At 40.6% G+C, this 144179-nt stretch overlaps 2 protein-coding genes across 2 annotated transcripts; both read left to right on the forward strand.

Moving 5' to 3' along the window:
• The first annotated feature begins 9856 nt into the window (after window positions 1-9856).
• Window positions 9857-43296, forward strand: MTMR12 (myotubularin related protein 12). Its single transcript, XM_062600186.1, has 16 exons — window positions 9857-9995; window positions 17766-17820; window positions 19108-19247; window positions 21045-21117; window positions 22336-22466; window positions 23635-23728; window positions 26146-26269; window positions 27433-27508; window positions 29497-29603; window positions 31786-31910; window positions 34612-34690; window positions 36324-36394; window positions 37491-37663; window positions 38381-38548; window positions 39467-39628; window positions 40518-43296. The coding sequence occupies exons 1-16, from the start codon at window positions 9936-9938 to the stop codon at window positions 41091-41093; spliced, it is 2214 nt and encodes a 737-aa protein (XP_062456170.1). The 5' UTR covers window positions 9857-9935; the 3' UTR covers window positions 41094-43296.
• Window positions 43297-57542: 14246 nt separating this feature from the next.
• On the forward strand, window positions 57543-94675 carry GOLPH3 (golgi phosphoprotein 3). Its single transcript, XM_062600057.1, has 4 exons — window positions 57543-58014; window positions 80812-80943; window positions 87149-87263; window positions 90654-94675. Exons 1-4 carry the CDS (start codon window positions 57802-57804, stop codon window positions 91076-91078), a joined length of 885 nt encoding a protein of 294 aa, XP_062456041.1. The 5' UTR covers window positions 57543-57801; the 3' UTR covers window positions 91079-94675.
• The last annotated feature ends 49504 nt before the right edge of the window (window positions 94676-144179 follow it).

The raw sequence follows: 144179 nt of genomic DNA on the forward strand, positions 1-144179 counted from the left end.
TACTGCAGTATGTATGTATGCGTATTTAACGTCATCGTTGCTTGTTGAGCATCAGTTGATGGTAATTCTGTTAAGCAATTCCAAACAATACCCAATTCATTTCTTTATTAAACAGTTACAGCTTCTTTAGACAACCCAAATGGATTTTATTGGCATAGCACTAATAGAAGAAATGCAGGCACAGTTTGTGATGTTTTTCCTCTTATATTGCAGGTTTACGAAGTGCAGTAATAGATTCAACAAAAAGATATATTTTCCTTCTGTTTCTTTTTTTCCTGAAAATTGTAAGCCAAAGAGCTTTTTTTTGGCTAAAAAGGCTAGCAAATTAAATTTTTTCTGAGAGATTCTTCTGTAAATCTTTGAGGGTGTTTTTTGTTTTTTATCTTCAGTGTGGCATTTCTGAGCCTTTTGAAAATGAAACACCCCCCTGTCTTTCGGGGAGGGGGAAAATTCCAGGGAGTGTCATCTGCAGTGTTATCACAATGGCTTTCATTCACAGCCAAATAAAAAAAGTTAGCTCAATTCTGAAAATACCTGTTAATTTGTATTCTCCCATTTTGTTCCATTGTGCAAGTGTGCATATATTATTTTATGAAGTTTGCAGTTTGTTTGCAGTCTGGATTTTAAGAAACGCTGACCTGATACTACTCTGGAAGTGACAAGTTCCTAACTGGGTGAATGAAGTTCATTATATTTCATGGGTACCTGACTGGCAGTATTGCTTATGAATTTTACTGTGAACACTGCAAGCTTTCCCACTTAGTATACCTTTAACGCATCTGCATTAGCAGTATGTTTTAGAGTTTGAAGGATCTTGTACTTTATTTTCTTTTAAAAAAAAGCCATGCCTATTAATGTTTATTTTGAAGCCAATGATTCATTTATTGCAGGATAGCTTAAACTCTATCAGTGTTTTTGAGGTGCAGCATAGCTTAAGTAATTTCAGGTATTTTTCTATGTCATTCCTGTTTCAGGTTAACACCCTAAACTCAAAGAAACAGAATAGCTTCTAGTTACCTATTTCTAGAAATCTAAGATTGCAGGATGGAATAGCTAACCAAGGGAAAATGAATATCATTTTCCAACAAAATCTTCCTTTATCATTAAAAAGGAGTCAACTTTCTGTTTCTACATTATATTCCTAGTCAGCGTCAGCAAGAACAATTCAAAGGAACTAGAATATGACTTGCTGTATTCTAATATTGCAGCAATTGGAAATCTTGCTGCTTATAAAAGTCCTTTTTCTTTTCCCTTCTGCATGTTACATTATGTTTGTATGAATTTATATGCATATATGTATGTATATGGCTGGAATGTCCTGGTCACATGTAAGATAGCTATATTGGAGATTAACTTCAAGCATACGTTCGGATTTGGAAGTAACTTGCTGCTTGTACAAATTAATGTTTTGCTACTAATGCAGTACTTCAAGCTCTACTGTGAACAATACAGGCCAGAACAGCACGAGAGAGATTAAGATGCCTAAGTACCGAGATTTAATGCCATTTTACATCCTGTAAGCTATGTGCTGCTGCCAAAGGGGACAGATTTCTCGGGCCCAGTATCATCTTCCAACCCGATATGGATGCTTCAGCAGCATTAAATTCAGGTCACGTGAAGCTATCATCTGAGGTAGCACAAGAAAACAGCATTATTTGGCATCCTGTGGTTGAATTCCATTTGCAACTTAAACCTTAATATATGCTTCTGTGTTTCTCATGTCATTTGAATTACTCTTTGGGCTCTTAAAGAGTTTAGACAGCTACCTCACATATAGACACTTAAGGCTCAATTCAGTTGCTCACACGTAGGTGTGCAGTGCATTCGCATTTCTGCAACTTGTCCACTCAGGTCTGGCAGATTCGATGCAGGCTCTATCAGAGAGCCACAGCTTCTCAGAATGGCACCTAGAGGCCAAGAAGGTATCTCAAGTGTAACCAGTTTCAGGCAAATGAGTAAAGCCCTGGCATGGAGACACTCAAATACAGTATTTTAGTCTGAATCCTATCATTAATTTCTAATTGATTTCCTTAGCTTGGTTATTGGTACATATTCTTGGTTTGATTTTTTTTTTCCCCAAATTTTTCAGCTACAGCAGTGTACTTACTTAAATTAATCTTATATTTGCATTAAAAAGCCATTTCAATTGTTTCTATGTTTTATTGCTAGGTTTTTTTTTGGGGGGGGCAGCCTTATTTATCAGCCACTCAAAGGAGTGTGCTTATAGTAGTAAGTGAAGCTTGAGTAGCTATGAGACTTAGGGACCATCCTAATTTTTCCTATTAATTTCAACATTTTTTTTAGCGTGTTTCATATAGTGATTTGCACCTGTCTGAGGCTTTGAGAATAAGACATAAGAGGAATTTGTGTTATGTCTTTCCCCTCCAAACAATTGTTATAGCTTTTTATGTATGATGGTTTCCTTGGTCAGATTATGTCCTTACTACTAAGCCTGTATAAGAAATCTTCACTTTTTCGTTCCCAGATATTTTGCTTAGATAATGTATCCTCTTTCAAGTTCAGCATAATGTTGGTGCTTTCTTGCAGAACCAAAGGCACATGCATTCTGGTAGGAAAATGTCTGTTCTTCCCAGTCTTTTTTCCTTTGTTTGTCAATAATCTAAATGGTTGTAAATAGTTGCATTTTGCCAGAGAAAATACGTAGTCTTTGAGTGAATTACAACTTTGAGAAGAAAGGGAAAAGAGACCAAGGAAAACCATATCAGAAGAATAAAGTGTTTAAGTGGGTCCAACTGAAGAAATAAAATGAGAAAGACTCTTCATTAGCGAATTATGAATCAAAACTAAATGAAAAATGGAAGAAAGGCTGTGTCAAGCTGTAAGTTACAGTTGCAATAGGCAGCTACAAACTGCAGAAAACTAAGTAGTGAAGGAAAATAAAATTTCATGGGAGAGAGAACCCAATGCAGCAGGAGCCAATGCAATACACGATACACAGTTCCCGCTGCCTTTGCGGGAACTGTACTTCTCCACAAAAACACGGAAGAAAAAGAAAGTGGCAGGGGATTCAGGAGGTGGAGAATGGAATGGTCTAGGCCGGTCAAACTGAGGAGCTAATAAAGAAACGTTATATTAATTGTCTTTGTGCAAATGTGCTGAGAGGAAAGGTGAAGAGAAGGCACTGACCATTAATGCAGCTACCATATTTAATGGACACAACTGCAGAGCTCGTGTTCATGCCTTGCCTCGTTATATTTGAATGCATAGGAGAATATTGGAGAGTTCATGAGCACTGTTGGAAATCAAAATGATGCACAGTCAAAGTATGCTGCTCTTACACAGCAAATAAACCAGTTAAGCTAGGCTAACATTTCGACAGGTTTTGTGTGCTCAGAACAGCAGAGTGCACTGTTATTTGCTGCAACTTCCAGATGGAAAGACTGAGTTAATTCTCGCGTTGCTGTGACAAGCACAAAGCAAAATGGTGTTTCAGCTACTCCAGAATCCCTCTGTATTGCCAAAGGATGCATTTTAAAAAGAAAAAAAAAAAATAGCTGATGTAGCAAAGTTGCCATGGCAGCAAAATCCAATATATAATCACTGCTTGTGAAAAAGAAGGGAGCAGGAGTTAGAAACACTATTTAGTTGGAAGAGTAGCAGAACTATTGCATGAATAAATTGGAAGCAAATAATTTAGGGGGCTAAGAAATAAAACATTTCAGAGAGTGGGAATAGGAAAGAGAGATTAAATTTGTCCAAAGTGACTGGAGGGCTACAAAGAAGAGAAGAGCTGTACAAATTCTCCCAGGTAAAGATTCTCACTGTGGAAGGCAACCTGAGAAAAGAGGTTATAAAGGCAGACAGACTTCCTGAGAAGGTATGTGTTAGACAAGTGTATCTTGCAAATCAGCTGGGAACAGGAGGAGAGACACCTTTCCGATGTAATTCTTGTGTGAGTAGATGTGCGTATTTCTTTTGTTCTTGCACCTATTTCTTCAGAAACATTTTGCGGCCGTACTGCGTGCTTCGATGTTAAGGGTGATTTCAGGTTAACAGATTCCGAATAAGCATTCCTCATGTAGCTGTGGTAAATCATAAACCAAGACTGTGGATGTGGGGAATGTCCCTGCTCCCCAGCACATTCTCCAGCGTACGTGGAGGAATAAGAGAAAGCCAACTTACAAGCTGCATGACTAATTCAGAGCTAGTGTTACTGGAGCTGCCAGGGGCAGAAGAATTTCCCAAGGAGCAATGAAGCCAAGTGAGAGAAAACAGATGAAATACCAAGGGCTTGGAGTGAGCTCCACGTGAGAAACAGTTCCGCAGCCCCTCTGCTGTGTTACGTGTCCTCCCCGAGGAACAGTCCCTCTGCGAATGTCACTCACGTTAGCAGAAAAGAGCAGATTTAAAATACTTTATTTCCCTGGAAAAAATGTTCTGGAGTTCTGGAAGTGCAGATGAGCTCTGGAATCCCTGAGACAAATGTTTCCAAACATCCAGCTGATATTCAAGCTCCAGTGCGAACACCAGCATGAACACGTTTTAATTCTCGGAAGTTTGGCCAATAAACTTGCCAAAGACCCAGAGCTGAAAACCACCACAATTCCCGAGAAAAGTATTCTAGCAAATTGAAGACAGTTACCAACATGGGAGGATACACTGGTTTTATCAGATTGCTTTTACAGTTAGTTACTGTGAGGCACCTGTGATCCTCTAAGTGAGGGAAGTTACTTTGTTTTCCATTTACAAGTTTGAAACATGCAATTCCCTAGTACATCTCAATGGGCAGAGCAAACCCTGTTCCAGGATGCATTCTCATCAGTTAATGTCTCCACCCTGTTCTTCGTTAAGTTTTCATGAATAAAGTCTTGCCCTCTTCCGCATTCACGTTTGGGTGCTATATGCCCTACATGGCAGAGGAACATGCCCCAGCAACACTTCTCTACTGCCCTTGAGTACATCGTTTTGACCAAGATCTAAAATTTCACCGCTTGCTCATTAGCTCTGGAAGGTCCTTGTAAAACAGGGAGGAACTGGGCACATCCTGTCACTGGATAAGACTGAGTCAGAGGATGGTGCAGGAGTCACGGTAGGAGGTTTCAGCTGAGGAAAACTGGGGGAAGTTTTTTCCAAGCGCAGTGTAGTGCTGCCCCTCGGACGTGAACACAGGACTCTCCCCAAAGAAATCAGGTTCTCCCAATGACAAACAAAAATCTTCACTTAAAAATTAACATACACAGTACAGCTAGTTAATAAACAACTGTGCGGCGCAGATAAAACATAAAGAATTCCTCTACAGCCGCATTACACAATCTCTGACTGTGCTCAGTAAAGGAGGACGGAAGCAAATGCTTGTATTACAAAACTCTGTATGTTACCTTGATGTTCACTGTGAAGGCGCCAGACTGTGAAGGAAGAAATCTGAACCAAGTTTGGAAACGAGCTCCCAAAGGATGCCTGGAAGTCGCTGCAGATGAAAAAGTGAACGCGAATGTGAATCTGGTACTAAAAGCACTGCCTTAGAGCCCCCTTTTTTTAATCTACTTCTTGCTTTTATAAAACTATATGTGTGTATACATATATATATATGTGTGTATATATATATATGATTTCTAGTAGGTAATTATAAAGTAGATACATCTACTACTGGTTTTTTATAGACATTTGCTGATTTTTTCCCAAAGAAAAGCAGTTTATTTCTCATTTCCAATTCTTTCTCGGGATAGTTTCCAGTAATCTTACTTCCAACTTAGTCTTAAGTCTTCCGCATTTCCAGCATGCGGATCTCAGCTACTTTAATGTGATCTCCTGTGTTTCCTCCACGAAGGCCTAAGCCGAGTTACCCAACCGAGCAGTGCAAACCGGGAGGGTGAGAGCCCTCGCGCACAGCTGCTCTCTGCGCGCGCAGAGCGGCTCCCGCCCGCCGGGGATGCCTCCCACCTCCCCGGCACGGCCGGCCCTCTGCGACGCGTTCGGGAGCGTCACGCTGATTACGCGTGTACTATAGAAATATTGAGATTTCTACACCTGAGGCAGACCGATCTGGAGGACGGATCGATTATTATTCTGGTAATGCCCAGACAAGGGTAAAACACGAAAAATCTTTGAAAGAACCCAAACAGCTTCTCTAGGTAGAAAAAGAGGATCAGGAGACCTCGACCTTGGTAACTTTTTGTGTAAGTCTCTTTCCAGCTACTACTTCTTTATCGGCAACACCATTAGCACGGCGTTTTCTGAAAGCAGTCGCCAGACCCGGATCCAGCCACGGCGAGAGGTCCGAGGGGCTGCTCAGCGACCGCGTCCTCCTACCCGTGATTTACCCCGCCGGGGACGGAAGCGGCGCACGTGTCTGGGCCTGTTCGGGTCTGCAGCAGGACGAGGTTTCCCATCGCAGATACCCGAATTAACAGATCTTCTCCCGGACTCTAGACCTGCTTTGGAAGGAGATGCATTCAGATCCCTCCGAGGAATGTCCCGGTCTCCCCAGCAGAAGTGTCGCCGCAGCACCGGTTTTAAACACGCGGAGGCTGCTAAGCCGTGCCGCAGATTGGCTTCGCCCGGGATCGGAAACGCAGAAATGCAGAATAAAGGGCACTAGTTTCCCAGAGCCAAGGCAACCCTGAGGAGGAGGACTGCCAAAAGGGAAAACGTGAGATACAATTTGTTGTAGTTAAGAAGATCCCTGAAAGAAAACTGATAGGAAAGCTGAAAATGGCTCCTTTGTGGCTCCCCTCCCTCAGCTGTTGCCACCAAGGCCTGGGCACAGCTGAGAATTCAGCCCAAAGACTTGCTCAGATTAATGCATGTAGGTTTTTAAACAAATAAATCTCTCTCTGTGGGAAGAGCAGAGTTGGTCTGTGAAATGCCCTCCTGCAGGATGCTTTAGAGGTAAATACTGTGATTATATTTTTAGACAGAATGAAAAATATCAGGATTGGGTTTTATAAAAGCCCCTGATAATCTGGGGGCAGTGAAATGCCGTATGTCTTTCACCCACCACAAACAAAGTAGAGTCTGACTTTTTTAAAAAAAAATCCTCTTCTATATTTGTATGACTGTCACTGACATAAATTCACAATTAAATAAAAGTAAAACGATGACAGGAAGTCCTTGGAAGCCTGCATAGTAACATAGTAAGCATAGTCAACATATTAAATAGCTTGTATTAATGCAGAATCCTGGGAACTTTTATTTGTTGTAAAAATGATTCTAAAAAAGAATCTTCCGTAGTGATGGGATGATCCCAAACGATACAACAACGAGCTCCCATATGTGTGTTTAGGAAAATGTTAATGAGTGAAATCACTGGAGGAGGAGGAGGACACATTAAAATAACACAAAATTCATAAATGAGAGGCTGCAGATGACTACAAGCGGAGAAGGAGAGCGCTCACAAGGGCTAACCTGAGCCGAGCAAAGCTGGTTTCCCAAGGTGGCCTGAACACAATGCAGCCTCTTGAGGCTGTTTCTGAACAAGAAGATAATTTGGTTATCCTGATTACCTTCGAAAGGAGCCTATTTTTTTTCTCCGCTATCTATAGAGAGACTCTAAGGAGAGATTAGGTTGCTGGGCTTTTGTGAGCTCTTCACAGGCACTTGAGACTTTAAAATTAGAGAGGGGGAGAAGAGCGTGCACAGAGCTCATTCTGTGGATGCTGCAGTCACTAAAGCCATCGGTGCTCTCTAACTTGTCGGGGTGCAGAGCATTTTTGGGTTGCAGCAGGCCTTTTTAGCTGCAGATGTATTTGTCTGAGGTAGGTTAACTTGCACGTGTAGTAGCTTTGCTTCTTCCGTTCTGAAAGCTTGCAAAGGCTCACAGATGAGGCTGGGGTCTCCTGATATGGCTCTCAAATTCTTGGAAAAGAGTTTCAGATCTCTGCTCCAGTGGCTTAAACCTCGCACCACTTGGCAGCCTGGGGAGCATAGCAGGGGAAGGAGCACGTCCCACTCGCGGGCTCTTGCCTAAGTACCAGCTACAGCACCACAGACCGGACATGAAGCTAAGCAGATATTTTGTCGATGCAGAATGGCAGGAACCTTGAATTAACTGCATTTCTTGGATGTGGGGTTTTTTAGACGAGATGCTGAAAAATGAATTCCTATGTGCTCTGTGGGAATTAGAGCTCCTTTTGCACTTTCCATCAGAGTTAAAAGTTTGGCCTGCTGTCAAAACATCCCTTCCTCTTTGTTACATGCTCTGCCAGTAAATAGCTACTTCTTGCCTTAGCCTGCTGTAAACTTTAGGGAATGCTTGGAGGTAACCCTGCTGTTGCCACTGTAGCTTCAAATATTTAAAAGATGTTTTGTACTGCTATTCCCTTTGCTTGTGCATTTTAATACACTAGAGAACACGGAGGTGCTGTCCCAGTATTTCCCCAACCCTTGATTTATACCAATGTAATGTCATTGACTGTACTTTTGACCCATGCAGCTGAGATCAGGGCTGATGTAAAAGAATGATGTGGAAGCAGCTGGGGAGTGAAGCGTGAGAGCTCTTCTGTGTGGGATGGCACTCCAGAACTGCCTTCACTGCGACACTGCACATGAAGATTAATCTTTCAGTTTTCCTATTTTCAGGCAGATGGTTGAATCATCATTCTGTGAGCCTGAGATTGAAACAAGGGAAATTAATTTATTTCTGAATTACAATAGTTACTTCAATTTATTTTTATGAATGCTGTCTCATGACTCTGTGTTCCTCTTTTTCCTTCCTTTCAGTTTTCCTGAGAGTGGGTTTGGAGCAAGAAGTATTATAACAAAAAGAGGATGGGAACACAATAGTTGCTTCTCATTCACATTTGAAGGAGCTATTGATTCTCATGCCCCATGGTCTACTAAAATTTGTATAGTATGTGTTATTCTTGGTAAAAATATTTCCATAATAATTTCCATAATTATTGGGGTAAAAATATTTCCGTAAAATCAACTTTACTAAAATCAGACTGTCAGTTTGCTTGCCATGCATCATTCAGATTGTTGGGTAGTCTTGCTGTACTGCAACAGGCAGTTCACAGTATTTGTACTGTTCCGTACCTGGATAAAAACTAAGCCTTTAAGCGTAACCTAGATACCTGGCAAACCTACTGTTTATTAACAGCCCTGATTACACAGTGCCCAGAGATGACATTCCTGAGAGGCCGCGGCCGTAACGTTTTGGACGGAGAACGTCTTGGGACTATTAGCACCGGGGTTTTAGAGAACGGCTCTAGTTTATTTTAATGGAGGCCCCATTTTATGTCCTTTGCTTGTATCCTGCCTAAAGGAAAACAGCGTCCCAATGTTTTCCTTGGATTTTACTTAACGCCGGGGTTTTTTCAGAGTGTGCACGGACGCGCTGTGGGTGTTTTGCAGCCGGGTTCGCGGCCCAGCGGAAGATCGGAGCAGACCGATAGCCCAGCTGAAGAGCAAGCAGGAGCGGGCAGGCTTTTCGCCCTGAGGCCGAAAAGATGCGGTTAACCTGGGGGGGTGGAGGGGGAAATGTCAGCGGGGACCCGCGGAGCGACCCCCGCCGCGCCCCGCCCGCGCCCGCCCGCGCCGCTCTCCGCCCGCCCGCGGGGCGCCCCGCGCGCCGCCGCCGGGGGCAGAGCCCACAGCGCCCCCCGGCGGCCGGGGCCGGGGCCGCGCCGCGCAGCCATTGGCTGCTCCTCGCCGGGAGCCACGCCCCCCGCGGCGGCGGAGGGAGGGGGAGTGGGCGGGCGGGCGCGTGAGTGACAGCGGCGCTGCCCAGTGGCGGCGGGCGCGGCGGGGAGGCGGCGCCCCAGAAATGGCCGGCGGCGCGGGGGGCCGCGGCCGGGCCGGAGGCGGGGATGGGCGGGGCCAGTTACGTGCGCCGGATACCGCCGCCCGCGCTGCCGCCGCCGCCGCCGCCGGCCCCCCCCCGCCGCGGGCGCGCTGAGGAGGAGCCCTGGGAAGCGCTGCCGCCGCCGGCCGGCGCCGCCGCGGGCTCCGGGTGCAGACGGGAGGCGGCCGGAGCCATGTTGGGCAGCGGGGCCAGGGCGGCCAAGCCCTCCTTCGTGTCCTACATCAGCCCGGAGGTGCGCGGCGGCGGCGGCGGCGGGGGGGAGGAGGAGGAGGAGGAGGAGGAGGAGGAGAGGCGCCGTGTGGGGAGCGGGGCCGCGGGGCGGAAGCGTGCCGCGGGGAGCCGGGAGGCGCCGCGCCGCGCCCCTTCGGGCCCTGCGAGCGCCCGGCCGTCGCCGCAGCGCAGCGCGGCGCGGCGCTGCCCGGGTGGCCGGTGCCTCTGCGGTGCTTTATCCGAGGGGCCGCGGCGAGCGGGGCGCGGAGCCGCCGGCGGCTCCCCCGTTCAGCCGGCGCGGCTCTGCGAGCCGTGTTTCTGAGGGCGCTTGGGCGCGTTCAAACTTTCTTTCCAGTGCTTCTGCAGTGAAGCCTGGGCCTCCTCGTGGAGCAGTTTGATGTCGAAGTCGCGGGCGTGCGTGATTTCCACGTGTACTTGGTGCTGCTCCTTCCCTTGTGTACCAAACCCACCGCAACTGGAGCCGCTCTGGATTGGGCTCACTGGGGCCGCGCTGCCCGCGGACAGTGTTGGTTCAGCGCTCGCTCTCGTTTCCAGTAACCATTTCCTTGGCTGTGGCTTAAATTCTTGGAGTTCTTGGATCCTTGGAGTAACTTCTTAGGAGGATTCATCTCTGTGAAAGCTGGCCACTTTTGCCCAGTTTTCCTTCATAATTCTTAATAATCTGGGACAAACTGGTTCTTCTTGGTTGCTTGGTCCTCTTATAGAGTATGTTTTCCTTATCTTGTCAGTTAGCGTGGAATTTGTCACTGTGAGGACCCTGGAGAATCTGTTCAGTGTTTTTCACTGAGTCTGTGAAACCCTGATGTAGGGTTGTATCAGCCCCTTTAAGTCAACTGTGCTGTTCAAAACTCATTTCCTTATTTTGTGGTAGCAACTCTGTTTTCACATGTTACTCAGTCCTAGCAACTTGTAGCAGTTTACTTTTTAAAAGCTTTCTGAAACTTTCTTCCTTATCCTTATCAGTGAAAAAGCATATGAACAGTAGCTACAAAGATTTCTTGGTTGTGTCAGTTGACTCCACTCAGATTTTTTTTGTTGTTTTTTTTTTTTTTTTTTTTTTTGCCTTGCACAAATGTGCAGAAAGGGCTGAATTTTGTGAAGGTAAGAACTTCACTTGTTGGGCCAGATGCGCACGTATGTTTTTTTAAATGATCTCTGAAAGATAGCCAGCATGTTTGTTTAAATGGGGAAATGATTAAAGCAGACTGAAAAAGGTACCGGTCAAAAATATATGCAGTGCAGCAGGATATCAAGTAATAAAGTATTTTAACTTGGTTTTAACTGCAGTGGTGTCACTCTTCAAGTATGATCCTGGTAGCTGCAGGAGGAATAACTGAGGAACTTTAAACTGGAAGATGAAGTTTTTAATGAAATATCCTGCTGTGTCAAGAGACTGCAGTCATTTGCTTTTTATGTACTACTATTGTTCTTACCCATCTTCTTGATGCACTTAATCTAGAAATTTCACAGGCTCTTGCTGTAAAAGCTTTAGATACAGAGGTGACTTCTGCCATACTGCCAAAAAATAGCAGTCATCTCCGTTTCAAAAGCTTAAAACTGAAGTCAGATGTGAGTTGTTAAGCAACAGAACCATGATACAAAGCGATATGGTAGTGTGATATACTGTAGTCCTTGCCTACAACCTTCAGAGATTCGCTGGGCACATACTTTGCCTTGTTTGCAGGGAAAGTTGTTTGAGATGTTAGGCTGCTGCTGCTCCAAGATTAGGGCAGCAATGCAGTAAGAAAGGTGTAACAGGCACTCCTGAGTCTTTGTTAAAGCCTCGGCTTGTTTAGCCTCCAGTAGTAAATCTCCAAGTACCTGAGGGACACACTGCTAATGTTTGTTTTTTTTTAAAAAAAAAAAAAACTTTAAGCTGCTCTTGCTATGGACTTTTTTTTTTTGCTACTTTTAGTGTGAAGAGAAATAAGAATGCTATTCATGCTCATATGCAGCAAGATAAAAGTAAGGTGTGAACAGAAATTCTCTGTATTAAAGGAACGGAAATGACTTCTGCTGCATTTCCCCAAGCGTCTGGAAAAGCAGAGTTCTTGACATCTGACTAAATATAACCTAGTTATGCTCTGCTACATGTAACCACAGATCAATCAATGGTCTGTTAAGTGCAAGACCATAGGATGTTGATATTAATGACACACTTCCCTTCACGACAGACTTGGCTACTCTGCAGGAAATGAGGGTGAACACTAAGCTATAAAAGTCAATGTTTTGACATGTCTGATGGTAGACTGGAGATATTTACCTGTGGAAGCATAGAAAACTTAATTCATAGTTCTTGTTTTCAACCTCTAAATATTTACTGTTTGAAGCAATGAGGGCTAACAAGCTGGATCATATTTTCCTTAAGTCAATCTCAATTTGAATAAAATTGAGGTGTTAAATATGCTTCAAAGCTTAATGTTGCTTTTTGTGTGTGCATTCATAAAAGTGAAATCTTCCATGTTTATTCTTCTAGGGTGTTAGTTTTTGTATTAGCCCTTAAATATTTTTAAAAACAAACTACATGGGAAGATGCAGTCCATTGCTTCTCGCTTGTGAATGCTGGAAGTCTGCTCTGTATAACTTCAGAACAGCAGTAATGATGCCTGTTTGTTGCTTTGTATAATTGGAGCTTTTTTGTGTCAGGGAAGCGATGGGGGTGAGGGATAAAGTGAGCTTGGAAAGCAGTCCTCACTGCCGCTTATGTAGTAAATGCAGTCTGCCTTGTGTACAGAATACAGATGAGAATCAGGAGTACTTAGGAGTTCATGTTCTGCTTGATGCTGCTTGTGCCTACAGTCCTAGGTACATCTCAGGACACTTCGTTTTGAGGGCAGCTTTCACAGCTCTTGTGCTTTCTCTCAAATCTTCAATTCCTCTTAGCTGATAACTACTATAACTGTTTGTTCCTTGTATTTTTTGGTACAAGATCAGATTTTGTTGTGACTGTTTTTAAAATAGTATGATCTTCTAAATTAGAATAATGGATTTGAGGTATGGTATAATGAATAAAAGTTGCAAAAGTAGACGGCTGGGCTCCGAACTGATGTAGGGGAAGCAAGGAACTGAAGTCAGAGGAGATGGACAGAACAATGCAAGGAAAGAGGAGAGATTAAAAGATGTAACAGACATGGAAAACATGTGCTATGATCTAATGGGCCACTGGATAATGGAGCCAAGAAAGGAAGGAAAAGGAGCGTTTAGAGATTTTCTGCACTGTTTTTATTGTAAGTGTCCCTTCTGAATTGTACGAAGTGCTAGTGTAAAATTAGGATTGTCTGATCAAGTAAGTCTTTCAGAAAATTCAAGCAAACCTGAATATGTACTTTGTGTGTTAAGCATAAGTTCAGGTATTACCTTTTCTGTATGAAATACAAGTGTAACTGTTAAACTTTTTTAAAGTTTGGGGTGTTTTTACTCAAGAATATTCATTTGTTTAAGCACCAGTACTTTGCAAATATTCTGGTATACAGTTTGATACTTAGCTTTCTTAACCATATTTTTTTTATCTGTATTTCAATTGCTAGTACTGTAGTGAAGTATGGTTAAATAAGAAAAAGCTGAGGTTTAGGGCAAGCCTCACCATGCTGTAGAGCTTTCTTGTGGAGATACGAGTTATGAGAACTATATTACAACATTAAAACATCTTGTATTTTCACAGCAGTGCTATCAGCTGTCAGCCTTGAAGAATGTGTTTCAGATAGTGCTCTTGAAACCTTGAAAGTGATAGCTGTTTCCTTCATGACTTCAATCTAATAAATTTTTTTTCCTCAGTATGATTACTAAAAATACTGTTTTCCACTGTTGGAACTACCTCTAGCAGAAATGTCTAGCTATGGGCAAATGGAAGAGTTACTCTGGGCTATGGTAGGTTTTGAGTTTACAGCATGTCACCCTAATTTGCAGTAACAGACTCATTGCACAGCCTCTCTGCTGAGAGTGATAAGCAATATCCCGTATCAATAGACCTATATAAATATTTTGTAATACTGATTCCAAAAATTCTAACATCTCTGACAAGATCAGAGCAGTCTGGATGCTAGCATGCAGGGGATGTTTTCCTTTTTTTCCCCCCCTCATTTTCCATCCATAGTTGCTTATCTCCCTGTGGAGTGGGATGTGAGGAATTTGTCTATTGTGATGAGGCTCTAGGGCAAAGTAGAGCAAGAATCACTTGGAATCCCTCTCCTGCCCTGCCTGCTAGGACCCTGTTAATACAGCATCAGTGCTATGGCTGTACTGCCTTATACTCGCTATTGTCATGTGTGTCTTCTCTTATATGCTTCAATGCTTGGAGGAAGAGTCCCTCCAGACAGATCTGGAGAGCAAATCTAGTATTTTTTCAGGGTAGAGCCTGAAATCCTTTACTCAACTGTAAAATATGCAGTTGTTTCCTGCACTTGGAGACTGAATCCCTGGGGGTCAGCGCACCCAGAGTGGAAGAGGCAAGTCTTCCCCTATGGCCAGTTTCTTGACCATGGTATTTTTCCCCATATTGAAGCGGAGTCTGCTCAGTGTGGCTTTTCCTCTCCCTTCCGGGAGCAGTGGAGATGACAGGTACTTTAGGGCTGTCATCGTGCTATCCACTGCAGTTGGCTTGGGCTAAAAGGATGGTGCATGATAAATCAGTATGGTGTGACATATTGTCAAAATGCAGTTTTGTATGACTTTGTGATTCTGTGCAGTTAGAATTGATAATTGTTGTCTACCACTATTTACTAAGGTGTCCTGGAAAAAAGCATATAGTACAAAGTGCCCACCCAGGTGGGAAGCTGTCTCCAAGTAAGTTACTAAAAGCTTTAGCAAAATAGAGATCTTTGTTCCTGTTGGTCCTGAATCAATTCAAACTTAACTCTCCTCTTTTGAGTGGTGTCTGGCTCTCTGCTTGTAGACATTGCTTATGATAGGGTTTCCGGTGTATCTTGAGTAAGAAGTGTGAAGTACCAAGTGGCAGCTTAGGACGTTGAGAAAGGAGAAGCTACAGATGAAGGATCTAGAGATGCACATGGTTTTTGATGACTGTCTTAGATAGCAAGTGTTTACATGCTTAACTTCAAATGGTCAAAGGGTGAAGTTTCCTGAGGATTAAGGTGGTCTAATAGTTTGCTGTTGAAAGGGACAGACTTGCTCCTGCTGCTTACGCTGCAGCTATTCTGTGCTTGAGTGACCTGTTGATGAGTCAGTTCTGTTACCAATAGGCTATAACAAAACCAAAGCCTAAACTAGCAGAAGTAAAAGTTTCCAGCAGATCTTATGAAGCGAATTACCCCAGCATGCAGCCAGACAAATTTGTGTGCGAGCAGGTGGTGTGGTGGGTACAAACTTCATGACTGTAGCCATGAAGTTGGTGTTGAGGAGCATCCAGCTTAGAGGCAGCAGGCTCTCAAGTCAGTCTGGAGACATATATTGTTCAATACTGAAATACTGTAGAAAAAATAAAGATGGAGTAGTGGGTAAAGAAGTACTAGCTGAACCTTTGGGTTTCCACATAACTTGTATTGACAAATGGAGAGTTAACATCTTTTCACTGTAATGATCTTGACTTTCTCTCTTAAATGGACAAATACAAATGTAATATTTGTAGAATTGTAAACATTAACACTTTTTTATCTTTACTTGGAAAATGAGTTCAGTGAAATGGATTCTTCAGCAATGTTCAGCTGTTCATTGCTTGCATTCTAACTATCTCTAGTGAATATGTAAGAAAGCTGTGTTTAAAATATTATTTACACTGTTACGGGAATATAAATGTTGACTTTCAAGTAGAATTCATGCTGCTGAAGGCTCAACTACTTGAAACTGTTGTATATTACAGGAATTCTCCTTCAGACAGTGAAATTAGCTGTTGTTGTGTATTAATCATACAATTAAGATCTTTATTCTGCTATGGCACTATTTACTTAAAAATCCTAACTCTTTCTGGGGAATACCAATTTAATGTTTAACCAAAACATAAATAATTTTTTAAAATGGTTTATTTCTATGGTACTGTGACGGAAAATTTCAGTTCATTTTAACACACAGAAGTATATTCAAAGAACTTCCTTGGTAGCATCAGCTATTTTTCTGCTAGCACCTGTTGGCAGGCTCTGCTGAGTAAAATGATACTTAATTTTATTCTTATATCAATATGAGTAATATATGTGTACATAGTAGTAAGAATCTCTTATGGTATCTGCCAAAGTAAAGGCTTAATAGGAAATAGTGTACTACTTTGCTATTTTGCAGCAATGATAGTATGTGGCTTGTGCATGAAGAGTGTTGTATTTGGTTGTACATAAATAGTGACAATAGAAGGCATAGCTATAAAGGCATTAGTAAACCCAGAGTTTGGCTTAAAGCTACCAGTGACAAAGATGTAACACTGGGGAAAACTTGCATTTATTTCTCCTCTGAGTGCTGCAGTGTTTGATGCTAGCTATGGTGGTGTGGGGTTTTTTGTTTAGTAACTTCTTTAGCTGAAAACCATGAACTTTGCTTTAAGTTACTTGTATAAGATCCAGACTTAGAAGTCAAAGGCAGCAACTTGTGTTTTGTTTTCTGTATTAGCTGCCAAACGTAGCTGCAGATTTCTTCAGGACATCACTGCTTTCATTTTAGAACTGCTACCTGTTTTCCAGCAATTCTGGAAGTCTCTGCTTTCACGCCACAGTCTCCTTAGTGTTGCTGCACAGCTGTAAAACTTTGGATCCTCAGAGTTTTGAGAACAACAAGTGATATGAATGGCACAGGGAATGTATTTTTATGCTGCCAGGGATTTTTGTTTTTCTGTATTTAATCCACTGGAACTGCTGTTGCTCAAGTCTACTTTTGATAGCTTACATTGATTTACAATATTTGACTTTAGATGCTGGTCACAAACTAGTTTTAGTTGTCTTACTGCTGTGGCCTCACGGTAGCGGGATGTTTCCAGTTAACTAATAGTTTTCCACAAAAACTAATGCATGTGAAGTGATCCTCACTTGGAGGAGGAAGTTCAGAACTGGCTGAGCAGGAAGGGTGTAGCATGTCCTCTAATAGTTTTAGTCTTTCAACTGGAGGTTTTGCCTTAATTGTCAGTGCCATAAACCTACAATAACTGATACTGAGAGTTTAATAGTTTTTGTGCAGCTTGAGTCCAGTAGCAAGTATGTCCTGTGGCTTATTTTACCTCTTGACTTTGAGATTCTGAAATCCTTTTCCATGTGGTCTTAGTATTGATGTTTAAGTAACTTGCATACTTTGATTGGAATAATACATAATATAAGAAAATTAGAAACATAATGAAGTGCAAAGCTTTAAAAATTGTGAAAGGTTTATTAGAAACATGTCAAGTCATATCGTTGAGCTGTGTGGAGAAGCTTTTAAATGAGCTTTGGGACTTGAAAGTGTAACTGACTTTAAGCTGATCCATTTACTTGTACTAAAGGAGCAAAGTAGCATCTGTAATGCTTTTATTTCTGTCTGTTATGTATGCAAACAATGCGTTTCCTATTTTTGTGTTCAGAACTGTATGACTTATGGGTATCAAAACATTAATTATTTAGCTGTAGACTACTGACCTTAAGTGATTATCTGCTTGGAGTAGGAAAGGAGCATACTGGAAACTGAAGTAACTCATGAATTTAAATGTTCCTATTTGCTAGAATATGAGGAATTTGAGAGGCTGTTAGTACAGGAATGTTATTTACAGTATGTGTTGGAGCAAGATCTTTGCAAATAAGTAATGACTCTCTCTCTGACTCTCTCTCTCTCTCTCTCTCTCTCTCTCTCTCTCTCTCTCTCTCTCTAGGAAATACACATAAAGGAACCCATAGAAAAGGAAGTAAATCCTCGTTTGTTACCAGGTAACTGTTGCATATTTAGAATTAGAATTTTTTAAAAAGTAAATGCTTTTTATATATAAAAACAAACATATATTTTATTTTTATATATATATATATATATAAAATATACATATATATAAAAAAAAAGAAAAACCTCTCATCTGTTTGCTTCAGCAAACTCAAGTGACATCAATGTCCTGAGTAGTAAAAAGAGTTTTGGGAGAAAGCTATGCAGGTTGAATGCATTAAATATATATATCTGCACAGATTGTTAGAAAAATTAGTTTTCATAACTTTCTTGGAGTACAATATCTTTAGATAACCTGCATTTGGAGAACTGTGTCTATACTGTAGTCTGCTTTGCTTCTTAAAGATAAAGTCATATTTTTTTCCCCCTGGAAACAGACAGATAAGTAGAAAATTGAAGTTAAGTTGCTTTGCTTTGCTTCTACTTTGAGTTATTTAGGCATTTCTATGCCTCATTTACTGTTAAGATTTTTTAAATTTACAACTCTTTTAGATTTTTTTATAAATACTGTTAGTGCTCTGCAATTCAGGAAGGATGAGCTTACTGTTACTAACAAAGTATAAGCAAAGCTTAGAATCATAGTGGTGGTGCTTTCTGCAATCTGTGTAAAAGGCTGCAAATCTAGCTGTTTAAGCCTACTAAAACTTGTCTTTGAAATAAATACTGTATTAAACTTGAAAATAAATTTCTTTTAACTTTAAGATATATGCTTTATTGGCCAATATTTATGCAAACGTGTTTGAAGACTTAAAATGATCCTGGAATCTGTAAAAAGTAGAATCTCAGGTCAATGCTGTGGAAGAAGTAACCATGATGTATTTGTATCAATCAACTAACAAAGAGTTTGACAGTAAGGAAAATCAGGAAGGTTTTCAGCTTGTTAATTTACCATATGATCTATTCCTCAGTGGGATTTGGGCTTTTTTTGAGAAGGTGCATGTATGGTGACTCCTGATTTGTAACTCCATGCATTGTTCTCCTGCCACGTAGAGGAGGTAGTGGTATGGATGCTTCTGGTCATTGAATTTCTAATCATGTTCATTTGAACACTACAGGATAGGTTTTCAGTCCATCCCAAGTAACGATGGTAACATGAAAGGCAACCAAGATACTGATTTCAGAAGCCGTTTTAGTCTTGTTCTGTAACAGTGATGATAAATCTTCAGGCAGATACTGCTTGACAAGCTGTCAGCAAGCTAACATTGAGTTTAAGAGGAATAGTTCAAATATGTTTTAATGCTGTCAGTTATGCTGCAAGCTAAATGTTTGTTTTTGTACAGGTGAACAGCTGCTTTGTGAAGCAAACACAGTGTACAAGTACATACAAGAAGATGGGTCAAATCGTGGCACATACGGGAAACTCATATGCACAAACTTCAAGATTGCTTTCCTTGATGAAGATTCTGCTTCAGATGACAATGTAGGAAGACAAGTCTCCTAGTTGTGACCAAACAAGCTCTGAAGATGTAGTCTCTTGTACTATATAATCCTTTTCCCTTACATAAGAAAGACTGAAAATAAATCTATAGAAAATCAAAGGCCACAGTCATGTTGATCAGTTCACATCTGCTTGATCTATATAGATCTTTCCTCAAGCTCCTAACTGTTTCAGTTTGGAAAAAAAAAAAAGCGCAGGCCTATTTCGGACCTTCAAAGTTAAACGTAGTTTATAACTCTTCCTTGTGAGTTAGTAATTATATAAGGCAAAAGTTAAGAGTGGATTGGTTTAAAAGTTAAATGTAAAGTTCAGTTAAACCTGTGCAACTTCTGATACTTATTATCTGGCAGCAATTACAAAAGTATGAATGCCACATGTGCTTCTAAGACTGTAAAATGTCTGTCTGACTGGATGTTGGACCCCCATCTGCAGAAGTGTTTGGGTGTTCTACAGGACTGAGTAGGTAACTGTTCAGTGGGAATACCCTAGGTAATTATCTGTTTGCCATGTGGATTAATAAATCAGATTTATTATGTTTAAGGTCAGCTGTTGCTAACTGCAAGGATATTAGAACTTGATGCTCTTGAGCAGACAAACTTTTTAACCCTCCTCCTCCACTGCTTTTAGAAATGATTTGAATCTAGTTCTTTTTCTGGATGCTCAAACTGAGTTGCCCTAAAGGGGGATGGTAGTTCCACTCCTTTTTGGATGTGCTCAAGCATGCCTTACAGTCTTGTCCATTTGGGATGATACCAGAGAAGGACAGCCTACTGCATGGCTTCCAAGAACACAAAGTGGTCTTGTCAGGGAAGAATGAGAAGAATATGCTTTGAAGCACTTACCCTTAGAAACTTTTGTCAGAAATTTAAAGCTTTAGGGAGTTGAATGTTGAAAACTGAGGCTTCTGCAGCCACATAAATTTTGAGTGGGCGTTCTGGAGTTCCTTGGGACAAAGCTCTAAAGCCCTTTCCACAGATCATGAGACTTATTCTAAACCTGGTGGTGACCTTGTTCTGTTGAATTACTAACTTGTAAATCCTGGGTTAGTAACACATCAAGTCAGCTATATTTCTGTGAACATTTAAGTGTGAGTCACCTGTCCAGAGTGGCATAGACTTGGAAATAACTTGAATAAGGTTAACTCTGCTCATAGTTGTCATCAAGTAAAACTTAATTTGTTGATGTAGTGTATATCAGTTTTCTGATAGTAAAATTAACACACTGGTTAATAACGATGGCATTATTCCAATGCATTTTTTGTTCACTGAATTTGCAGACTAATAAATTGAGGGGAGCTTTAATCACTTCAAGTTTGACAAAACAATAGACATTAGAATTGTGCATGTCTTTGTTTCACCTAGTGATAAATCTGACTGTTATGTTGGAATATTCTTGGGATACTTCTTGTCTTAAGAGATGTTCTATTTCCTGGCTGGTTTTCACAGCAAGGAAACTTGTAAAAGGGCTTGGATTCTGTCAAATTACCATATTTCCTGTTCATTACAAGCATTCTAGTTTGAAAAGTGACCCTCAATAGAGGTATGTGCTTTGAAATTATTTGAAAAGCAAAAATTCTTAACTGCCCACCTTGCAAGCACAGTTGGAACCTTAAAATTTAAAATGCAGGCATAATTCATCTGTATTTTAACTGTTCTTCAGTGTTCTGCCTTGCTGAGTTTATAAGAAGTAAAGTTGATATACTGAACACATTGTTTACTGATAAGAAGGTGCTGCTGCTTAGTGCCATTAGACTTACGAGATTTTTTTTTCATGTTATAGGAGCCACAATTCAAAAATAAGATCGTAGGAGAAAATGACATAACCCTGCAATGTGTAGATCAAATCTATGGAGGTAGGTCTTTTTTTTTTTTTTTTCTTTGTTTAACATACGAGCATTAGCAGTAGGGCACTTTTGGTCTGTATATCTATGTGGGGTTTTGTTTGTTTGTTTGTTTTAGAAAATGGTGGTTTTCATTCTTGAAACTTGGATTGGATAGTCTAGGAAAAGCAGCTGCAGTTATGTATAATGATGAAATGACATGCAAGAAATCTGTCAGAGAACTCAGTTTCATCCTTCAAGCTTGTCAAAATCTATTTTTATGGTTAAGTATCTTTCTAGGACAGATCAAAACAATTGCTTGAAAAAGTGAATTGAGCCATGATTAACAGCAAAGGAAAGTGTAATCTACAGTGTGTTTGGTTAAGAATAGTGCACAAGTTTCTTATTTATAGAAATAGTTGGAAACATTGGAATATGCGGAATAATTTAATTTGAGCAGTCACACTACAGAGTGGTTCAGGTACCAAATTCCCCCGAATACTTTTTGTCTTAAGGGACTTTGTTTTATGAGATTCTTAATGTTTTCAAAACATCAAAGGAAATTAGAAGCAAGATTTTACTTTGTAAGTAAATAGTGAACTCAGTATTTTGCTACAGGACTTAAAGGTATACCTGTATGGCTAAAAAAGTAAATGGGAAGTGGGGTAGTAATATGTAAGCAGTAGGGAAGGCTTTAGTGAAAAGATGGTGTTTAGAAGAGTGTTAAGAATATTGAAATTGTGGTGTGGATTGATGGAGTGGGCGAGGGAGAGACCTGTGGAGACTAGTTACGGGATGTTGTTTGGTTTCTTGTACAGTGGCCTAGCTGCCAGCACTTTAAGATGCTAAAATGATAATTTTTTGAACAGAAGTATGTGAAGGGTTCTCTTGAAGGCATTCTGATGTGGATTTTTTAATTTAGAACGAACTCAGAGTTGTAAATTATGTTCTATTGCACAATCAAAGTTTCAGATTTACTGTGCAGTCTAAACTTGAACAGAAGTGGTCTCTGAATAGCTGATTTTCTGTAAGTTCAGTTTCTACCTTGAAGGAGGTAGATTGAGTGGGACCTTTTTGGAATGGGTGGAATACTGAGTGTATAAGCACAAGAGCTTGCCAGCCTGTATGGTAGGATGGTTGTTTTGACTTGAACTTGAATTCTTTTCTTGAGGTTCTGGAAAAGATAAAGCTCTTCCTGCTTGAAAAGTGATGGCAAAGTTCTTTGTTTATTTAGACTTTTTACTTCTGCAGTTTACGATGAGAAAAAGAAACTTCTAACTGGACAACTGAGAAAATACCCAGAAAAACTAATTATCTATTGTAAAGACCTTAGAGTATTTCACTTCTGCCTCAGATACACAAAAGAAGAGGAAGTAAAAAGAGTAAGTATATTAATAAGCTTGATGTTGGGTGTTGATTTAACTGTAGGGATGAGGGAAGGATGAGAAGCTTGCTTTGAGAGATCCCTAAAAGTTGAAGTGTTTCCTGGTCATTCACAATGAAGAAGGAAAGCAAAAGGAGACTAGCTTATTTTTAGCTAACAGTGTTCATTAAATGTCTTTATGTGTAGCAGTTAAAAGGACTTCCAAGAGAACTGGAGCTTGGGAGCACTATATGAAATTAACCACAGCTCAAGCAAATATTTAAATCTTTTGTGTTTATTTGTGGTACTATTTTATTAGATTTTGGCCTTAACTGATGATATATGAGCAAGGTTGTTCTTGAGAATGTGATTTCTTTTGATAGATTAAGTGAACTCCAAGCTGGGAGGCTAATAGTTTTATTTAAATAATAAAATGCAAAATAAAAGTAGTTCCAAAAGTTGAACACATGTAATGCTTCTCATTGAGTAGCGTAGGCATAGTATTTGGCAGACAAGGGAGAAAGCTAAGAGTCAGTTTTCAGCTATTGAGAATAGAACCCAAATGCCTTAAAACAGTACTCATTTGTAAGACTATAAGTGTCCTTTAGAAGAGACATACTTCACTGTGTAAGAACTTAAATTTTGACCGTGAGCAAAACAAAACCTTTACTAAAGGCCTTCACCAGTATGTAACTGATGTCCAAGCTGGTACAGTGCAAACATGAAAATATCGTGGTAGCATAAATGTCTTCCTAATGAATACCTGAAAACTTTTCTGGCATTGGGAGAAGCAGATTAATGCTTGAAGTATAGTGGAGTGAAATAATACTTTAATAGTTTTACTTTTGTGCATCTTTGAGACCTCATAGATGCTTGAGTTTCTTCGAGTTCTGATATCCTAGAGAAACTTGAAAATCTTGAAGTGTCAAGATGCTTCATCTCTCTCTCTCTCTCTCTTTTTTTTTTTTTTTTTGTAGTTAATGTTCCTTCCTTTCTAGTGGTAGTTCTGTGCAATATACTAATGTAATAAAGATCAGATTTACAGAGGAGACATTGCTATCTTATTTTGTCAAAACCCATGGAACAGTTTTATACAAAACCCAGGAGAGATGATTAAGAAGTTATGATGTTTACATTGACGACTTTATTTGTCCACATTCGAGTGCTAATTGTTGGTCCTTTCTTAGATCGTCAGTGGCATAGTTCATCACAGCCAGACACCTAAGCTGCTTAAACGCTTGTTTCTGTTCTCTTATGCATCAGCTGCCCCAAACAACACAGGTAAACATTTTTATATTTTTTAGGTTGTATTTGTTGCATACTCTTCTCTAAGCTGTCTGGAATATTTAGTATCTGACTTTTTTGCTTGTCTTATGACTCTTAACAAGTTAATTTACCTCATTTTCACTTGTTATGCACCTTTAGTCTTGCTTTTAAAAATTTCTAAAAATTCTGCTGCTGATCTTTATGTACTTTAATGTAAATGGACAGAAATTGCCAAGCAAGAGTAGCATCACTGGATTAAAAACTTACTGTGGACAGTCTGAAAGATGCTTAGCCTGTGCTCCTAATCAATGTGCTTTCATATCTTAAGTCTTGTTGGTTTCTCTTTTTTCTAAACTTTTTTGGAGTGAACTTCCTTCTCTTAAATGATAACTACAGTGGCATCTGTCAGAAAGGATGTCCTTTTTTTGCTCTTACTTTCAGGCAATCTGCTTCTTCCAGGCAGCTGCCAAAAAAAAAAAAGTGCTGATTTGCATAGCAAGATTCCAGTAGTGTCTGACTTCCTCACAGCTGATAGTTAAGTTATAACATTGTCTTCCCACTTGATCAAATCTCGCTGAATAACAAAATATGCTGTAAAATTTAAAAGTTTTGTCAGTGTATTTTCTAGCACTTCATAGTTCTGAATTCAGCTGTAGTGGTAGTGCTATCTTAAATTATGATTCTGATTCTTGGTGCAACAAAAACACTTCTGCCTTTCACAGGGGAAGTTTTGAGGTACCCAAAGTATTAATCATATTTCATAGAATCATAAAATTCTTGAGATTAGAGGGGGCCTCTGAAGATTGTCTAGTTCAACACCCCTGCTCAGAGCAGGGTCAACTAGAGCAGGTTTACCAGGGTTGTGACCAGTTAAGGTTTGAAAATCTAAGGATGGAGACTCTACAGCCTGTTTCAGTGTTTGACTGTCTTCACAGTGGAAAGTGTGTAGTGTGTGGGTGGATTTTTTATGTTTAAATGATACTTTCTTTATTTCAATTTGTGCCCATTGTCTCTTGCCCACTCATTGGATACCACTGAGAGTGGTATACTGAGAGTCTGGCTCAGTCGTCTTTACTCCCCTCTGAGTTACTTAAACACATTGATAAGATGGTCCTGAACCACCTTAAGGCTAAGCAGTCTCAGCTTGCTTGGCCTCTCATCATTGTCAGATGCTCCAAGCCCTTCATCTTAATGGGCCTTTGCTGGACTTACTTCAGTCAGCCCATGCCTGTCTTGTTAAAGGGCTGGGCTCCCTAGTACAGTACCCCGTATGTGGTCTCACCAGTGCTGAGCAGAGGTGAAGAATGTCTTCCTCAACCTGCTGGCAATGCTTTTCCTAATGCAGATGAAGAGTGTGTTGGTTGCCTGTGCTGCAAGGGCATATTGCTAGCTCAAGGTAGAGCTTCAGCTGTAACTGGTGTTCAGTATGAAAAACCTCAGGAAGATAGTAAGCTTTTTCCAGGCAGAGACTAAGAAAATGGAGAAGCCTAGTCTCCATAGCAACATCGAAACATTGTGCCAAATTCTTTCATATTTTAAATCTTCCATAATAAATGCCTACTTCTTACTCTTTGAGCTTTCTACAGAACAAACCAAGTCGATTTCAAAAACTGATCTTGTCTCTTATAGTCTATCCTTCAGATCTTAACTTGTCCCTTACAACTTGGCAACATCATTCTGTATTTCCAGCTGTACATTCTTCATCTGCCGTATCTTCTCACTGTGGAAAGTTTAAACTTGCCATTGTATCTTCTGTAGAAAATTTATTTTTTTTCAGCACCAGCTGGTGCTGTAGGATGCTTAATTATGATCAGTATCTAAAGTCTTTACTTCATGAATTATATGGTTTTGATATGTGTAGATAAATTAACCTGATGTTGTAATTGAAATAGCTAAATGGAAATACAGGGGAAAATCTCAGCTGAGAAGACTGGGACCTTAATCAATTTTCCATTCTTATCTTATCTGAAGTGTTCTGTTCAGTGCAGAACTCTTATCCATGATGAAAGAATGAGCATTAAATAAAATGGGATATCTGAATTGCAGACAGACTTCTGGTATGACTTCCAGTTTCGTCCTTAAGTGTGTGTAATTGGGCAGCTGTCAGCTACACCAGTGTACAAAGCTATTTGCGTCCATCTGATCTCTTCTAATGTTCTCTATCAACTATTGCTTCAGCTAACAACTTCAAGAAAAGCTTCTCCTACAGACACTAACTAGGCCTTATGAAACTTCCACAGTTCTTCACATCTAGCCTAAAACGCGACATATTATACAGCAATGTGGTGTACAAACGTGTATTATGTTAGGCTCAAGACTCTGTGTACACAGGAACTTGTTTACACACTTAAGTAGTTACTTTTCGTTAGGAATACATTCATGTTAGCAAGTAACTAATACTCTGCAAAACTAACATAACTGATATCTGACAGATGGAAGAAACCAAACTATGATGTTTGATACTCTTGAGGACTGGCGTGATGAATTGGAACGGACTAAAGGGAATGTGAAATATAAAGCGGTAGTCACCAATGAAGGCTACAGAGTGTCCGAAAAGTAAGCTTGCACTGACTAATAGTAAACTTTTGGTGTGTGTGTGTATAGCTCTGCAGTATTTGTAGAAATTAATACTCAGCATTTAAGGTAGCACTATACTCGATTGTGGAGTCTGGTTTCCACTCTTTTTAATAGAAAAACTTGGTTTGAGACCTCAGGAGGTAATCTTCTCCACTCCCCTGCTCAAGCTAGGCTAACTTCAATATCAGATTAGATTGCTCAGGGTCTTGGTCAGTTGAGTTTTGAGCATCTTCAAGGTTGGAGAATACCACCTTAAGTGGCACAGGAAATATGTGAGTCTATGAGGCACACTGTGACATTGGTTATTAGTCAGGGAGAATTTTTGCTGTATTTTTACTGTAATAAAATTCCAAGTTACATGCAGCTGAGTTACTTTCAGTAAAAGTTTTTTAAAAAAAAATGATATGAGTAACTGGTTTAAGATATATCTGCAGAAGACCAAATGGAAGTTATATTGCATCTTCTTTAGTGGAGTAGTAGAGATGTATAGTTCTGCCACTTTCACTAAGTGGTATCAGTGATCTTAGAGGTATACAAAGCTTTGTGTAGTACATATGTTTAATAACCAATTCTGAAAGGCTTTACAGACCTTCAAAATAAAGTTTCAAAATAGAACTAAATTTTAACTATTCATTCTACACCTGTATTGAGACACCCAAACTGAGGTGAAGTATATAGTTGTTTCTGTGGGCCTTAAGCATGGGTAGTGCTGGCTAATAATGGGAACTGAGTTAAACTAAATGATATCCTTTAATTTTGATGCAAATTACTTACAAGGGATGGAAACAAAATTGATTATCTGATATTATAAGGATATCTTTAAAACTACTTTGGTTCTCTGAGGCTCTTAGTAGTTTCAAAGATCAGTCTCAGACATTAGTTAAATGTGGGACTTAATTGCAGCATTGGAAAGGCAGGGGAGTTGCAGTGAAAATAATGAACAGCTCAAGATTGGAGGAAAAAACCTTACCTAACTGAAAATAGAGGGAGGGTTTTGAAGATGATGTTACTGTGTGGGAAAGATTTTTTTGTAGCTATAAGACTGAATAATAGTATGTGGGTTAGAGCACTCACAATCATTAAAACGAGCACAAAAATTGTTCTTTGTTCAGCTCTTATTTAAAAGCTTTTTGTCATTTTAGGTTGCCTTTGTATTTTGTTGTTCCCATATGTGTGTCTGAAGAGAGTATCTTGAAGTTCCAAGGCAGAGGCATTCCTGTAAGTATACATGAATTATTGAAGGATAACAAATGTTACAGAGAAAGCAAAACTATCTGCTATTTTAGATGTTACTGTGTTTTAACTTCAGAATTTGTTTTTAACAGTTGACACAGTACACTGCATCTGTAGAAGGAGAAATAAGTGTTGGAAGGAGAGGCACACAAAGCTTCCTTGTGTTCCCCTAAACAGTGTAAAGCAAAATACATGGCTTATTGGTTCACAGCCTCTATTTGATGATGAAATGTCTAATGTCCTGTAGTTGCACATGCTACTAGTATGTCTTTCCATCTATTTTTCATGAGACTGAGTATCTGACTAACATCTAGGTGGTGCAGGATGTAGGGTTTAATGCTGTTTCAGTAAGTTGAAGACTATACCTGCGCAGATCTAGATGAATGCCTCCAATTAGCTAGCTTGGATATCAGTAATAGTTTGGCTGTGATGATGCAATATTCTTGCAAAGCCAAGTAGCCTAACTGAAAAACTAGCTCTACCAGTCTTGATGGAAAATGAAATGAAATATGCTGTTCTGCTGTCTGTAGCAAGGTGGCTTTGACTTCCTATGTAGCACTGCAGTTTAAGAACTGGTAAGACAATGTAGAAACAAGGATCAAACAAGTATCATTTATGAGGTCTTACCTTAGTTGGTGAGCGTGTATCAAATTTGCAAATGCCAAAACAATGTGCTTTTCAGGCTCTTAAAATAATTGGTCCGCAGTGGAGATACTGCTGTATTGTCTTGCCTAATTTGCTGCTTCAGACAGTGCAGTTCAAAGTAGTTCGACTTGTTCTCAAATAGTCAACATGACAGCTTACAGTGGCTGTCCTGTAGAGTGTGTGATTTCTTTGGTGTTTGTTTTATTTTTTCTCTCCTCTGCCACTGTGTCTTGTATTGTTCAGAGGTCTTGTAGAATTTTAATTACTTCCAAATCCTTCTTGGGAAACTAGTGTCAAAAGAAGCTTGGCTATACAAAGTCTGTTTGAGGTGGGGGTGGGGTGACAATATAGCCACTTCTTCCACCCTTGATGGTGGCTGTATGATTTCTACCTCCTTCTGAGGTACGTCTCTTGACTAATATAAGTTGGTAACGAAGAACTTTAACTTCCTTACTAGATTTTTTTTTAAAGCTGTCTCCAAGCTATAGACTAATCCTAATAGACTATAGACTAATCTGGATTCATTTCCCTTCTCTGAGTAGCCTTAGACTAAACTTAAGTCACCTATATACATCCTTGATTCTCTCCAAAAACTGTCAAAATAATTAAGTCCTAATTTGGCTTCTGTAATTTTCCCTGATGAAAGGGATACTGACTTAAAGTTTCAAAGTGAGTTTAAAGATCTGTTTGAAAGCTGCAAGCAGGAGATGTGACTCACATTCTTAGTAAGTATAAAGTAGTTGCAGGTGGTTGTTGTAGCAAGTCATTCCTCAGTCTGGTTTAGTTGTGGAGTTTTCGTTTAGTATCTTATTTCATATGCCTAGATGACACTGACTTATGCACAGTTCATATGGGAAGGCATGACAATGTCTTTTGTGAGCTATCTTGAGGCTAAAACTTAAGAACACCACCACTATGTATGTCTATGTGGAGAAACTAATAGGTACTATATAAAAGCTACTTAGAGTTGGCTTATTTTGGCACATCTCCAGCATAATTTGGCAGTAGCCATTTTGATCAACTCTTTCACTTATGAGCAGAGTTTGGATAGTAGTGATTTAATATAATCTGATATCTTATGTTTCTCCTGTGTATGCATAAAGCTCTGCTTAAAGTTTGCAGCTGGTAACAGTGTGCTAAGGCATTCTGTTCTGATGCAAATGTGTGGGTTTGCTACTGATGTGTTCACTGGATACACCAAAAATTCAACAAATGGAATGTTTCCATTCAACAAATGGAGAAATCTATTTTAAGGACTTGGTCAATCTCAGCAAATACTTTGTACAGGACAGTTGACCAATTATTACTCAATAAATGTCTTTCTGCAGATTTGGTGTTGGTCTTGCCATAATGGGGCTGCTCTTCTCAAAATGTCTGCATTTCCCAAAGAACAGGATGACAGCACTTCACAAATGCAAAAAGCCTTCTTGGATGGGTCAGTAATAGCTATTCTGTCCACAACACTTTGCTTGGTATGGACCTTGCTTCTCTTTTTCCATATATGCTATGTCTTTAAGCTTGCACGCATCAGGAAACAAGTTCTAGATCTAAAAATAGTTCTTACAGTGATACTGCTTTATGGCCTTGGCCTAACAGCATCGTTGGTCAGTCTTGCAGGACTGTAACATCACTGAAGGCTTATTTGTGAAATATGTACTAGATGAATTCGTATGTACTGTGGGTAGATGGGGGCAATTGTCTTATTTCTAGGCAAAGCAGCTCCAAGCCTTGTAGTTTTTAATTGCAGTGAAAGTATCACTAGCTGAAGGGTTCAGCTGTGTTTGCAAGTAAGTGAAGTTCAGGCTTTTCATTACTAAGCATTAACTTGCAAGCTGAGTTTTAAATCTTTCTGTAAGCTTAGCTGCTCTCTCAGAACTAGATTTTTGTGCTTGTATGATTTTATCAGAAGTGACCTAAGATGCCTGAAACAGTCTAGCAGTTCACTACTGCTGCTTTCAAGTGTAATGCAGATGGGACACTGTTTCAGCTGAGTCAGTGGGCTGAGTAGAAGTCTGAAAAATGTCAAAGCTAATAAGGGAGAGAGCACAGCTGCCTGGCTGGGAGTTGCAACAATGACTTGCTGCTTCTTTTTCTAGCTTACCTACTTAGAGTTCTGGGGAGATTTTCTTAGCAGCAGCAAGATAGATTAATTTGGATCAGTATGTACACATCATACTGCTTCACTTATTAGCTCATTGTGCTTCAGTCTGTTGGTTGCACAAAATAGATGGTAGCTTTATTAGGCACTTAGCCTTTTCTGATTATTTTTCAAGTTAAATATACTTGCATAGGAAAGGCTTTTAACCCTTCCTGCAGATTCTCTAATATTTTCTTTTTGAAATGAGGATGTTCACATGACTTACGGCTTTTTTATAATGCTATTTCAAAATGTGAAAGTAAAAAAACTAGCAATAAGCTTTTACAAGATACTAAGTGATATTCTGGGCCCTTGTCTTTGGCCATCTGAACTTACTGGCCATGGTTTTGTTACGGAGTACTAGTGGTTAACCACTAATGTTTAAAAATGTCTACAAATTGTGCATAAGGGTGTGTTAACATGTGATTGTAATGGTAATCTGAACTCTTAACCACAGAGCGTGTACCATTGGCAGCTTTTCTTGTTGAAAAGGTTTGTGTGGAGCTTGATCTTCTGGCATAAACTGCTCATTTCAGTTTGGAGCAAGTGTCATAGTTTATGAATGATTTTTTTTCATTTTCAAAGATCTGATGCATCCTCGAGTAGGTCTGATCAGTATTTCTAAGGTGGACTCCTGTAATTCTCACTTAAAGCAGGCTTCTGTGTTATAAGATACAGCAAACAAATTGCCTTGTCCTGTATTGGCTGAGTGCCTGCGAGGCTTCACTCTGAAGTATAAGCTAGAGCAGCTTTTCCCAATTCTTAACAATACAAAGTCATGATGACCATGGAGAGGTTTACTAAACTGATGTTCATCTGGGATGACATTTGTCAGAGTCCTTGACTCATAAACAGCTTCTGGAGTCTTAGTGAGAGGATGTTCTGGATCCAGACCAAAGGTTCCTCTAGCCTAGATTCATCTCCATCTCCCCTCCTCTTCCCTCAATCCAAGGTGAAAAATTAGCAGATATGCAGTGTAGGGAAGTACAGGGGCAGGTGTACTCTTGTTTGCATCCAAATTATTACTACTTTATTCATGGTTTTTGTGAGCAGACCTGGCAACTAAGTGTCAGAATGCAATTCAGTTGGCAAAAGTCACAAATTTGAAGTATGCTGGAATGTTTGGCTGTTTTTGTCCATTCATTTTTTTTTCTGGATTCACCTCTGAAGACAATACATATTAAAGAAGCAGTAATACAAAACTGAGTGATCTTTGTAATGTTCATAAAGCTCCACAAATATGCCGAAACATCGCATCTTCTATTTCAGTAGAACAAGTTTTGCTGCTCTTAACTGTTACAAGCTTTTAGGCAAGCTTCTTTCCAGTATTTTAAAATGCATGAAGATTAGGTTTTCAGCGTGTATATTTTAGTCTTACAGCTATTTCTAAAATCATGCATGTTATCTTTATTTCCAATGATAATAGTCATTGCTTTTATGTGTGAAGCAGAAACCTTAATCTCTTGATAATTTGATTTAGAATCTATAAGACAATTAGTAAACCTCCCTATGAGCTCCTGAAAACGGATGACCTGTCCAGCAGCCTTCCATCTCTGCAAGATATCCAGACTGCATACATGAGATTTAAACAGCTGTTCTTGATAGGTAAGTCTAACTTTAAAGTAATCCTTAGTCTCTACAGTGACTGAGATGCAAAACAATGCTGACTTTTGTCTCAGGAATGCAATCCTTATCTTTGGTGTTTTGCTTTTGATTGTAGTTAAAAGCAGTCTTCTAAACATGTAACTGAAGGCTGTGTTTATTACTGGTGTGTTAATGGAGTTCTGTAGTTTTCACACTTAATGTCTTGCTAAACTGTTGCAGTAGCAGAAAGTGGCTTTTGAAGAGTTAGAGCAATTACTGGAGTTGAAATGCAAGTTATACATTAGCTGGATTTGAACTATCATGTGCGAGATTTTCAATCTTGCCTGGTTCATTTAAATTGCATATTAAGTGTTAAGCTTGTAAGCCTTTGGGCTATGTCAAGAGTTGAGACTAAATGCTAATGGATTTTTACCATAACTCTTGTTATGAACTAGTTGCACTTTAAAACATTTGAAGTGTGAACTTGTTTAAAATTCTGTCATTCTCATTGCAGTGCTAGTAACTTCTGTAAGTAAGGAGCCCTCTTGAAAGGGGTAATGATGGGAGCCATGTGCAAGTGTAATCTAGGTTTTCAAGCTCTTGTAACACCTTACCTATTTTGTTGTCATGAAACAGTACTTTGGCATTGCCTCTAGGAAGAAAAAGGTCCAACTGCATATGCACAGTGGCCTATCTTGGAAAGCAAGCCCTTTACTATATAACTCAGGTGCAAGTTGTGCTGTACCCTGTCTTGTAACATGCTGAACACTGGCCACAGTTCAGTTATGGCTGCTGATGTTGGACATGATAGCACTGATCAGCAGTGAGAAATAACTGTTGTAGCATAGCCTACGGACTGTATTTAAGTTCTGTGTTTTTTTTTTTTTTTTTTTTTTTTTTTGTGGTGGAATTTAGCTGATAAGTTGATACTGATAGCAATTTAGCATGAATAACTTTCTTTTTTTTTTTGATCTTCAAATGCTACTGGTGTGTATTACTACACTAAAAGTAGGGAGGAAAAGAAAAGCTCCATCTCTGTTGTGATGTTCTTAAGCAAAATACCATGATTAAATGGTAGAACAAGCAGAAAATGCCTTTGTCTTTTAAAATTTCTAACTGTACTTGAAGTTAACTCTGGCTGGGAAATAACTGCCAAATCAAGCTGTTCTCCATTATGGAAAAGGGCTAAAGAACACCTTAGTAAGGTGTGTGTATATATGTATATGTGTGTGTATATATACATATATATAATATGATTATGTGGCAGGATGGGGAACCTGATTGTCTTACAGGCAGGAAAGATGAGTCCCTTTTTCTAGATATATCATGAGGTGTAGGCTGTTTCTGGCTTTTTTGTTTGTTTTTATGACTAAAATTGCTACTATAATTTTGTCTTAGTTCAGAGTGGATAGGTGTCCTCTGAACGGTGGTGATGAGCTGCAGAACATGAGATTGGATACAAGGAGAAATCATAACATTGACTGGAAAGAGCATAAATTGGGGAGCCTAATATGTAGTAGGCCTTTTACTTAAATGTCAGACAGTGAATTTGGGGAAGTTAGTTGTAAAAGATTGGAGACGACCACATCTAATGAGAACAGAATGACTAGGAAACTTTGAAGATGCACTCTAACACTTAAGATGCAGAGTTCAACTAGTTTTTATGGCCAAGATGAAATGATTTGGGGAAAGAAGAATTTTAAATCTGAACAGAATGAGGGGGGAATAAACAAGGAGGCAGAACAATTACAGGCACAATTCAGATACACATCTGTACTTAAGGATCATAGGTGAGAGCTATAGAAAAAAACAAAGTGAGTATGTGCTGGGAGTAAATACCTGAAGCATATGGACATACTTTGGGGGGGTGAAAATAGGAAGTTACACAAAAGCATGGAGAATTGAAGCTCAAGAACAAAGAAGGGAAGTATTGTGTACCTTAAATCATTCAGTTGTAATAGAATTGTCACATTTGGGGCGTCCAGGTTGGTAGCTTACGCAGGAAAGGTGATCTAATCTGGTTTTAGTGGACCACATCAGCTTATGAAAGCCTTCCAGTTTCTGAATACTGGCTGTAATAGAAATAAGAGTAAGACTGAGACTGCACTTCCAGTTGTAAGAATCCTAATACCTAGTAAAATCCATAAATGTACCAACTTAGGTGTCATACTGGCCTCCTTATTTGTCTTGCTTCCCTCTTTTTGATGTAGTTTTAATGAAAGCTATCTAAAAGTTTTTCCAGTTAGTCTTATACTATATAAATCTGTCTAGCTGCCTTTTAAAAACCCATTTGTGTGTCTGGCTCCCATGGCAATGACTTTCATAAAGCCCAACCTCTGGGGGTTGTATTTTATAAAATGTGTTTTAAAGTCAAGAAAAGTGGAACTCAGAAGTAAGAGTTCATCTCCTTTAAACTTCTTTTTCCTGTTCCATGTTGAAAAACACACTTCTTGGTTTGGCTACTGTGAATCTGTGGCACACTTTCTCTAAAAAGCCAATGATACTACCAAGCTTTATTGGCATTAGTAAGGTTACTTTGCTTCCTATTTGAGGCATAAACAGAGCATCCACTTAAACAGTGATTACAATTGACTTCTTAGCACTGGTTGTTTCAAAATTGTTCATACTTGAAGGCTAATACAACAGATGGCTGTAATAACAGTTTAGCACTGCATTTGTGTGAACAAACCAAACTTTTGTGTTTTGTTTTATTTTTTTGCAGATAACAGTACAGATTTCTGGGCTACTGATGTGAAATGGTTTTCATTGTTGGAGAGCACAAACTGGCTAGAAATTATCAGGTTTGCTACACGATTTTCTGGGTTTCAGATTATTAAATGAATTTGTAGTGGATTTTGTAGCTATTTTCTTGAAATACAAAGGCATTCTTCACTTCTAGTAAGGAAGAAAATAAGACAGACTTAACCCATTTATATCTTATTTCTGCAACTTGAACCTGTATTCTTACAGGCAGAACTGTGTTAAGCTTCCCACATTAAATATGTGAGAAGCAGCAGATTGCTCTGATTAAAACTCTTCCAGCAAACCCATTAAAGTCATAGATCCAGTAACTTTCCCACTGTTCTTAGTCACCTTCTTTCCAAACTGAAGAATCCTATTTGTTTCTTGCATGAAACCGATTTCGTGTCTCTGACTAGCCTTGCCATTCTTCTCTGTACTCCTATAATATCCTTTAGGACGGGATGAACCGCAGTACTCAAGATGTTAGCCCACCACAGATTTATAAAATGACAGTTGTTCTCAGTTTTGTCCCCTTCCTCTACTGATTGTTCCTCAAGTTCTTTTTTCTTCTCTCAGCAGTCCACAGTGAGTAAGACTTGGCATGGTATTGGCTAACTTAAGGCTTGTTATAGTGAATTATTGAAGTTATTTTTTGTCTTCAGTGTTACTTTGTACTAGATGAATTATCTGTCAGTTTATTTTGTGATCAGCTTCCTATCAGGAAGAGCTTTTTCAGTCATCTGCAGTCAGCTTTAGTTCTTTCTCTTCTAAATAATTATCAACAAATATTGCCATATTATTTGTTCCTTATTCTGAAGCTTACAAATACGCTGAATAGAGAGGTTCTAGTGAAGATTGTATGTTGAGAAAAGCAGTCATGTAGCTACAATTGTAAGTAACTAAAAGTAAATATCAGCCCAAGTTATTGTCTTTGCTTTGTTTTGAAACTGGTCACTTCCATACTCGAATCCAGTTATTTCCTGGATCAGCCTATTCTTGGCGCACTCAGTCAGAAATGCCTCTTCAGCTAGCTTAGATGCTAGAACAAAGAATCTGACAGCTCCACACTTATGAAATAAACTGTCAACTTTTTTTAGTGACCTAAGCAGCTGTAAAAATCCTCGTTTGTGTGCAAGCTTTTGCTGAAAATACCAACTTTATGAAAGTAGGGCTAGAAACTAACTGTGTTATACATGGTTTTGTGTGATCTTTGATCCCATTTGGTCATCCTTGTTTGATAATCTTTGGAATAAATTTCATCTCCATATTTACAAGATCCAATTGCTGATTCTTCGCTCTGCCCTTCAGATGTATTTCAGGAGAAATATACTATATAGGAGATTAGAAAAATAAGTGTGGTGATCTTGACTCTTCCCAGGATAGAGATCTGGACATAAACAATGGTAACAGTTTGTGTGGTGGCCAGTACTAGTCCAGAATATAATATGATGATTGTACAGAGATAACTGGAAATGCGAGGCTGATTTGCCAAGTAAAGATACCTCTTGTCTCAAAAACAAACTTTCAACTTCTCATTTATACAAGTTGAGCATGTTTTTCTAGTCATTCTGAAAGACTAGTCAAATTTCAGTGGTATGAAGTTCCAACTCCTTTTAGGGAAAAACAAGGAGAGAAACTTAATTGTAAAGATACTATTAAAATTTCAACTTATTTTTCCCTATATCACAATAGGCGATTCTTGAAAAAAGCAATTGAAGTTGCTGAATGTCTGGAAAGACAGCATACAAATGTTCTCCTTATAGGTAAGAATTTCATGAGATTATCCTATATCTTTAAATTCTCTTTACTCTCTAAATACATAATAATAACTGATAATAACTAATAACTGACTTAAGCAGTCAGTTTAATTATGGTAGAAGCTGCTAAAATTCATAAGCATTGGTACTTTAAGTACTTAAGCCTCAAATGCTCTTGAAATTGCTTTCTCCAGTTATCTGGATAAGTATAGTCTCAGACTAAGAGGGTGTTGTGAATGTGAAAGCTGCTGATGAATTTGCATGTGAGTCATGTTACCTCTCATGCATTCTTGTCTCCTAAATCATTTTAGTAAAGGTCTCCTAGACCATTTGCTGAACTTGAAATTATTTTTCCTTAAAGTATGAGAACTCTCTGGAAAAATGCTTTAATTTTGCTTCTAGAGACAGAGTAGTATGTAGTGCATTTATTGAAAATACGTACATGAAATAGGATACTTTTGTATAAATCTTGAACAGTTTGTCCTGGTTTGGGAACACTAATCAGAACGAGAAACAAACTTAATGTTAACCTTAGCCTGTTCTCAGATTACTGATATAGGCTTCCCACACACACGTACTGCCATTTGAGAAGCTTAACATGGGGAGAAGATGCTTCCCAGCGGGCATCTGAAGGATGGAGAGCACGTGTTGCCTACTGAGGCAGTTCCATTGCTGCCAACCGCTCTTTACCTCAAGTCTGTGGTGCGTGTTTTGAGATACTTTAAGCCTCAGCCACACCTTGTGAGGAGGCACATGCAGGATAGGAAGGGTAGGAGTGGATCATTGGCCTGGTAGCATTGGGCAGTATGTGCCTGGTGGGAGACTAAAGGGAGCAGGGGTCAAAGTTACAGCAATCAGTATTTGCTTTTGTGTTTTTTACTGTTGAAGTGTTATCCTGGTAAAAGTGTACAAAAAACCCTTTAGTTTTTACAAAAACAAGTATTGGAAACACTTCTCTGGTATACCATTTGTAAGAAATTGTACTCTAAATGTATAGAGAAGCATACAATTTTGTTTACTTAACCAAAGCTAGCAACGCTTTTATTATGTCATCCCTAAAACTTTGGGGCAGGGAAGCAATGCAAATTTTTCTTTTCTGTAGAAGAGAGTGCTACTGATCTGTGCTGTGTAATCTCCAGTCTGGTTCAAGTGATGATGGATTCATACAGCAGAACAAAGTCAGGATTTCAGAGCCTTATTCAGAAGGAGTGGGTAACTGGAGGACATGGCTTTTTGGATCGTTGCAACCACTTGCATAAAAATGACAAAGAGGAGGTACAATTTCTTTAATTTTCTCGAATACTATTTAAGTTCGCTAAGCAGAGATCAATCCAGAAAATCTAATTTTTCTGAGGGTCTCTGTTTTGCTTCATGGGTGCATGTTGTGTACAGTATCACTTTTTTTGTTTAGAGTTCAACTATGTCCTGGTAATTAAAAAGAAAAAAAAAATTAAATTTCCCATTCACTCTTTAGGAGTCTTTTGAAAAACTTATCTCTTGTCCTTTTGGACTTCGTTAAAATGTAATGACCCATGGCGATAAGTGAATTGCACATTCTTGTTGCAGCTAGAGTTTAGTTTTATATAATATTGCTGAAGCTGTTCCAGTCTCATACATCTGTGTTCTGGAAATAAATCAGATTGGTATACAGAATAAATATCGTAGCTGTAAAGTGATTATAGACACTTTTGATCAGAACTAATCCAGCCTGCTTTGTTAACTTCAAAAGACTGCAGACTTTCAGTTTTCATAGCAAGTTAATAAGTGCAATTCAGGTTAGAAAGCATTCATCTTTTTGTGAACAACTGTTCGGGGAAAAAAAATTGACAAGGGATAGCTCAGACTTTTTTTAGCTAAAGCTGTATACAGCAATTCTGTAGTTCACCAGAATGCTTTTGAGATTTGTATGTAGAGGTGCTAAATACTGTGAGTACATGGCTTGCATGATTAGAATACTTTTCTTGAAAGTGATGCAGTATTTTCTTTATTTAGGCTCCTGTTTTTCTGCTCCTGTTAAACTGTGTTTGGCAGTTGGTTCAACAGTATCCTCCAGCATTTGAGTTCACAGAAACTTACTTAACTGTCTTGTCAGACAGTCTTTATATACCTATTTTTAGCACTTTCTTCTTCAACTCGCAATATCAGAAAGACACTAATACGGTAAGGATTTGTTATTTTGGGGGTGCAATGCGTTGGATAGCAGTTTTGACTAAGGAGTAAGGGACACTTAAATTTACTAGCTGTACATGCTTGAAGCCTTCAAGGTGAAGGCAAGCAACTTTCAATGCAGGGAGTCCATTTCAGGCCTTCTGAGTCAACATGTGATGTGGGAAATCTGATTACTTGCTTCATCCCACAAAATGGGGGTAACTGGGGAATGTATTAGCTTGAGTGTGTGGCTTTAGGCTCACATTTATTGTGTTCAGATGAAAATGAAGGTCCTTAACCTGAAAGGAATATCCTTCTGTCCTGCATAATAACTTATCTTCAACAGCCTTGTGTTAGACTCATTCTGCTCCAAAAGCAACACTTCCTGAATGCTATTTTACACTTGGTTATGTGTTTCTCTAGTCTAAGAAGCTGGAAATAGCAGAAGTGTTCTCTGCAAGGCAGCATAAAGCCTAAAAAATGCAAAGATCATTGTATCGACTAAGGTGCTGATTTTGAAATTAAAGTATAAGCAGTTATGCAGTGTTGACAGTTCAGAGAATTGGAGAAGCTTATCACACAACCCTAATACCCCTTCCTCACCCTTCCCAGCACTGGAAGAATCCCAGTTCTTCCCAATTCTTAATGTCATTTTTTTTCTCAGATCACATCAGTTTGAGCCTTTGAAATGCATTCTTGCAATGATGCTGCCTAATTGTACTGTAGAAACTGAATACTGTCTTAAACGGGAAGTATCATGCAAGTGAATACAGACATGAAAGCTAGTGTTGTCCAGCTACTGAATACACAGAAATCAAAAATGTTGTTGCAACTCTGGACTCTTCTGTGGAAAAATGTTCCTTAATTTCACCTTGGCTTGGTCAGGATTCCTTTCTAGCAGCCTGAATTGTGACCTGTTTGTTTTGGCAGACTGGTGAAAGCCTCAAGACACAAAGTGGTCCTTTCAAATTTCTTACTGTGTGGGACTGGTCTGTACAGTTTGAGCCCAAGGCCCAGGCTTTGCTGAGCAACCCTCTTTATGCAGAGAAGCCAAAACCAGATAAGAGTCAACGGAAACCTACCCGATTCAAAGTAAGATATCTGCTTTACTTTTTTTTTTTTTTTTTTTTATGGTAAGAACATCTTGCAGAATTTAGTCATACTTCAAATGTACTTGCATTAGAAGCTCTGGCTCCAGGTTTTAATTGACAGAATGCACACACACCTCAGACTCTTCTGGGTCTTAAGAATGCAACTTTCACCCTTCTCAGGTTAAAAATCACTTAGTTATGCATAACCATGAATGTAGTGTTTTCTTTCACTACTTCTGTGCAAGCGTAGTGGTAACTTCTGTATGAGACTTAACATTTAGTATATTGTGGCAACTCACCTCAAAGTGATCTTTGTTCAACAAAGTACCTAATTGAAAGACATAGCAGGCTTAACTGGTTCCCTAATTTTTCCTCTAAGAGTAATGGTGTGTGATTTTTAATTGCCTGGGGTAGTGATGATAATGGATGGACCATCTCATTATTGGAAAGTAGCAAAAATTCAGTAGCAAAAGCTTGTTTGTAGTAGCTTTTCTCCATTGCAATTCTCCTGTAAGAGGGGATAAATTCTGCTCTGTAGAAAGCATTCTCAACTGACCCTGCCAGCCCAATTGACAATATTATGTATAGAACCTATATGTGGTGGAAAACAACGAGAAACTCTTGGATTAAAATTCTAAATTTGCTCTTCAATTATTGTGTGACTTGCTTAAATTTGGTAATATGTAATACTTTAGTATATGCAAAGCATTTTCTTTTTTCAAAGAAAATGCTCTAATCAGCGTTACTACTTTAGTATAGTTGCATTGCATTGCAAGGAAGGTATCTTGGAATACTCTGCTTTTTGAAGTTTTTTGCTTCCCTCTTGATGTTATCTAAAGTCCTATCAATATTTATTTTGGTATATTTCTTTTTTTCCTCCTCTCTTAAAGCATCAACGGCAGCTTTCTTTGCCATTGACACAAACGAAATCTTCTCCGAAGAGAGGATTTTTCAGGGAGGAAACGGATCATTTAATTAAAAACATTCTGGGCAAAAGAATTGGCAAGTTCATAAATTCTTCAGATGAACCTCATAATAGCTTCAGAGAATTCTATGATAGCTGGCATAGTAAACCTGTTGACTATCATGGTCTTCTGTTACCTTGCATCGATGGGCCAGAAATCAAAGTCTGGGCTCAACGGTATTTACGATGGATTCCTGAAGCCCAGCTTCATGGTGGTGGCACAATAGCCACAGCTGCCAAGATTTTGGACCTGATGGAGGAAGTACAAAGCTTGCAAGTGAAAATGGATGAAGAACATAGTCAAGCTATTTCTCGAGATGTGCAAGCTGTCCCAATGCTGAGAAATTCTGCTCGTTTGTCATCCTTGTTTCCATTTGCTTTACTTCAGAGACAATCTATCAAGCCAGCTTTACCTACTAGCACTTGGAAAGACTTGGAAGATGAAGATGACTTGGTCAAGAGGGATGATGAATTTGTTGACTTAAGTGGTGATATGTCATAAAGTGTATATATATTAAAGTATGATTTATGTGGCTGAGGTCTGTGCTTTAAAAGTTTTGCTATATTCTAATGTAAGAAACTTGCGCAAGCATCTGCAGCCTATTTAGTCAGTTTGTGGGGTTAAAAAAAAGCTGAGTTGGAAAAAAATAGTGGCCATGATTAACTGAACACATTTTGAACTTCCATTTCACTCTAAATGTTGCAACAACACACTTCAGCATAGGTGTAATAAAAACAGAGGTCTTTAACAGAGTGGCCATATGGCCACTCTGTACAAAAAAAATGGATGCTTTCTGATGTAAAGGTGGAATACTAAATATGTATGCAATATTAATCATGAGGAATCTATTAGACATCAATCTTATCCTTCTTCCCCTTGAGCTAGAAATATTAAGATTGGCAGTCACTGTCACTAGGAGTTGTTAATACATCTGCATTTTTTTCTTCTTTTCACATGTGAAATAAACAGGGGAAGGTGGTAACAAAATGTGTGTTCATGAGTAATCTTGTTACAGCAGAGGAATAAACCTGTTGTCACCATAAATTTTGTCTACCATGGCATGAACTAAAGTCATGCATTTGTCAACCTCATCTTTTCTGATAGTGTTCACCTCTGGCTTGCAGAACTTCACCTTGTGTAGTAATATGATGGCGGCTTGCATGTTCTAAGCCTCTGCATGCTTAGGCATCAGGCCCAAGGGCTTAACTACATGTTGAGCCTAACTGTGTGGCTATTGTGCTAGACTCTCTCGCTGCTTTGGTGTGTTAATTCACAAATGTTTGCTGTTAACTGTAGGAAATGGCCTGAGACTCTGACTTGCCAGGAGTACTTTTTCTTTCTTAATGAGAGTTTCATTCTAGACTCCCAGTTTATGCCAATTGCCTTTGAGGCTTTTCGTAGCTTGCACTGAGACCCTCCACAAAGAAGGGAAAACAGTTTTGTAATCCTGCAGGGAAGTTGGATTTGCAGTCTATTGCCACTTGTTAGGAGTTGATGGTATAGCTCATGAATGTGGCTTTCATATACCATATGAACACTTGTATCCTGTTGCTGGATGTCACAGCAGTACCTCAGTGAAAAAAGCCATAGAAATGCCTGTCAACTTTTTGATCTACTGTGTGTGTATGTTCATATATAAAAATATTTTAATGCAAATAGCTGTCCTTTGTAAAGTTGAGCTTTACTCTGTCAAATGTATTTTGAGTGCTTAATTCTACAATACCACAAGAATGGATGCAAGTCATAAAATAGTTACTTTGAGAGGGTAGAAATTGAATGTTTTCTGTACTCTAGTACAAATTTAAAAATCCATGCTGGAAGACTTGGATGATAGCAAAACTGTCACTTAAATTGGATCAGCTCGTTGTAATCGGGGCTATTAAACTAGGTTAATGATCAGTCACTGCACACTGAATTAGAGTTAATATGTATAGCAAAAACTATCTGCAGCCCTTTAAAAATAAATATTAATCTGTTAAATATGTAAAGGAGGAGGGGAGCTCAATGCAACTCAGTGCCAAACTGAAGCTTCTCAACTCTTGATTTGCCTTAAGTCTTAGTAGTGAAGAGACAATATTGAAGTTAATAGCCTTTTGTTTAAAAAGGAAATGCTAGTGCTTGCATTTACTTCCATGCTACGTGTGGTCTTAAGGCTAGCACTTGCTAGAATGGGCTGTCCTGCACTTGTCCTTCAGACTTTATTGCTATGACTCAAGTGACTCATATGCAGCAATACTTTGCATGTGATATGAGCAATGTATTGTGGGGAAGAAATACTTATCATTCTAAGGTGTGTGTTTTTTTTTTTTTTTAAGGCACTGCTATTGGAAAAACTGTTAAATGGATTTTTTCTATACTTTTGATCAAACTTGTTGTAATGTTTCAGTCATGAAGATAATGTATTTATATTAAAGAACAGATGTTGGACATCTTATTTGTACATAAGTTATCAAAGTTTATATAGAAGAGACATATATGTGGAACTGAACATGGGAACACTTGTGATGTAGAATAAATGCCATTGTTTTGGGTTTTCTGCACTATGGGATTGGAAATGTACTTAATATTTTTTACTCCAGGCTTCTGTTTATACCTCCAAGTTTTTACACTGAATGCAAGCTAGAAGCTTTACAGTTCTTTTAAAAATGCTGTTATTTCTCTAGTGGGCTGTTTGGAGACTTTCAATAAAATATACTTTGACATACTTGTCTTGAAATAAGAATGTATGTTTAAGCTCATTTTTGGAAGGTGATATTCTAAATCACTGAACCTGACAGTTTGCTGTGACAGGAGTGTTCTAGTTATATACTGGATATTTAAAGACTCTTTGTGGGAGGAGGCTGTGCAAAAGTCTTGGTTGTGCTGTTGGACAGGTGCTGTCAATTCAAGGAACAGACCAGGTCAGTGCAATGGAACAGATAACTGGGGGAAGCCACCTGTTCTTAAGGTGGCCTAAAAGTCCCTGCCAAACAGCAGTTTGGGGTGGGTTTATTAAACACTGGTAATTTCAGTCTTAGCAATGTATTTGTCTAAGTGACCCCTCTGTTTGAGGGGAAGGTGTATGTTATTTCCATGCTAAACAAAATTAGTTACTGCACCAGAGTATTTCTCAACCCAAATGTATTCAGCATGGACTGGGGGGGGAGGGCACAGTAAATCATGGAGTACAAATGGGAAAACGATCTCAGTTTTACTATAAACAAACTGCTGGCTTCTGCATTTAAAAACAACATTAGCAGAAATCACACATTCAAAAATCGTATCACTTTGGATATTTCTTGAAGGGGGTGTATGAGATTGAGGTCAAGACAAAACTGTTCTTGATGCCTACTAGAGTAATACAGTAGTAACTTATGCAGTGGCTAGGAAGTGCTGGGTCATGTTGTAGAATGAGGTGTGTCCCTGCCTCACTCATATCTTCTAAAGATCGGTGAGTGTACTTTGACTGTTTGACTTAGATTCAGGACAGCATTCACTGTGGAGAAAATGTTTGGTTATTAATGTGCACTGTAGTGGAATGTAAGGCTGTACTCTGTAGTCACTGCCAGCTTGGCCTCCTGATCCCTTGCTCTGAAGCTTTTTTCTATTCATGCTCAAAACATAAAGCTCTTCTAGAAGGCAGCAAAATAGCTAGCAGTAGCTGCCTTGCAATGGGTTACTTCTCTATCACCAGAGATTCCCTTCATCCCAGTCTTTAGCTGGAAACTTCATCTACAGTACTTACTGCTTGGTACTCACTTGAAAAGAGCTAGGTTCTGCATAAATCTCAATCTAGAAGTTATGCATAATGGACTTAATTTTCTGGGACAGTGAAGAGGTGGATGAATAAACTATCTTGAGTCTTAAAACAAAATTCTGTATACAGAATCTTCCAGGATTAATTTAGGAGTGGGAGGGAGGCAAAATGCATAGCCCTTTTGATTGTCTCAGGTCCCTCATCTTGGTTCTTGCCTCAAATGTTTGCATTACTTCCATTTTTGGGAGCCTTTGGGGGCTGAAGTATTTTCAGAAAAGCACGATTGCTTACAGTACTCTAGTTGTCGGTATCTGCAGAAGGACGGAACTCTTACCTGGTGGGCGAGCAGAGTTATCTTCGGGAAGGAGTGAATTCAGAAGCTGAGAATGGCTGCTGTTTGAGCTGGAGAAACAATCTGGGGAGGGCACCTCCAAACTGAACACAGGGGGAGGAAAGATGGAGTGATTCAGGCTGCAGTAAGAGAATGTGGTGGAGATGACAAATGGCTCTAAGTCCCAAAGAGGGACAGGAGCTCAGGAGGGCTCGGGAGTTAGCTCTGACTTCTGAGAGCAGCAGCTCTGTCTTGTTAAGGAGGCTGAGAAGAGATTAATAGATGACTGCTAACTTTCTGGTAAGTGTTTCTACAGACAAGGGGTGCTTGATACTGCCACATTTTTGACTGTGGAGCCATGTTCTCATGTGGAAACCCTGTAGAACAGTAAAATGCTGTTACTGGATTGCAGTATGTTACTTCAGTTTCAGTGGCTATGCTACTAACTAATAGATTATCAGTTTATTCATTGCAGCAGTCTAGTAAAATGAAGTAGGTATTTCCCTTTTTTGTTGCCTGGCTGCTTAAGGCAGGTAGATAACATTTATACAGGAACTACATTTGCTAAATTGCTTTATGAACAGCAGAACTGTGAAGACTGAATTTTCTACAGCTTTTTCTCTTCTGGATATATCCCAACTTCCTGAATGTCTGTCTGTCTTCTGGTGTTTCCTATGCTTGCTCATCCTGAAATATCTTCAGTCCTCCCTCTCCATCTCTGCTCCATTCTCAGGCTACCTGCTGTATTAGTAGTTAATAGGTTTCTCGCTGCTGCTGGACAAGCCAAACTTAGTATCTGTTCCTGAGGCTCAAAGTAAATGGATGGGGGGGTCTGGCCAGGCCATATATTCTCCAGATGGCTTGCTGGAATTTAGTAACTTTTGATGCTTGTTTTTGTCAAATACAATTAACATTAGCTACTGGTTTCCAAAGCTTTGGTGCAGGTGGATGGACAGGAAACTAATTAGCTAAACCATGTGGTCACAAAAGAAATAAGGGGAAGAAAATGAAACCAAAGCACCTGTACTTGCAGCTCGGGCAAGATTCAAGTCCACAGTTTTCAGGCTAAGCAATGTAACTTGGCCAATGTGAAAATCAGGTCATTTGGAGTCATATCAGCTATTCTGGTTTTCTATTAATGCAACAAAACTTTAATTTTTCTTTATTAATGTCTATGCATTCTGATTTTTTCCCATTATTTTATAATGCAGGAGCCAATAATCAGGCTTGGGCACCTTTGAGACTTTTAGAAATCAACCGGGATTTTTATGACTTCTGAAAGGTCACTTTTAATCCTTGTCTTATTCACATTCTGAATGAAAACTTCAATTAGAAATAGCTAACACAGCTAAAATTAATGTAGAGTTTTGCTAATTTTGCATGTAAGTCTTAAAATATTTCGTAAGTGTTACCAAACTGTTAAATGTCAGAGAGCCATGTGGATGAGCTAGCTAGCTAACTTTGGAGCAAGCAGGATTCATCTTTTTGTCTTTCTACAGGCATTGTTCTGAAGTATGTGTATTCATGAATCTGATGACAGAGAAAAAAAAATTATGCAGAGGGTATAAATGCTCGTTGCTTCGTATTTTGATGATGCAAGAAGATAGTTTAACCTTCGCTATGATCCCGATTCACAAATCAAAACAGGATGTTCCCCACTGAGCTCCTTAAGTTCTCTACACAAATGAATCCAGCTTCTTTCCTATAGGCCACTTCCTGCATCTTTCCAGTTTCCCAGCCCAGACTTTCCACTGAGGATTCACTCTTAGGAATTCTTTCTTGACATAGTTTTCTAATGGCTGTTCACTTAAGTCTGAGAAAGACTGGTTTTATACCTGCTGTCTATTCTTAGTTTCTCGTAATTCTTCCTGTTGCATTCTCTTGAGGTAGCAGAAGATTTATAAGCTGGATAAGAAGTTCTATGGATAACTAAACACTTAACAATTAACATCCAGTCTTTCCAAAGTACAAGATCCCTCACTTCCCTTGTCAATATGGAAAATGGCAGGTCTGGTGATTAACAATAAAAAAGGTTATTTAGAATAAATAAAATCCCATTTGCAGCCTTTTACACAAATGAGAACTGTTTCAAAATAAGAAAAGGATGGTGATAACCACAAGCTAATACAACATATCTCCTGTAGCTTTCAGTAATTCGTTGCACTGAACTCTGCACTAAAGAGTTAAGAAAACTGAAGAACCCTCAGCAGGGTCAGGGTTTGCTTTTGCTTTTTGCACCTAGTCTGGTGCAACAGCAAAGGATGCACTTGCACCTCCTTCTGTGTGTTAATGTCCTGTAGCCATCAGCTGATTTTATGGAAGTACATATTTTGCTTTTATGGCTTAGTTTTCTACCAGATCAGCTTGTTGATCCAAATCACCAATGGCAGTGCAAGGGAAACAACAGGAATGTACTGTTAGAAGATGTTCTTCTTAATAAGCAACCCACAGTTAAACTAGATGAGGTGCTTTGAAGTAAATCTCACTCTTCAACTACTGTGTTAAAAAGAATGAAATCCTGGGAACCACATCTAATGTGCCTGCTAACTGAAATGTTGTAAATACACAATTTACACATGTAAATGCAGAACTTTAACTGGATATTTAACACTTCTGAAAAAAGAAATAGAACCAGCTTTGGTTTGAGGTTGCCTGTAAAAGCCTTACAAGGTGATTAAAGAATAGTTGTATGGGATCTGACCTGTTTTTTATAGTAAGAAGATAAGGTCAGCAAAATCAGCTAAGGCAATATATAGCCATGAAATATATTCTGATTATCATCACATGATAATCAGAATATATTTCTGATGCTTTACAGACTTGTTGTTCCTCTGTCTGTAGTTTGGACTGTGAGATTTTTTGTAAATACCGTCATGCTGCCTGGGCTGTGATTAAGTAGTGTGCCACCTGCAAAGCAAACATCATGGTTTTTTAACTTGTAATCTGAAAGCAATCATTGCTCTGGAAGTAAGTTTGTATTCCTGATGCATTCCTCCTTTTCTCTTTTAAGCTTCAGTCATACATAGCTAAGCTGACTGATTATTCGTTTTGTCCCTTTCCTACTCACTTTTGCTTAGTTTTAATGGGAGTGATGTGTTTTGCCTGCGTGCAGCCCATTATCTGTCTCAGGTGTAAGATGGAGCTCTCTCATCTGACTGAGACCCTAATTTTCAGGGGATATTTATCCATCTAATACTGGTCTGAAAGCAGTGACCCTTCTTGTGATTGCAGTTGCAGCTGAACAGATATCTGGCAGAGATGATGATAAAAAGGGCTAATTACTGAAATGAAATGCATTAATAGAGAAACCATTACTTAATGTCTTGATATTAAGTAGAGGCCTGTGAATACGCAAAGGCTCTGGAGTTCTGCAGGTAACAGTGGATGCTGGAAAGAGCTGAAACATAATTATCCAGACCCAGACTCATTTAGTCAGGCAGCAGGAAATGACTGAATATAAACATTTCTTCATAAGTTTTGTATCTTATTAAAGTAACAACACTTTTACCAGTGCTAGGTGCTGGCATTAATTTTCTTTCTAAACTGGTAGACACCCTTCCTCTTCTTGATCATTTTTTCCTTCAGTTATCAATATACAGTGTGCTGCACACCGCAGAAGACAAATGTCTCTCCAGTGGAAACGTGCACCCACAGGGAAAAGTTGACTTACGTCTTTGTCAGAATAGTATTGCATATGGCTTAATACCCCCCTGAAAATAATTTTTTCTTTTGAAAAGTTACATTCAGTGAGCTAAATCATTTCCAAGTGTGCTGAACTGGAGTTTAAAAGGTGAATTTAATCACAGGACTGAAAAGGAGTTCTTTAGTACACTGGAGCTCAGATTATTTTTTTAAGTGAGGAAACAATGATTAGCTGTTCTTTAGAAGGACATATGGGGAAAAATAAACATTTAAATAGTTGTGTCCTTTAACACCATTTGTTCAGCTGTGTGAGTTTACAGAAAGTTTTTAGTTGGTGGGATTTTTAGTTTGTAGTGAAATCCCTTTAGATATGGCTGAATTATAAAGGTGTAGAAAATGTATTTCATGCATCTATATTAGTTTTTGTTAAATTACCAATAGGTACCACGCAGACAGCTATACTTGTTGGAAAATCTTTGCCAGTTAAAGTCCCCCACTGATTCAGATTTCCCAGGTCTCCTGAAGTTCTACCTGGGCCTCCTGGCAGGAGGTAAGAGAACTGCATTAAGAAGTGAGTAACTTGTGCTTGGCTGTCAACAAATCTTCTGTGCTGAGCTACAGAAGCCCAAGAAGTCTCCTCATGTTGGGGTAGGCAGTAGCTGTGTAACAAGACATTGGCAGCTTTGATCTGGCAATTAGACCAGATTTTGAGAAGTACTAGATACACAAAATTTTTTGTTCTCTGGAAAACTGGTAGCAGAAACCTCAAAAAAGGGCTTTTGGGTCAGGGTTTTGGCTGAAAGACCTGTGTTTAAAGAAATTGTCCTCAGTTGTTTGATTTATAGTGTGCTCAAAGAAGCAGGGCTGTACATTCTTGTAAATAAACCAAACTGCATCAAAGATGCTTTATTCCTAACTGGAATAACCTCCATGACTCTGAATTGGCTGACTGCCCAGTTCAAGAAAGATCCCTTCCTGCAGAAGGGAAACTGGCAAATGGAGTAGATTTAGGAATTCTGGTAGTTTTTTTTATTATTATTATTTATTTTATCAGATAAAGACATAGTAAGAAAGTTTACTTTGAAGTAATTTTGTCTGTGCATTTGTACAGTGTCAAACATAAGGAGAGATCATGATACTCCACCTAGCTAGGTAATCACTGCTGAGATTATTTCACTTCTAAAATATCTGAAACAGTTTTCAGAGCTTTTCACTTTGATTGCTAGCTAATTTTCAAAGCACCTTTACTAAACATAACAATTAGATGTTTTGTGACAATCGCACAAATTAAGTGGTATTTTCAAATCCGAACATGTTTGCTGTGCTACAATATCCTTCAGATATGCCCTTGCCAATGGAAAATGGCTAAGTAAAAATGGCACATTCTTACTTACCAATTTTGGGCTTCCTGGGTATTCTCTGCTATATTTCCTGAAGCCAATGGCAAAAAATAAGTTCTTGTCACTGTCAGCACTCCAGACAGGGGAAAGGAGTTGTGAGTACACCTTCATATAAACCATTTGCTGAGTTTTTATTTCAGCTGCAGTAGCATAGATAATAGCAGTGGCCTTGCCAAGCATTAGAAATGTGTCAGAAAGCAGAAGGTTAAAAACACCTTGTCTTAATCTTATATTAACAGTGACCACTGAACACATATTCAAACATGACATTCTTATCTGAGGCCAATTTACAATCCTGGGGTTGTGCAGATGAAAGTAATGCTTGGTTTCAACTGCAGGATGTTTATGACTGATACGGAAGTGCCAAGCTGGTTCTCCAGTTCCAGGCTAAGTTTGCAGTTAGGAAAACAGCCCATTTGATTTCAAGAAGAGGGAACCTCCAAAAGTTGCTTTTACGGAGTTGTTTTTCAGAGAGGGACCAAGCTTTCAGGATAAGGAGTGCTTTTTTTCTTTGGCATAGTGCCTAGTCCTGCACCCCTGCAGTAACATTAGCAGTGAGAGATCGCCCCTCTGGATTTAAGCCATGTCCTTGTGACTCTCACCTCAGGTACATTTTGAGGCACAAGGCCAGTAAAAGCTTACATGTCTTCTGCCCATCTATTTGTTCTCCAGAAACAAGAACTGCATGTGGCACTTCATAAGGGTATGAACAATGAGATTATTTTTAGTTTGGGGAGATTTTTAAGGATTAAAAAAAACATAGAATGACTTACTGAATAGTGAACAGCTAATAGATACAATAGTCATTGTTTAAACTCCTGGCAAGGAGAATTAAGCTAGTTTTGGTGCATAAGTAAACATTAGTGAAAGCCTTCAGTGAGAAAAGACCATACATGCTGAATTAGGACACCTGTATACGGATGGTTGATTCATCGGTGTAACATATTCTGTTTTAAATATGGAAAGCTTGTACGTCACTTTTGTATCTCGGCAAGAGCAACAAGGGATTTATTTTATCTTCCAAATTTGACTTATAAACCAGATAGGGATCTGGACTAACTCTCCATGTGGGCAAAAATACTGATACATTGTGCAGCTTCTCTCTCATCCTTGCAGCTGGCCAAGGCCTCCCCTCACAGACGCATCAGCAGTGCTGGGAGATTCCTGGACCAAGTCTGGGCCTTCCTCTTACACTGCTGAATGCATCTCTGTTACCAGTCATCAGCTGAATTTCTCCACTAAATTTTTGCTTATTAACTTCCATTCTGATTTGCAAATGGCACTAATTCAGGTGCTAGTCCTTTTCTCTCCCTCATCTCCAGGAAAGTCACTGGAGTCCTGAACGTCTTAATCCTGCCTTCAGTGATGTAGCTCCTCAGCATGAGCGTCAGACCAAGAGTGGCAGCTGCAGGAGGCCCAAAAGGTAGGCTGTGCTCTGCCTACCTGCAACTGAGTCTGTTGGTCGCTCGCCACAAGCTGCAGTTTCTATACTAGCATGAGGCTTGGAGGCAGATGAGTATGAATGCCCTGGCCTGAAGCTGTAGTTTGACTAACAGTGGATGAATTCAAGAGAACAGCAAAACCTCTTCCAACCTGTTCAAAGGTAACGTTTGCAACAACTGAGTACCTTTCAAAACAAATCAAAATACAAAAGCCAGCAGTAACTGAACAAGCAATGTCAAAATTCTTATATACTCTTTCTCCTTTTCCTCACAACAGTAAAAAAGTATTTGGGGGAGTTTTTCTGATAAGTGGTTTTCCAAAGCTGTTTCATGTCAGGCTCACTGCCTCTGCTGCTGCACGTCTGGGCACGCAGGGAAATGCAGTAAGCTGCCGGTTCCCTCTAGAGTCAGCGAGGCCTTCATCTCCCAAGTCCCCCCTCTCCACCTGATGAAAACCCCTGGATCATGTACATATCTGGCCTGTAGGGCTTCCTTTAAACAGGGAACTGCAATGCTACTGCTTGAAGTACAGCATTCCCAAATCTGCTGTTCAGAGATCCCCTCCCCTTTGAACTGATTTCCAGTTCAGAGTTTGAGGGATGGGAATGTTCAGTAAATAAATGAAGGAAGCATGTTTTACATCGGTACTCTACTCTTAAATGACAGACATGCCCTCAAAACTGGACAGGATCCCTAGAAAAACACCACGTCGCTCTTGTCCAACTTTTCCAGCTGTATTTTCCATTTCTGGTGCTCTTTTTTGCTCTTTTTGGCTTCAAGAATGAAGCTTAAAGTCTCCTCTTTTCTTCCTCAACCTAATTTCTGTAAAGAAAAATTACTAAAATGAAAAAATGTCTGAATAGGTGAGACATACAAGGTTAATCATAACATTATTGCTTTGCTGTGAGTTTTCAGATAGTTCTTTGCTAGTCATGTTTCTGCTCTGTTCTAATCCACCATGATTGCTACAACTACTACTATTAAAAAACTGACACACTCTATAATCACATACCCTCCTATCTCATGATCAGATATTGTGTATCTTCTCAGTTGCCTGCAGGTAGTCTCCTTGTGCAGGGTGCTATCCGAGTATGCAGCAGGAGGCCGTACATATTTATAGGTCATTACTGAACTCCTAACAGTGCAGTCGGTATTCAACTGGACAGTGACATTCTTTTAATACCTGGCCAGCCTCAAGGACTAGGTTGTATTTTATGTTCAAATGCTCTTCAGTCTATATAGCATGTAGGTAACATATCCTAAGTTGCCTTTGTCCCAACAATTCAAATTCTTAAGAAACTAAGAATAGAGTCTGCAGCCTAGATTTCATTTTAACATGCTTTGTAAATCCTCTGTGAAGAGATTGCTGTTTGAACAACAGCTCTTTGCTATCAAATGCATTAATAAATGTTTACCTTGATGGTAAAGTGTTAGTGAGAAGATCCTCTAATACCAATCAGTTAGACATGATCTAGTGATAACATTATTTTACAATATTGAAGATAGCACAGACATAATCCATGGCAGAACTTGCCCAAAGAAAATTAGTTGGTATTTAACATGTTTTAAATTTGTGAGAAAATGTTTGCAGGCCAGTCTTGTCAAGCTTTCTGCTCTGCAGGCAATTGGAGGCACCTGGAGTACAGGTCACAGTAGAAAACTGCCAGAGCCTCGCAGGGTGCTGCTCTGTTGCGGAGCTCGTGGTCCCTCTTGTGAGCCCCCTTGCCCCTCCTGGGAAGGACACGGTCCTGTCGGTACGAGCCCCCACTGAACAATGTCTTTCAGAATTCCGTTTCTCACTCAGGCATAAACAAACCCAAGTTAGTTTCTAGCAGGTTGTGATGGCAAGGACTGTGCAAAGAAGTCCACAACCTAGTAAGATGCAGTGCTCTGGAGCAGTTGGGTAGAAGTGTGACATTTCACTCGATTTCATCGTTTCCTGGCTGCAAAGCCAACTTCAAAGGTAACAGATCTAGCTGGGCAGATCTAGCCTGCGTTCTGTTTTGACTCTTGGGTGAATCAGGGAGATCCGTAAGCCAGAAATGCTTTACCTATGAATGCCTGGCACACAGCTTGAGCTCCCTGGATAGCAGGTATTACGGAAAGTACCATAGTTTCCATCTATGCCAAACTAAAAAACCTTCTGGCATTCACAAATTCCTAACCAGAAACTCCTACACACAGTGAGTTAGATGTGATGACAACCTCCTGGCTGCCTCTGGAAGTACAAACCATCTAGTGTAAGCAGCATCTACAACCTCTGCCAGGATTAGAACAGGCATTTCAATAAACTTAGCTGATTTCTCAGGCACAAGGTAAACAGAGAACAGCGCTTTAGCCTCTTTACAGCTGTATAGAGACTTGGAGAGGGCTGCTGCCAAGTATTTCTGGATTTTTCTTCCACTTCCCCTCTCCCAACTGCTCATCTACCTTTGCTGAGTTTATATGACCACTAGTTCTTGGAATCTTGTGTTTTTTTCCCTAATTGACCCCATGTCTCTGTTTGTATCACATCTACTATGTTCTAAAATTATTTGATTCTCTTTGTGTGGCTCTTCAGTCATAAGGAAAGGATGAAAACATACCAAAAGGAATGGACATTTATTATATACATACTTGTGAATGAACCAGAGTTCTCTCTAATTAGACAAAAAGACCCCTACTGTTCTAATCACTATTTATCTTGTGAATTATGACTCCAGAAACATTTTCTTCTCACCATCTGGCTTTAAGTAATTTTTTAATGAGCTGATGAGTACATACTTTACAAGGAACAAATAGAGAAGTATTTGTTATATTAGGAACTGAAATAAAGATTTTCCAAAATTTATATGAAGTTAATTGTGTTAAACGCTGACAACATTTGACAACAAGTTGTCAAAGTACTAATGACAGGCAGTTTTGGTGATGGTTTCCTGACATGGGACTGCCACCTCATTTTACTAAATGAACATGCAATGAAGAAAGCTGCACATTTTTCCTAGTGATGCTGACTGAATTGAACCACTATGTAGAAACGGAAGCATCTTTATTACAAACAGCACCTTAACTGGTACTTTTGTCCTTATGATTTCAGTATTGTAATTGTAATATTAATATTGCAACTATGACTCTTGCTATTGAATAGTATCACTCAGATGATAGCTATACAGGGAGGAGGGTGTTATTAAAATACAAAGATTATAGGAACTAGCAATCATATGAACTCAGCAGGTGATGAGAAAATAAGAGGCTCTGGAAATACTTGATATAAAAGGAAACCTTTTTGAAATAAGCAAATGTGAATACCACCTTCGCATGCCTGCCTTTTGTTTTCCTAAAATGTCTGTCACTCTGTCTCTAAAAAACCCCACAATTTATTGTTTTTGCATACACAAAAATTAAAGGCAGCACTAAATCTTTAACTCAAAGCCCTCTGAACTTTAAAGAAATCTTTTAACTGAATTAGTGGTTGTATCTGATTTTTTATGAGCTAGGCGTTAACAGCTGGCACTGTGCTACTGAAAGTAATTTGCAACTTCATATTATCCTGAACCACTCTAGATCAAATATGGAATAATTCTTCATCTTTTTGAGAGGCCTAAAACATCATCCTCAAATCATCCCGAAGAAGAGGCTTAAAAAAGAGGTTTATTAGAAAATATGTATTACCAAATTTCTGCTTTGTAAAGTGATAACATAAACAATGGCTAACTATTGGGCATTAAAAGCTGTGAAAGTAGGCCTTTGCTGTACGGACAGAAAGAGCCATGTCAAGAGACATTTCAGTGGCTCTTTTTTACTTAGAAAAGATTTGCTGCTAGTTTTGGAAAGTTCAGTCCTAAAACCACCAACAAAATTCCAGATGGACTGAACAGCCAGTAATGGATGTATTTGGTAACCAGAATAACGGGACAAGTAAAACAGGCACAGCTGAAAGTGGAAGAGAGAAAAGGCTAGAGAATATTATGTGACCACTGCATATGAGACACAATTTCTATGGTCAGATGATAATTAATTTTAGTTTCTTTTCACTTATGGTATCACAGTCTATTCACTTCTCTTGTCCAATAATCTTTCATCTCCTCCTTCTGTCATCACTCTGTACTTCTCACCTTGATTCTTCCTGGAAGAATTTCCTGTTCTTGGAGATCACACTGATAATATTGGGCAGAACAAATCTCAAGATATTTTGTTCCTTCAAAATGATTTCTATCATTAATGTCTACTCTAGCACTTAAGCAGCATGGTCAGGAAGTTTCAAGATATGATGGTTTGGCCTTAGGAAATTCCTGTCTCCTTTTCCTCTGGGCTACTGTTTCCACATTTTGTATGACAGTTCACTAATGACACTATGCCTATTTGTGAGGCTGCCCTGTTGAACAGATCACTGAAATAATATAGGTTAAAAATAACCTTTTCTTTTACTGTTATTTTTAAATCATATCCTTTCAGGGATCTAGGCAACAGCTCCATCTGACACTTGTTTGTAGTGGCATAACTGGCAGTGGTGAACTCTCACTGAAAGGGAATGCGAAAACACAGGTAAGAACGTAAACAAGCTTTACTGGTGAAAACAGTGGATGGTGAAGCTATATCAGAGTCAGCAGCCTCTTTCTAGCTTCTGTTTCCTCTAGAAAACAGAAATTCTGTTTTCCTGCTATCAATTTCAGTCTAATCATCCTTCATGAGAGAAATCTGCCTCACAGTATCTTGTTATGATTCTGCAACAGTAAAACTAGGATTTGTCCACTACATTTTAAATTTCAGAGGATGGTACATCTATCAGAGATAGACTTTTACAAATTCTAGCCTGCTGATCCTGATATGACTGATTGATTCTTCAACTGATAAAACAGAAAAGGTATTACTTGACATTGATTGCCCATTAAACAACCATCTGTAATATGCTGAGGGAAAAAGTCAAGTTATTGAAGAGAACTGCAATCTGAATGAGATGCTGGAAATCTCATGTTGTCAGTATTAAAATGACACATGAGATTCTAAGTCAGAAAAATGACTGATTTCTAATGTATAAATACTGTGTCAAATATAAGGATTTCCACAGTACACCTCATTTTAATAAAATAAAAAAAAAACTGATAAACAAAATCTAAAATTTAATTAACCTAGAAGTGATCCTAACTTGATCACTTCTGGAATACAAAAGTGAGCAAATCAAATATATATATAGCTACTGCTACAAAGATATACATAGCTATTTTCACAAAATTGAAAATAGTAACTCATTTATGTCTGAAGACCCTTGAGAAGAAGACTCAAATAGAAAAATATAAATGATAATTAGGAGCTGCTAATGAACAGTCAATCAATTAAGCACCAAAATGCAGTCAAGATAAAAGACCAAACTAGTTAAAATGGCACATTAGTGTAGTGGGAAAGTGAAAATAATTGTAACAGCCTAAGCAGTGCATTTTATTGTTAAGGGAGGAGAAGAAGATATTGCTTTACGTAAATCTAGGAACTGAAGAAGTTGTTACATGAGAATTTAAAAGACATGATGAGAAATCTTTGGCCAGCAGAAAGAACAGGGAGTTAAGTACCACTACGGACAAGGCAAATTCTAAAAATTGTATTACTAGAGAGAAATGTAAGAATTGTCATTAACAATACTTCAGAAAAGGCCGAAGTATTGAATAAATATCTTTGAATTTTGGGGAATAGTTGAGTTTTATCACATGGGACAAAGATGAAATACTTTCCATTAACAGTGTACTTTAAGAAGAATTTAAACAGGAGTATAAACCTAGGTAATTTTTAATCAGCAAGCTAGGATAATTTGTATACAGGTTTTTAAAAGAGCTTTTCAGAACATCTTCTTATCTGATTAGGATTTTCGCTAAGTGTTGGAACTCTCCCAATGTTCCAAAGGACTGGAAAAAACCTAATATTGCAACATTAAAAGAAAGTAAAAATGATGATCACAGCTGATCAGAGGCCTGTCACCTCCACCTCGGTCCTCTGCGAAACACCTGAATGGCTCATGCAGGATCATGCTAATACAGACGTGCGTGTAACCACTGTTTCAGGAAACAAGATTCCCAGAAAAAAGAGCGTTCTGGTGATGCCGTTATTCCCCGCGGCCGCTTTACGGAGGCTCACGGAGCTCCGGCCACCGCTCTGGGGCTTCTTTTGCCTCCCGGCTGCGAGAGGCCCCGGGGAGGCCGCACGGCGGGTCCCGCCCGCCGCGTTCCGCTGCCTCGTTGGGTGTTTTCTCCCTCCCCCCCCCCCCCCCCCGCCCGACGTTCAGTCGGGATGAAGGGAGCTCACAAACTAGCGGCGGGCACCGCCCGCGCCCCGCTTTCCCCCGCGCGGCCCGTTAGGAGCCGCCGCCCGCCGCCCCCGGCCCGCGCGGCCCCTTCCGGCCCCCCCCGCCGCCGCCGCTGCCACATCCTCCGCTGACATCAGCCCGCGCCGCCATATTGGAGGCGAAGCGCCGCCGCCAGCTCGGCCGCCGCAGGGGGGGACGCCGGCCCCTCGCTTCCTCCTCCTCCTCCTCCTCGCCCTCCCCCGCGCGGCCGGGCCCCGCTCCCCATGCCTCCCCCCGGCCCGCCGCAGCCCCGGCGCCGATAGGGCAGAGGCGGGAGCGGCCCCGTCGCTTCTCCTTCCTCTCCTCCCGCCTCCTCCCCGCGCCGCTGCCCTGCCGCCGCCGCCAGCCATGACTTCCCTGACCCAGCGCAGCTCCGGCCTGGTGCAGCGCCGCACCGAGGCCTCCCGCAACGCCGCCGCCGACAAGGAGCGAGGGGCCGGCGGCGGCCCGGAGGACGAAGGCCGCCGCGACGAGCCCGGCGACGACGAGAAGGGCGACTCCAAGGAAACGCGGCTCACGCTCATGGAGGAGGTGCTGCTCCTGGGCCTCAAGGACCGTGAGGTGCGGCCGGCGCCGCCGCGGGGGGCTGCGCGGCCGGGGGGGGGCCGGGGAGAAGGTGCCTGAGGGGGCTCTGGGGGTCCGGGGGGGAGAAAGTGCCTGAGAGGGCCCGGAGGGCGGAGGGGGCGCCGGAGAAAAGGTGCCTGTGGGGGCCCGGGGGGCGCCGGGGAGAAGGTGCCTGAGGGGGTCCGGGGGGCGGAGGGGGCGCCGGGGAGAAGGTGCCTGTAGGGGGCCCGGGGGGCGCCGGGGAGAGGGTGCCTGAGGGGGGTCCGGGGAGTGGAGAGAGCGCCGGGGAGAAGGTGCCTGAGGGGGGCCCGGGGGGCGGAGGGGGCGCCGGGGAGAAGGTGCCTGAGGGGGCCCTGGAGGTTCTTTGATGGCTTATAAAGAGCATTTCTGTGGAGGGGGAGCTCTTGGGAGGACATTAGCAATGTGGAAGGGATGTGTAGGGTGCAGGTGGGATGGGAGCAAGGACACTGCTGGGTCACGAGAGTGTTGTTACGGGGTTAGTTTGAAACAGATGTTTCTGGGGATGGGGAGAGCGATGTCGCTGGAGGTAAGGGCACATGCTGGAACAGGCTTAGTGTTTTGGGGGAGTGGAAAGGCATTGGGATTTTGGGGCAGAGGGAGGGCTGAGACTTTGAATTGCCCTTCAGATTTGGGATTTGCAGGTAGGGTCTGGTGTTTGTGGTATCTCAAGGAAGGGAACTTTGGTTTGGGGGGAAGACAGGCTGCTAGAGAGGAGGGCCAGGGCCTCCGGACAATCCTGGTGATTGACTTGGAGGCTTGAGTAGACCTGTGGTATTTATACTCCTCCTGCGACTTACTTGTGGCTCTTATGTGGGAGACTAGTCCACTTCTGCATGTTTAGTCAGACACGACTATATTGTATTTATATTCTCAGATTCTGTAAATTCTCAAATCCTATAAATTTGGATGCTTAGCAGCATTAGAGTCTTTAATAAGACTATCCAGTCTTTCAGTCAAGTTCAAGTGAAAAATGTGTTTGAACCTCTTAAAATTTGGGGTGTTATATTTGACAAAAATGAGACTTGAGTAATAAGTGGATCAAAATGTGGAAATAGCATTATTATATATTTTTTATTGAGTTTATAGCTTAACTGTGTGTCACAGAACTGTGAATAACATTCATTGAGGGAGATCTGGGTGTTGGATCTTTGCTTTCCTTGGAAGAGGTAACCAATGTAAGAAGTGTATGCACTATAGGAAGCCAGTCCTGTCAGAGGAAACAATTTATTTTGATATGGTATGTGATGAAGTAGATCTCTGTCTTAGGTAGGAGTTCTAATATGAATTAATTAAGGGACTTTCTCTGTTTTTTATTTTTTAAAGCAACTTTATGAAGACAGTTGGTTTAGGTGGAAAGGAGCTGTGCGTGTCCATGAGTGCAGTGGGAAATAAAGCTGCTATGTTCCATGTTTTATCACAGTACATTGCATCTAAAATAAGTTTTCTGGTTAATAAGAAGTAGATTGAGGAATATTTTTTCTCTGGCATTCTATTATTAATATGTGTAGATGTGCCTGTTCCATCTATCTATCTATCTGCCAAAATAACATATTTTATTTCTTTCTTGGGCTATGTTTTCAGGTTGTATTCGTGTAATCCCATTTTTTCGGCTGGATCTTAACATGACATCCTAATAAAGTCAACAGATATTCAGTGATGTGTGCTTCCACCTGTTGAATCTGAAGATAAATTCTTAGGCTTATGTGTATGTGCATTCCTTTTTGTGCTCAACTGAATAGTTGCACTAAAGTAAGTTAGACATTACAAGACAAGACAGATATCTGTCAGGATTGCTTGGGAGATCCTGCCTTGAGGAAGATGAGATAGATTGGGTGATCTTTCAGCTCCTGCCACCCGCTTCCCCCCCCCATGATTATATGCTAGATTGGCTGAATCTGTGGGCATTAGACTGTAAGGATTTCAAGCTAGGGAGTATTCTGTCTCCCAAGAAAGAATATAATAGAGTGCAGTTGTTCCTAGTATATAAGAAGTTAATTATTAAAAGGGAGCATAAACAAATCCTACTTTGCACTGGCGGTACATGAAACTTAGACTTCACAAAATTGGATGATTTCTAACAATAGCATGCACTAAAGATAATCATAGATTTCTTTGTATGGAAAAAATAACTAAATGAGTACTGTGGCATAGATATTCCTGACTCTTCTGGAGATCTTGCAGTGGAAAGACTAGACAGAAAGAATGATAATGTCATCTCTAGGATGGGGGCCTTACGTGCACGGATTATAGCATATATATTTACTGAGGTTTCTTAGACAAGAATTACTAGGGTTTGTATTTCGGTTTTGTGTATACCTTTGTTCTTCTCTCTTATACTCATTAAATCTCTTTGTCTTCAGATTTGCTTTTTTTAAAATCTGAAAATAAATATTGAATTCATTTTAAAAGATGAATCTTTTTGTTCTCTTTAGTTTTAATAAGTAAGCAAAATAAATTATTTTATGCATTTGGCAATACTTTTAATAAAGTTTTTACCTCCAATAGATTTGATTTCCCATGACGTTTATGTGAGACTTTCTAATAACAGAAAGCAGGGAAAAAGATGTGTAAAGTATGATTGTGAAACTGCATAAAGTGTAAGGGAGGAACAGGTATGTCAGCTATGAAATAAACTGAATGCCAGTAAATTTAAAGCTGACAGTCCTATCTGATTTTTTTTAACAGAATAAAATAATTTAGTGTTGAGTTTAAAAATAAAAAAATTCTAAGTCCATATTGACATAAGAGTGTATTTCCCTAAAAAACCTCTAGCCTCACTCTCAAAAAAAAAGTAGTTGATAACTGCCTGTTGCAACTTAGCTTTGAATTTTTGGAGGTGGAAGTTTCTTTCAGTATTCAATGTCTGTCAAAATAGCTTTACACCGTATAAACAGTGTACAAAAATGACTTGCGTTTGAGTGGATACCATTTATAATTGTAAATGTAGAGGCCAGAGCCTTTACTCGTAGGGAAGAATTTTTCAAGAAGATTCAGACAAAGATGGATTGATGAATTCCGCATTTCTAGGAGGTTGCTAGGTATTTATGTGAAACATACTTTCAGAGTATTTTGATGACTGAACCATAGCAAAACTTTGAGTTGTTGCCCAGCTGTCACTGCAGCATTGGTCCAATGATGTGAATGTCCAGCTATCTTAAAACAAACACGGCACTCCTTAGTCCCATTCTTACTGCTTGAATGCAATTAACTGTGTTCACATGGTTAATGCTTTTTTTTGACTTTATTTAAATGTCATTTATGTATGTCAGCTGTTTGCTTTCCCCCCTACCCCCAACTGTTCCTCTTCTGTTTGTATGTTGTATGTATATGTAACTGTTTCTGTATTCTAAGGTCAAGATACCTTAGGAGGAGTATATGCTGAAGTACTTGCATAAACACGATGCTTTCTCATATATAAGATAATGGTTGTACTTGATGCAAATACAGCTTGTTCAAGTGTAATCAAACATGACTGAGGAGAACTTGCATTTTTGTTTACTTGTAATAGTAGTGCATTTTGTGCACTACTCTCAGGACATTAAAGATTAACTGTAATTGACAGATGTGGTGTCCCTGAGAGAGCAGGTAAAATATCGGGAACAAAATACAGTACTAGGGTAGTTCAGGGAACATTACAAGAACACCTACAACTCATTTGGAAACTCTTCAGAGACAAAGCTGGTAGAGGAAGTTTTACTTATCCATTTCAAGTAGAGCAAGAGCCTGTTGCTATAGAAATATATAAAAAAAATCACTGAAATGCTTTGTTGTATCAAGTTAAAAATAATACTGCAATAGGACAGCTCAAAACCACAATAAAAAGGGGGGGGTTAGTTTGTAAACTACTGAGGCATCTGAGGTTATCACTCCCAGGAGGCAGTGATAAATATTAAAAGCTAGCTTATTTTAAAAACTACAGCTAAAAAATGAGTACGGGCCAGTTTGTTCATTGCAGCTTTTTCAGACATCTTGTATCTCAGTCTCATTGAAATGTTGAAAGCTGGCTGTGCTCTGTAACTGTTGCTCTGTTTGTGTTTTTTTTTTTTTTTTTGTGCAATTGATTCTTTTTTCTCTTGGAGGTCACTTGGTAGAAGTTGGGGACTTATTCAAACAGAGCAATGCACACAGCTGCTGCCATACTTTACAAAAATGTGCCACCACTAAACCAAATTGAAGCAGATTACAGAGACATAGCAACTACTTCTGTAGTTCAGATAATTACAGTTAATAAGATACGGTACTTATCTGATCTGTAACTAATTCCTTATTTGTTGAAAGAAAACTAAGGTAAAGTATGATGAAATAATCGTCATGTACTGCAGTCTGCTGCATCAGTAAATATTTCTGTTTTTATTTAGCCTTTGCTGAAGACTGAAATGTCATTTGTGAGAGAAAAGTAATGTTAAATCACTGTGAAGTACAGAAGCTCTCCTGGATCTTGACTACTTGTGTTCACCTTCAAAAACTTCATCTATTGAAGTTTTAAGGCAATTTTGGTGTTACAGTATAGCCTTCTGTCTCTATAATTTATGTGAAATTAGTGCTAAAATACAGTTTCTTCTTTGTTATTCTGATGAGTCTGAGTAGTAGGCCTTGTTGCTGAATTTTGTATTTTAATCCTAAAGAGATATTTTGTTTGTTTTTTGAGAAGTGAAGAAAGAATTTTAAAACTATTTAAAATATAGGTGGTGATTCTCTGAATTTAAGATTTGGCTTTGTGAAATTCTAATTAGGATACAGAAGTCTGTTCTTTTGCGTGTGTAACAAGTAGTCTAGTTTTGAGAAGTCATCTTGGTATCTGAATGTCAACTTGAACACTCCCGAGTTTTGCTGGAAAATTTCTGGGACAAGTAAGTGAAATGTGAAGAGGCGTCTACTGGGAATTCACATTTCACTTGAACAATGATGTATGAATCTGTTGAATCCTTGACAAAGATTTGCTTTTTCTCAAATGTTCAGGGCCTAGTAACAACAAAAGTGTGTAATGTCTGTGGTTAAAAATTATTTCTTTCATAGTTGCCTACCTTCTAGGTGCTTTTTATTTTATGTCCATACATAAATTATAGACTGATGGAAAGTAAGGGGTGTAGGGGAAGAAGAGCGCAGGTTCTGTGTGCTGTGGGATGCAGTAAAGTGCCTCCTTACTATGCTTCTGAGTAAATCATTCTCTGGGCTTTTTGGGAGGATGTGTTGATTTGGAAGCAGCATTATAAATCCAATTTGGCTTCATACGTTCAGCCAGTGTGGTTATCCATGTTCTTACAATATCATTGATCTGTAATCTATATTGCTTATTCGTGGATAACTTGGCGTGTAGTGTAGTTCTTTCTTTCATATCAAGCTGTCTAGTGTAGGAAAGTTAACAAAAACTCTTTGTGAGAGCATTCCTAGTGACATTCTCCGTTTGTTTTACGGAATGCTTTTAAAAACAGTGCAGTAACTCTTCTTCCTCTTCTATAGCAGGTTCTCTTTAATAAAATTTTGTCTGAAGTATATCTGAGAAAGTATTACTGATTAATCACTGGAAGGGAGTAATCAGCAAATTGAAATTAAATTTTTAGATTAAAGAAAAAATGTGGTATTTCTTATGTTTCAGGGTTTTTTTTGATGCTAAAATAGTTGAAGTAGTGCTGCTTTTATCTCGGTTAATTTATATGTAATAGAGCTTCTTTACATGGTTAAATTGACCAGCATGACTGTTGCTAAAAGTATATTGTAGAATGATTTTGGCACTCTCAGAGGAAATGATTATTACAGTACAGTGTTATATTATTGGGGAAGGAGAAGCTAATCTGGAGTGACAGTGTGGCTCAGTTTCATAGACAGTATTCTTGATCTGTTTTGTCCTAACTCTTAATAAAGAAAAAAAATGAAAGAACTATCGCGTACCACGTGACTAGTTTTTTCATGACTGACCTGCTTGCCAACAGGTTTTATGTCAATTAACTTGTTTTCTTTCCTTGCAGTAATATTAATGTTATTGTGGAATGGTTGAACATTCACAAATTTCAGACATAAGGTTACACCTGAAATAGTGCACAGCTGTTCTTTTCTTCTGAAGTGAAGAACATGTAAGCCTGGATGAATAGGAGCAAATAGGTGTGTGGTAATATCCCTGACCCTAAGCTATTATACATAAGACTGATTTGCACCAAAACCAAGTTGTCTTTTTTTTTAAAGTGTATTTTATATTAAACTCTTGTATTTTAGCCAACTTTTGCTATTTGCAATGGACCATTAAGGTAATAAAATAGTACGCGTTGTAGACTGTCTCTTCTTTTTTGGAAAGGTGTTAAACACTTGTAGTCCTTTACTACCTGTGGAATTTATATGATTTATCCATCACATTAGGAAAATGGGCTATCAGTTTTTTTGCCTATCTTTGTGTGTCTGATACTGATTTTAATTACTTGTAGGCTGCTTACTGCTATAAATGTTCTAGTCATCTGTCTTTACAGTCTTCCTAGATAGCATCATGTGACTAAATTAGTTATGAGTCCTTTATAGCTGTTAGTTGAGATGTCTTTTGTACACAGGCTAGTATTATACTGAGAATTTTCTGTTAACAAACCATTTTTGCACAGTACAGGACTCTGCACTTCAGCAGACTCTTGATTTTACTCTGGCACTCTTTTACTCTCACCAGTCCCTACTGTCAGAGAAGCTTTCAATACATACTAAGTTTCCATTTTAGTCTGTACTCTGTATTAAACAGTGGAGAAGGCAAATATAACATTTCTTAATTAGTTGAGGTAAATGCCAGATGGTTGTTCAGTCTACACTAATCAGTTTTGTGCTAGTTACCACTGCTTTGCCTGTGCTGGATATTTATATGTGACTTCTGCTTTAGACTGCTGTTGCAGTATTTGTCTGAAACTGTAAATTGACAATTAGTACATCTTAAATACTAAATAGAAGAAATTGTTTCCTTAAATATGAGAACAGTGTGACATGAGTGGATTTTTTTTTCTCTCATAGTGAAAATCTTGTGATGTGGCATTTTTATGAGAAAGCTTTAGATTCTTGCAACTTTTTTGCACCTGGCTAAGTGAAACAACTGATAGACCTGTTCAGAAAGGAACAAACCAAAAAGAAACTCTTGATGAAGAAGAGAGGAATAGGAGGAATGCTGTCTAGTGTGTACCTGTCTTGTTTAAAAAATAAATCTTTATTCTGGAAATTTATCCTTGTTAATGATGTGATAAATGATGCAAATTCCTCAGAATGAAATATTCCACTGCTTCCCAAAATAACATGTTGTTGTACTTAATGTTTTAAGATGCGGCAACTCTAGAAGAAGAGTTATGGAGAGGCTGATCACTTGTACTTGATTGCAGGTATGGTGTGCTCATAGGCACTGAGGAGGGAACTGTAGTTTTAATGCTGACTATTTTGGTCAAAATCAATTAAACTTTGACCTGTTATTTAGTCACCCAATATTAGACCTGCTTTGTCTGCATTAGAATGGCATACTAGATTTGTTACTATTTTTAAGATGAGACACGTAATCATTTGCAAGTTTCTGTTGCAAGCTTCTGGTTGTTAAACTTGTGTCTAAGCGGGATGGGAGCTGCTTTTGATCCTGCCGTGTTTACTTACTGCTGTAGTAAGTCTTGTTTCTTAAGTGAAATATATAATGTGGAAAATCTGAGCATCAGTTCTAATTAAATGTATTTTTTAATACATGTCAGACTATACTCAGTGACCAGAGCTGGCAACATAGGAGTTAATTGCAGGTTACTAAAAAAATCAAATACAGTTTTATTTTGCATAAACTAAAATATGGCTTCATTAGATACATCGGTAACAAAAGGAAGACTGGGAGAATGTGGGCCAGCTGCTGAATGGGGCAGAGGCCCTAGTGATGAATGATGCAGAGATACTGAATACCTTCTTTGCCTCAGTCTTTACTGCTAAGACCAGCCCTCAGGAATCCCTTGGACCTTGGAGACCTGGGAGAAAGTCTGGAGAAAGTAAGACTTTCTCTTGGTCAGGGAGGATCGGGTTAGAGAACATTTGGGCAAACTGGACATTCACAAGTCCATGGACCCTGCTGGGATGCATCCACAAGTGCTGAAGGAGCTGACTGACATCATTGCTAGGCTACTCTCAATCATCTTTGAAAGGATGTGGAGAACAGGAGAGGACTAGAAAAAAGCTAATGTCACTCCAGTCTTCAGAAAGGACAAGAAGGAGGATCCAGGGCTCCCACGGACCCTACAGGCCAGTCAGCCTCACCTTAATCCCTCTGAAGTTCAACAAAGGGAAGTGCAGGGTCCTGCACCTTGGAAGGAATAACCACATATGCCAGTACAGGCTGGAGCCTGACTCAGAGCAGCTCAGCAGAGAAGGACTGGAGAGTCCTGGTGGACAGCAAGTTGACCATGAGCCAGCAATGTGCTCCTGTGGCTAAGAAGGCCAATGATATCCTGGGCTGCATTAGGAAGGGCATTGCCAGCAGGTGGAGGGAAGAGATCTCACTCTACTCAGCCCTGGTGAGGCCACACCAGGAGTATTGTGTCTCAATGCAAGAGAGGCATGGAACTACTGGAGCAAGTCCAGTGGAGGACTACTAAGAGGGTTAAGGGGCTGGAGCATCTCTCACATAAGAAAGGCTGAGAAAGAGGGGACTGTTCAGCCTGGAGAAGAAAAAGCTAAGGGGGGATCTCATCAGGGTGTGTGAGTATCTAAAGGGAAGATGTGAAGAGGATGGGGTCAGGCTCTTTCCAGTGGTGGCCACTGGCAGGCCAAGAGGCAGTGGGCACAAACATAGGAAGTTCTGTCTGAACAAGTCAGGGAAATATGTCCTGGTCAACCTGAACTATTCTGTGATTCTGTGAAGCTATGGAGAATAAAGATTAGACTCTGATGAAAGGTGGCTTTGCAAGGACTGCCTAAGTATTTCATGTATTTATCTGCGTGTGCTGATCATGCCTAATCATACTAAAAGTTACATTTCTAAGTTAGTATTTTGATACCTAGATGAACAATTACTCTTAAGTGATGTTTTGTTCAGGGGTTTCTTAAGTGTTCAGCGTTGTGCGTATGTTAGTTGCCTCTGTTTCAGCAAAGTTGCATTTTGTTAATATCTTCATATTAGTGAAAAGGCCTGTCTATAGCACAGGCTTGTGTGCATGCTTAAAATGCTGGGCCCTAACTTTTGGCTTTGATGCTGTCAGTAGTTGACAGCAGAGCTGTTTGGTTATTTATTTTTAAATGCAGTGGCAGGTTAATCAAATGCCTGACAAGTTTCTTGTCGACAATATAGCACTTTGTAGAATATGCTTGCTTTCTTGAAGTGTCAGAACACTTTGGAGATTTTCCTCACTAACTTCTTTTCTGTTTATAACCAGGCTGCAATGTGTGTTCCAGTAAAATAGCTAATGATTTAAAATGCATAAAAACTTGAGAAAGAGGGACTGCAGTCAGACATCAACATCCCAGAATTGTAGGATTCAAATAAAAAAATGGTTCTGTAGTCAAGGTTGCTTTTTTTTTTTTTTTTTTTTTTTTTTTTTTTTTTTTTTTTTTTTTTTCCCCTTAATCCAGATGATCATTATTTTTAAGGATTTTTCAGGCTAGGATATATCACTAGATGTTCCTGTGCTGAGAAGGCGATGGCTGACTTGAAAAATTAGATTTGCAGCCAAGAGCTAACCAGGTATAGGTTGCTATAGACTGTGAAGTATATGAAGAGGAATTCAGATTTTTTTAACTGCAAATTAAATGTCTAGACTTGAAGTTATATTTTTCTCTTTAATACATGAAAAAAAATCTTACTTATCTCTCTAGGAGAAGTGTCTTGCTTGAATATTCTAAATAATTACCAATTCTGGGCTTTTTGAGGGATGGCTAGTAAGAGGTATGAATAAATTTTCAAGTTATTTTGCCTTCAGGATTTTTTTTTCCAATTACATAGATAGATAGCACTCTTTTACTGGATCTGAATTTTTTGTACTCGGTGAAAAGAGCTATTTGAAAAATGAACTGTATAAATATATAGAGTATATACAAAGTAGCCCTCTTCTGAGTGCATTCCTGTCAGGAGAAGCTGGCTCCTGTCTTTCACTAAACATATTTTAAAGGAGATTGGTCCAGAAAAGCAGTTAAAATCAACATCTGGCAGACGGTAGATGTGAGAACTATTGTATAAGAAAGAAGAAGGGTGGAGAGTGAGCTCACGTGTTTGAGTCCTAAAACCTCCTCCTCCCCTCCATTTCTTGTCTTTTTATAATTTTCTAGATAATCATAAATTTTATTGAGATGCTGTCAAGAGCAAAATTCAGTTTTTCATTTCAGGGATGGTTATTTTCTAAATCTAAACATGAGAGAGAAATTCCAGCACATTTTCATCTGTTATTGTCATTCTTGTATCTCAGAGTTGTGGAGGCATTTGTTCTCCTCTTGGTTTTTAGGGCAGTAGAGGAGGAAAGAAATTGATAAATAAAGGAGAAAAGGCAAGTTATTACTGAAGAGTTGTTTTTGAAAAAGAGTGTAACCTTAAACATATTTTCAGTTGAATATAAACAGGATGCGGTAAGACTATACAATTCCTTGCCAAAGAAAATCAGTTTGAGTCTTGCTAGAGAACACTGTCACCGAGACTCTGTCTGGCATGATGCAGTATTGTACTGTCATGGACGATAACATTTCTTAAACGTAACTAAATCTGTAGTTGCTAGACTTTTAGACTACTGTATGGGATTTGAATATTTATTAGAAAAGTAACAGAGATTCTCTAGGTCATTAAAGTATGTGCAAAGTTTAATCGTGCCAGCTTTTCTTGTTTGAGGTTCTTTCACTGTCAGCTGCGACTCCTCTGCTGTGCTTATGCTCGTCTTCAGGTAGATTCCGTTACCATAACCTGCACTAGAATGTATCTTCTTTGATCCTTGGAAGCTGAAAATGGATTAATTCATTTATTAAAAGACATCTGTAGTGAGAGGAGCCCCGTATTACCTTGAGGCTTCAAATAATTTTGAACATTCCAGCCTGTTTTCAACTAAAGTCTTGGTGAAATTTTTCCCTTTTCCTCTTCTTCCATCATCTTTTTCTATTGTTTGCATTTTTTTCCCTCAGCTTCTTGCAAATGTATTTAGTTATATCCTGATAAGAAGACTTTTAGTTGGTTCTCACTGGGGTTTATAGTGCTGGATAAGAACAGTGAGCTTTACTGAAGTCCACATAAGGAACTAGAGGAAGAGCAACACATACAGGCTGATTGAGGAATTGAGTTCAGCTAGTACAGAATTGCCCATTATGCTGCTGTTGGGTGTCTCATGCCTGCAGTGTGCCCCTAGCTATTAGAAACTTCCTGCATTCTAGCAGAGCAAAAATCTTTACGCATTGCCTTTTTACCAACTGGTAAAACTAATTTCCTGTTTTCTTGGTCGTTAAGGATTAAATTACCTTGCTTTAGCAGCCTATAAGAAATATACAGAAGAGTTATTCAAAATATTTGTTAAAAGATTAAAATGTAATTAGCAGATTAGGAAAAGTGTAATTTTATGCAACAATTAAATTTGAAAAGCAGCATGTATTAGTTAGTATGTCAACCAGCATTATATCCATTCCAGTATTTGGTCAGATCAGAGATGTGAACAGCATGTTTGCAGTGTTCTTGAAAGTTCAGCTTAATGGATTAATTTTAAGAACCTCTGGATTTTCATTTCTAGTATTTCTGTATTTAGATGTGTCACTCCAATCTTCAGAAAGGGTAAGAAGGAGGTCTCAGGAACTACAAGCTGGTCAGCTTCACCCTGATCCCTGGAAAGGTTATGGAGCAGCTAATCCTGTATACCATTTCTAAGGATATGAAGGAAAAAAGGTCATCAGGAGTAGTCAGTATGAATTCACAAAGGTGGAAATCATGTTTAACCAATCTGGTAGCCATCTGCCATGGAATAACTGGCTGGGTGGATCAGGGAAGAGGAGTGGATGTTGTTAACCTTGACTTCAGGAAGGCTTTTGATGACGTCTCCCATAACGTCCTTGTAGGCAAGCTCAGGAACTGCAGACTAGGTGGGCTCACAGTGAGGTGAATTGAGAATGCTCAGAGGGTTGTGATTAGCAGCACAAAGTCTAGTTGAAGGCCTGTAGGTAGCAGTGTCCCCCGGGGATCAATACTGGGTCCGATATTGTTAGGTTATTCGTCAGTGGCCTGGATGAAGGGACTGAGTGCACCCTCAGCAAGTTTGTGGTGCCCAGTGGCAGGCCAAGAGGCAGTGGATACAAACTGAAACACAGGAAGCTCCCTCTGAACGTGAGGGAGAAAATTCTTTACTGTGAGGGAGATTGAGCACTGGAACAGGTTGCTCTAGCTGACCCTTCTTGAGCAGAGGGCTTCGACTAGATGATTTCCAGAAGTCCCTTCCAACCTCAGCCATTCTGTGATTTCCCTGCAAGTAATCACCGTTGCATGAAGACGTACAAGTACTTCACTGTTAGCCTGTAACTCTAGGGTCACATTAGTAGTTCCTCATTTTCTTGTAGGCCTTCCATGTGACTGTATCATGTGATGCAGAACACCTGAGTTGCTGATGTTATGCTGGGGCACAGGCCTGACAATACACCCTCGCTGAACGGTGTCACCCAAATGGTTACATAGACTACAGTTTGGGAAACGTTGGTCTAAGCAATTCAGATCATCAGAATGAACCTGCAGTTGTTTTTTTTTAATATTGACCAGCTTTTCCATCTGTGTCATTGAGAACTTGAAAAAGCTTTTTGTTGTGTTTCTTTTTTTAAAGATCTGTTTGCTTATTTTTATGTTGAGAAGTTTCTTAAAACAAGATGTTGGAAGAATAATCCTAGGTAAACTTTCTGAATTGTTTAATTATTTCTAGTATAAAAATTGCCTGCTCTGTGAAGAAAGATGTGCTTGAAGTTTGTAGGATAGGCTGTAAAAGCTAACTATCAGATTTGCTGGGCAAATACTTCATAAATGTGCCCAAGAGTAAACTAAGTATAAATTGCATCAGTCTGATTGATTTCCCTTCCCCACCCAATTGATACTTTGTTTTTAATTTAATAGTTTTATTTATAGAATGAAGGACTTTTTAGTGTTTCTAAATAAAATACTAGCTTTTAAGTCTCTTTGATACCTAAAGAATCCATAAACTTACTACACTAACTCAGTTACTGGCTTTGCTTGAATCACATGAGATTTTTGCTTATAGTTAGAGTGTCACTGAGGATTTTTTTTTTTTCCTTATCTGCAGCAATAAAGAGCATGCAGTGGAGCAGGTGCTATTTCTTTTAGTCAGTGGTTTTACTGTTACCTAAAAGGATAGGAACAACAGAATTGTATAAAGGTGTCTAAAGTTGACATCTTTACTTATTCTGCTTTTTTTTCCTCTCCTCCTCGTATCTGCTGGCACCTCCATTTGACTGTGTGATTTCCCCCATGAATATCCAAGAGTAAATAATGTTTCTGTTGTGGAAGAATACTGGTAATAGGTGCTTTTTGAATTTATATAATTATTAACCTATTGGATCAACATTAATTTTTATGCTAAAATATAATTTGTAATAAACCAGATAATTTCAATAACTTTTTTTGTATACTGTTTGTATTTTATATTTTGCCTTTTTGGTGTTTGAGAACAATTTTAAGGAGATGTTTGTAGAAGTTTTTCAAATGATTATTACTTCTTTCAAAAATTTAAAATAGTATTAGTAATTGCAGAGAGTATATTTAAAGGAAACGTCGTATATTAAGAAGAGTCTCCTTTTGGGGCAATATGATAGCCCTGTGCTCTCCAATCTGCCAGTATTCTCCATTAAAATCAAAATACCTTAATTAAGTTAAAACCAGTGTTTGCTCTCAGACCTCATTGCTGCGAAACAGACTAAAGTTGTAAAGTTATTGGCAGCAAGTTTCTACATTGGACTTACAGTGCAGGAGTAAGGAAACAGCCATCTTTGTGAAAACTGTGGCAATCAAAGTCCCTGGTGTCCTTTAACCTGTCAGTGCACATGGACAGTGTATGCTGCTACTTTGCTCCCCCTCTCCCCTCCCCAGCTCTCTTTCTGGAGATACAGAAAGTATTACTGAAGACAGGAACTCCTTGACTGGGAAAGTGAGGATTCTGTTGCAGTTGTGATCAAGTCCATTATGAAATAGAGCTCACTACAGCCTGTATTTCAAGATAATTTGTTCCTGGCTGTCTTTGCAGTAGGTTTCAAATGGGTGACAGATGATGGTTTTGGATTGTTACGTTCTGTCTGTGCTTTGTGCTGGCTAATAATAGGTTAGTCGACACCTCTGAAGCAACAGCAGGCTCTTTCAGAGAATCAGAAAGAGATGCGGTCATTGTCCCATCAGATTTAAATAATATAACTTAAAATTTATGATGATCAGGGTGATCATAGAATCTAAGTACTAACTGGGCTTGACCCTGCTTAGCTTCCGAGATCAGACGAGATCGGGTGTTCTCAGGGTGGTATGGCTGTAGGCAATGTGAGCATTACTGAGGTCTAAAACAGGGAGCTCGAGATAATGGTAAATATAGTCCGTGATACTGTGCATGTTTTTGTCCTTTGTGTCTTTTGAGCAGATTGTGCTTGTGAATAGCCCAATAATATATGAATTTTGAGCTTTTCTTTCTGTTTCTCTTCATCCCAAAGACTAACTGAATAGCTCTTGCCTTAGATATTCAGGTTGTGGTTTTGAAATCGGTTTGTCAAGTGAAGTATGAGTTGTCACTGACTGGTGTGCTGTTGCCTTTTCCCCTCTGTCCCAAACACATTGCTTCCCTTCCTTCTGCTGCCACTACCCTTCATTCAGCTGCTCCGTGAATCAGGTGAGGAGACTGACCATTAGCCAGGCTGCTCTAATCTAGCTGCCTGCACAAATGCTACTGTGGGCTCAAGAGAGATGGCAGCAATGAGCGGGGAGGGAGAGGAAGAATAGGTACCTTTTCAGCAGCAGTTCACACTTTGCCGGACTGCTTTCTCAGGTTTAGCCCTGAACTGGCTAAAAATGAAGACACGGGGGAGGGCTTACCTTTTCAAGTTACCTGATTTTGTGAAAGGTTAAAATGAAATGCTGTGGAGAACTGACATTGATTTGAAAGGTCAGTAAAATTGAAATGGTTCTCTTGAAGGAAGAGTAATTGAAATTGTGGGGAAAGGTTGATGCCAATGTGCTGTGAATGTAGTGGTTCAAAAGAGATGCTGGTGGTGGGGAAGTAATTAAGCCCTGGGATGGCATATTGTCCTCAGTGTCTTTTCCTGCCTTTTTTCCTCTGTTGTTTCTCTCAGCCACTTTAAGTACCTTTAATTAAAAAATACCTGAATTAATGAATGTACAAAGCTTGAGTCTTTATCTTGGTATTAAGATAACTGTTCAAGCAAGCATTGTAGTGTTCTTGCTTCATGATCCATCATGCCATATGAATATTAAAAGTAAATAGGCTCTTTGCCAATTGTACTGTGCAACATGTAGATCAGTTCCCCACAAAATTGGTAGCAGCAGACTACTCCATTTACTTAGAGCAATCCTACGAATAACCCAAACTGACTTTCAGATTTTTTCCAAGCTTCACATCCATTTTAGTTAGGCCATCTTGGGCTGTGACAACTATTTCTCTTTGTTCTTTTAAAAGTAGAACTAGACCTTTGCATTTGTCTCAAATAGTGGCCCATGAATAGACCATGAGGTCTCCAACCTGATGTATTTTTTTTTTTTTATGCTGCCGTGTAAATTGTGGTGAGGGTTGATGAAGGAAACCTGGAGATTATTGACCTCAGTAACTTCCCATGATGTCAGCAAGCATGGAATGTTTTTCAGTATGTTTGTCATCAGTAATTTCTGAGAACATACTGTAAAAATGGCCTGCCACACATCAGAAAGAATAGAAGGAAAGAAAGAGACCATTGTTTGGGAAAGCTAGATATTTGTTTATATATAAACATAAGTTTAGTGTTAGGGCTTTTATATTGCCACTATTGACACAGTATTTAAATGCCACCCATGTATAAGTAATAGCAGGGCCTGGCTGAATAATGGAAAACAGATTTCCTGTAAATTTAGAATTTACCATTTGCTAAAATGAAAGCTTTCCTTAACCTAGGTTGTTCCTCTTAGCTGAGAAAGCCTGAAGTTAGACTGCCATGAAGACATGAAACCCTTGTCAAATGTATTGCCCAGGAGCCAGGACTTTGAAACTCCTCAGGTGCTCTAACTGTTGGTTATCTTGACTTTCTGCTGCTTTCCCAGTTGGCCAGCTCCCCTTCTGATGAGGCTACCATGGTTAAAAAGAGTTGAAATAAAAATTTCCTTCTCCTACCTTTAAATGAAATTTCAGAAACGCATTCTTTGGTAAATTTTGAAGTCTGTCATTTTGTTTCATTATAAAACAACTTAAACTTGGAATTTCTTGTGAATGGGAATTTCAGTTTTTAGCTCTGATGATGATTCTGGTTCTATTTTCCCTTTAAGTATTTGATTTATTTCAGGAGATTATTTGTTTTGCTTTTAGGTTGAGGGTGTTAGATGAGGCTTAAAGAATACTATTAAGTCTGAATATAAAATGAAAAGGCTTTTAGAAAAAGATGTTCAGACTGGCCTGTGTTACGTGCATTATCCCAGCAAGTGCTACTGTTGTTCTTCATAAATGAAAATTGAATCTAAGCAGTGCCAAAAATGTGACCTGCTGCTGACCTCTGATATGGAATATCAGTGCATGTGGATATGAGGATGGGCCTGAGGGATCTGTTGTTCCCCAAAATTTTTGGGCAAGCAGGCCATTGTAACTCTCAATTATTTTCATGGACTATTGCGTGGCTTTATGATGTTTTTAATTAAAAGGCTTATAAAGCTGATGTTCATTTGCCATGACTCTGTGTTCTGCAAAGTAACCTGTAATAGCTTGAGACTCACTGGCTTAGATCAAGGAATATATTGGCAGCCACAGTCTATGTTGTTTTGTAGAAGGTGCTGCAAACTGGTAGCCTTAGCCAAGTAAGTTGAACACACTATTTTTAATTACCATATGTCTATCTTGAGGCTTCAGGATTGTAAGTGTGCCTCTTTTTTTTTAAAAAAAAATCTTTTTAATTTAAGATATTTTTGTGATTTTTTTCACTCTTCCCCACCCTTTTCTCATCTGTGGCTGGTGTAGTAATCTATATTTTTGTAGTGGGAAAAGAATTTTAGTAATTAAATGTTATTGATAAAATAATAGTGAAGTATTCTGAAATAAGACATATGATCTGTACAAGACTTTGTCCTCATCTTTATGAAAGTATTTTTTTTAACCTTCACTCTGCAATTCATCAAAGATACCTTTTCAGTAGATATTTTGAGGTAATGTCTATGAATGTGAAATAGCATCTTTAGCATCAGCAATTTAATTGATTTTTTTTTTTTCAGTGCCACTGCTAAGTGGCTTTAATTTGTACTTGTGGAAGAGAAGAGGGTGTTTCTGCTCCCCCGCCCCCCAAGCTAGTTTGTTGCCTGGAAGCTGAACGAAGTAATATGAATCTGTTGACTGTTTCAAGCTTAAGCAAAATGATTTCAGTTTCATAAAAGTTCTTGAAGCAGCATCCATTGTGTAAAAATGACCAACACACTTGGCACTGATTTTTGCCAAGTACATTCAGATGGACTGGTCATACTTAAGACTTCTTTCAGATTGTTTACCTACATAGTAAATTACTGTGGTCATTACAGCAGTGTTTTGGGGGACCTGAGATGGAGAAGATGGTGTCTGTCTTTTTTTAAAAAACCTTTTTATAAATATTCTCTCAAGTCTGAAATTTCTCAAGTAATTTATGGATTTAAAATATTCAGAAATTTAAATTTTGAGTGTATTGAAGAATTGGAAGTAAATATATTCTGTAGGAATCTACTTTAATGCCTCTGCAACAGTTGTTCTGTAATTCCTAGTACTGAGTGCTTCAACAATGTATTTGAATAGCTTTCAAATTCGGAATGCTATGATGTTGTCCGTGCTAATACGTATGTTTTCTTTCTACTCTTTGCCCTTGCTGTTATAGCTTTGCTATAGTGTAAACAGAAGATCCCACTAGCTTTTTCATAACAGGGTGATAATATTTGAGCTGCTGGAAGATATGAATTCTTTATCTGTGCAGGAATTCTCACAGTTTCTAGAAATCCTTATAAACGTTTTTTTTGCAAGTCCTGGACCTCGGTTCCATTTAAGGTACAGGATTCTGAGGTTTGAGAGCCGAGGGGCTTGGAAGCAAGCTGAGGGGTAGGATAGTGTTAGGGAATAACAGAGCTGAAGTTCTGAGAGGCATCAGTAGGACTTTTCCAGGCAGAACCTCTTCCCGTCCTTCCCTTCCCTGTGGGGCCTAAGTAAACCCTGTTTTCCGGTTGTACTCTGCAGGCAGCATCCGTAGGACAGTGGGCCTTAAGAGTATACTTAATGCCGCAGTTTGTATGCAGATCTGAGCTTGTGTATTCCTATAGCAAGTAGGAAGAAACTGCAAGAGCTTGCACTTTGCTCAGCAAAACTAGACCCAGCCTCTCAGAAAGGCTTGCTTGCTTGCACGTGTGCTAACTATGTGGCTTTTTCTCCCCCTATTAGAGCAGAGCAAGAATAAGGTGCGTGCTCACCACGTAGAGTATAAATACTTCTAGTGTGCAGTCTGGTCTGCCTCATCTGTGTAAGCAGCTCAAAGGGAACCCCTGAGGGTCACAAAAATTCAGGTCTTTTTATAAAGTTGGAAGCACGAAGTTGTAATGTATGTCACAGTAACGTGGGGTGGGGAAGCAAGCCACCAGATGAATGTCTCACCATGGGTTGGTGGGGAAATGAAGAGGTAAAAGCAGAGAGTGGAAGATAAGGTAGGTGAGGCACAGGGCCATGGTTAGGTGTTACTATACGTAAAAGTGGGAGTCTTGTATTTTAAGTGACTAATAGCTTTCTGAACAGGAAAACCTGGGTGAGCTAGGAATTTGAGAAGGGACATAGGAAGAGAGGAAAGGGAATAGATACTGCAAGAGGTGATGGGAGACATACTCTAATGAACATGTATTTTGGATGACTTAATCTTCAAGCAGAAGCAAATTCTCTTAGTTCTGTTTGCCATACTTGACTGAGTTTTCAAAGTTAAAGTGTAACAGATTTCTATTATAAAGTTTATTTTCATTTCCCATTATGCTTGTCTAGCAAAACTTGTTTTTACCTTAGAATTTCTGGATCTACACTGAAGAAAAAATGTTTTTGTGCTGTGTTTGTGTAAATAAACATGAATTGTAAACATTCTTATGATCTTTGAATAAGCATAGATTTAATTTTGTCTTGCGAGCTATTCTTAGCTTAAAGTGCTATTCTAATGTGGCAGCTGTCAGATAAAAATAACTCTATCTTGTAGAGAGTTATCTTTTTTCCCCTCTACTGCCTAGCAATTTTAATGAAAGAAGTATTTCATTGACTTAGGATGTTTATAAAATTATAAAAGCATGTAAGAAGATGGGTAAAGCAAAACTATCTTGTGTTTTGTGGTTGGGAATACTAGTGCTGTGTAATAGCATTAAACAGTGGAATGACTTGCATCTATAAGCAGTGATCTTTGATGTCGACAGAACATGGTTTTAAGAGTTTTAGGTATTTGGAACATAATACAAGAATAGTGTTAAGTGGTCAGGCTTATCTCAGTGAAAGGGTATACACAGGATGATTCCTCTTCCAGTTTACCTTTCCAACTAAAGTGGGCTTCCCAAACCACCTGTGGCTTATGGGACCACTGCTGTCTATCAGACCTCATTATAAATCTCCTATGAGTTTAACAGATATTTTTAAAGTTTTCTTTTGCCTTCTTACAGAAACAGTTCTTAGGTGAAAAAGAAGTTACCTTTGATTTTTAAGCCTGCTAGCCAACCTTATTTGTCACTCTCTAGTTCTTCTGTGTGGCAAACAAAAAAAAAGTTTGCTGTGCAAGCAACACATTATTCTATATTATTATTCTCCTTCTCTAGAGATACGTTGTTGTTCTCCCTACCCATTTCACTCCCCTTTTCTTCCCTGTCCGTCTGTAGCCTTTATAATAAGCAGTAGTATTGTATTGCTGAGTATTCTTTTTTCTCTTTTCTGTACTTTTTTTCTAGTTAACATACTGTGTGCTATTTGAGATAGGTGACAGGGAGCTGTTTGCAGTATTGAAGATAAATGCCTATGTCTGTATTTTTCAGTTACACTAAGAAGTTTGAGATAATTTAAAAAAACAATTTAGTTAGGCTATTGTGTGCTAAACTGACCTGTGAATGTTGCTTCGATTGTCTAAAGTCTTTGCAGTAAGTGCCAAAAATGATCAGTTCCTTTTTCTGAACTATCTGGAGAGACCAGTTTAATGAATTGAGAAGTGTTCAGGATGATGCCTTCTGTCACAAAATATCTTCTCTTTCACCATGTTAATAGCGGTATAATCTCTGTATCTTAAAATTGGAGTTCTTTCTCTTGTGGACCAGCTGCAAACCCTCAACCTTTCATCAAAGACTATATATATATATAAAAAAAAAAAATCCTGACTTTGTTTTTTTCTAACCCACTAGTGCAAGCACAGTCTGTTAATGAGGACCATAATCTTTCTGAGTTGCTCTTCGAGATCACTTGATTAAAAACTGTTAGATGGTTTTGCTATTTGCACCCTTGGAAGTTTAGTAGACCAGCCTGGATAAAGCCCTGAGCAACTTGGTCTGCCTTCATAGGTGAACCTGCTTCGAGCCAGAGGTTGGACTGGAGATCTCCTGAGGTCCCTTCCAACCTGAATTATGCTTTGGTCCTATTGCTTCTGGCACATCTCTGTGCAAGTCACTGCCTGTAACCAGATATGTTGAATAACTGCTGGAGCAGAAGAATTTGTGTCTGGTGATTACTGAGAAGCAGTGGTGCCAATGTCACCTCATTGAAAAATACTCATTTCAGTAAGTTTTCATTACTACACAAGGAAATAAATTCTAGAGTTTAAATTATTTGAATAATAATATAACACTTCCTGTGAATAGAATATATTTATGATACTACAGCTGTAAGCTTGTCTAGTGGATTTTTATTTTGCATGTTTTGTCTGGTTTCAAAAATTATGTAAGAATGCCATTTAATTTGAAATAATATAATGTAGAAGGCATCATTTTTCATCAGTTGGGGTACTCCACCTAGTTTTATATGTTTTTGGCAAGGAAGTATCTGATGCCAACCAAAATCTTAATCTAGAGAAGGGCTGACTTCTGGTAGTAGCTGATACTCACAAAGTGTGAGCTTTGATTAGAGGGCTGATGAGACAACCTCTCAACTGCCATTCCAACCCTGTATTTGTGGCCTGTTAGATAGATGTTTATGACATATTTCATTGAAACTTTCTAGAAATACAGAGCTTTTGTAGAATTTTTAGGAGTATTGGGTTTTTATATAATACAGCTCTTGAAAATAGCTAAATGGAAGCTACCAAATGGAAGCATGGTCCCAAAACTTTGTATTTAAGGGCATGCGTTTGCTGATGACTGGTTTATACACCTAAGGATATTTAGCAGAATCTAGCTGTATGCATCTGATGCATCGCTGCACATTGGCAACTTCTGTTTGCAAATAGTATAAAATTGCATTGCTCATGATTTAAGCTAGTCTTTATTAGTGGCTAGGATGAGAATCCTATGAAAGGCAGTGTTCTTCCTGTTCCGTGCACTTTTCTCCAAAGTGTCTCAAAGTGAGTGTTTTCACAAACGGGATGCCAGCACTAGGGGAGTTTTGGAAGGCCTTTCTGTATCACACCCAGTGTTTCCATAATCATTTCTCCAAAGACAAATCAGTTCTCAAAATTATTTTGTTTTGTCTTAGATACTGTTCTTGCATCTGGAGTGTTTTTATGTTAAATGTTGGCTACTCCCTAACTAAAATAGAAGTTCTCTTCCCACTGCAAGTGAGATCTTCAGCTCTTAGTTTTGTAAATAAATTTGTTCTGCGTTCTGTAAGTGTTTAGTGACTTTGAAGCTTTCCTTAAACTGAAAGCTTGAGTTTTGAAACTGACCATTCTTAGTTTTCATAAGGTTTTGGTCACAATTTTAAAGCGATAAAGTTCAAAAATACCTCGAATAAATGTATTTCGAGGTATTGAATAGATTCATTGAGTCAAATATTTTGTTCTGTCATGTAAGAAGATAGCTATCAAGGATGCAGAAATACAGATTGAAAAGCATGTTAGATGTGGTATAGTTTGTAGAATAGATGAGGTTTGCAATTTTGCAGTTCGTGTAAGAGCAGCCTGCATTAAATTTCAAAAATACATCAAATACGTTTAAAAGATTTAAATGACCGAAGAGTAGCAGTATAATAGCTGTTCTAAATATTTTTGTGAAAAACTTACTTAATACTGATTTCAAATTGTTATTACTTTATCAGTGCTAGACGTTTTATGGATATAAAATAATTTTAATACTACTTGGGGAATCTGGATAAGCCTGTGTGATGTTGGAAATGCCAAACGCTTGAGGTCTGAAAAATGTAATTATGTGACTTTAACTACTTATAAACTATACTTTATATCCAGTAGTTGCTGATATCTTGCTGTTTTAATTTATATCACTTTTCTGTAGTTCACTGTTCTTCAAAGAGTGGAGATTGTGTCAGAACTAATTGGGATGGATGTGTTTCTCTTTTATATTTTCAGTGAAGCATGGTAGTTGACTACCTGTGCTACTTCAAATTGTGTTAGGGTAGGAAGAACTGGATAAAGAAGGCAGTAAGCCCTTTTTATTTGTTTTCAAGTGTAGAGGGGAAATCTCTTACTATCTTTCATTTTTCACAGGGTTACACATCCTTCTGGAATGATTGCATCTCCTCAGGATTGCGTGGCTGTATGTTAATTGAATTGGCATTGCGAGGGCGTATTCAGCTAGAGGCTTGCGGAATGAGGCGCAAAAGTCTATTAACGAGAAAGGTAAGCAGAGAAAAATGGTCACATTTGCTTTCGTGCCATGTTGCAGGCAGCACAGCAACTTACCAGTAGTTGTAAGGAAAAGACTTTTTCTTCTTTTTATAAGGATAACGATTCTAACTAGTGACTTAAGTTAGATGCACAGTGTTACTGCCTAAAGTGTTTAAACTGTGAGCTCAAGGGCCTCGTAAATCTTCTGTGCTTGCTCTCTGCTCCTGTTCTTTCTCTTGACCTGTGTCTGTTGCTTTTGGGATCATTGCACAAGCGGTTGGCAGAGGCTCTGGCCAGGGTGCGGCGGCAGCAGTTGCTGCTGAGAGCCAGTAGCACCAGTTGTGATCTGCTGAAGGAACTGGCTGTTGCAGCGTGGGTGAGCTGTGGGCTGGGGCTGAGAGGGAAGGCTAACTGACAGTGCACCAGATGTATCCTGCAAGCCACCAGTTTAGCAGCTCTGGTGTACACAGTGACAGTCACAGTTCTGCACTGTGTGCGAAGGAAGTAATCCTTGTCTGGGCCCCGGAGAACACAAGCCTGTATGTAGTTTCAGCTTGTGACCAGTGTGTTAAATTTGGTGTACTCACCTAACTTTAAGATGGGCATGTTTTTAAGATTCTTTATGGAATTAGGCTGAAGATTTGAGGCTTTGATTTCTCATTTCTGCAGCTGTTTTTTTCCTTGGTATAAAATGTGCAAAGTCACACTGTTTGGAGAATGTTTATTTCATCAACATTAGTGGATACTTCTAAAATAGGTTTATTGAAAACATGGTCAAGTATTGCCTATTCACCACAAATGAATTTACTTCTATGGCAGACTTCCCTGTCAATATTATCTTTTGCTACATTTTTTAAAGGAAAGTTTGAAAATTCTCCAGCCTACTCCCAGCTTCCTTCACTTCTGAAGAATTGAACCTCTGTTCAGACAAACAGCTCCTGCTTCTTTTAGTTTCATTTGAGTAATTCAGCTTTGATTAGTTTGCACAGAATTTTTTCCTCCAAAGCTTTTGGCTCCTCAGGCATTCAGGAATGTTCTTTAGCAGTTATTTTCACTTTACACAAACCTTATCAGATCTGTCTAACTGAAATTTTAACTGTGCTTTTTTAATAAAATGGAAAAATAACCTGTGCATACCCTCAATAAAGAATAAAAGCCAGGTTATTGTCTTACATTCTTTTTAATTTTATCACTTCTTGGTGTTTTGGTTTTTTTTTGTATAATTTATTTTAAGAGTTAAAAGCTACCCAGTATTAAATACTTTTTCTTTCTGCTGTTAAGACAATCCTGAGTTTTCTTTTTACAAGCAGAAGGGTTCTGTGAAAAAGACTTAATTGAAATTCAAATTAGGATGGATTTCTGCTTCAGGAATTGTCTGCAAATAAAATCTCTAACTACTGATATATACAGTGAGTCTTTTCTCCATCTTCCCCCAACCGTTCAATTGAGAAATCATTCTCAGATGACTTCCACAGTTCTGTACCTTACTTTGAAGTCTTGCATTGTTTAACACCAAAATTCAGTCTTTTTTTTCTTACTAGATTTCAGTGTCTCAACTATCAAATGTCCCCTCTTCCCCTTTTTATAGGAACTTGCAGACATTGCTCTCCTTGCCCTCAGCTTTCTTTTTGTGTTGAATATTGTGCTTAGTGAATGGAATGAGCTGTCTAGTTATATCCAGGGTTCAGTGAGGTGGGAGCTTCAGAAGCAATATCATTTTATATAGCTTCTCCCCTCAAGCTAAGCCTTCTTCTCTCCCCCCTTCATCCTTCCTGGGACTTGGTGGGAAGGTAGAAGCTCCTTAAAGCAGCAGTTGTTGGTCAGGAACCACACATCTTCAAGTTTGTAAGAAGCAGTATAGGCTTTAGTCATTTTAATCTGTGTTGTAGATGAGAAGGGTAGTCCTGTCTTTCTCCAGTCTTCTGTCCTTGCAAAGAGACTTACCTGTTTTTGGAGCCTCTCAGGTTGTTACAAGTGCTTGTGCAACCATGTTGTAGATCAGGTAAGTGTTCTATCTGACTTCTGAAAACTGATGACTTCTGTGATCAGTTTAGTTTTCCCTTGAATCACTTTCTTGATATTGTCATCTGGTGGTATGTAGGTGAGACTGCTGACACAAAGGGCAAGGTAAGAGCAGGAAGAGTGGACTACCTCTTCAGGGAGAAGTTCAGAGTTCTATCCAGCAACCATCTACCTGTGGCCTTAGTCACACAGTTGACTTAAAAGATTGCCAGCTGCAATGATTTCCATTTCAAGCCTTAAATCAGACATATGTTAACAATTGTTGCAGTTTCTACGACATAGCTTCAGAAGTGATCAAGACACATTAAATCCATATTTGAATGTCACAGAATGCAAATGAGACAATGAGAATCAGGCGGAGATGGCAGTGGTGAACTTTGCTGAAACTTGTAAAATGTCAGCGTGGTGTGGTTTATGTTGCAACATCCTTGTAAATTTATCCTGAGAATAGATAATCGTTCCAGTGTTTTGGAGTTCTACCTACCGCTGTCACTTCTGGAAATAAGTGAAAGTTGAGATTTCTGTATAAATAAAGTAAATTTTAAGAAGAGTCATTGAAGATAGAAAATGGTACTCTATTCTGCCATACAACCAGAGAAAACAACTCCAATAACTACAGTTATCCAAAAAAAAAAAAAAAACAAACACAAAAAAAACACAGAACAAATCCTTGTCCTTGGTAGGTTAATTTAGGTATGTTATAGCTGGCAATTCTGAGTGATTCACTCATGAGTTAATTTTTGTATTATTAAAGTTAAACCCCAGAGAGCTTGCTTAAATAAAAATCAACGCAAGAGGTGCTTAATCATTACCATCACTTAATTGCAAAGCTGCATGGTAGAAAATGCAAATTAAATACTTTATGTAATTGAAATGTCCTCAGCAATTGAGTACAAGGCAAATCTAGCACATTAGAGATTACTGAAAACTTGGAATAAGTAAAGCGCCTTTTTTGCAGTCTGGGCTGAGGACTATCATCTTTGAAGAATCAGCTTCTTAGCTACTTTCTCTACCTTAGCTCATCCATTAAAAAAAGGAAAAAATTATCCTTGTGGATACTTAGTCTTCTGTGATTATTCAATTTGTAAGATCCTCAACCCACTTAACAACACAAGAAGGACAAGAAAAATACAACTTCTAATGTGAAAACTCTGGAGAAAAGTAATCAAGAAGCACTGGCCAATAAATCGTCCTTAAAGAACGTGCAGAGCTGTGAGCATAGGAGAATCGTGGCTAGGCCTCTCCTGTTGCCTGTCTCCATGCAAGTGTGTAGAGGGAGAGGGAGGAGAAGAGAAATTCCATGGAAGTATAATCCAAATTAGTTTGAGGGGAAGGATAAGTTGAATGGAAGAGTCTGTGTTCCTTACAGCTCTTTCCTCTGGGTCATACAGTCATGCTGGATTATTTTCAAATCAGCTGCTTAAACTTCCTTTCCAGTGACAGGAAAAATATCCCGAAGAACTCCGAGCAGTCAAGGAAAGCCTCTTTTTAAACTATATTAAAAATATTTTTCTAAACTATTTTTAAAACCTATTATTTCAAAAATACTCTGAAGTCTAGGTTAGATCTCTTCAGTGAGGATTTTATTTATAAAATAGGTCTATAAAATGATTTCACATTTTGTATCTTAGTTAGATGGTGAATAATAGGTTACTAACTGCAGAAGAGTGAAGATACCTACAGTGATTAAGCTTTACTGTGAAATTAATCATACAGGACAATTCAAAGATACTAGAATACATTTGTCTGTCAGAGTGTCAGTTTTAAAAAGAAGAGAAGATTAAACTTGTTGGGATGTTTTCAAGTTAAAGGAGGATCTGAAAGTGAGGGTATTGACAGAGTTGAATCTAGCAGCTTAAAATATCTAACCTGAAGTAAGCTCCTAATTAAACAGGAGAAATGTCAAAAAAATTAGAATCTTGATATAAGACTTCAAGATATGTAATATTCTTTTATTCAGTTAGTAGAGGTTTTGAGTGCAGCTGTGCTGCAAGCTTGTAAATCAAAAAGATGAATAAAAATATAAAGAAAATATATTAATAATATAAATTGCTGACTATTGAATTTCAAATAGGGATTGTCTTGATTAGACTGTAATTGTGTTTTTTAACACCAGAATTTTAGATCAGAGTTTTATGGTTACAGACTGTCTAATCTTACTGCAGGAACAGAAAATCAGGTTTATCTGGTCTCTTCCTGGCAGATAATTATTTTAAAATTCTCCACTGAATGCAATTCAATGACATCCCTGGGTATTTAATTTGCCTTATGAAGTTCTTGATAATACACATCCTGCATCTTTCATATTTCCAAAATAAGTTCATATCTTTTATTTTTTTCCCAGCTAGACACCCTAAGCTACTGGTTGATATTCTTTGCGTAAAAATCTTACATACTTTATTTTTAGAACTGAACAAACCTACTTCTTATTAATCTGTCATTGTAGACCGTTCTATTCTTGCTGATTTTGGTAAAATCTTAGTTTCTGTGTTCTTATATATGCCATTGGAGTTGGACATAGTATTCCAGCTTTGATCTGTTATTCAGAAAGAATTCTCTCATACAGTATGGCCGTTCATACAATGTACAGAGGAAATTTGTCTCTTTACCAAAAGACTTGGCTTTTGTTGATTCATTTAGTTCATAGCCTATTACTGTGACTACTAGATCTCTTTCCCGTCATTTTGAACTGTGTACTTTTTATTACTTGTTTTATGTTTGTTTGCTGTTCTCTTATCCTAATGATATGACTTTGCATTTCTTTTTAATTTCATCTCATGGACTTTGCACGTGCCTCCAGTTTCGAGTAACCATGCCGTTATGAAGCTGTTGTACGCTACAGTTCGTTTCAATTGAGTGTCATCTACAGGCTTCTTAAGCGTGTATTTTGCTGCACTGTTGTTAGCATTAAGAATTACTAGCATTACAGAACAGATGTAAACCTGAAACATACTCCAACAGGACACGTGTTGCTTTTCCACCCTGGTAGTATACAACTTTTCAACTACTTGGGAGATGTATTTAATTTAAGATTTTTTACCTGCTGCTTCTCCCTTATGTATTGAATTGTTTTGATATGATGGAGTCTTCTTCAGTTGTCCATTATCTTTTTTACCTATGCATTGCTAACTTGTACTTCAATTGCTGATTTAATCATTATTTTCATGAATAACTTTGAAACTGTAGTAATTATTTTCCTAAAGAAGGACTATTGTTTTTATTAAAACATTGACTTCTGCTTGTTAAACCAGTAAGTTTTAGTTTGGTGCTGCTGTTCTTCTAACCAGAAGAAAGTGGTATTTGTACATGGTTTATATAAGCTACTTATATTGGTAAACAAACAGTTATTCAAATTCGTAGTTCTTATTATATTACTGAGAATAACTTTTTTCCCTCTGCTTTTTCTTGGAGAAGGAATTCAATTAAATCATTTTAGTGGTTATTTAACAAACTTAAACATCCATCATATACAAAAACATTTATTAAAATAAGTAAAATAATATTTATTGAAACATAAATATTCTGCCTAATACATGTATTTTGTTTGTTAGTGAATGGAATATGGTGTTGCTGGTCAGCGTGTTCTTCAGAGCTGTAAACTCGTAGCTGTTTTCTTGAACCTACTTTTTCTGTAGATCTGTAGAAGAAAACCAGTTTTCTTGCTTTTTCAGTTTTAATTGATTTCTCAGATTCATGTGACCTAGTTGTTCAACTGTAATATTTGAATAAATTGACTTGAAGTTGTAGAACAGATGACTGCCATCAGAAGACACTGATGTATAACACTGTATATATGTTTTATATATGTTATATATGTATATATAACATATATATGTATATATACTACATGTATATGTAACACTGTAGTAGACTCTTTTAAGGGGGAAGTGCAGGAAATGGCCAGGTTAGTGGATTATCTTCCTTAAAATTTAAGTGTTAAGCATATATTAGTATTACAGTTTTTAGCTGACTAAGTGGGTTATAAGTAGCTTAAGACAAAGTAGGTTTTTTTGCAACTAAAATCTTAGGAAAAATATATTTAACAACTAGATATATTTAAAACTTATGCATTCTTAAAGGAGAATTTTTAAATTCTCCTCAATTCTGGTAATGGGTAGATTTTTCTAATGTTTAATGCTTGATATTTACAGTAATGCATTAAGTTGAAATTCAGACTGCATTTATTCTGTCTCAGGTGATTTGTAAGTCAGATGCTCCTACAGGGGATGTTCTACTTGATGAAGCTCTGAAACACATAAAAGAGACCCAGCCTCCTGAAACAGTACAAAATTGGATTGAACTGCTTAGTGGTAAGACTTGGACATAATGCATTTGCTTTTTATGTGTGGGTTTTTTTTTTCTCCTCCCAATAAAACTAATTATCTGGCATCACTAGAGAGTATACTGTAAGATCTGGGGGGAGAAAGTATGCAAAATAGTTAATTAGTCTGTCTTCTAGAGTAGTCTCTTGTTGATTGTAGCCTTTAATCAAATAGAAGTAACCATCACTTTTGACTTGACTTGGATATGGAAAGATCTAATGAAAGTGTCAGAGAACATCTCAACTCTGTGAAGGAGGAGGCATCTTCAGCTGAACCCAAAGTAAACCAAGCCTGTACCCTGGCTACCTTTATCTGTAATTGCAAAGGCAGGTTAGTGGAAGTTTGGAGTATAGCTATGTGTCTTCAATATTCAGATCCTTTGACAAGAAAAGGAGATAAGGAACTCACTATTCTGATACAAAATTCAGGGTGAAAATTTGACTACTTAATCATAAAGAGGAAAGAGTCAATATACTTTTTTCTGTTTTTCCATTAACTATTTGGCACAATGTAATAAATATTTTCAAATCATTATGTTCAAACCAAAGGCTTCAATATGGGTACTTTGCATGCAGTTGTTCTGGTGAATGCTAATAAATTGTTGCTGAAAAGATGAAGAGTCCATTAGATTTCTTTATCATTGCAGTTAAATGTTTTGCACGTACTTCCGCCACAGTTAAATTCTCAGGATGCTTAAGTTAAACTGAACGGAACAATGACCATCTTTTAACATGTAGTGCTTTTTATTGTTTTCTGTAGCCAGAATTCATTATTAAGGTTTGTTTTTGTGCATTTTATGAAATGCACAAAATACAGATTCCCTGTACAGCTGTACAGACAGTGCAGGAAACATCCCCACCCCCCCCAACACACACACTCTTTTGTCAACAACATGACTTTGGTAGGTGAGAGGTAATAAGCCTTGAGGTTTTGTCTAAATTTGTCATGTATGTAACAACCCAGAAGTTTCAAATACCAACAAAATGTCTCCTGCCTTCACTGCCATCCTGTTTTGATTGTGTTCTTCCCATTCTGCTTGTGCCACTTGAATCGGCCTTCCTGCCACTGCAGTTTGTAGTTCATGCCCTTGCCATCACTCGTGTCTTCCTCTCTGACTGTGTGTCAGGCGGAGAGGGCGGAGCGAGGAGGGAAGGCAGAGAGGGAGAACAAGTCATAGGATCATAGAAGGGTAAGGTTGGAAGGGACCTCTGGAGATCATCTAGTCCAACCCTCAGCGTAGCCCATACAGGGATTGAACCTGTGACCTTGGCATTAGCAGCACCACACTCTAACCAACTGAGCTAGACCTGCCCCCAGAGCGGTGCTGGTCAGCAGGGGCACGGCTGCACAGCCGTACAGCCCAGAGTGCTCTTGCGCGGGTCCGCTGCAAGTTTGCAGCTTGCAACAACAATCCATTCTTCTTCCCTAGATACATAATTTGCACTGACATTTCACCTTTCTCCCAGTGTGAAACACATCAAGTTAGTGCTGATTCAAAAAAGGTCAACTAATGAATGAGCAAAACTAGGTTTTCTTCAAGGCCTGATCCTGCTAAGCTTTGGCTCTGGGAAGATGCTGCTGGTGTTGTAGCTGAGACTTGCGTCAGTCCTCTTTTCTTATACATGGGTGCTTATTTCTTGAGGAGGATTAGGGGTCTTTGCATTTCCCATGGCTTAAAAGGTGCCCTACAAATATAATTATTTTGATGTTTTGTCTTGATTTTTTTGGTAGACTGCACCAAAAAAAATATTTAGAATTTTAGTTAGGAGAGTGATCCTGGAAGATAGCTACTCCATCTGTAACTGTCAGTGATGCAAAGATACTGCTTAAAATTACAGTGTATGCAAGGAAATATTTGTATAGACTTATAAGGCTACATTTGCCAGGCTGATGTTTTTTTACAAGCTGGAAATATTGACATCCAGGTCGGAATGTCAGGTCTTTCAGTAAATGTAACAAACGTCTGTTTTTATTTCTACAAGCAAGTTTCTGTGTAATTGAGAGGATTGGTCACAAGGTGTCGCCATGTTACAAATTTTTATTAGCATATAGAAACATCTACCTAACAAAATTAAAGAAAAACATCTAGGAAATAATCTCTGTCCTATGAAGCTTACTTTTATTGCATTACACTTCTCAGATTCATTCTAAAAAATCTTGTTCGTGGTCAGTGTGGGGAATCACATTCAGTACAGTGTGGGTCGTACAGGAACTTACATAGTTCAGTGTGTAAAATGGGCCTGGGTCGGTTCACAGAATCTTTGCCTTTCACTATGCAGTTGGTGTCACCTCATTTACTTACTTTACTTGACTTTTCCTTAAATATGTTGTATATCAACTTCCATCACAATGAGAAAAACTGTAAACTCATTTGTGAGTTCCTTTTTATTATTGTTGTGCATATACCCGTGATTTTTTTTAAAAAACTTTACCAGTTCAAAACAAAATGCTTTAGAACCTTTCAGATTGCTTATGGAAAAAGCCATATGCATAAGAAATATTTAATGTTATCTCTTCTCTCACATCTTAAAATGTAAGTTCTTTTATATCAGATGTAGATTTTAATATTTATATTAAGTACTCAGGCTGTACCTAAAATTTTAGCTTGCTACATAAACTTTTAAACAAAGGTAGACTTGTCAAAGTGCGTCACAACTTCTGCTTTATCAGTGGTTGTAGTTGTTGCTATATTACTTTGCTCTTTAAATTCCCTCTTGCGCCTTAACAAGAAACATTAGAAATAATTTCTGTAAAACAGTAAAGACCCCGCTCTCCTTACTCACGCTATATGTCTCATTATTTCATCTTGGAGGAGAGGGGGTGGGAACAGAGAGAAGGAATGTAAACCTGAAGTAAAAAAAAGAAAAGGACATGTAGGGCAGATGGGCATCAGCTTGTCTTTGTGGCTGGAAAAAATGGCAATGACACTCATTCCAGTCCCTGAAGTGATAAAGGCTGGAAAGAGGCAAATGGACAAGCTTGGAGGAAATTCTTTGTTTTTATCTAAATTAAAAAAAACAAAAAAACCCCCAACAAATACTATTTCTTTATGACTTGTGTTTTTCCCTTCAGTACAAGAGTGCTTATTTGTCATATCCTTTATCAGGACATGGCTTAGCTAGCATTTCATCCAAAATTTACATGCACACTGAAGCTCCTCAAAGAAGCTTTTATGGTTTCCCTGTTTGTGCATATATATCTGGGAAGGTCAGAGATCAGAGAAATGCTGACATGAGCACAGCATCTTGTTTTCAGCTATATGAATTTGACAGCTCATTCTGCACCACAAGGGGGGGGGTGGAATTTAATAGTACAGATTAAACTTTGCCTGACTGTTGGCTTTTTTTTTTTTTTTTTTTTTTTTGCTTGCTTTTTTAGGTGAAACGTGGAATCCATTAAAGTTGCACTACCAATTACGGAATGTCCGTGAACGGTTAGCTAAAAATCTAGTGGAAAAAGGTGTACTGACAACAGAGAAACAGAACTTCCTTCTTTTTGACATGACTACGCACCCTCTCACCAACAACAATATCAAACAACGCCTCATCAAGAAGGTTCAAGAAGCAGTTCTTGACAAATGGGTGAATGACCCTCATCGCATGGACAAGCGCTTGCTGGCACTCGTTTATTTAGCTCATGCTTCAGATGTTCTGGAGAACGCTTTTGCCCCCCTTTTGGATGAGCAGTATGATTTAGCTACAAAGAGAGTGAGACAGCTGCTGGATTTAGACCCTGAGGTTGAATGTATGAAAGCCAACACAAATGAGGTTCTGTGGGCTGTTGTAGCAGCTTTCACAAAATAACTGCAATCAGACTGAAATGTTTTTTCTTCTTTCATGTAAACCAGTTGTTTCTCTTCTATTGACTATTCATGTTTTCTGTAATTTGTACCTTCTCACATGATGAATTGGCTCTTATTTCATGGGAATTATAAGTGGTATATTCCCTCCTTTGTGTGTCTGTATACAGGGTTCTGCTGGTACAAGAGACCTTCCTGTTTAAAAGCAACAGAAAAAGGTTTTACTGCCATATTGGCATTTCATTTATATTAAATTTGAATTATCTGAAATACTTGGTTTAATCTATTTTTCATCTTTTTGCTATTGCAGTGGTTTAGCTTGGGAAACACCTCAAAGAGGAAATGTGCATGCAGTTGGATCACTAGTCTTTGCTGAGCAGATGTGTGCATGCATTGATAGTTCTGCACTACAATTCATAACAGATCAGAAGAGGGCCTTCTTAAAATCACCAAAGCTCCATATTGAAGTATCTTCAAGATACTTTATACACAGACATTGTTTCAATTATGCTTAACAAAATTACTTTGAAAGCATAAAGCATTACATTAAGCAGCTTTGTCAATAGTTCTTGATAAAGGCCTCATGAATTTTACTTTACATGTAAATCTCTTGTGTATTTACACTTTCATTAGAACTATAACTGAGATTAAGATTAAGGCTAGTGTAGAAAGGTCCAATTGTTTCATAAAACAGTTTTGGGATGGGATACATTCCATTATATTGTATATATAGTTCAAAATGTATATTAACAATCTCCCCCATCTTAGTATTTTGCAAGATCTACTTAGTTGTACACCTGGTGCCCCCTTAACTTACTGTCAGTCATCGCCATTTGGTGGAAAGAAAGGCCTCTTTAAAGAGCATATATGTGAAAGCTGTTTGTTTCCAGTGTCTACAGAGTTTACCATGCAGGTATTCTCGGTCTATGCATTGCCTTTGATAATTAGTGTATGGAAAGAGACCACTTTCTATCATTGTTTGTAATTTCTTTTTTCCTGTGTGGAAGAGGCTTGTGACCAGTACAATTCTTGGGTGCAGTTTTTAATTTTGTTTGTACACAAGTTAACGTTTGTCTCTTAAGTGTCATAATCTGTTCTACACTTTAAAAACAAAAAGTCAGTCCTAGCCAGTGTTGCATGTAAATGATTAGCAAGTAATGACTGCAGTTCGATGAAGATTTCTGTAATGGGACGCTTTACTATATTTTAATTTTTTATATTCAATTATGCTGATTAGCACACTATTGTACAAAAATATATATATATAAAAAACTTTGGCTTTTTAAAAATTATTGCCTCTTTACCACTGCTTGTTATTATTTTCCATTTGTTTCACAGTGTGAATATTACGCATTGAAAAAATTAAGCATTGATTTATCTGTTTTTTTCCTCATAACAGTGCAGATTTATAGCGGGGCTTACAGGTGTTTAGAAACTTTTTTGATTACTATTCAAAGCAAGAATACTAGATGGTGTATAACTGTAGAGTTGAAATTTAAGGGATCCCCTAATCTGTATACTAGCTTTTTACCTACAGTAAATAAACTATGATCTTGAAAGTGCCTGAAACAGAGCAAGCATGTCATTTTTACTTTGTGTTGCTAATTAGAAAGGTTTTATCGCTTAACTGAAAGCTTTAGTTAATATCCTTCTTATTAGAAAGGGAGGGTTTATATTAAGTAAAGCGAACTGACCTGATCAATGGAGTCGCTCAGATCTGCAGGATTCATGGCTGAGACGGACCGAGTTAGCTAAGAGTATGTGGCTGTGCCTGCCGCGGGTAGACCTCTTTCGTCTTGAGCACAGCTCTACAGCCTCGTCTCTGACTGGACTTCTGATTTTGCACTTTGTTTTAAAACATTTAGAGGCCTAAGTAGTTGACTTTAAAATACAACTTAAATTCATCATACCTCTATAACCTTTTTTTGATAAAGGTTTTTAAAATATGGTCCTTAACATTTAATGCCATGCTGTTCTTTCAGTTCTTAAATGCTCTTTCTTTAGAAAAATGAAATTAAAGGTATATTGCGAAGTATTTCAAACTCTGGTTTACAAATAAAAAGTTAAACAGTATTTTCTCAGTTGTAAAGTGCTGTGTTTAAAACTTTGAGGAGCTTGGGCATGAACTTTGGACATTTCTAAACTTTTTCAAAATGTGATTGCTTTAAGCGTGGGGGCAAATTGAAAACTGCTGTGTTGCTCTTATATTTGACAGTCTACAGAATGCTTTTTGTACTTGACAGTATATGTTAAGTGGTTGCTTTTGTTGTCTCTCTCGTGTTTTTTCCTTTTCTGTAGCTCTTTGAGAGGAGAGAAGAGCAGTTAATTAGAAAAGTTAGAAGAGAGTAGGATATTCAGGAGTAAATTGAGAACATAAATGTTAAAACAACTTTGAAAATCTAAACTACTTGAAACATGTTTCAGATTGACAGTATCTTTTCACAATCCCTTTTCTGTCCCCTCATCTTTGTTTTCCGATTTTTTTTCGCGCTCCTGCTTGTTTCATGTTAGGTTGAGAGGAATAGCGTCCCCCTCCCCTTTACAGCTAATGTGGTAAGAAGATCACCCCTCTTTTTACCTCCTCCAATAAGAGTTTTTAAATTATTTCATGTACAAGACAGAGACCTGCAGTATTCATTATCAGTTTAATTTTGCTTAAAGATAGAACCTCTGTCTGCAATAGGGAGAGTTTGCATTACGTGGATCCTTGATCCTCTCTGACAGGTTCAGTGCAAGCCACAACGGGTTTGCGAAGGGAGGCAGTATCTTCTGTTGGCTTCCTGATACGAGCTGGGAGCAGGGGGACAGGTAGCTTTGAGGATCTCAAGTCCTAGGTCGTGCTTTTTTATTATTTATTTTTTTTTTTAAGGGGAAAATAAAATAAAAATGCAAAGCCTCACAAGTGCTACCAGACCTTAAGTCTGAACGATGAAGGAAAATTTGCTGTGCTCTAAGGGATGATTTAGCAAACATCTCCACCTTTGTTACTGTTTGTTACTACGATAGGGGAAATTTAAACAGGTTTAACACAGGAGACTGCTTTGTTGGGCTGCGATAAAGGTACCTTTGTTCTCCTTACCTACCGCTGCGGCTCGCAGAGGCCTGCTGTCGAGGCAGTTCTGGATGCACCGAGTCGTCAGCCAGCTCTCACCAGCTACTTGGAGTGAAGGTTGCTATCCATATCCTGAACTCGAATCGGTATCTCAAGGAAAAATAGATACTATTCAGGGGCTTAAAAAAAAAAAATCCACTCATGTCAAAGGTGGAATTTAAAATATAAATCCAGAAGCCAGTATACTTTTTTGGAAATGTTATAGTTCTTGAGATTTACATCCTCCTCTCCTCTGTTTGAAAAGATGATATTACAGTGTTCTTAGCTGAGATGCTAGTGAGAACTTTGTGCGATGCACGATGTTTTTGAGCTCTGCATACGCTTCCAGGTGAAAATGGTGTAAATTGGCTATAAAGGACTGGTAATTGAGTGCTCATGTGTTCATGCCCATTTCTCCTGCAAAGTGAAGATATGTATCAACTAATGTGTTCTCTGTGAACTGGACTGAATCTGTAATGAAACAAAATAAAGCACCCTTTCACGTCACAAGCTGCAAATGGTTAGTGTGTATCACCTGCATGCAGTATCTGAAGGATTCATCTGTTAAGTGATTTCCAAGTATTTTTCATAAGGTTCTGGCTTACACCAGCTTGGCAAACAGAACTTAAAGAATTTCCATAAAGCCTCATTTCTGTCTAAATTGACTTCAAGTAGTTTTGACTAGTCAAAGCCTGTTATATTGTAGTTTCCCCTATTGCGTTCACTGTCTGTGTGTGGAAGGGTGTTTCCAGATTCAGAGTACAGACTTTTCCGAAAGAAGAAACTGATTTATTCTGTGATAATGCTAATGTTTAAAACAGTTTAATTATGCAGGAAATCATGTTTTCAAGTGTTTCAGATGCATAAGCATCAAGTATAAAAATGTGCTTTCAGGTATGTGTAGGAGGGGAGGTCCTTAGGATGGGGAAGAAGCGTTGGGACAGAGCTACTGCCCAAGTTCGTCTCTGAATAAGTTATGGAGCTCCCTCCTCCTCTTGTTTTCCAAGACCCAAGTCTTGTTTTCTTGCGCCTACAAAGCAGCAACACTACGCTTGGGAAAAGTCAAGGAAAATAAATGCCTTCTGATTCAGCAGAAAGCTTCTCTAGAAATGGCTCCTAAGCAGAAAGGATAGGGAAGGAAATGATGAGTGTAGCTTTTGGCTTTTTTCCCCTACCTTTCTGCACTTCCAAACAATTCATTGTTTCTTTTTTTCCTCTTGACTTTGGCCCATCTTCTCCATTTCTTCTCTTTTCCCCATTTCATGTCTTGCTGATTTCCTCCTTCATGCTCATGAACAATCCGTACTGATTTCCTGTCTTAGCTACTTACACTCTTGCTTCTTTGTTACTAATCTTTTTCTTCCTTTACTTCTACAGTCGCTCAAGCTCAGCTCAACCCTCAAGTTGCTTTCCTCTCTTCTCTGATTCGCTTCTGATGCTTCAAGGAACCAACCCTTCTTCAACAACTGAAATCTGATACTCTGCAGATTTTAGCTTTGTGGTTGATTGACTTAAAGGAATCTACTTTCTAATCAAGAGCTTCACAGCATCTGGCTTTCTGCTGTGGCTTACATCACGCAATTTAAGATGGATGGGAACTGATGCTAATTTACCTTGAAACTGCTGTCTGCATGTTTCAAAAGCTATGCTGTTATCCATGCAGCAGGGTGGACATACAGCTGAGGGTGATGATTTTGCCAGCAGTCTCATGTAAGTAGATCTTCTTCCAGTGTCAGTGCTCTGAAAAACTTGCTTTCTTCTGCTGGAACTTACCCTATAGTGAGGGCATATATTCGAGATTAATTTTCCTTCTGGGTTCTATTAAAAAAAGGGTTGAGCTTGTGCTGCAGCTCCGAAAAGCATCTTCTTGACTTGTCCATCTATTTTTACTGAAGTTACAGAGATAAATTACTTGGAAACTTCCTTCACTTTGGTTAGAAGGGGAGAAGTGGGAAAAGAGAGAAACGCGAATATACTTACGATATCATCACATAAACCTTGTTTTCCTGGCAAAATAGACTAATGTTTTGCTTTTTTTATTTTTGCTTTCTTGACTCCTAATACATCACTCAGTTCCTACCCTTCTGGTGTTTACTTGGACAGGCTTTACCATCATCTAATGCACTAGTCTGTCAGGATTTACGGTATGTTGCCCCTTCCTTTTATACATTTCTTCAAGTCTGTGGGTTTTTTCGCTTTTCCCTGGGATTGATCTTGAAGGCAAACATTATAAGAGGGCTTTGGTGGTGCCGTGCAGCAGGATTGGTGTTCTCCAGCCAGCTGATACTGCCCCATGAAACATGTTGGAGGACTTGTCTAGAATGAGTCTGCCCTGGGACATTTTCCTGGGGCAGTTACCTTGTGGCTTTGTTTCAGATGCTGAACCTGTTCCACATGGCAGCACAAAGCAGAGTTACGATGTTAACCAGGTCCATAAAACGACAGAGAGTCTTTATAGGCCTTTCTTTGTTTTCTGTTTGTGCAAATGAAACCAAATCACGTTAAAACCAGCTTTTAAAATTCTGCTATGACTCTTTAAGCTCTGGAGGACCTCAGTCACTTTGGAAGATAAGATTGAGCTAGGTCATGTAAGTTTTGCAACTCTAAATAGAGCAATACCTACATGCCATTAAAATACTCAGGCCTTGTATTCAGAGGACTCACAGAAGAAAATTAGCAAAATCAGGTCATCTCTCCAAGTGACAATCTCACAGTAACCCACCTCAGCTGTGTTAGTTACCAGAGCCCTTGGCAGAGAATTCATGCTTGTGTCTGAACAAAAAAAGGTCTAAGACAATTTCCTCTTCTGGAAAGGTCTGAGATTCCTGATACAGTTAATCTTATGCAATACTCTTACGACATCTCAGAAGGATCTTGTACAGATATGTGATACATTACTCTGTCTTTCCCCTTGGGTAAAGTGGAATTGGCAGTGGGTCACAGGCTGGGAAGACTTGCTACTCCTCAGATGTTGTGAGTGCTGCTCTCTGTCCAGGCAGGCTCTGCACCTTAACAGCACCGTGGTGGAGCTGAACATCTTTCCCTGGAAATTTTTCTCCCAGTGAATCTGCCCTGCATGTGCCAGGGACATGCATACTCTGTGGGGTAGCAGAGACTCTCTGAGCATGGCAACAGCAACTGGAGAGCTGTATGCACGGAGGTCTCCCTCCCGCCAACCCCTGCAATCAGGGCACTGCAGATGTGTCTGGGTCCATGGTCACGCCTGTGTGGGCAGTCAGCTCTTCACGAAGGTTTCAATCAGCCAGGAAAACACCACGTGATGAGGCTGGATGGTTGTACTTAAAACAGAGGAGTGTCTGTGACCTTCCATAACCAGAAATGTGTACAAATAAAACAGGCCTGAAATGAAATGGAACTGTACACACATTTGGAATAACAACTGAGGTCTGTTCTCTTGGATGTGCTGCAAACAGGAAATGGAGCTGAATTCACTGAATTAATTAATTGCTTTCTGCAAATATGTTGCCAGATGTTAGACACTAGCTATTGATAGCTTCCCTCTGAGATCCAGCTCAAAATTTACACACATTTTAATATACACAAATCTGAGACTTTCAGCCAAAGACATGCAGAATCTCTTTTGCACAAGCAGCATTGACATGCAGAGGAATTTGTACACAGCATTTATAGATAGGTATTTAAACTTGCTTCTTGTGTCTTTCTTAAAGAGGAAGCAAAGTCTACTTTTGATCATTCTAAAGTATCCTTTTTATTTCCCCTTTTTCTGTAGAGAGTGGAAAGGACATGCTGCCAGCATCACATATGGCTGACAGTCAACACAAGGGTTAAGGATTTGTGAGCCATGAACAGCAGAAATATCTGGCACATTTTCATTTACTCTGTGCAGTGAAGGAGAGAAGCAACCATTATTTGAGCCATAATTGAAGTGCATCTTTGGAAGACAATTGCTTGAAAGATAACTAGAGTTACGAGCAGGTTAGTGGCTATCCTGCTCTTGGCACGTCTTCCAGGTTGTGTTCATCAGCTGCACAGGAAGAGTTCAGAAACATGGGAGTTTTCCCTGTGGGGTTACAGTAATGAGGGGGGCTTGAGTCTGCTACTCTGCCCTTTTGTCGCACCAGCAGATGAGTCCCAGCTCCCCCAACATCTGTCTCCCTAAGCTACTCAGAGCTTGCAGATTTGCCTCTGAAAGATTTCAGATGTGCAGCCAACTGTCAAGACTGTCCTTTTCTTCCAGGCTTGTCTCCTCTCCAACTGCTGGGAGCCCCTTGCCTCTAGGCCTAAACGTGGCATTGGAGACTTGGAGGGACTGCAAGGAAACTGCACCTATTCAGTTCCCCAGTGAGGCAGCCCACAGTGAATGCAATGGGCTGTCAACAAACACAAGAGACAGCTAAGTGACAGAAAACATGCAAAAAGCCGAAGGACTTTTCTTTGCCTCAGCCTTCCCAGGAAAACCTGCTCTGACATCCATGTGTCCCCCAACAACTCGGGGTGTAGAGAGGCAGCCAGCAGAGAGAAAGCACCAGGGTGGGAACTGCTCAGAGAAGCTGAAGTTTCAGTCAAAATACCAAACATGAGAAATATAGGACAATTACACATCAATAACACCAAATTAACCCTATTCAAATAAAACTACCAAAGCATGAAACAAAAAAGCTAAAGATTCCCAATCTCTTCTTAGCCTCACGTCAGTGCCTTATAAATGGAATTTATCAAGGAACACAGTGCAGCATGAACTTTTATTCCCCGTGGCAATCTCTCTTTACCATACTATCGATTCCTCTCTAATTTACACCATGGTTTTCAGCACAGGTTCTTAGCATCTCTCATTCTTCAGTTCAACCTTATTTAAGGCCAACAAACAATTTGCCACCTCCATCTGACCTCCCTCTGGAAAACACCAAAGTTAACATCACTCCCTAACTGAATAGCTGGAGCACCTGCAGGATCACTGCCTTTCAGTTCTCTGATGATAATAAGAAAAACATTAACCAGGATCATTTATAGAGAATCAACAAAAAAGGAGTCAAAAAGCAAACCCAGTTGCAATTTCAGTTTGCTAAAGAGTTGATTCATATCATCAGTTGTGGTAATTGTTTTTTAATTTAATTAAGTGCATACATTGGTACATAATTAAAAAGCTTGTAGGCATTTCTCGGGGAATCACAGTCCATTTTCAGTCTTATACTCTGTCCACTTTGAGTCACAGGTGTTGTGAAGCAACCCTTCTGAAGACCATTAAAACCTTGGGGAAAAGAAAGGGAAAGCAGGTGTCACTTGTTGATGTAAATCATGATTTACAGCTGAAATTGGAAGAGCTTTGCCCCAGGTAGTGTTTTGGGGCATATGGTTGGAGCAGCTGAGCAGGGCTGCAGCACTGTGCAGAGCCCAGCGGCAGTCATCCTGGGAAGCCAACAGCTCTACAAGCACTTGCTGCTTTTGGAAGTCAGGTCATTGTGCTCTTACTGCCTCTGCTTATGTGGAAACGAGTTCTCCTATAACCAGCTAGCTTTTATCGTGGTATGGCCTGAACTCGTACATCAATAAGGGCCTAACTTTTAAGTTGCTGAATTTTCTAATGCCTAAACTGGTCTTTTTGCTTAAGTTTTATGTAAGAGATGCCCTCTTTTGGCGCTCCTTACACGTAAGACTGAAGACAAATCTTGTCCTCTCATTTGTGTTTTCCCTAAGTGACTTTGTGACTTTGCATTCATGACCTGCTATATAGGAGAGGTTTTTGTTTGTTTGTTTTTTAAAAAGAAGAAAGAAAGGAGAAAGCTAAAATGAACAATACAACATTTAAGTCAAATATTCCAGGTTGTGGAAAGTTGCAGGGATGTTTCTATATCTTCTTCACTTGCCTTCCTCTGAGATAACTGAGTTTCCCCTTAAAGCTGTAAAAGCTGTAAAAAGGTTGTTAGTGAAGGTAATGCTGAAGGTGGAGAGAGGCTGCTAGTGAATCCAGCCCAGTCTCCTGGCCCAAGGCTCCATCTGTTTCCCACTGTGTGCATACCAGGTCTTGGCTAAATCAGGTTTTCCAGTAAGACATCCTTATAGAAGAGAGAGAGAGAGATGAAAGATGCTAAGAACCAGTGCTGAAAACCACAGTGTAAATTAAAGAGGAACAAATACAGCGGTAAGAGAGATCCCTGCAGGGAATAAAAGTTCATGCTGCACCACTATGTGCCTTGATACTTCCATTTATAAGACACTGATACGAGGCTAAGAAGAGATTGGGAACCTTCTCTCTTTTTCTTTCATACTTCGGCAGTTTTACCCAGATAGGGTTAACCCAGTATTGATGCTGTGTAATTGTCTAACACTTCTCATGTTTGGTATTTTAATGGAAACCCCTAGCCATAACATTGTGGTGTCCTCCCTGAGAAGATGCATTTACATTGTAATCGAGTCCCTTCGCAACCTTCTCAAAAATAAACCGAACAGCTTAAACTCCTTAATGGCGTGTCAGTGCAGAAAAGCATTCACAGTATGCTGGCACAAATATCCCAGTAAAATAAAGTGCCAGTTGCCATCTGAGCTCCCCACGAGGACACGTTTGGGCTGGGATAGAAATGGTTCTTCTTTTGCAACTTCTTCTGAAAAGGCCTCAGCTCGGTGGGGGATTGAGGTGGGTGAGGGGCCCCCAAACCTCAGCAGTAGCTTTGCTCCAGGTGTAAATCAGAATCAGCCCTGGGAGATTCCTTGACCCAGTTGGATGCAGGATGAGAGCTAAAAGAAAACTCGTGACAGCCCTGGTGCTTCCAGTGCTTCTAGGCAAGTCCAGCAACCCAGGCCCCACTTAGACCCTACTTGGCCCCATATAGCTTGTGAGAATCATGAATTAAATTACTATAGCATATTTTCAATATTATTTATACTGAATAGCAATCCTGAACTTAGAACTCAGGGATACAGTTGCCTCAAATTTTTGTATTTTTTTTTTTTAATATTAACTGCAACTGGAATACGAAGACGTGAAAGTTCACTAGAGCCTGTTTCAGCCTGTAAGTGGGTCACAAGACACTGAACTGTTGAGTAAAATAACACCCACGCAAATCAAATAAAAGAGTAGCTAACCTGTATTAAAATAAATAAATAAATAAAATAAATCTGGATGCCTTAGTCATAGCTGTCTTAGCCATGAAATATTCAGGAGGCCAAGCACTTAGTGGGGAAACAGCTGCAGAGGATGCCTCCAAACCTAAGCACAGGATTATTACGCTGACATTAGCAGGTAAATCGCCTCCCCTGATGCTCCGGGGACCTGGGATACACGCAATTTCAATTGAAAATAATGGAATTCATGAGCGTGAACCTTGGACATGGTGTCCAAAGATAGCTTTAGAGGAGAAAACCTAGCCAAAAATAGCTTGCTTAAAAAAAACAAAAAAAAAAACCCCCCAAAAAAAAAAAAAAAAAAAAAAAACGAAAAAAAAGCTCCAAGACTCAGAGGGTAGGTAGAAAAACAAAATTCCTGCGTAGTGGCAGCTGACGTTGCTAAACAAGGGGTGCAGTTGCGGAGCCCACCGCGGAGCAGAGCGGAGCTGTAATCGAAATAGCTTGCGAGCCTGCGAGGAGGCGCTATCCGCGTTCCCGGTAACGGCAGCGCGGCAGCTCGCCTGCGATCGCGCTGAGCCTGCAGGCCCCGAGGAAGTCCCGCGTATTGTAGCGACTGGGCCGGGCTGCTAGGTGGCTGCAGGCAGGCTGCTGCAGGCGCGCAAGGCTGAGGAGCGAGGAGGGACTGGAGATCACCTCCTGGCAGATCTGGCTGTGGGAATCGGGCGCGGAGGGGACTGCCTGGGAAAGCGGGGAAGGTGGTGGTGATCCCCATCCTGAGCACCCAGAGGGCTCATCTCGCCACACAGACTGAGATGGGATCGTGCCCTACGGGTCGGTCTGGGCTCTGCTGGCTGAGTTAGCCTCTGTAGTCAGCCCCCCGCACTCCAGCAGAGCCTGGCTTTCTCTGGCCAGATGTGCTGAGCCACCGTTTATCTGCGGGACAAAAGATGGCATCAGCGGGATGGGAACTGGGCTCAGCGCTGGGTTATGCTGCAGGCTTGCTGTAGGATGGTTGGCAAGTCACTTGGTTTTTCCTTACCAATTGCTTGGAAATGGAGAAAAAGCAAGCAGCTCAGTTGTTCTCCTCCTCTGGGCTTCTCCTGTTGATGTCTCATTGATTTCCTGGTGAAAGCTCTTTTAGAAGAGAAGGGTCTCTCCTCCCGTATGAATGCATCATACCTAGGTATGTCTACAGGCTTCTGCGTGCTACTTGGGTGGAGTCCCTCTCCTCTCATCAGCGCTGCTTGTGATGTCTAATTGACAATAGAAACAGAACAGGATAATTTCACACTAAGTGAGAATGTTGATAAAATGGTAACGACTCACATATAAAACAGCAGGGACCTAAAATTATTGCTGTCTATTATAATGCTTTGCATGCATTGTCCTGGCAACGTAAGTGGATCTTCCTTGAATAGATGGTTTCCCACCATCTGGTTGTCTGAGCCTGAGCTCAGATGTGCCCTGATGCAACAGTCCAGGAGCAAATCTGCTGTCACTGATCCCCCCGCCCCCACCTGCACCATCTAACCCAAGCCCCTGTACACTGAAGGAATGAATGACTGGTGCACGGGCTAAGGAGGAAGCCTTTTTGTATCAAAATTTGGGATGCCTGGCTTCTAACTGAAACAAACACATTAGTGGATCGTTTCTCTTTACTTGTCAAAGTGGCCTCATGTTTGGCACCAGCTTATGGGCAGCCCTGTCAATGGTCCCAGGATGCACAAAGGACGTGTGACTGAAAGTGCGATTAGTTGGGCTTTTCTCATCAAGCTGCTGTTGGGATCTGTTTGTAGATGCTGATGGGAGCACAAAATATTTTTTTAATACCTATAAATATGTGCCTTAAAATCTACAGAAAGCCCATTTTTTTTGGCTGAAAGCGCACTTTAGGAGGAAAACCAAACCTCTTGACCTTGAAATAGATACGCTGTTTTTAGAATTTGGAAGCTATCTAGCTAGCTCCCTTAGTTACAGAGCATTAATCACTGCCATATTATACATAGCATGTAAAATTTAAGTAATAGAACTGCTGCCCCCATGGCTGTATTTCCAACTAAAAGCTGATAAATAGAACCACTGACCTCAGCTGGTCGATTTAACCCGATGAGTCATGGTCTTGGGGCCACATATGCTTCCTCTGCTAACGTTCTTGTTCCTATTTATTTTTTAAAGAGTGCTGGCATACTGCGTACCACAGAATAGCTTCTCTAATGGGCAACTCCAGAAATAGCAATATCCCATTAGTTCTCCCTCCTTTGTATGAATTTCACAGTCACTATTTATCCTGTGCAGAGCCAGAGGATCTCAAAGAGGTGGAGGCAGGACTGCTGCTGGGAGAGAGGAGGATGGGAAGAGCGAGGCTGTCTAGTAGTGATTCCTCTTGAAGTTCTCCACTTCAGAAGTGCCCTAGTATTTTCTTGCTTGTTGTGTTGCAGGCAGCTAAGTTGTAGAGAAAGGCGTAGCAGAAGTGGGGCTCCTCTGCTTCAGCTGCTGGGGGGAGCGATATCTACGCCATGACCGATGGATTTGCCCACAACAATAGCCTTAGTATTGCACACAATGGGATTGTTTCGCTTCAAAACACTGGTGGCTTCAGCCTGGCTGAAGGGGAGGTGGGCTCGAATCACAATCAGGGTGTTGTTCCAGTCCCGCAGGTGGTCCATAGTAGACCATTTGTCTTGGACTAGGATCCCCCAGGGTAAGTGCTGTGCAGAAATAGAGCAAAAAAGCCCTCTTATTGTCTCAGTTGGTCCTAATTTGCATGCAAGTTAATAGTCATATTTGTAATATTTAAATTAATGCCATCATTCACCTCATCAACATATGAGGTTTGATCCAAGCTGGTGAATCATGGTCTCGGGGCCACATGCGCTCTCTCAACTGATATTCATCTGAGTACGCACAGAGGTGACTGGACAAGGAAAGAATGAGACAAGGCTGGCCAGAGATGAGTGCTCAGCCACACTGGCATGCAGACAGCTGCCAGGGCAAGGAGAATTTGAAGGAGCACTATGACACTTTGCAGATCGCAGAAACATCAGGGAGAGAAGAACCAGAGACTGATGGAAGGTGTCAGAAGTGGATCCATTAATGTATAATCCGTCACTGTCAGAAAAGGCATTTGTTCAACGGCTTTCTATCAACTCCATAATTACAACCTCAAAAATACTGTAATCAATATTGTTATCAAGCCTTGCATCTGTCCCCAACTGCAGTGCCACAGGCCATGGTCCAGAGGCCTCCTCTATGCAGGCTGGCAGCTATCTGCTTTGCAAGATGATGACTTTGTAGAGCCCAGGCTGTTGCATCAGGGCCCAAGAGCCATTACTTTTACCAGCCTGTAGATGCTCCAGTGCAAATCCGGTCCTTCAGAATAAAAATTTGCCAGGCCCCTTTTCTCTGCTGGCTTCACTTTTCTCTGCTGGCCTCTGGCTGAGAAACTAAGTGACTGGCAGTGTGCACAGTCTGCCTCCAGCTCACAAGCAGGTGTGTGGGGTGAACGTCAGCCCAGTCTGGGAGCACACCTTGCTGGTATGGTCATGGTTGGCTTCGGTGCTCCTGTGGGCAAATCCATGGTGCAGAGGCTTCCCCAGGGAGCAAGGGAAGGGAGCCACTGAATCCCTGCTCCCAGCGGACCATGCCGGAGGGGAGTGCTGGGTTAGTACTCGGCCACCCCTGCAGCCTCAGGTTAATTGCAAACTCGCAATGTGGTATTTATTTAATTTTTAAAAAAAGTCACCTTGCAAAACAGGCCCTTGTGATACATGAGCTTCACTTAGCCCCCTTTAATATTCATGGTGTTCGAGAGGCTCAGATGTCTTTGCTCCAAGTGAATTAGCTCAGAACCAGGCTAGACCTTCCCTTAAAACCAACAGAGTCGCAATACGGCAAAGGCTTGATCATTTACCAGCCTAGGAAAAGAAATAGGAGTATAAACAGCTCGTCCGATGACTCACCTCCACGTGCGGCCTCACCAGACCGGGGAGCGTAATGGGCTGCTACCCCGGTCTGTAGCTGCATCCTTGTCTCTTTGGGCATATCTCCATTTTCTCCACTCCCAGTGCTTGGCTCCCCGGATGGTAATTTTTTGTGTTCTGACTCTTTAATGTCACAGAAATGGGATTTATATGGGGGGATATGTAGCTGAACTGCATTTACTATTTGACATTTCAGCTCTGAGAAGTTTTCAATGATGTTATTTGCACTTTTTTTTTTTTTTTTTTTTTTTACTGCTATAAATTGAGATTCTTTAAGGACAGTGTAACAGTATAATTCTCTAGGTCTGTCTCTTTGTCTCTGCCTTTCTATCGGGGCTTTTAGTGGTTTATTTGATTCACCGATCCTTTGCATTTCCTCTGCTTTGTTACAAGGCACCTGTGTCTCAATGACACAGAAAAATGTTCATCTGAAGTAACAGCTCTGGCTTGCGGTGCTTTGGATTTGATATAAAAATAGAACTGTGTAGAAAACTTTTTTATTAGCTTATTCAGAATCTTAGACCCCAGGTAATTCAAGCTGAATAACACTATGTTTTACTGAAAACATAAAACCAGACATTGGGTGCTTTATAATGGCCATGCAGGTACCTACAGGAGAACTTTTTGTTGCTTCAAAAGACTCCAAGGACTATGTGCTGTGTAGGACTACAAAAATTCAGGTGTGCCATATTTTTTCATTAGCCAGCTTGTATTTTCTTAGCCTTGGATCTCTCTCATTTTTATTTACTTTTTTTCAATAAGTACAAGTAATAGAAAAGGAAACATTACAGAGCAAAAGCCTAAATGAAAAGACATTCAGAAGAGACTCCTGTGGATGGTGCAATGGATATGTGACAACAAAGAAATATCGACTGCTGCATAAATAGGGATGTTTTTCTCAGAAACTTCTTCTGACGAAGAATTTTCAAGAGCAACAAATAGAATTTGGAGAGAAACTCGGCCAGCTCTAGGGAAAGAGAAAGGTTGTGTGCACACCATCGCAGCAAAAGCTGACAGACTGACCAAAGAAGTCTCTCCTGAATATCAAATCTATGTATGCAGTATTAGAGAGAGACCTCACGCTCCACAAAGGTATTCTAAAAATTGCGCTTCATTATGCCTTGCTCGCAGTTCACAATATTTTATTGCCTTTCTTTGGCACCATACATCTGAGATTCCTTAACACCTGAAAAGCGACTGCCATATAACTATTGGCTGGATAAACAAGTATTACTGTCCTTATTTGACACAGTAGAATATCAACATATCAAGTTATGAAGAATTCAGGAACTTGGCGAATAGACCTGACTTTGGAAACAGCACCCCTCTTTCAAAGCTGCTCTAATATGCAGAGAAATTATTACTCGTTTTGAGCAAAGGGAATAAAATACCTCTTCCTCTTCCTTTTTTCCTCACAGACACAAACAATTCTAGGCAAAGTTTGAACATAATTTTCAAATCAAAGCATACTTCAAGGAAGATGCCAGACCGGATTCAAGCTAAATTTGTAAACTGAGCTCCTCAGACGAGGACTGACGAGCTATCTGACCGCAAAAGATTATAATAATTAACAAATGTGCCAAGTATTTTACTGAAAAATGAGTAGGCTTTTTATGGACTTGTCTGCAGGTTTCTTCTCCAGAGAGGAGAGGACATCATACTGGGGGGTTGTACTTCCCCTGGCTGCACTTCAATGTTGAGAAAGATTAGGATGTCTCTGAGCTAATTCAGTAATTATGAAATTAGGTTGATCTCCTTGGTTCTGACAGCCTGTGAATGTGGCCCTGTGTTGGGGAAAGCGGGAATGCGGGAACCCTGAAACCAGACTGTGTTGGCAGCTAGCTATCCAAATGGCAGTATTTCTCAAAAATCTGGCTAATCTCTTTAAAAAGCTCATCACTGTACTGCCCATGATTAATATAATGCTGATAAGGCACTAATTTGCCTACCTCTGCTACTTGTGTACTAAAGATGTGAACGTTTCTCTGAAGATGGATCACTTTGGAAACGAGCATCCTTTAAGCAGCGTTTGGTATCTATTGCACGGATTTTGTAAGACCTTGGTGCCAGTTCTCTGCAAGAAAAGGTTACTTCAGTGCCTTTCTTACGATCTTGTCGAGACAGCACACAGAGAATTCAACAATCATTGTGAATCAAATATGCTGTTTTCTCCAAAAGGTGCATATATGGATTTTTGTGCAAAAATCATGTTCAGCTTTAAAAGGTGCTTTAGAACAGTAAATGACTCTGTGCAGGTGCCCACATACTTAACAATGAAATCTAATCAATCCTAAACCACAAAGGAGCGCTACTGTAGGCAAAGGGGGCAACGATGCAGACTGATGATCTAAAAATAGAAGTCCAAGAATTCCAAAAATTATTTCAGCAAAGAAAAATAAACACAGCATCAGAGCAAGTGTGATAACCATGGCATAATATACACTGACGAATGACTGGCTTGCTAAAGAAATCAGGAAAAAAATGTATTTTGATGAGAAGCTCTAAGATGATCATTAGAACCTGATTGCTTTAACCTCAGATTTTTCATATCTACTTCTTGCAAACTATTTGATCTCTGCAAATATTATACCTGCGGTCGAGTTTCTCCAATAGATAAATTTGACCTATGATATCTTAGACCACTGAAATCCAAACATGTGATGAGCTTGGAAGGTATATTGAAGAGATACTTTAGGGAACCATATTTTGTATATGTTGCAAAATAATCTTGGAAAGGCTTTTATTCTCAGGAGCTTGCAAAGTGAATAGTTCTATGAAGACCTATAGTTGAATGTTTGCATCTGAGACATTTTGACTGTTACTATTGAGTTATTTTGGTCTGTTAAGGGTAATACTTACATGGACTACGTAGCTTAGACTTTTGCAGCAAATTATTAATTTAATGGGTAGTATCCACAAAGAATTTCCAGTAAAAATATCCAAGTGTGTATTTTCTCACTTTAAGATTTAGGTTTTGTTGATAACAGCACTTTTGGACCTCTCCCCCATACATCTGGGGCAGATCATGAATTATGCTTTTATGTTTCACGCCAATTTAAACTAAGACATTCCTAACGGTTATCCGCTTTGGTGCTCTGTGAGAAATCCGTGGTGACTGGGGAACTCTGCATCATAGTACGGCTTGCAGCTACTCTACGAAAATACAGGCGGACAGGCATAAATGGAGACAAATCTCTGCTGATAGGACCATAGCTCTTAGCTTATTTTCCCCTTGCTGTGAAGATGCAGTAGGACTTCAAAAGGGAGTACGAAAAGGGTTGGATCAGCACCGCTATTTCTTCTTGTTGTGCCCGTTTGCAGTGGCAGATCCAAATTAAAGCTGGCGCAGAAAGGAATGTCATTATTTAAGGTGATACAAGGCAGCGCAGAACCAAAATTGTGGTTGCAGCTCTGAACCTGTTGTGATTTTTCATATTCCGTGTACAGCTCTGTCCGACTTTCAAGAATTCTCCCGTTCAGCCCTTTTAGGCTCGTATTTACTGCAGCGTGGTGCGGAGGAGACGCGCGTAACGTGTTCTCCCTCTCGGTTTTGTCCACGCCAGGCAACGACTGTCGTTGCGGCCGCGGTGGAAGCCATACAGGTATGAGCTCTGTCAGAGTAAGACACCGTTGTTCTGGAAAAATTGCTCTGCTTTTGGAGTAATTATTTCCAAGTAAAATTGGAACAAAGTGTCCACCTGAGGACTAAGATAACTCTAGGTTATTACAGTAATCATGCTGGTTAATTTTTCCGTGCAGACAAGGAAATCAACAGGATAGGTCATTTTAGTCTCCTTTTGAACAGAAATTATAATAGCACAGTCAGTGGTGGCTTGTCCTTGCAGTCTGTTTTATCCCCGCTGTAGAAGTACGTGTGTCTGTATAAAGGGCAGAGATGAGGACAGGTAGGAGCAATGTAAAGATGTATTTTCCTCTGTGTTTATGAAACAAAACCGGGACCCTTCGTGCCTTGCTAGCAAGCTCCCAGCTTACCAGGAGCCACGCTGCTGGGAGTTTTGGGCGGTTTTTTAAAGCCATGGCCTGGATTTTGGAAGGTGCTGAGGGAAAATCACAATTTAGCTTATTGTATCCCAGATGCTTAGTGAGCGTTGCCCCACTTTGCCCCGTCAGCGACGGCAGAGTTGCTTGCTCCCCCGGATGAGAAGACGCTGTACTTTTATTTGTGCTTTCTTCTCTCCCTGATGCCTCTGTACGCAGGGCCAGACTTGTCACTATACTATACCAAAGTGTCATCAAATCATCTACGAGGAAACTTTGGAATAATATGAAGCTTGGCATCTGGGGGTTTCGGGGTGAGCTGAGGGCACAGGGTAGCTCAGCAGATCTGCTTCGCTCGCCGGACGGTGTTCAGACGTCCCCAGGGTGCCAGGGAAGAGGGATGCCGTCAGGGTGACGGTTTGGTGGCCACGGGTCAGGGGCCGAGCATCCTGCTTGCTCTTGGAAAATGTGACAAAACTACAGATTTCTGAAGCTGGCAGAGGGATAAAACGTTGCTGTTAGCATGACTAAAATCTGCTTTATGGCAACTTTAAAAGTACTCTAGCTTTCTAAAAGTTAAGCAAACCACTCAAATTTGGTTCTGCTGATACAGCCACAGGGGGTTATATGATCTGAGCAGCATTCGAATCCCTAAAGTTGAATATTACGTCCCCTTATGCTTCAGCTGATCCTGCTCCCTGCTTCCTGGTTTCTCCCCTTTTTCTTCCAGGGTCCTCTGAGTTCCAGGAACCTGCTCTACTTCCAGCATCCTTCCCTTATATAAAGCAAAATAAAATGAAATTTTAGGCACTCTCTAGGATGTGAAATGTGGAAAACACTAAGAAATATATTTAATCTCTACCCAGATGGTCACCAAGAAAAACACAAAATGCTACTGATCCTGTTGACAACTGACCAAGTTGCAAAATGCAAGTATCACAGAGCCTCTAAATCAGTATTGGTAGATTCATACTCAGGAAACCACATTTAATTGGGATTTTGATATTTACACTCCATAATAGGTGCATAACCTTCAGGAAGAGCAGAAGGAAAATAGCGTTCCTCAGATGTGTAAGGGAAGACTAAAATATTTCTGGCAGCCTCAAGAACTGCTGATTCCAGTTGTAGATAAAGATGACCTTTCAACAGAGAGCTGAGGAATAAACCCAACACATACCATGTACAGTATCTTTCCTGCCTTTTGGCCTGATGTCAGAAGACACAAGCAAGGACTGATTTACATTAGGAGATTGAATGCCAGCAGCTGATGATGAAGCTACTTAGTAAAAGACATCGTTTATGAGCATCAGCTTTGCTTCCATGATATAATCCTGCCAGAAGCCAAATGCTCTCCAGCACCTCAGAGCACTATCTTACCAAAGTGCAGCAGAAAATGGGGGCAACACATATGACTGACTTTGGAGAGATGTAAATGATACTGTTATTGTAAGAGGATAAGGAAGAGAAAGCAAAGTCCCTTTTCATTCTGTTTCTGTATTGGTGTAGTATCCCCCAAATGAATAGACTTACTCCAATTTGAATAAGATGGGGTGCAGGCATAATCTGCCCCCTTGTTTTAGAGATGTGCTGTATAAGTAGCATGGAATTGTGGACCTTTAAAAATGAAGATAACGGATAATCTGAAGTTGGTGCCTACATTTTTTTGTAACTCTGATCCATATGCTGCTGTTGTTGAAGTTAATCATCCCATTTGCATGACTGTTGGCTGTTGTTTCCTGCCAGAACCGATCGATCGCAGGGGACGGCTGTGTTTTGAAACAAGGGCTCAGCGTTCTGGGCAGCTACCCCAAGGTGCACCGCTTGTTTCTGCTTTGGGAGCTCTGGGGATTTTTCACGCCCTAACAGCGGATAATCACATTTTTGAACTTGGGAGTCAAAGGGAATAACGCTCGGAGTTTCTCTTGCTTCACCCCACCATCCATCTTGCTTTCGTGAGCCAGCACTCTTTTCAAAGAGCTCTCTGGGAGCATGGAGGAAACATTTGTAAGCACTGCTGATCTCGCATGGATAAACAATGAACAAAGTATTGTTTAAAGTCAAGTTCCTAGAAATGGGGTGGAAAAATCACCTAAGGAGACTGAATCCATCTGACACTGCAACGCTTTTGGATGATCTGTGACCTTCATGGGCACTGACAGGTAGCATGGGACAGCATAAGAGACTTGGGATCACGAGTGGTGACAGAACTTTGTATACTCTAAAATCTGTCAGCAGTGAAATTTCATTGAAGCCTGTGCTGCATTAACTCCTGCTCTGCAGTGAACCACGCCATCGGGTCGCGCTGCGGCACGACAGTGCGGGAGGAAAAACACGGAGGGAGATGGACCTCCCAACAGGCCACTGCTTGGACAACTGCCGCCTCATGTGCGGTGGCACGCGGCTGTCCGTGGCGGTGCAAGCCGGGCGCATCGCTTGCGGGGAGCCGCTCTCTCTGCAGCTTGCCAGGCATAGCGGCGTCCCCGCAGTCGTGGGGAAATCGCTTTGTGTGCGATTTCCTTGCTGTAATGAGGTCAATGGCAGGAGTCACGCATGGATTTTTTTCTTTTTTTTTTTTTTTTGCACCCTTTCCAGGCCTTGGAGCTCAGCAGCTTGGAGGAGTAGTTTTTCCCGGGATGATACAGCCTGGCTGACACCGCCGGGAAGCTCCCTGTCCTTCACAGCAGGTGGTCAGTCTTGTGTGCTCGGCGATACCGTCTGGTTTGCATGCAAGTACTTTGCATTCACAGAACAGTTCAACTAACAACATCCTTCAGATGCTGAAGAGGCCTACAGCTCTGCCTAGAAGCTCACGCAGAGCTTCTTCACACTGCAACAAGTGCCTCTAGACGTCCCTCCGTGTCAGCCGCTAGGCTTTCGGTAGTTATCAGCAGAGACGTTACAGTCAGGAACGATTGTCTTCAAAGGAGCGACAGGCAGAGCGTTCGGACAGAACTGAATTGCATCTGCCCGGCACTGTCTTTAATGAAGCAAATGCTTTAGAGGCATTGCGGTAGTTCTCAGCTTGTTTTTTAGATTTAATTTTAGACCTGCAGTACTGGAAACCCACTCCTCGAGCCTTGTACTGGGGCATGAGTCAGGAAGAGAATCTGGCTTGAAAGAAAACAGAGCTGCTGACCATTTCCTATCGCTGCGGCCAGGAAAAGTGAACCTGGAAAAGCAACCAAACATTTAAACATGTATTTTCATTTCAATAATCTGAAGTTTCAAAAGTCTAAAAAAGACATTTTTTTTACTTGTTTTTGCTCCTGTATGGGTAATCCACTGTTCACTTAAATCTCCTTTTGCAAACAGCACTTCCTGCTGAGCGAGACCAGAAGATAAAAGAGGCACAAGGGAAATACTTAAAGGACTTAAAAAAAAAAAAAATCCCGAAGTGCCCGACAATATTAAAAGCCTGCACAGACCAACAGCGCCGGCTCCTCGGGGGCCGGAGCCGCGAGCCACCCGCGCCCCTTCCAGCAGGCCGGCGGCGCCGCGGCCCCCCCGGCCAGCGCGGCGGGGGCCCTTCGCCAGCATCCGCGCCCGGGCGGCCGGGGCGTAAAGTTTCCCCGCTCCCCGCCCCGTAGGGCCGCCCCTCGCCGGAGCCTCGAGCCGCCGTCGGGTTCCCCTCCTCCCCCCCCCCCCCCCCCCCCCCCCGCGCCGCTCCCCGGGCCGGGCCGGGCGGGCAGCGCGGCGGGCGGCAGCCGGCGAGGCGGCGGCGGCGGCAGGTGTCGGGCCGAGCCCCGGCGCCGCCGAGGTGAGTGCGGAGCGCGGCGGCGGCGAGCGCGTCCGGCCCGGCGGGCGCCCGGGAGCTGCCCGGGGGCGGCCGGGAGCCTCCCGCGGGGACGGGGCCCCCCGTCCCTCCGCCCCGTCCCTCCGCGAGCGGCCGCCGGCGCTTTCCGCGGGCGCGGGGAGCTCCGCGGGCGGCCGGACCGGGGCGGGGGGGGGGCTGCCGGGCCGGGGAGCGGCGGCGGCGGGGACCCCGTCCCCGAGGGGTCGGTCGGGGGCTCCATCCCCCGGCACGGCGGGACCGCGCCGCTGGGGGGTCTGGCGGGGTGCGTCCCCCCGGGGCCGGCGGGACCCCATCCCCGGGACCGGTAGGGTGCACCCCCTCTCCGGGTCGGTGGGGTTTGTGCCCCGTTCTGGGGGCTGCTCGGGGCGCTGCCCCGACCCACGCTCTGCTGACCCGGCTGTACCCGCACGGAGGGCAGTGGGCACCGTCACCTGCCCTGACGCTTGGCGGCATCTCCCCTGCACTGTGCATTAGCTGGAGTCGTGGCTGCATGTGTTACTGTCCTGCAGTGGGGCAGGAGCCAGGCAGGGCGCAAGAGGGGTGGCTTTCACCTACCCCCACGCCCCACCCCACTCTATTCTCTGTCTGCAGCAATCTAATAAAATCAGACAGCATGAAACATCTGGGCTTTTTTTTTTTTTTTTTTTTTTTTTTTTTTTGGGGGGGGGGGAATCATCAGAAAGTACTTCTCCGTGTCATTAAATACTTGTGTCCGCACAAAGCAGGTTGTGATATATGCAGTGTTGTAAGCCCAGGAGCAATTGTGGATGAGATATGTAGGAGGAAAAACATCAAGAGCTGACCTCAAATGCTAAAGTTAAACGTGTTGCTTCTCTTCCAGGTGGCCTGGGGTACTCTGATTAAACCTGTCTCAGTCTGCAACTCTGACCATTATGCTTTGCAACAGAAAGCTCCGCTGCCCCCTTTACAGGTGCCATAAAGCTGTAAATGGGCTTAATATAGCCCATTCTGTTAACCTCACTTCTTCCCCTCAGTAGCCTCTTAATGAACTGCATCTTTCATGAATTTCTCTCAGTGGGTTGTCAGAGCTCCTCTGGGTCTGTCTGCAGAGCGCCTGGGGGGGGGGCACCCCCAAGCCACCCCTGCACCCTTCTCCACTGCGGGAGGTGGCGGAGGGCTGACGCGAGGGGTGGTGGGTTCTGGCAAATGTAGCTTGAGTGGGGCCAAGTGTTGGCCCTGACGTGGTGTCGGCTTCCCGTGCACTAGCCGAGATGCTGGGCTGCAGCCTGGAGCCGTCGGGGCTTGGACGTGCGCTTTGTTCCTGCGAGCAGGCTCTTCTCGTTGGAGCGCTGTGGTCTGAACGGCTCTGCTTTAAAGCAAACTCGGATGCGTGTGCGCGGAGACCCTCCCTTCCAAGCCCTGGATGCACCTCCTTGCAAATATCTAATCCCTCTAGATTACAAACTTTGGTGGTTTTAGAGTGGCTTCTCCCTGTCTTGCGTGGTTATTATGCTGGAGAAATTATCTTCTGAGTAGCTAAAGCCCACAGTGTGTGGAAGAATTACCTACAGTACTACTAAAGCAATAATTCTATGAAAAACAAAATGCCTGAAAGCGAATATAAAGTGTGTCTTTGAAGTCTTTTTCTCTGTGAAAATATTCAATGCTTAGCCTAGAGGCTATCTATTTTCTTTCACTTTTATAGAACTCAGGAATATTTTACAGAAGTAGGATTCACATTTTGGAGGCTTAAAAGAAGAGCTAGAAGTCTTTCAATTTTCACGACATGGAACTTTCTTGTGTTCCCTTTACAATGTTGTCAGGTGAACAGGATGCTGAAAGCCTTGACACCTGCATAGATATTCGCACTGACTTCTGCACTAATGAGCTTAGGAAGGCAGCAGTTACCAGCTGTTTGAATACGAATGGCGGCTTTGGGGACCAGGCAGTACTTTCTGTGGGTAGAGTGGAGTTGCCTATCAGTATGTTGTTGTCACTGGTTGTTTTCTCTTCTCTCTATCCTATGGATTCTTTCAACCATTAATGGAAATTCTCTGTTTCCCCAAATAACTAAGGGATAGATACTCCTGAGGGAGTCTGAGAGGCATGTTGCTGTGTTGTGTTCCCGTGGGCTGGGCACAACCTCGGAGGCTGGCCGCGGACAAGGGTACACAAGGTGGAAGTTGAGACTGTGGCTCTCTAAACTAGGATGGAGTATAATGCAGCAGATCAAGGCAGTCTCTTGGTTTCTTCAAACCGAAGGGGACAGTTTGTCCCAGGCACCTCGCTAGGGCTACTCAAAGGTGAGAAGGACAAACGGAGTCCGGATGTCTTTGGAGAGCCCCGACTTCTCCTGTGCTAGAGCCGTAATCTTGCTAGCAGGGCCTGTTTGGCAATGCCAGTGAAATCAAGTCCCTGCGTCTTGAGGGCCAAATTTAAAAGGACTTTCAAGCTGCCTGGCTTTACGATATTGCAGTCAGTGTCTTGCTAGCATTTCAATAGCTTCATGTAACTTCAAAGGAGTAGCTCTGGGCAGAAGTCAGGTCTGGTGCAAGAGCGTCTAGTTTGTGTTAGGAGGCAGCGTGAGACTTTACTGTAGAGTCCTTCCAAAGAGGTCAGGAGTGTTGTGTCCGCTTCGAGTGTGTGGCCTCCTCTCTGCTTAAAGGCATACACGGTCATGCAATGGCCTTGCTCAGACTTGGGAGCATGTGTCAGATGCTCACCTTCTTGCAGAGGGAAAGAGTAGACCTAAAATACGCCTTAGCTCAGCTGGGCAAGTTTTGTGGAATGCTTTTTCTTTTATTTTTTTAGCAAAACTTCACCACTTACTCCCTTTAAAATCCAAGTAAAAGGACATCTGAACAAATAAGTTGGTTTTTTTTGGTTGCTCTTTTAATGATAATTTTTTATAAAGCACAATTCACCACTTGAAAGCTTAGCTTGGTTAGCCTAAGTCAAAAGTTGTGGATTTTATCCATGAAAGTGTAAGAAAAGGTCTTACGATGCAGATACATTTCTAAATTGTTTCTGAATGTTACTACTGAAGTATATTTCTCTGCTATATTTCTATGCATTTCTATACTAAGTGGTATTCTATCTCTAAATGTTGTTACTGTGTCCAGCATAGGACTTGTTCTTTTGCTTGGTTTCCTGCAGGTGTTGTTAGGTATTCCGCATAATGTTCATCTCCACAATGGGGTCAAACCATGTTAAAACACCATTAGACAAATGCAGAATTAAAAAAAAAAAAAAAAAAAAAAAAAAAGAGAAGCTTTAACTGGGCAATATGAAGGCAGGAAATGCAGAGGCTGAGGTTCCAACAGCAATATTAACTTGGCTGCAATACACATCCTGTAAGCTCTTTTATGGCATACATCTCGTAACATAAACAAGAATGAGCACATAGATTAATATATCCAGAGAGAGAGCAGAAAAGAGTATTTTTCTGAATTTGACCCACTTGTCCGTGCGATTGCTGGCTCTTGTGTATAGTCTGGAAAAGCCTGGTACTCCCTTATGCCGTGCTGGGCAGTGCGTGCACTGCTGACTCAGAAGTACCTGATTGCTGATGGAGCAAGAGTAACATCACTGAATGAGTAATGTGGATTTTGCTTGTGTTGAAACAATGTCATTTTAATAAACTGCTTTTTGTTCCTTAAGGTCTGTGAGTTGTACTACGATCCTTAAGCATTCCCTGTTTCTTTATTCCTGACGGATGTGTCTGGCCCTGCGGAGCCTGCTGGGGCTCTGACAAAGTGCAGTGGGCTCACTTCGGTGAGTCTCAGCTTTCTCCTCATATTACTCCTGCGTTACAGTTACTGCTCTTCTGGCTAATTTTTACTAGATCATATACAAAAAGTCATAATGTGAATATAGTATTTTAATGCAGATCTTCAATGGACCAAACAATATTGCTCTTTGTATTAGGTTGTTGTAATTAAAGAATTGTGCTATTAATGTATTTCACTAAATTGATAAATTTAGCTTGAAGGTCAGATAGTCTAATCTGACCTTCCCCATGTCACAAGACATTATATCTCGTGCAGCTACCACTGTACTGAGTCTGAAATTTGCATGCGATCTGTTGTCATCTAGGACAGAGTCTGTGGTCTTTCAGCAGCAGCTTCCAGCAACGAAAAGGTGGTTTGGGTGAATAAAATTAATTTGTGGTTACTCTCTGCAATAAAATAATTATTCTTTTATGGTTAAAAAGGGCTCTTAATCTAGTATCAATGCACTGGTATTGCTGTCTTGTTTTTTGACGTTATAAATTTTTGCAAGGGAGATTGGAACAGCAAAATTGGGAGGCTCTGGAATATCCCAATCTAATATTTGTTCTATTATACCTGTATAATTGGAATGGCTCCTCTTTGGTGCAGCCTCCCAAATATGCTGCTAGAGGACTGCTGTAAGCTGTGCCAATTGTCCTTTTATTTCATTATCGTTTGGTTTGGCCAGCATTTTATTAACTTTCTCTGCAGTGTTATACAGTTTGCAAAGGGGATTAGTACTCTGGGTGGGTTGCAGTATTTATTGTGTGTGTCTAATCTCAATTCCTCTTGAAATGAAATTGTATTAAGCTAATTTGACAAAACTTTGAAATGACAGTAAGGCTACTTGTGATAATTAATTTTTTTTCCAAGTCAGTAACTGTACACATTAAAATTATCATGATCCACACAGTCAAAATGGTTCAAATCAAGCAGTGGGATCCCACTGGCTTTTTATGGTTCTGACTTTGGCCATTTTTGCTTGATGGAAGGTGAAGGTAGGCAACTGCTTTAGGGTCCCGTTACGGTGAATGGTCAGGTGTCTTCTCGAAAATGTAGCCGTACCTCTCACGATCTGTGCTGTGGGAATTACTAGAAGGGGCAGGGCTGAAAAATGGCGAAAGTGTAGAAAGCAGAGTCTCTAACTATATTAAAGACTTGTGAAACTTGTGCCATTCCACACACACGCACACAAAAAGAGGGCGTAATTTCTATAGAGTGGAGCCATCGTTGCTGTCTCAGACTGGGGAAAAACGTATTCAGTATTATATTTTTATCATACACAACACAAAGACTTTTGCTGTGCTGCTTAAAATCCAGACTTCTTTCAGCCTCTGTTCTGCCGTGATGTGTTCATCCAAAATGGACTGCTGAGTCTGACTATAGCAATCTGAAAAAAACCACCCTAACCTTCCTTCCTGACACTTCAATTGTAACATCCACTATGTGAAACTGGGGCATAAATGCATTAACACTTGTCACAGGGAAGAAAATCCTAAATGTGATGGGGACCAGAAAGGAGTGATTCTTAGATTCATGATATAAATTGGTTCATTATTTATTTCAATCAAAGGCTGTAGGTGCTGTTATAATGAAAAATTAAAGTGCACTTTGCAGAATAAATCTGAGCTGACGCTGCCAGCCCCAAAGCATTCCTGACCTACAAAACGAAGGAGAGCTTTGATGCTTGCTTCGCTCTTTGCAAAATCCTGAATAAACAAACTTTGGCCAGAGGTTTGACAGAGGTCAGCCCTATTAAACCACCGGTGCAGAGCCCACTCTGTTTTCTGCTGCTGTCCAGAGAAAACATCCTGCTGTTGCCTCCCAGGTGTTGCAGATCTACACAACAGCAGCCCAGCTGCTTGGCCGCCTGTAAATACTTTGGTATCTTCACTAGATATCATCTTATCAGTACTAGAATCCTATTTGCAAGTTATCTGTAAGTTTAGAAGCAGTCTCTGTCCCAGCCTCAGCTTTCTAGGACAGACTAGTAAAATACAGCCTGTGCACTCTTGGACCAGAGTTTCTCCACACCTCCAGCTGTGTGCAAAATATAGTAGTGTATAAACTGGTGATCTGACCACAAGTAAGGGTTAACACACTGCTGTGCTCTCCACTCCTGGAGCAAAAGTGGTCTCCCAGTCATGCGGGCTAGGTTTAGCTTTAATATCAGGGTATAAATTTTACTGGTCTTGGTGGACTTGAAATGACCAAGGAATATGATCTATTAAGAGATTTACGTCTTTCTCAGTACAATCAAAGATCAAAAAGGGACTTCAAAACAGTATGGATTTTGAGAGCAATTGCATCAAAGGCTATGCCAAAACACATAAAGAAAAGGCTTTGTTATTTAATGCAAACCTAAAACTCTGATGGAAACAGCACAGCCCGAGCAGCCAGTCTCTGCTCCCTTGGCTGGTGGTACCAGCCACATCTGCTAGCGGCACAGCCCAGCCGTCATGGCACTGTTCATCAGGGCTGGCAGGAACACCGCTGGCCAGTGACCTTGCAGTAAAGACTGAAGTCCCTGTCTCATCCACACTCAACTCCCAACGTGAAGGATGTCAGATGATGAGTGGGACAGGTATTAAACATTAACCAGCTGCTCTGCCTTAAAATATGAATCCCGATCTTGTGTACTTGTTTCCCAATAGGACTGGCTTTGAAGGATTTGAGACTTTTGCAAGTGATGAATTTACCTATCTCTTGGTCTTCTGTATCCCAGATCTGCGGTGCTGGTTTTCAGCTCTTGAGCACTTGCAGGTATTTCTGCTGGGAATGCGTTCGCCATGTTTATCTGTGAATAGAAAGAAGTGGGTGGGCTGACTTTAAGCCAAGCTGCAATTGCCTTCCAGGCTCCCAGCAGCACAGATTACATTACCCTTCCCTTAATCATCTTCCCCACCCTTTAACCTCCTGCTCTTTTCAGCAGAAAAGCAAAGCATCTCACCCTCACTGCTGAGCAGCCTTCCTCCATCAGCTTTATGTTCAGGTCCTCCACTCGATGCTGAGGAGCTGAGCAAGGAAATGTCTTCTTCAGTGTAACGGGGCTTGGGCTCTGGGCTGGGATATGGCCCACCTCATTCAGCAGCGATCCATCTCCTCTCTTGTGGGAAAGACCTCCCACCCTTTCTCCTCTGAATGAAACCACAAGCATTTCCATAGTGGATGTGCATCCTGGAGCTCATCTGGAAATAAATAAGTGCAGCAAACAAATGGATGGCACTGCTCCGGAGAGCCCAGTCGTTTGTGATTGGTGTGTGCTCATGCTGCTGGCTGCTGTGGGACTGGGGACAGCTGTGAGGGGCTTGTTTCAAGGGCTTTAGCCCACATCCTTTTCTTTCATTTCACATCGAGGTGCAAATCAAATGATTTAATGCTCTGTACATTGAATGGCCTTAAGCGCAGTGAATCACAGCTCCTAGATGACTGGGATGGAAAGGACTTGCTCACGTAGCCTTGGGTTTTGGTACTCGGGTCATCTAGCCTTTTGCTTTGCTTTTAAAAGTATTCCTCCTGATTAAAGTAGGATTGGTGAATGCAAGATGTCTTGTTTGGCCGATTTAATGATTTACCACCTTCTCTGCTGAAAGTTAAAGTGTATTTACTCTCTGACTGTAAATGTCTCAGCTGTGGGGTGGTTATTTACTATTTACTATTCTAATGCAAATGTGTGCTATTATGTTTCCATTGATCATACAGGCATTGCCCATAGATTTTATTTCTTGGTGGTTTTAGGCTTACTTTTTCTCCTTCTTGCCTATGTCTGTTCCACTGTGCACTACGTAATCGAAATTCCTTGATGTGCCATTTAACAGTCTAGAGCTATAACAATTAAAAATATTCTTCCTTATCCAATGAATTCTGATTCTCAGCGATGAGGTATTTGTATTTGTCTAGGGAATATTTTATTAAAGCGTTCAGCATTTTATAGGTGTATTTACTTTCAAGTGTATTCTAACCGAAAGGTAATTGACTGCAATTATGGCTATATAAAGAGCATTCATCTTCAGAGCCATGCGGCTAATTGTAGCGCTCTCAGTGTGGATGCAGCTTTAATGCTCCAAGCTGATGGATATGAAATCACTGCTCATGTTGAGAGAGGCTTGCAACCCACCCCAGGTGCTGCAGCTGCCCTCTTGCAAGGTGCATGTGCCGCCATGAGGTTGGGTGAGGTTTGGATGCCACGGCTGCAATTTTCCACATCGAACTAGGTCTTAAAGTTTGTTCCTTAGTCCTAAGGCCCTTATTGCCTACGTGTTTCTTTTGTGGAAGTGAGTTTGGCTGCAAGTGTCAAAAATGGTGACTCAGCTTGAGAAATACATGGAAACTCCTTCAAACTGATGTTTCTTCTTTGGAATCTTCCTCTAATACAATAGCTGCTTCTTCGTATACTGAATTTAGAAAAATGGAGCCTGTGAGTAGGAAGTCTTGCCTTGAAATAGACTGCTTTGTGATTAAGGATTTTATCAGTAGCCTTTTAATCACCTGTATAGATAGGATAATAGCTCAGCAATTGCAGATGGAAAGCAAAAAGTGCTGCTGGTTGGAAGATATGACTGGCATCTTTCACTGTCTCTCCTCAGGGTTTAATGGTCCTACCCTGAGCAGGGGATGATCTTTAATCTGACGGAGCTCAGGTTAGAGTCTAACTGTGCTAGGTACCATCTCTACTATAATAATTAGCAATCTGTACTGAGTAAAACGATTAGTTTGGCTCTTGTAAGCAAGCAAAGAAATACAGAAAAGGTTAGGAGATGTCTTCATCTTTACGTACTATTTGATAATCAAGATACTAGGCATATTTTAGCTACTGGCAGTGATATCACCAAGGACTCACAGGACTATGCCTGGATTCACTGATTTCTGTTTTTATTGAGAGGGAGGGAGAGGGGTGGAACTTGTTCTAAAAACTGTTGTAAGCTGCTAAGGCCAATTACATGATTTTTTCTTAAATCGTTAGTTAAAAAGATAACTTGATGAGAGCTGGATACACTACAGAAATGGCTTCTATGAAAGACCTGATATTTGCCTTAAATCTCATTTTGGTCTACAAGTGCCTGTAGTTTGCTTGGCTACATGGAAAGTGGTTGGTATTTCAAGCCCTAGTATCTCTAAACATTGCCATAAAGGAAGCCCTGCTGCTCTCAGTGTTTGTGTAAGTATCAGCATCCCTTATTTGTGAGAAAATGATCCATTGGGACCCATTTCTGCTAGGTCCAGAACAAACCTGGGACAAAATGCCTGTGGATCCCATAGTTGTCTTTTTATTCCAGCTTCCAACTTCTGTTTATTGTATTATGCTGTTGGCACTGCTGGGATGGTTCCCTCTTCCTCTCCACCAGACGGAAATTTTTCTGTTTGCTAGGAGGTGCAGCTGGAACCTGTATTTGGCAGTTTATGTTGCGGGACAAATTAGAATTCCAGTTTAAATGAGGGGCTGTTTTTTTCTCTTTCTTAAATAAAAACTTCTTTAAATGGAATCCAGCTAAAACCCAAATAAGGATCTTTAAAGAAGAGCTTCCAATCTATACGTGGCAAGGTGGTGATCTGCATAGATGTGCCGGTGTTTGGGAGAGGTGACCCTTCACAACGGCATCGCTGTCTGCATTCCCTGCAAGTCTGGCCAAATTCTGATGCGATGGCCTGAAAAGTGGTCTAGCTTGTATTGACACAACATAGCCTGAGATTTTCTTAGACCTATTTGTTTTGATGAAGAATGCGTAGGGATAGTCTAATTTGGCATATCAGCAAAGGCCTATGAAAACATTCAGGACTACATGCAGCTGCTTTTTCTGGCTTCTGGCCTGCTTTCCTCTGGCTACTTGTTGGGTCAGTTATAAGGTCTTGCTCAGTCTGGGCCACCTTCTGAAGTGAAGTCCTGAAGGACGCATAAATCCATGGGTGGTGGGTATGAGGCTGGAAGGAGGAAGCCTCTCCCTATGTTACAGTGTATTCAGAGGCAGTCCACTTGCTGCGTGGCACCCTGCATTGTAGGAGCCCAAATTGTTATCCAAAATATGAGTTTAAAGGTAGTCTCAGAAGCTATACCTGCCTCTAAGTTTTCCCAATCACTTTAGTAAACGTAATTCCCCCTGCCGTGGTCCTCTTATGCTCTGTTACTATGAAGAAAAGCAAACAGGCAGGAGACACTGATTACATGCTTGAGAAACAATGAAACTTTATGGTATTAGAAATGCTGCCAAAACATGAAAAGGAAAGGGAAAGGATGAACCTGGGGAAAAAAAATATTTTTCCTTCTCACATTGTCTGTATCAGTTATGGATGGAAAATTATTTCAGACAAAGCTGTGAATTTTGTTTGTCTTTATAAAAACACTGCATTTTTTGGAAAAGCTTCCCTTCGAGAATTATGGCCAACCTCATTTCACAGTTAGATATATTCATCTCTGATAAATTCAATGGACAAAATCTGCACAAAACAACTGCTTAAAATTATAAGCAGCTTGCATAAACATGAATTATTAAGGTCACTAAAGCTCCTAGAAACCCAGATAAGTGAGTGCACAGTTGCATTTGCTTTTCAAAACATGCATTAATTAATAAGGGGCTTAGTTCCCAGTTTGTTCCCCCTCCCCTGCCATTTTCCTTTCATCTGGAAGACAGAAAAAGTGTCACTTCTCTCGTTCTCCCCCCCTTCCTTTGGCCTGAAGCACAAATGTGTGCCAGACGTTCATTCAAAGCCATGATACCCTAAAATGGTCACTCACGTTCTGTTGGGGATGTCACACCCTCAAAAATGGCCAGGCGTTGCATTTGGTGCCTGCCTGGACTACCTGTGTGTCTCCTGGCGCAAAGTTGTATTACCTCCGTGTGGCTGAAATGGAGTCTCCAGGAGCTGAAGAGCAGTTGTGCTAACTTATTTGGGCAGCATGGAGAGGGCAAGATGTGGAAGAGGAGAAGGAGAAGGTTACAGATGATGTGGTAGCACCAGAGATCCTGTCCTCCCTCTGGACATGCAGAACAGGAGCCTGCCTCTATTTTGAAGAACATTTCTTTTGGCTAGGTCAGGTGTGAAACTGGGGGATACAATAGAGAGATGTGGCAACCCCAAGGACTCCAGAAACCCAAGCCTACTTTATAGATGGGTGCATCTAATTTAGTGCCAGTGCAGATCAGAAACAGGCTTCTAAAGCAAATCTCCTGGCTGGGCTTTGGTTTGCATCATGGAATGGTCTCAGAGTGCATGACCTAGAGCCTGCATAGGAGGAAGATCTGCTTCAGGAGACACCTACTACAGCCTGGCTACAAACGGACACTTGATCCCTGGGTCCAGCCTAGAGATAGGCCACTGTGAAAACGAGCACATTCCCCAAAATGTGTACGTATGGGAGTCAGTTTCTCCATGGGTCTGCTCTATCTGCTGATGTGGGCATAGCCAGTAAGTGTTGGCCATGGACCCGCAGGTAGCAGAGCAATGGGAGTTTGTGAAGGGGGCTTTCCTCCAGCCTTATCCTGGCACAGGAAAGAATTCGAAGTACTTTTTTAGGAAATCAGATGCGGGCTGCTGTGATTGAGAGGCTGAGCCCTGCGTATATTCAGAGCAAAGTCAAACTACATATAAATAAATGTCAAAGTCAGAGAAAGACCTGCGAAACAAAGAATTAAAGAAGGGAAAACCAGGAGAAGAGCAATGTGATTATTTTTTCCTATTTCAGTTGCTGTGGTGCTGTCTGGAGTAGAAGCAAGTCAGACTTTCATTAAGAGGGAAAAAGAGGTTCCAGTAATCGAGGTGTGAGATGAGGAGAACTATGATGCTTGGTTGTCTGGCTGGAGAGTGAAGGTCAAACTTTAGCGAGCTTATGCAAGACCAAACAGCTCAGATAAGGGTACCTATTCATAGGATGTCTGGAAGAAAGGAAGTCTTCAGAGATGGTCATAAAATGTAAAAAATATTAAGAGGCTGCAAGCGAACTTGTGTATAAGGGGTAGGGTTGAGTCTTGGGATCCTGGAGGTAACAAAGGATGTGAATTTTGCTTCTGTAGTTTTTAGTGTGAGGAAAGTCTCCCTGGGAATGATATAGCCCCACAGTGGGGTTATTCTACTTATTTTGGAGTGCTCTTAGGCATACACTTCACTATGTTTATCCTTAGTCAGGGAGGAGAAAATGAGGATGAAGGCAATCAGCTAATAATTCTTCAGTCTGTGATGTTAGCATCTGCAGAAGAAATTCAGATACTCAGCATTTGGATTACTGAGCTCCAGAAAGATGAAGTCAGTATTTCTGGACTTGCTGGGTTTTAGTGATTCCACTTCTGCTTCATGCCCTAATGAAATACAACACAAATGTCAAGACATCAAATGTGGTCTTTTAAAACTCTTCCTAGGTACAGCATCTGCTCTCTATCTGTGAGGAATCTAATGTCTGCAGCCACCGGAGAAACCGTTCAAGGAGAGGCAAATGTTAAAGCCATTATCTAAATGCTTATGTTCTGCCGCCGATACCTGGTTTTGACTTAACAAACAGCAAAGCGATTCTCTGGAATGAGTTTGGAGGGAGGAGTTGGCCTCCGTGGTGCTGCAAGATAAGGCACAAAGGCCACAGTCCAAACGTTTATCCCTTAGGATAACACTTACGGGGCAATGTTGTTAAAGAGGAAAAAAAAAAAAAAACTTTGTTCCGTGCTTTATTCCACCACAGTTTCTGAAAATAACTAGCCAAGGATTGCTTTTGATATATAATAGAAAAACCCTCTAACCAACAAAGAGGCTTCAAAACAAGCAAATACTTGACATATTTGTTAATACACATGGTAGCATTGCATTAATTTTAAGGTATACTTTTTAGGGTTTTTTTAAATGAAATGAGGACACTAAAATTAGTTCATTTATAAATCTTTCTGCATCCAATTTTCAAGCATAAATAAAACATTTACCTTGTCTGTCTCTTTTCTCATCATGAGACAATACAGACCATGTAGCCTGTAACTTCTTTAAGGTAATAAGCAGTGAAAGCTGTCTTAAATGATTTGCTAAAAGATATAAAAACTGTTTTCACTGTAGAGGTGGCTTTCAAAGAGTGAGGAAGATGGCAGCAGGAATGTAGGGAGTTCCTTAAAATGGCTTTTAATGATTGCCTTTGGGAGCACAACTTTAATGAATTTATCACTGTATATTTTATAAGGTGGATTATCACACTGAGAAATGCACATCAAGGAGGGCAGCGAATGGACTGCTCATTTTAGTGAGACGGGTGGAAATGGAGGGCAGAGAGGCAACCAGGGTGAGAAACAGCTCAGATTAGTAGCTGACAGACCCAGGAAGGGTTTGCACTGGCAGAATAAGGGAAAAGGAAGGTAGCAAAGTAGATCAGAAGACCACTCCACAAAGGTGCCATATTCCATTAATTTCTATAATTCAAAAAAAAGGGCTTATGGCAAAGAAACTCTTTGAAGTTCTTGTTATGTGACACTTGAGACTGCAGCATTGTCAATGCTGAAGATTTTATTCTGTGTCTTGTTTAAAAAAGAAGCTAAACACGACCTTGGGTCTACAATTGTTGGTACCTCCTTAATGTATGTTAATTAGTAAAGACTGTGAGAAAAGTAGTACAGCTGCTGAGGGAACTCTATATTCTAATTTTTAAAATGTTCCAGATATTACCAACTGTGCCTAACGATCTTCATACAGTTATGGTTGTGTGGATGTTGCTAGTGTGTGTACAGTCACACACCACGTTAAAGCGTTTTCATGTATGGTGATGGCAAAACTGAAAAAAAAAAGTTTGTAGATTATATTTTAAACTGTAACATTAAAGCTATGTGTCTTTGTGCCTTCTTATGCCACGCAGAGGGGAAGAGATAGTAACGTACAGGTCCGGTGCTTCTGAAGATGTTCCCCTCTGCTTTCAGATGCAGATTTTTAATAAGAAAAGTATGCATCTCTGCTTCTTGTCACTCCTGTCCCAGGGATGTTTTGCATCTCTTGCTATGTTTTTATCAGTTTCCTGCTCTTTGGTGTTGATGTCTGTTCTTTATAAACCTTCCAGTCTGCCCGGCACTGCACTGACCCCACCCTGGTTCCCAGCCCTCTCTGCAGGAAAGCAAGTTAAGCAGCTGCAGATAAAATGAAGGTAGGAGGAGAAAAATTGCAAATACAGAGAGTAAAATGTGCAGACGAAATTTGTGCTGGCTTGGGAATGAGTGGCTTGCTGTGGCTGTCATAAGAATGCAAATAGCCCAACTATTTCTAACTGTTTAGTGAAATAGCAGATTGTAAGTACAGATAGAGCTGTTTCCTGTAGTGTTTGTACTCTAAATATTTATACCTGGTGATTAGGTTCATTGTTCCAAATTTCCCAGAGAAGATGTTGCCCAAGTAGGGTTTTTTTTCAGTTTTTCCCCAAAGGCTAATGGGGTTTAGTTTAATGATAGCATGTTCATAGCTCTAAAACCAGAGCTCCTGGAGCCTTCTGTTTTGAGTGATGCTTCTTGTAATCAGTCACATTTTGGGAAAGCATACGCAAAAACATGTTGTAATTGCTGAAGTTAATGCTTCATCATCTGTTTAGTCCATGTTATCTTCTCCCGTGTGAGGTGGGGGGATGGCAGGAGCCAGGGCTGGGAACTCACCCTCCACCTCACTGGTATATGAAATGATTTCTCATTGTAGAGGAACAAGGAAGCAACCTCAACATCAGGTTGTGACGGGATTTTGCACTGTGCACTCTGTTCTCCTCTTTAAAGGACTACACACAATCGCCTCCTTACTTCCAGCTACAAATTCAAAAATGCTAACCACCCACCCTACAGCTGCTAATACACAGATTATCTCCACGGCCAACAGCTTTGAATAATCAAACAGAGATAAATTTACCCCTGTGATCCAACAAATAAAACCAAGAATCAGGCAAATCCTCTCACCCATAATCCTACGGCAGTTTTCAAGGGCAGGGTGAAGGCTTTCATCAAAAGCAGTGGCAGTGGGAAGGTCATCAGGTTTGTCCTACCTTGGTCTGATGATGAGTTAAGGCCGTGTGGCGGTGTGAAGTGCTGCTGAGAGCAGGCTGTTTTGCAACCTGATGAGACCGTCTCACTGCTGCTCCTGTGAAAGACGTTAAATGGGAAGAGCATGAACTGGAAATTGTGTGTGCGGTGCTGCTTTCACGGGAAGAACTGCGGCTTGGAATATCTTTCTCTAATGAGTTCAGTCTTTAACTTTCTGTTGGCGTGGAGGACAGGCATTCCTTATCGCTAACATGGGGTTAGTACCACTGAGAAAACACAGCTCAGTGCTGGGCGTCTTACCGTTGCATCTGTGGATTCCTAGTCATGGACTTTGGTCTGTGTGACTGCTGAGGAAGAAGAAAATGCTAGCCCAAAAGTCATATCAGAAAACACTTTATTTTTACGTTTTTAAAGTTGGTTTCTTTTTGCCTTTATTTCCCAGGTCAGCTGTTCTGTTTTATTCAAAATGAAGTCTCCACTTTTTTTTTGTTAGTAAATTCTAGCTTCTCAGAGCTTTTATCTCATTTTCCCCTGCCCTTTTCCCCTCTGTTCTAGGAAGCTCATTTCCTTATTCCTGCTATTAAGGTTACTTAGTATGTTGTCATCGGGAAGCAGCACTCATTTCTTCATGGAAAGAAGCTGCTTAATGTTTCATGTATTACAGTGAATAATTAAATAAAGAAAAATATGTAACCCTGCTAAACTATCTGGCAGCTGAAAGGAAGAAAGCATTTCTAGTCTGTGGGGGAAAAGTGACACTCTTGGCCTGGTGTCTTAAGCCACAAGGGTAAGGTTTAAAAATGAATATGTCTGGCAGGACATTCAAAAATCTGGATTTTCAACTTCCAATGCATTTATGTCGTTAATCTTTAATTGTCATATTCTTGAGCTACTGGCTGCTAGAACAGAGCCCAAATATATGCGGCTAAGGAAAAACAAACTGGTAAGTGGAAAGAAGTCTCTTCGGGGACCGTCACCTTGTGAACTGCCAAGGCTAGAAGGGCTGTCAGCACTCAGACGAGCGGGGAGCTTGGCAGTCCGGTAGTGCATGGCAATAGCAGTGTTCACATAGGATGTCTAGATGCGTTGGCTTCTCGAGTTGTTTGCACCCTTTCCAGGCTGCTACAGTTGTTTTCTCATTTTCCCTGGATTTTATAACAAATCTTATTCTGTTGCATGTCAAACGCAGCTCTTAGTTCTGTGGAGGTGGGACAAAAAACCTGGGGAGACGGGACATCTGTGCAGAGAGTTGGGAGAGGGGTGACTGGTTCCAAAATGATCTAAAGAGACCCTCCCTTTTTATTTTTTTTAATAGATCCTGATTTGAGCTGTAATTTTGCAGTGACCTTTGCTATTTTACAAAGTGAGATCAGACACCTGCCGTCCTGGTGGCAAAGGAAGCATAATTCTACCAGTAACTCAGGGCCAAGTTACAAATGAGGGCGAGTATGTTGTGTGCTTGGCTTTTCTTTCCTTAGCCTGGTTTTTCCCCTTGCTGCCCACATCATCTCAAATGGATATGTGCTTTAGCAGAATTCGCTGAGGCCAGAGGCATATTGAGGCATGTGCAGAGCAGGAGCGAGCTGTGCCACCTCGCATCCCTGCGGGTTTGGCTGCCGTGAATCCAGAGTATTCACCAGCTGCACTGTGTTGAATTGCGCCTTTGCATTTTTCTTTCTCTGCTTTTGTGTACTGAGAATGTAGGTTGGGTCACATAATTTGTGTCCACATCTTTCCACTGCTTTTTGCGTTTTCCTCTCTGTGTGACCGGCAGGACCTGCACTCTGGACTGCTGTGGGGCACAGCGAGCAGGTCTATGGCGAGTGCTCTGTACCTCCGTAGGTATTATTTATATGAATCCAGTGCACTCAGTATACACCAGAGTGACTGCTTTAATAACCAGAGGACATCTAGCAGCAGTACAACTTGCAAATGCTTCACTGCCCTGCCAGCATGACTCAGGCCTGACCTCGGCTCGGAGTGAAAGATCAGGACCAATTCGTCTTGTAGCAAAACAGGGTGAGGATTAGGGCGCTACTGCAGCATCTTGGAGAGCATCTGAAACTAGGAGAGAGGAGAATTTTTGGTTCCAGAAAGACTGTCACAGATTCTTACCAAGGGCTGGGTTACATCAGTGTTGGTACCGCTTCTGCTGTCTTATCTGTGTGCTGCTGAAGTGGCCGTTTATACTGTGCTCAGCTACCCGTCCCAAAACTGACAGAACCTGCACAAAAAAACTTTGTAAGACAAAGGTGCTGAAAAGGCAAGGAACAGCTGGAGAGGAGTGTGGATTTTAATTACTGCCTCTTGCACCTCATCTGTGGTGGCTGTTTTTGAGGGGAAGCAAATGGAGATGAAGTGGTAGCTTGCAAAGTTGTGACTGATATGTTGTAGAAGAAAGGATAATGGTATTTTAAATGTGTTGCTTGTAGAGATGGCTTAGACTTTTCATTTAGGCTTGATTCAGCACAGTACTTAACCTACATATTTAGCTGGAATCACATGAATAATGCTGCTGAAATTAGTGACACTGTTCCTATGGTTCATTTAAGGTGCGTGGTTGGAGCGTGACCCAGTTCCTACTGAAACAGATAGCAGAAATTCCCATTATTCTGATAAGCCCAGATCAGGTCCTAAATCCATTTAACCCTTAGGGCTTCTGCAGACGTCTGCATATCATGATACCGCGTGCTGGGAGCGGTGCAAGCACTGGCATGCACTACAGCGAGCTGCATGCTCTCCCTACTGCGGACCAAAGAGAGTAGCTCTCCTGGGCCCCTGACACCATGCTCGGCAGTCTATCTTCTGACACTGCTCTGTGCTACTGCTCGGTTACTCACCTGCCTCAAATACTCTCATTTTTATTCTAGAAAATCTGCATTTTCTCTTTGCATGTCCGAGTGTCTCCTGGAAGTCAAAGCAATAGTTAGGGCAGGGACAAGTGCAGGTCAGTGGAGAGCAAAATTGTTTCAGGCCTGCAGAGCATCTCCTGTGAACATTTGCTGGGAGGCTTTAACTCCTGTATCATATACCCAAATTCAGCAACAGGTAAGTGGAAGCGCTGCATCTCCAGAGCTCTTTTGTCACTATGAGAGCATCGGTTGTTCGTTCAGCAGGGGAGATCTGGAAACCCAGTAATCTTGGCCCTGTGGACCTGAGAATTTGAGGCCAGACTGCTGGTAAAAAGCTTTGAAGAGCTGAAGGGAGGAGAAAAGAAACCCCATGCATGCCTCTATTCCTTTTGCAGTAACTTTTCAGTTAGAAGCTCTTAAAATGCCCTAGCAGTGAAGTGCAGAGCCCCCACCAGAGACCTAGCAGAGCTCAGCGGAGCTCGGGGATCCCACTGCTGGGGTTTTCCTTGTTGTCTGGAGTAGAAGGATCAAAGCACCTTTCAAAGAGGAACGTGTTTGTGTTCATACTGCGTAGCAGGAAAGGGTATTTTTCCCTTCCTAATTTTAGTGGTATACTATATAACTAAACTATATAACTAAAGAAGTGGGAATGGATAGGCTTATGCAAAATGAAGTCTTTAAATGCTTTAAACCGTCGTAAATGTAGTGTGGTGCCTATGGAGCACTAGGGCCTGAGCCCGGGAGCAGCCTGTGACCGCGGAGGGGCTGCAGGCCCAACGGAGGGCTTGTGCCAGCGGGCATGAGGCTGGGCTTTATTTTGCCCATGCAGCAATAAACCCTGTGCTTGGGCTGACGGAAGTGCGAGCTGTCCCACCAGACCCTGGTCCACCTCAGAGTGGCACGTGGCAGCCAGCTGTCGTGGTTTCTTCCCCTGCGGCTCTGGGGTGGCTTCGGTTAACGGGTTTCAGCGCCTTGCAGTTGGAGTGTAACTATAAGCGAGTGGCAGTGCCAGGGCTTTTTATTTGTTTTTCACTACACCATCACTGGTGAAAGTTTTCAATAGTATCCAAGTGATTTAATGGACTTATTGCCAATTGCAAAAAATGATTGAAATCGTGTTGGCTTTGGAAGGAATTTTCTAGACACAACAGCCAAAAATAGTATTAAAATAGTAATAAAAGAGTAATAGTGTGCATAGTAACAGTATAGTAATAATATAGTAATAGTATAAAAATAGTAATTTACAAACTACAATATATCAAAATCCCATGCATCAACATGTCTGTCACTAAGAAGCTGTAATATCCAGCCAGGTGCAGGACCTGAGAGACAGCCACTTTTCCTCCAAAGACAGTATTTGCAATGTTTGCCTCTAAAGAAGGTTGTTGTCATCAACGACTTTCCTCCAGGAAGAAAGCTGTTTTAATGACCCTCTGAATATTGCATTAAAATGTACTTTAAAGAGAATCTTTAATCAGAGTGATGTAACAACAGGAGCATTTACTTATCCACTCTCCACTGGAGAGGTCATCCCCTAGTAAGTCATCGATAGTTCACCATTCTCAGGAGTTGTCTACCTCTCACCAAATTTGTCATGGCCTTCCTAAATTTAGAAAAAGTGAAATCCCTGGTGTGTCCTGCACGCTAAAAGGAATACAGACGGAGCTTGAGAAATACATTAAATTTGCTAATAGTTCTGCACAACCTCTGCAACAAATACTTCTTGCATCATTTCCATCAAAATCTGTGGATTGCAAGTTTGTGCTTTCTGGAGTATAATATAGTCTATCCACTCCACCAAATGCCCTCGTAGAAATTATAAGGGAAATTAAAGCACTGGGTACCAGAATGAACTTGCATAGAGAGCTGATCTATGACACAAACATCTTTTTCATACTTAATTCACAGCAAGCATTTGACAGTCAAACAACTTGGGCTGGACATTAGGCTATATGGTGTGTAACATGAAGAATTAGATGCAAATATGGTTACAAATTTGAAACTCTATTTTTGGAAACTGTGTAACAGGGAGAATTCCACTTAACCTAAAATGCTTGAATAAAGGCAATAGAAGAGATGTGAAGACAGTCAAAGTGAATTAATTAAGAAAGCCTAAGTGAATATTAATGGCAACTGCTATATTCAACAATGTACAAGTGTGTCTGGCATTTATAAATGAACTCTGCTGTTTGTTACATATTACATTAGAGAAAAAATCTGAAACAACATTATCCAAATGTCAAACCAGCACAGCATTTTTATTTGATATTCTTTTTTGTTAAAATGAATTATTGATAGTCTTTTTCATGCCTGGTAGGAGATATTTCTGATTTTTATTTGCTTATTAGATCAAATCTCTTATTCCTTATGTAGGCAGAACTCTTGAACAATATCTAGATGTGATACATGTAATTACAGAGCTCAGCTTTTTTCTTGTGGGGAAGGTTCTCCCCACCCATCCCTTGTTGCTAAGATTTCTTAATCTGATATTTTCATTGGAAGTCTTTAAGCAAATATATAGCCCACCCTGATGCTGGAGGTCAGGGTCAGAGTGCGATGGCTTTGTGTGGGCCCACAGACCACACTGGTGGATCACTGGGGCCAACGAAGGCATCTGAGTTGGCTTATCTTGGGATCTGCGCAGAAAAAGCTACTGCGTTTCCAGTGATTTGGCTTGCCTGAAGGTTTCTTGCTTGAGCAAGGTCTGATTTGTGATAAGATTCAGAAAGTCCAGGGGGAGAAAGAGTTTATGTGGCATCTTGAGATAACAAGATCTCTATTAGCCATTGCCACCTGCTCCAGGAACCAGTGAAGTTTGGGTCCCCTCCAGAGCTCCCAGCTGTGTGTTGGCTCTCCCCGGTTATGTGATGGCAGTTGCAAATGATACATAAGTACTCGTCCCTTTCACTGCTCTGAGTTTCGCAGTTTGTAAACCTCTTCTGCTTTTCAAACATAACTCCAGTTACGGTTTTGAGTTGTGTATTTATTACAGACCCACCTCACCTGTCGAACTTGGCAACCCCCAGGCCCATTTACTGCGCTCCACCTGTATTTTAGGGTCAAAAGTCTGTGAGAGTTACAAAGGGAAAAAATAAAGCTTCCTCTTCACAGTCTCCTTTTCATCCTGTTTAACATTTGTTGGTTTTAATTGCTTGCAAAAGATCCTACGTGAGGGGGAGCACAAACTCAGGCAGTTCTTAGTGGGGCTTTTCCTCCCAAATCATCTGAGATTGCTCTGGCAGTAGGTAGGAGGGTGGAATACACGGCCATAAGACTTAGGAGGCTCATTAAGGGTTTTAAATCCTGATGGATTAAAATTGTCTTACTTGGTTTTAATCAGAATATATTTACCTATGGGTAGCCATAGGAAGACTGCTGTATGGAGAAGAGGGACACGCGGATCTTTTTCTACCCCCCCCCCCCAAACGTGTTACCTCCATCCTATTGCAGACTGGGAAAATGCAATTCCCTTCCTGCAGTGTCAGAGGGGATTTGTGCCTTTTTGTGGCTGTACTGAGCCCCTGCGCAGTGGAGCCTGAAAGCACCTTTCCCTGCCTTCTGCCGCAAGCGAGTTTGCCCTGTTTTTTAATGCAAAAAGCAGATTTTCTCTCTCAGTTTGGGTGACCCAGTTTAGGCTCTTTGAATCTACGGCATGTAGCAGAGGTCCCCAGTGGCTGGTGTTTTGGCTTAGAGGGATACGTCTGGGCTATTAAGCTGAGTGGGACTTAGAAAATGATAGAGGGGCTCCTGACCCCAAGCGAGGAGGGAGACCCGGTATGCAGTGTGGGTGCCGTGCTCCTTGGTTAGCACCCGCGTATTTGGCTGAACATTTTTCTTTCTTAACAGCAGCCCGGGGTGTATTTAATAAAAGCTGAGGTTTTATTTAGAGGCTTGCTAGAGGAAACAACAGTCTGCAGCGGTGTTGCTAACACACAAACTCACGCTTCATGCCTTAATAGTACCTGACAGAAGTTGGTCATAGGCAGTAGCCCAGTGCCAAGGAAATTACAGATCATGTCTCTCACTCTGCCTCTGTCGTGGCCCCTTTTCCCTCTATTTAGGGCATCCTAAATCCCAGACAAGGTCCCCTGTCTGAATTCCTTCAGAAGTGCTGGAGAAGCCCTCCCCACCTCCCTGTTTTGTCCTGAGGTCTCAGCTGCAAATTAAGCTGCTTAACTGGTGGTGAGCATGACTCTTTCGGTGGGTGGATGAGGATGCCAGGCTCGCTCCAGACCACGTGCTGCACCTCTGACTGCAACATGATGATTGCAGCTCTGTGGTAGTAATTATGTCGGGTCGAGGAGAGATGGTAGGAGAGAGAAGCAGTGGGGTGGGATGACTCAGTGATGGGATGACGCAAGTTTGGGGCTTTACTTTCTCTTTGCTGGCTCCAGAAACATCCCTTTGAAAGACAGCATCTGGTTCAGTGAGTGATTTACCACATGGCTGCGAGTCTCCGCTCTCCCTGCTCGGCGCAGGCCCTGCCGCCACTGCAAAAATCTCCAGAAAAAGTGTGAGACCATTTATTTTCATTCTTTTTTTGTTGGTATTTTGAGATATCTCTTCTGGTCAGAGGATCACAGGTGGTGTAGGGGAAACTAAGGACTTGTCTTTGTGAGATGTTGTTCGTGATGAATTCCCTGTCTGTTGGCCTTGGGGGATGGAAGAAGGGAAATTTAATTACAAACTGTTTTTACCTCCTCCCACTTCCATTTAACCAAAACCAGCAATTTTGTTTTAAACGCGAAGTTTGCTTTAATCTGGACGACTCTTCCTGTGTAGACCCGCTCTGGGGTGTTACAGGCTTCTGAGTCTGCGCAAAGCTCCTCTGGGGCTGCAGCAGCAAAGTCCTGCGTGAACAGAAGCCTCCGGTCCTTCAGCATGGGAGACGGCAGCCTGCGTTTCATCGCTGTATTTATGGCCTTTGCACGGTCGGTAAATTCAGCCACGTGGGGAGGAGGTCACCCCGATGGGGACTCCTTTCCAGAAGTACCCCTGGTAGTGAGGTCACCTCAGCTGTTGGCATGCTGTCAGGTGGGATTGTTTCTGGCCCTGATGGTTGTGGCCCTCCTTCTCCTAAATGCTTCTCTCCTTCTCCTAAATGCTTTTTTGGATCCAGCCATTCAACCCCATAGGTAAGGGCATGGGAGGATGGGGTTATGGATTACCAACCCGTTGCCTGGCAGGTAGAGACTGGCTGGTTGTCACTTGGTGGCCTTTCCCATACTTGTGCTTTGCTAGTCAGGCTTTCCATAAAGAAAGATTTTTAAAGTTTTGCCCTGTATGAGACAGCATCACTGTGTGAAAGCAGAAATTGCCTCAGAATCTCTGGTGCGGATATGATATATTTTTATTTTTGTAGCTTCTGTTGTTATCTGTCTTCTTTCTCCTTGTATGTCTTCAGGGGGGATTACTCCTAGCACTAGAACACTTTCTTCTAAATCCCATCGCTGGTTTCCTCATGTAGCTTTAGTATTTACTGAAGAAAATAAGTGGTTTCTGAAAATTAGTACAAATTATATTTGGTTGAGTAAAAGTGTGTGGGTGATGGCTCTGCAAGTTTTCCCACCCTGGTTATTTTGGTCTTGGCTCTCCAGAGCAGAGATTGCTAATCGGGCCGAGCTGTGCCAGAACGTCTGGTGGTTTATGATGTACGCATTCAGGAACTGCAGCAGACCACCCGTTTCATTTTTCTTTTGAGATCTCTCCAGGATTTAAGCTCTGCAATGAAGGCAAGTGCAAAAACCCTTCTCCACACACGTGGTATTAATACTTTATGCATATTTATAGAAAAGGTTGGAATTTTTTGCTGTTGATATTCAAGTATGGGGAGAAGGTAGAAAATCTACTAAAAGGCGGTTCTTCCTCTCTGTAAGCAACAAATGAATATTTGGCTTCTGCTCTCTAGTAACTGTGTGACACTGAGGTTGGACAGTCATTTTTGGAGCTCTGTCTGCTGAACTCGACAGTACTCGCTTGGGTTAGGCACGGATCCTGGACACACTTCCACACCACGGCAGCGTTTCCCACGGGTTGCTGTATTTGCAGGCTTGCCAGTTGTTTTTGTTTGCTTCCTGGACTCCAGATTGAGAGCTTGTGCTTGCAGCACAGTGATAAGCCTGAAGAGCAGAGGTAAGGCATTGCTTCATTTTTGAACTGAAACTAGAGTACGGTTGAGAAAGCAGAGGCTTACTGCTGCCTTCAGGACAGGGAGGGAACAGTAGGATTCGCTCCGTATTCATGCCAATAATATATAGTGGTTTAATTTTTCGGAGTTTCTCCAAAAATTAGCTGTGGATTTTACTTCTTTGCAGTGGCTGTTTTGTTGGTGGTACAGGCTAGATTTCTTGCAGGGTGTGTGTTTTGTGTTCTTTTTCATTTAATTGAGGTACAGATTGGCACTCATCAGATCAAATACAGACAAGCTCGGAGCTGTTGCTCTAGATTCTCTTTATGCTCAGTGGAGAAAAATTGGCACTGCTTTGGGGCAGTTCAGGTCACCTAGAAATAAAGGTCTAGAAAAGGTCTAATGAATTATTCCTTTAAAAAGCTGTTTTTCCTCTTCTAGCTAAAATGTATGTTCAGATTTATAATGTAGGCAATGGAAGTGAGGGGAAATTAGTTCAACCTTTATTTCCTATAGTTGCAAAATACCTGAATAACTTAATTCTAGGTTTGCCCCAAGATGGCACTGTGTGTGTAAACCCTGCTAAAGTAGTAGTATGCTTGCAACAGACCATCTTTACTGTCTAAATGCAAGTCACAGCTCTTCAACTTGCAATCTGTAGGACACAGAACATCACCTCCATTGAACAACAGAACCAGCAAAACTTTTGCTGACTGCGCAGTTCTTCTCCTGGGGAGGTGAGGAAGTAATAAACCAGATGCGACAGATGTGTGTACAAATATCACTATACAGCGCTTAAATGATGGCAATGAGGATGGCAAGGGAGTTGTCAGAGATGATGTGGACAAAGCTAGAAAGTCCATAGCTAAAAGGAAACTTATGGTTGATGACCAAAACGTGACCAAATATCTTTTTATTCTTTTCCTTTTTATTTATTGATAAGGTGGTGTAATTCCTAGATTTTAATATTATTTTATGAAACTGTTTTGCTGGTTTTTTTATTTCTTCCCCAAAAGATTAACTGTGCAGATGTTAGTAGCCCAGTACATACTCCTCCAACAAGGAGAGGAGACAAACCCACAGCAAAATCTGACTGCTAAGAAAGTAGAGTTTCCAAGGAATAGGTCAAAAATGATAAAAATTTTCTTCCTTCTGTACATGAGGAAAAAATTCTGAAATTCTCCAGAGATGACAGGACAGAGGGAGAAGTATGGTACCTTAATCTTACATTTTAGATGGTTTTTGGAAGGTCTTAAGATCAGAGGGATTAACCAAGGTTATATTTTAATGAATAGAACATCATCAAGTATATGTTTAACTTCATTTTGGGTCTTAAGTTGCACATGAGGGTTTTTTTTTTCCTATGCAGTAATTTTTTTGAGTCTGCTTTAATAATTTTCCTGTCTGTCTGGAAAAATGAAAAAAAGAGATTTTAAAAATAATGAAACTTTTCTCCTTATCCACTTTATCTGTAGCAGTCATCTATAATTCTCTAATGATATACATGCTTTGAATAAACCATATATTTTAAAATGATTTCTGTAGGAAAAAAAACCTTCATATTTTTGCATTGTATTTTTGATAATAAATTTTATCAGGCTACAAATGAATTTTTTTTCCATTTTGACCTTTGTGTAATAGAATGAGATAAAATCTAATTCTGCACTTCACATAATCCATGGGCCAACTCAGTCCTTCATTTAATTCCATTAAGCTGTTTTTTCAGAGAAAGGAATAATTTAGAGGAAACACTTGGTCCCGAACCATTTTCGGAGTGAACGGCAAATTAGGTATTGTACAGACCCTATGGAGGTGGGTCCTACTGCAGCCATGCTCCTATCAGTAAAAAAATAAATGAAACCCTGAATAGCGTAACATTTTCCATGAGAAGAAGGGATGACAGCCGGAGCTTTGCAGTTACGCTGCTCCTCTGCTAAAATCGTGCCTTTGGTGGGGTCAGGTCCTCGCCAAACCTCTGCCTCATAGGTCCCCAGGGGGATACTGATTGCACATCCCACAGCTTCGACTGGGTGCACGAACCTGAGATGTTACGTGGCCTGACAAGACACAAGCTTCTGCTCCGGTAGCAAGACTGTTCACGTGCAAGATCCGGTGCGGAAAAGTCTTGTAGGACTGTTCAGCCGCGTCGGCGCGTAGTGGCTTTGTGCGGTTAAGTAGAGCACGTTATTTCAGATGAAAGTCAAACTTAAAAAAAAAAGTTTTTTTCTTTTTTTCTCCCCTCCTTCTCCCAACTCCAACTCTCCCTCCAAATGGCAACTTTGTGCCGGTGCCGTGGGATGTCCTCCTGCTTCCCCATCGCTTCCCAGAGCACCCAAACCCTCCTCCCGGCACGGTGTAACTAATCCGTTCTGCTGACTGAGCGCTGCCGGCGCCTTTCAAGTCATGCCAGCTCCTACGCACTAAATCTAGTGTGGCAGTTTTTCACAGGGAAGCGAAAAACCCCAATCCAATAAGCAGGGAAATAACCATTACCATGAAGTCCTGGTTTCCCTTCGGTCTGTCAGCTCGCTGCCTGGTGGGACAGACGGGTGGCTTTTCACTGCAAGCTGGCTTTGGACCATAGGATAGAAATATGAAGACTTTGTTTCCCTTTAAGCTTGAATCTGTGAATAGATGCATTTGTTTTTAATCTTATAGGAAAATCGCTTTATTTTCGGGGATGAATTTTGAGGCAGTGAAACTGCCTGAAACTCTCTGTGCTGGGATTAGTAAACAGCAGCAAAACTCTCGCTTCTCTTTACAAATCCCTCTTCAAGGTGGAAGTGAGGTTGCCCAGCTCAGGATTTGTTATTTTGAGATTGAACGGTGGTGTCTTAAAAAGCATGTCTGCGAGGTGACTGACTGCAATGTGCTGGCTTTCGTGAAAATTAGCAGAACAGTTCTGGAAGTATATTTGCATTTCAGGCGAACGTTAGGGCATTCTGTAGCGAAGACGCGCGGTGAGGAGAATGGGTTAATTGTTTCCTGGTTTGCTTAATTTGTGGGGAGGAAAGGGGGTTTGCAAAAGAGCAAAAGGACCCCCAAAACGCAGCCCCTGAACAGATGGAGGTGGGGGCACCTGATGTGCCGGAAAGGGCAGGGAGGTCCATCCGCAGCACCGCGAGCACCTGCCGAAAGCCAGGGGATGCTTTGCGGTCTCGTAAAATGGCAGAGAGAAATTTCTCTTGTGCAAGGACATCCTGAGGTAAACCTGTTCTTATAAGGTTTCATCAGGGCAATTTTCATCTTTTTTTTTTTTTTTTTTTTTTTATTGAACGGAAAATCAGGAAATTCACCAGTGTGAGAAGGATTAAGTGTGGATAATCCATTTTTGTGACTTATTCTGATAAGAGAAGAGCTCATCAACTCCTGCATCTGAAGACAGTTGCTGACAGATTGCACAAAATATGTCTCTACATTTTTAGGACCCTGAGACAGCATCTTGCAAGCAGATAAAACCAAATAAAACTTGACAAACCATCTTTGTACTGGAGGGATGAGAAGGAAAATGCAGATAAGTTTTGTTTTAGGATTTGAATATGAAATTATGAGGAAAGACCTCAAGTTGAGGCAATTCTTTAAATGTTCTCTTAAACATGCAAGTTGTGAATTAATTAAAAGTTATTGCATAACTTGCTGGGGAATGAAAAGTTTATTTTTAATTATACTGTGTTACATAATAGTTACATGATGACAGAGGCAGCAAGGTGAAGTGGTAGAGATTAAGTACACCTTTTTTAATATACTGAAATTAAAAGGGAAGGTGTTAATGCATTCATTTCATCATTGACTTGTAGTGTCTACCTGGATCTGTTTCATGTCCTACGCTTCAGCTCTGAGCTTTTAGGAGCAGTATAATTTGGCTCTGTACTAGTGGGGCCCATAGCCAAAGGCTGCTCTTGTCCATGGTGAAGACTTCATGAACGTGCTGTTCATTGAAATAATAAATATTCTAATCTGCTTTCAGCTTCTCATTTGATCTTCAAATGTTTCGACCAGCAGACCCATACACATGCATCTGTAACTAATATGCTAACAAATCACTTTTATCATTTATTGTAATTGCGGAAAGCCTATTTAACCTGAATGATTTCTTCAGTAATTTATTTAACATTGGTTGTAAAACTATATTTTCTGCCTTGATACAATCAACAGTTGGCTTTAAAATCTAAGCACGCAACAGGGTAGTTAAATCTGTTGTTTATCTGGAGAGAGCAGCTACTCTCTCTAAGAGTTGCTAACAGGAAAAAGGGAAGTATGACAGATGAATTGTGAACTGTATTTTTGCTTATAATGTTATTAACATTTTTTTCTTTTCTGCCTCATCTAAAAATACTGCCTATGAAATATTGTCTTCTCTCCTTACTTTGCAGACTCTGTACAGCATATGTCTACCCATATATTTACCAGGGTGGGAGGGGTGTTAGTTTGGTGCTTTGGGTCGTTAGAGAAACTTTCAGTTTGAACACTGTGTTTTTTCTGTCTTGCTTTACTTTCTAAGCAGATAACAAGAGCTCTGATGTTGGGGTCCTGTGGGGGAACCTCACTAGCCAGGGCCCATCCTGTCATGCCCCGCTTAGCTCTGAGCAGCTTCCTGGGGCCGTGGATGGCCGAGGAGATGAAGCTAAATGGAAAAACAGCCAAGAAAACGATGGCTTGCAGAGTGTCCAGGCCTGACATTGTTGGACATAAAAACGCTTGTTGGGAGCCATGAGCAAACTACTGTCCTCTTCCCCTTGCTTTGATAACCTGCTTTCCTAGGAAGGGAATGATGAGGATGATTATTTTTGATTTGGCCTACATAGTGAGTTTTTTTTTTTTTTTTTTTTAAGTTAAATGAGTATCTCCAAGCACATCTGGTGTGAGACTCTTCTTTGTGGCCTCAGTTTACCCTTCCCCTCTCCAAAGGCTGTACTGTATCTAAGCACCTAAGACATTCTATAAAAAAAGTTGATTGCTTTACAAGCTGACTTAATGCAGCTTTCATCAGAAACTCCTGGCTATTGAATATTTGTAGGCAAAGTATTATTAGTGATTTAGGGTCTGCTTTGTGAAAATGCTGTTAGGTAACTGATCTGTGCCTCTTCCATGGCTTTGTTTGTTTCAGGAATGAAGACCATTGCAATTAGGATTTAATTGTAGTGGTTTTTGAATTCATTTCTCTTAAAAGTGTTGGTCAGCAAAAGGCTACGAAATTGAACAGATGTAAAGGTTAATAACATCTATTAAAATCCTTTCAATGATGGTGAGTTAATTTATTGAAGATCTTCAACATTAGGTTGTGTCTGAGCAGTAGGAGGTACAAGCATCTGTGTCTGAGATGCTTGCGATCTTATGGCTGAGGCTGAATTTATTGAAATGATGAGACTTTCTAACTTCCTGTGACCATATATGAACGTGCTTTCATCCTGTTATTTGAGGTAGAGATTAACAGTTGGATCAGGACCGTGTGCCCGGCATGAACATGTACCTGCATGGACAGCAGGCTTGGTGCACTGATGGTCTTTTTTGTGCTTGTCCATTTATCTTTGACTGCCCACATACATAAGAAAAGCTAGTGTTACAAAGAGAAAAGCAGTAATTTAAATGTTCATATGTGAGTTGTAGCTTGATTGCCTAAAGATATGCTTCTTATTTTACTGTCCTTTTGAAGGACTTCATTAAATTCAGATACATGGGAAAAGAAAGAAATGAAGGAAAGTGGTTGGTGTCAGATATGCATTGAATCAGTTTGTTTTCCCACAGCCAGAGTATGTATTGGGAATCCTTCACAAGGATTAAGATACCTGTATGATCTTGAAGGTGGTATGCTACGCTACTTCTGTTAGCAAAGCGATTACTTTAGTATCAGGACTATATCGTGTGTTTTTCATATTCATGATTTCTCTTAAATATTGCTGGAAAGTATGTGTTGATTGTGAAACTGAAGGCAGAGGCTTAACAGATAGGCAGTGATGCCAAGATCTGCGCTGGTGTCAGAGAAGGGACTCAGTGGAATGGTTCAGCTCCATGTCCTCAAGCTCCAGACATACTGCAATAGGTAAAAGGACACGAGTTACAACACAGAGCGGATAACCCCATCTAGCTGCCTACCCCAGCAATACCTAACTGTGGCCATTTGGATTCCGTCTTAGACGCATCATCTAGGCCCAGAAGTGTTACTGGAGGGGAGAGCAATAAAAGACTGCCAAGAGTAGTTAGTGCTTTTCCCTGGTGAGTTCTGCTGAGTGTGATTCAGCCTTCCCAAAAGGGAAGCCACATCCCAGAGAAAATACGTTGCTGTCGTTGCCTTGCGTGTATATGCGTGTCCCTGAGACACACAGTGCTTGGTATCCTTCTCTGCACCCTGCCCTGGTCAGCTGACGTTTTACACGTTAGCTTTTGGAGTTTTACATCAGTTCAAAACCAAGAAAAGAGAGATTTTACATTTGAGACTTTACAACATGGAGCATTTAGCTTAACTGCTAAAACACACTGTAATGTTGTGTTCTAGCAGTTAAGAGCCATTTTTCTCAGGGGTATAAGAACTTTTGCAGAGCTTCTTGTGAGCAGTGAACTGTTCATTTGTTTTCTTAAGTAATGAATTTCTTTCCCCCCATAAATGTAACCAGAAAGGAGGCAGCATCATTTGGCAACGGAACATTTATGTTAAGTTTAATTTTACCAGAAATGATTTGCTTAGTTTAAGAACAGATTGAGGTTTTTGAGAGCACAATGTGGTGTGCAACGTATGTGTGGGTGGCAGGGAAGACTTTGTAGGGGGTGCCAGATGTTCTCCTCTGGTTGGGGGAATTTTATTGAAAATACTCACCCTTTTGGTGCAGTCTGCTGCTTTGCAAACTGCAGAACTTTACGTGGATCCCAAACACAGGATTTGCCTATGGGCAGTGAGCCCAAGTATCCACAGGGAGCTCCAGAGGAAGCCAGGAGATCTTCCCACGTGAGTTGGAGTTCAGGGGCCACCCCACACTGAGTCGTCTTCCCCACTGTGTCACTAACGCAGATGATTGGCATTCGCAGAGGAGATGTAATGGAGGTAACGTCCTTCCTGGTCACTGGTTGTGGTGGTTGTCACGTTTTGCGTGTAGATGTTCCTGCCTCTGTTAGTGCTGTGAGAATTGTGTCTGGCTGAATGATAGGACTTTTTTTCCCAGTCGTTTTGGAGGGAGGGATTGAAAATATGTGCTTTACTCTTACAGTCAGAGCAGAAACTTCCATTCTACTGATTTTTGTTTTACCAGTGCTCAGCTGCCCTGAGATGGATGTTGAGTGTAACTACCTGAATGTCTGTTTTCCCACACTGGCTTTTAGGATCAGTTTAGAAAAAAGAGGTCTATGCTCTTGGTGAGGACATGGCATTCAATAGCATGGCATTTGGCCGTCTGGGCTGAATTATGCCTATTTTCTGCCAGTTACCCTTTTTTGCTCCCAGGAGGAATATGGACCAGAAAATTAATAAAATTATTAAGGGGCTGGAGGGAATTACAGTCCAGCTGCCCATCCTAGAGCGGGACCAATATA

Source organism: Rhea pennata, chromosome Z (genome assembly GCF_028389875.1).
Source record: "Rhea pennata isolate bPtePen1 chromosome Z, bPtePen1.pri, whole genome shotgun sequence".
In the NCBI taxonomy this organism is placed as follows: domain Eukaryota; kingdom Metazoa; phylum Chordata; class Aves; order Rheiformes; family Rheidae; genus Rhea; species Rhea pennata.

What these genes read in the sequence shown, in the direction of transcription:
- MTMR12 (XM_062600186.1), top strand. Translation starts at nt 9,936, where the DNA reads ATGTTGGGCAGCGGGGCCAGGGCGGCCAAGCCCTCCTTCGTGTCCTAC. An exon ending in AGCTGCCCCAAACAACACAG is followed by an intron (nt 23,729 to 26,145) that starts GTAAACATTTTT and finishes GATATCTGACAG; the next exon opens with ATGGAAGAAACCAAACTATG. An exon ending in TCCAAGGCAGAGGCATTCCT is followed by an intron (nt 27,509 to 29,496) that starts GTAAGTATACAT and finishes GTCTTTCTGCAG; the next exon opens with ATTTGGTGTTGGTCTTGCCA.
- GOLPH3 (XM_062600057.1), top strand. Translation starts at nt 57,802, where the DNA reads ATGACTTCCCTGACCCAGCGCAGCTCCGGCCTGGTGCAGCGCCGCACC. An exon ending in TGGGCCTCAAGGACCGTGAG is followed by an intron (nt 58,015 to 80,811) that starts GTGCGGCCGGCG and finishes CATTTTTCACAG; the next exon opens with GGTTACACATCCTTCTGGAA. An exon ending in TTGGATTGAACTGCTTAGTG is followed by an intron (nt 87,264 to 90,653) that starts GTAAGACTTGGA and finishes TTGCTTTTTTAG; the next exon opens with GTGAAACGTGGAATCCATTA.